This window comes from Octopus bimaculoides, chromosome 7 (genome assembly GCF_046866305.1).
Source record: "Octopus bimaculoides isolate indiv1 chromosome 7, ASM4686630v1, whole genome shotgun sequence".
Taxonomy (NCBI): Eukaryota; Metazoa; Mollusca; class Cephalopoda; order Octopoda; family Octopodidae; genus Octopus; species Octopus bimaculoides.
Window position 1 is genome coordinate 63353014 of NC_142934.1, and position 143750 is coordinate 63496763.

The following is a 143750-nucleotide window of genomic DNA, read 5'->3' on the forward strand; positions in this document are numbered from 1 at the left end:
AAGATAATTATTTTGTTTTGTATTGGTTTGCAAGATTCTTGATGTGAAATTGTGTGTTGAAACTGATTTTGCTGTATCTTGAGAGGGTCATTTCCTTTTATTATTAGTCAATTAGTTAACCATTTAGTCAATTAATTAATTGATTGTTTGATTAGTCAATCAGTCAGCCAGGCTCATCAGAGTCCTTTTGTTACTATCCATGACCACACACATGTTATATATTTCATTTTTCAATGCTGAAGTTTCACTCTGACACTAATCAGTTGCTGCCTTGAGAAATGTGGTAGCAACTGGAAACTAAGAGAAAAAAACAGAATGAGGTCTCCGCTTCAAATAAATGAATTTAACTCTCCGACAGAAATTGAGTACATTATTCCTTTATTTGTGTATTCAATTATATGTGAAAAACTATAACATTGCAAATAGATATGTAGTTTACATAAGTCCTTTAAAATTTTGAAACAATAATTGAATAATTAAAACAATCATTTTGAAAAACAAGTGAAGAAAATCATGCTCTTTGAATTTCTGATAAATTATTTATTCAATAATCCAAGTTGTAGGAAGTTGAAAAATAAATAAATAAATAAATAGATAAAAAACAAACAACAAATAATGAATTAATATTAAAACATATTACATTACAAAATAATAGTATGAATAATTTATTGTTTTTCCTTTAATACAGATTTGGCACTATTATAATTTTAAAAATAATTACAATACACACACACACACACATTCACATGTACGCACTCTCACATGCTGTGGATGTTCAGATAGGCACTGTGCACTTTTATAATCAAAGTTTATTTATATGTCAGATTCTGCGGTGACAAAAGTATGGTTTTTGATAATTAAGGGATGTCTTATCTTACTGAATAAGTTTTGAAAAAGTGTTGCTACACATTTAGTGTTGCAACAATTGTTGATAAATTTCCAGATATACCAGTTCAACATGGCAATACTGTTTGTGAATACTGTTTACTGATAAATTCTGTGAAACAGGTCCATTGAAAGACACAGAATATTGTGGAAGACCATTGAAGTTTACTGAAGACATATGATTGGATATTTCTGCCTGTATGCTGCGTAGTCCATCAAAATTATTAAACAAAGTTAGCGCAGCAGCAAGATATTGGACTTACAACTGCTCATAAGGCCATCAGAACAGAGTAAAACTCTTCCTATATAAGATAATTTCAGTACAAGAACTGAAAGCAACTGATCACAGAGAGCATATGTTTTATTGCAGATGGCTAAAACTGACTTGTTGAAGAGGAAACTGCTCGTGTTATCGATGTCACCTTCTTTAAAGGATGCAGTATGTCACCATTTCTTGGGTTATGGTAATTCACAAAATACAGGGTTGAGGTTGTCCAGTAATCCTTGCAGATTTTATGAAATACTTCCACCTGATCTGAAAGTTGGAGTCTGGGTTGCAATATTCAGGGGTTGCATTAGTGATCCTATTTTCTTTACAGAGGCAATAAACAGTGAGTGCTATTATTTTCAGATTCTTCTCAACTTCACCGTAATACATGACTCGAGAAGAAATCAATTACTCATGGTTTTGATAAGATGGTGCTACCACCCACTCTTTGAATTGAAATCTTTGGGGACTGCATTATTTCAAAAGACTTGCAGCATACTCCACTTTCATTCCCAGGATCTTAATCCACCTATCTTTTATTTATGAGGAGCGGCAAAGTATGCTGTGGACTGCAAGTGTTTATACATGCCTAATGACTTGAAAAGGCAATAACCTCTTATATAGGGTCCATTTCAAATGAAGAACTAATAGTGGTGTTTAGAAATAAAATGAGTCCAGGCCTTAATTGATGCTAAAGGACATCACTTTCAGCACCTTGTTTTGTTCATAATTTCTATCTGTATCCCATATTGTAACATGTTTGCTAAGAAAGAATATGACAACATTGTGACCAACACCTATATATATATATATATATATATACACACATGAAATATATGTAATTAGTGATGCCCAGAGTATACAGCTTACATGTTTAGAGTATAATCACTTATCAACAGAGTTTGGTAAATTAATTGTCAAAACAAGTCAGAAATATCAAGAGAAATAAGAACATGGTGATTTCTAATTAATTTGAAGTAATCTGGAATTATGCTACTGGAAAATGATGGTGACATATGTAATAGAACCCAACACTGTAAGTGAAGGCTTTCTTATCAATTTGATAGTAATTAACTACAGAGATATATTTTGGATCTAGTAGTAAGATTTAGTGTAGCTAGTACTGTAGGATGGCACTTTGTCTTTGGTGAATCAAATCTATCATTTGAAACTACTTCCACTTATATTGTTATTGGCCTTAGAATATTGTGACTTTCAATTATTTTTCTAATGTCTTGCCTATGTAAAAAATTATATTATTACAGTTGTTTTTATTAATGGTTTATTCTTTCAGAAAACTGTATGAGTGTTATTAGTCACAGTCACTACAATTGCAGATGAAACATCTAATGGTTACTAATTCATATCAACAGACTAGCTTGGCAAAAGATATCAGTAAATGTATGGTCTAAACCAAGAATTGTATAACATCATCATCATGCACTGGATATATTAACACAGATCCTTAGAGTGACTTTGCAAGCTGAAGAGACTTTCTTTTATGCAACGTTATGTGTCTTTTTCTGCCACATCAGCAATAGTAGACTGAGGGGTATCTGTACTGCCTTCATTACATTCTTCTAAGCCTGTATTTCCATCAGTTGCTATTGTATTGCCAGCTGTGTCATCCTGCGATCCATCTTGGCATTCCTCTTTGGAAACTGCATAATATGAAGCTAACATTTTAGCATAACCTGTATCATCTTTATTAAGTTCAAAATCTAAGGATAAAGATTTACTATCAAACCAACAATCTTCACTGTCAGAACTGGATTTAGTTGGTGAATAGTAAGATGCTGAACTTATTTCACTATTGTCTGTAAATTCTATATTTCCACCAGTTTCAGCATTGTTAGTGGGTGATGTTTGTTCATCTTGGCATATGCTTGCTGATATTTCAGATTCTACCTGTTCTGGAGTCTCACAAGTCATTGGCTGGTTTTCAGAACAGCTTTCATTTCCTAGAGGCATGTCAACCACTGTATCACTAGATCTATCACTTTGTTGATTGCTGTCATTATCAAAATTTTCTCCCAGAGTAATATGTTGGTCTGTTTGAGACAGATTATCATCGCAACAGTCTTTTCCACTTGAGTTGTGTTCTTCAGAACAATTGCTTTGCTTAGTTAAGTTATCTTCAGTTGCAATCTGGTTTGATTCAGAGATATTATTACTATCTGCACTGAGTGGCTCACAGCTTTCAGTTTCTGTCAGTGGTGACTGATCTGATTCAGTAATATTCTGGACAACTTCATTGGTTACTAAAGGTTGATGCATTTGGATTGTATCCTTCGAAGTTTCACTTTTTGTAATTGATTCATCTTGAATATTTGATGGCAACTCTTGGTTAAGGTCACTTTCAGTAAATGTACTCTCTTCCCTTGCAGAAATATCCTTTCCATCATTTTCATTTGTAGAGATTTCTGACTGTGTATCATGTATGCTTTCCATATCTGTAGTTGTTACATTCTTCTTAGCTGCTTCATTTCTGCAATCTTCATGTGGTGATGAAGGATATTTTGAAGAAACACAACATACATTGTTATCAATCGGCACACCTTTAACAGTTTCAAGATTAGAGTCAATATTGTCAGAAACGCTAACTATTTTAGCTTTAGGATACTTATTCTGTGGAATCAGAAAGAGAAATCCCATGCTGTCAACATCTTCATCAATTCTCTTTACTGGGGAGCTTAATGGAGAAAAGATAACTCGATTTGCTCGTATTTCTTCTTCCTCTTCCTCAAATGAAGATTCTGTCATTGAATTTGATGGAAAAAAATATTGTGGGTGAGGAGAAGAAGCTCGGGATGAAGATTCAGGACTATTTTGAGGACAGAGTGGGGACTGTCGGCCAGATAAATTAATTTTTTCTTCAAATTGTTTGGTAATTTTTCTAACAGGAGATTCTTTTGGTTTGTTCAAGTCCTCCTCGGTTGGTTGATTTAACAAATAGCTGTGATCTGTCAGAAAAGCATCAGCAAAAAGTGCACAATCTTTAATTATATTGGATTCAATCTCTTGGGAATTCCGTCTTGGTTTTCTTGGACAATCTATGTTATGTAGCTCTTCTTGATTTGTTTTAAACATAGAGTTTGTATCTTCAGTGACCACTTCTTCCATAACAGTATCTAGTTGATGGGGAATTGGTGTTATCCTCCCCGTTCGCTTAAGAGAATCGGTAAATGCAGCATATTCTCTGAAGGCATTCATTTCTGCTTCAGTAGCATTATATGGTAATCTGTCCCATCCCTTTTGAGAGAAAGCAGGATTCATTCTACTGTCTCTTTGATTGTCAGGAATATTTTTGGTAGTTTCTGAACCCTTTTCTGCAAGAAACGTTCTGATCTCACTGCTAATTGAGCCTACAAATACATTCTCTCTTTCATTGTCTTCATCTTTGACAGCAGGTGCAATATTGTCATGTTGCATGGTGACACTTTCAAATTCAGACTCAGAGTTATGTGTTAACGTTTCTACCTTAAATACTTTTGTTTCTTCATCAACATCGATAGAACATTCTTGGAGATTTTTAGTTGGTTTTTCTGACACTTCACTATCTATGGAAGACATCTGTTCTGATTCACTAACAATGGTAACGTTATATTCTTTAAAATATTCATTTGAACTGTCAGAAACATCACTTTCTTTCGAAGATGTTTCTGTCGAATCTTTGACATTTGAAGGGCTACATTCTTCTTCAAGGTTTTCAACCAAAGTACTTGGTAGTTCACAGTCTTTAGAAGACATCTGTGTTGATTCAGTAAATATTTTCTCAACATCATGAGGATTCTCTTTTGCAATTCCTTCCAAAATGTTTTGTAACTCACTATCTTCTGCAGATAATTTTATTGATTCAGTGATTATATCATTAACAAATTTTAGAATCTGATCATCTTGATATTTACAGAGGGAATGAGGAGAAAGCTCTGGAGATACACCGCTTTGTTTTTCAGGAAGCTTTATTGTAATATCCTTTAGTGTCACAGAACTTAATGAAATATCTGCATCTACATCATCCAAAACACTTGGAGAAACCTGAGAGCAACGTCTAACCATAGAACGTCCTCTTTCCCTTGGAACAGAAATAAATGTATCATCATCATCACTTATAGAAGGTGACTGATTATACTTACTTCTAGCAGAATATTTTAAAGGAAATTTTATATTTTCAAAGTCTTCAGAGTCTGTAGATTCTTCAGCACTGCTACTTGGATCATACTCATTATCATCATCACTGAGAATTTTTTCTCTCATGTTATTCTTTTCTAACATATTAGGTAAGACACTTGTTTGCAAATGTTCAGACTTGGTATGGTTTTCTCTATCATCCTCCACTTCACTTTCCAGTTCATTTAGTTTGAATGTCTCGTCTTTTGTAAATTGACTGCTTAAATTTGGGGCACTGTTAGCAAAGTCTTTGACAATGGTTTTTGTTTCATTAAGCTCAAAATGTGGGGAGTTTCCAGCACTCTTTGATTTCTTTGTCAGAAAGTTTTGAGCTGTTTCGTCAATGGTGATGAAATCTGAATTTGTATTTAGATATTGCTGACTATCACTATTCTCTAATTCACTTAAACTATCCGATTCATAGTTTAGACTTGCTAACATACTTTCATTTAGAGTAATGTGTGGAATAGAAACACATGAAGAATTTCCAGATACTGAACTTCGTCTATCATTTGAATAATTTGGCATTAATTCCTTTTTATTAGGTCCTTCTACTATTGAAATAAATGAACCACTAGCATTTGATGAAGTTTTGACAAAGGTTGGAGTAGACTGGGAACTGCTCTTTGCTAAACCAGCTTCAACATCTTCTATAGAGTTTGCTACATAAATGATATCATTGCCACACATCACAGCACGTAATTGAGGTGTATGTTCTGAAATGTCATCTTTTGGATCATCTGGAACTGGGCATTGTGGTCCAATAGTAGGTGTACTCATGAAGTTTTTGCAGTCATTCTCATTTTCTTCTTCGGGTATATTTTCAAGATTATTTTTTACATCATAATGTGATACATATATGTCAGGAATTGAATCCTCATTGCTAATTTTGTTAATTGAGTCCATGTCAACCACTTCATCACAAGAAGATGGTAATTTTAGGTCAGGTAAAGCAATATCACTAGCAGACATTGGACCTGTAATAGTGGGTTTTGGTTTTTGCGTTGCTTTTGAAGAAATTTCCATTTGCAGAATTTTGGGATCTTCGGTAATCTGTATTACTGTTTCATTAAGAGTAATTTCAGGTTTTGGTACATGCAATGGAGTTGGGCTACCATCTCGATCAAAATCAACAGCAAAGTGGTCAGGAACTGGATTACTTTTGCTAATCATACCAAAGGTTGTAATAGTGTTTTGGGGCCCAGTGATGCAAGAAATTCCCATTTCATTACTAAGCGAAGGGCTACTATTAAACTGGTATGGACTGTTCATGTAATCATCATGCCAGGAAAATGGCATACCAGCATTGTTACCACTCATATCATGACTTCGGCTTGTTGGAAGATCACTGAAATACATACGTAAAGATGATTTTGTAAAAGTGGCTGGTAGATTGTACCATGTTGTCATAGATATGTGTAAATAAAAAATAGGCAACAATGCATTGTGTACTCTATAAAACACTGTCTTAAAGAGGATAAAGCATTGAGTAGGGAGAATTTCAGAAAGTGCAAACTAAATATGCAGTCTTTAAAAACAAGTGCAGGTTTGTCAAGAGTTAATATCCCGCCAAAAAAGGCGTTATGCAGAAGATGTCCATTACAAGGACATCAAGTTACAATGCGGAGGATGACAGGGAATCCCAATAAGTGACTACTGAAGTGTGACATCTAATTTCAGCTGTACATCATATGGTGAGTAATCACTGTATGCCATGAAATACATTTACAGTCAGTTGTGCTTTAAAAGTATGGACAGATTTGGCAGCCATTTAGGTGTAGAATATGTTTAGACAGTTGTGCATCAAAAGGACAAATAGAGCAGACGACCACTGAAGTGTTACATTAAGTATATCTATTGTCAATCATGCAACATGAGGGCAGGTAGTTCAGGTAGCCAATGATGTGAAACAAACTATATCTGTTGTCAGTTGTAGATGGGAAAAAGTAGATAGCTGATGTGACAAATGAGGTATGATTAAGGCATATTCAGCATCAGTTGTGCATCTATAGGATAAATAACTTGAGCAAGTGTTGAGGTGTGATGTAGAGTGTATTTACTGCTCTGTACATCTCAAGGTCAGGTAGATTAGAAAACATAGCTTATCAGGTGTTTATGAAAATTAAGCTCTGGTTGCAAAAAGAAACATCATGAGGTATATCAAATGCATTGATTGTCTTTGAGGTAGATAAAAAACATGAAAATTTGTTTCTGTGAGATCAGCAAAAAGTATATCAAAACTCCAGCAAGAGTAGGATAATCTTTGGTAACATAATAATGTAGCTCTTACATTCACTTTAATTTAGCTGTGTATATAATTCTGAACCAAGATTTTCATTTCTATAGTAATAGTTCCACAGTACCACTGTTACTTAGGCATTCATGACAAAAAAGAACTGGTGATATAGATGAATGGATAACACAATGATGTACCTGCTCATAAGTTGTGAGTTCAAATCGACTTGAGTCATTTTGTTGTTTCTAGGCATAATTCTTTATACTATACTTCTGCTTACCTACCTATTGGTAATAAGCATGTGAACGTCTGCAAGGGCTACAGTATTCTATCCACTGGTGAGAGTAACCTCTGGTTTGTTTCCTGCTTTGAAACTGGAGCAAAGAACCAATCCTTAAAATTCCTGAAAGGTTTTGGAAACATTTACATGTTTCTTTCATGATTGCAATACTAAGTGTTGAGCTGTATGAATGTAGTTACCAAAAAGTAATGAAATGATGGAAACTAAAAGAAATTTGACTTCCTGTGTTATTTGCTGGTGGTGGTATCTTTTCCTGTTGTCGAAGGTCATTCAGTAAAAGATCTATGTAGCTCTGTCTGCCTGTATGGAAGTTGAAGAATTTGGTTGGATTTTTAAAGGATTAAATCTGAAACACTCATTATGTTATTTTATTTACAAGTATTCTACTTTACAATACATATGCATGCACACATACACACACACACACGTACACATATGCACCTGCATGTACAGGCATTGCTATTGGGTTAAGAAGTCTGCTTTGTAACCATATAGTGTCATGTTTAGTTCCACTATATGGTACCTTAGGCAGGTGTCATCTACTATGGCTTAGGGTTGACCAATGCCTCATGAATAAAAATTAGCTGGATAGAAACTGTGGAAGCATGTTGTCCATATATATATATATATATATATATATTGCGTACGAACAACCATGCTACATGGCAGTGAAACATGGGCTGTAACTGCTGAGGACATACGTAAGCTCGCAAGGAATGAAGCCAGTATGCTCCGTTGGATGTGTAATGTCAATGTGAATACCCGTCAGAGTGTAAGTATCTTGAGAGAAAAGCTGAACATTAGAAGCATCAGTTGTGGCGTGCAAGAGAGACGATTGCGCTGGTATGGACATGTGGTGAGAATGGAGGAGGATAGCTGCGTGAAAAAGTGCCACACCCTAACAGTTGAGGGAACCCGTGGAAGAGGTAGGCCCAGGAAGACCTGGGCTGAGGTGGTGAGGCAAGACCTTCGTACATTGGGCCTCACCGAGGCGATGACTACGGACCGAGACCTTTGGAAATGGGCTGTGCGTGAGAAGACCCGGCAAGCCAAGTAAGATCGTTGCCAGTGCCCCTGGACTGGTTCTTGTGCGGGTGGCACATGAGATGCACCATTTTGAGCGTGGCCGTTGCCAGTACCGCCTGACTGGCTCCTGTAGGATTTTCGAGCGAGATCGTTGCCAGTGCCCCTGGACTGGCTTGTGCGGGTGGCACATAAAAGACACCATTTCGAGCGTGGCCGTTTTCGTGCGGGTGACACGTAAAAGCACCCACTACACTCTCTGAGTGGTTGGCGTTAGGAAGGGCATCCAGCTGTAGAAACTCTGCCAAATCAGACTGGAGCCTGGTGTTGCCATCCGGTTTCACCAGTCCTCAGTCAAATCGTCCAACCCATGCTAGCATGGAAAGCGGACGTTAAACGATGATGATGATGATATATATATAACCTAGAGTTGCCATCAATATGCCCTCTGTCCATATATATATATATATATATATATATATATAGACAGAGGGCTTCCATGCAGTTTCACAGACACACACGTGTGTGTGTCTGTGCGTGTGCTTGTGTAGGTCTTTATAATGCCACCATTCCACTGACAGTGATAATGTTTATGTCCCACACAAGCAAAAATTCTGGCACTTCATGTGAGGTCATGAAATAAAGTACTTTAGTTGAAAACAAGCAAAAGTCAGTGTCTGGAAGAGCATGTAGCTGTACAAATCCACAAGCAACAAATCTTGTCTAACCCATGCCAGCATAGAAAAGCAGTGGATATATAAAGAATATTGATGATGACAATGATATACCACAAATCTGTGCACTCATACATATACATACTCGCAGGTGTACAACTGAAACAAAATATAATATAATAATAATATAACAATAATCCTTTCTACTAAAAGCACAGGACCTGAAATTTGAGGAGAGGACTAGTCAAACCCCAGTGTTTCACTGGTACCTAATTTATCAACCCCAAAAGGATGAAAGGCAAAATCGACCATGGTGGAATTTGAACTCAGAACATAAAGATGGATGAAATGTTGCAAAGCATTTTGCCTGACATGCTAACGATTCTGCCAGCTTGCCACCTTAACAACAACAACCCTTTCTACTATAGGCACAAGGTCTGAAATTTTTTAGGGTATGTAGGGGCTAGTCGATTAAATTGATTCTTGGGCTCAATTGGTACTTATTTTTATCAATCTGAAAGGATGAAAGGCAAAGTCAACTTTAGTGGAATTTGAACTCAGATCATAAATATGGTTAGAATACCACTAAGCATTTTGTCTGGTATACTAACGATTCTACCAGGAAGTTGGTCAATACTGTTGACACCAATAGTGTATTGGTACTTCACTTTACTGAGTCTGGAAAGATGAAAAGCAAAGCTGATCCTGACAGGATTTGAACTCAGAATGTAAAGAGATGGAACATCTTTTAATGCTTTAATACTTCTGCTAATCTAGATACAATTCTGAATTGCAACAATTAATGATAGCAAGGTCTTTGACAAGAATGCCTTGAATAATCACATCTGCTGTCAATATTAGCCAAAAAATATCAAGACGGACAAATTTTTCTATGGATCTAAATTTCTTAAAGCCTGTGTTGTACATTTTTAATATTATGTGATATTGAAAAGATATTAATTGATTGCTGTTTAAGTTACAATAGTAAAGGACTATGCATTGTTAAAAATAGTATAGCTGTGTGGTTTAAGTTAATTCCTCACCATGTGGCTTTCGATTCTGTCCCACTGCATGTCTATATGTCTAAACTCGGCTTGCGAAGACCTGTTGGGGCAAGTGAAATTGAAATCATGATTGAACCAAATTCAATGACTGGCACCGGTGCCAGTGGAGTCCTAAGAGCACCATCCAAGCATAATCATTGCCAGAGTAGCTGTCTGGCTTCCGTGCCAGTGGCACGTAAATAGCACCATTTGAGCGTGATCATTACCAGCGTTGACTTACTGGCACAGGAGCCAGTCCACTCGCCAATTAATACAAGAAATCATCATATAGATATTATCATTGCTACGATTTTTCAAGATTGTTTGCAATCATTTTACTCTAATTTGTTTGTTTAAACATTGCATGACACACAATTGCAAATAATAATCTACGGAAAATTCTTATTTCTTATTAAATAGTGTAGCTCATTAGATCAGCCGAAGGTCTTAAAGCCATTCACCATATTTGAGAGGATTAAGAAAAAAAATGTAAATAAAAGAAGAGAAAAAAGAACAAAGTACTCTAAAGATAATTATGAAATAGATTAGTTCTGAAGTACTTGATATAACGACATTTCTATTTAGAAAGCCTGTGTTGATTAAATCTGGGATAATCTTACCAGAAAAATTATTACTCATTTTGTTTTGATATTATTCACACAACAACATACAACAGTCTAATGCTATTTTATAACATATTCTTATAATCTCTTTACTCTGGATTAGCTACAGTAGTGTTTAGGCATGTGTTAATGTTACACTCCCCTTTTCCCTGCTACCATTCACTTCAAGTATCACCAAAGGATGTTCTGTTATAGTTTCATTCACATCTACAGTGCTTTATTAGAATTGACTCAGATTGCTACTTTATTTTATCAACCCAGGAAGGATAAATGGCAAAGTTTAGCCACTGGCCTCAGCAAGATTTGAATGCTGCCATTTTCTCTCCTCAGCCCTCTTTCACTTTGCTGTCAATCCTCTGTTGATTTTAAACACTCCAATGTTTTACTTATGCAACTCTGCATATTTTGATAACACTGTACTTTCCACTGCTAATGTCAGCATATAAGCCATGTGACCACTTGTTTCATTAAAAAAAGATCTTTCTTTCATATAAAAAAAGATCTTCCTTTGATATCATTTCATTTTGATAGGACTCACACAAACTGACCATAGTTTTCCTCTTTGCAGGATATAATGATAAGAAACAAATCAAGACCCTGTATCAACAGTATGAAGGATATTAACAAGATTATTAACATGTAAAAAAAAAAGTAAATTGTATTTAAAAACCAAATATATTGATACCAAAATACCTTTGATGATAATGATTTCATCAAAAAGAGAAATTTTACAGAAATAAGAGTATATTAAATCATTTGTAGTAAATTGTGTGACAGTGGAGGTATTTATGTTAATAGCTCTAGCTGCAGTGACATATTTTCAATAATACTTAAAATGGATAGTGGTGCAGAGCAGCTAAATAAATACATAAGAGTATTTAGTTTTCTCGCTCTCTGTTTCAAGTTTAAATCTCGACAGAGTCAGCTTTGTCTTTTAACTTACTGGTGTTGAGTATACTTTTCTTCTGTTTGGGTTCAATAAAATAATTCAATTGATTATACAGCTTCCTCAGTAAAATTTACCTCACGCTTACATAAGAAATCAATAATAATAGCAGAAAATAAAAGAGTCAGCAAAAATGGCAGAGTTTCAGATTTGATAGTCTTAATAAATTTAGTTCTCTCTCTCTCTAAACAACCCCAGTTCAAATTTCAAAAGCTTCAACATTGCATTTCATCCTTCTAGAGACTATAAAATAAGTAATATATTAACTGTACCAGCTGTATGAAAATTTCTTTTGTTCTCACATGAGAAAAGGGTATTTGTAACAGGAAATAACTGTTAACAAAACATGTAGAATGTATTCATGTTAACTTCTTATTTCCTTTTAGAAAGTCACATGTAATTATTCCTAAATGAGATACTTAATCTCAGTAAATAAGGCCTATCTTTTTAAATTATTATACTAAAGTGCATTTAGAATGATTTTCATTTTTCTGAAAAGCTAATTCACTACTGCTTCAATATATTTTCCCCATGTTCTTATAAAATTTTAGATTCTGGACTTTATTAATCAACTGGCAGTTTAGAATTTAATATTGTTTTATATGATGGCCATGCAATAGAAAGCAAGGATCAGTGAGATTTTCAATTACTATTATTACTGTTGACATATAGTCAAAGAATGAGTCTTGTAGTTTTGTTAGTAGCTCATGTTTGACTACAATACCTGTTTATTGCCTCTAAGCTACTTCTAACTTCAGTTAGGTATCTTTTTCACCTTGTCAGAATAGGAAGGAAATATTAAAAGCAATGTTTTTTGCTTTGGTCAAACTGCAAGTGTGATGAGAAAATGTTAAATAGCATCTGGCATAGTGCTTTGCATTTACAGACATATTTTGCTTATTTCCTTTCAGAAAGTACCATTCTTGTATCAAAACAAAGATACAATTATTTTACAACCTTTAACATTTAGGCTTCATTTTAATGTAAAATGTTGTTTCTTATTCAAAAATCCTTTTTCCTTCTTGCAAAAGTGGAAAAATAACAGCAGTAACTCACACACACAACTAACATTTAACAAAGTGTTTGTTCAGACTTACTGTGGATCAATACCCAAAACTGAACAGGTAGTGTGCCATATAGCTTGTTGAAGCTGCATGGAATTTGACAGTTTACTGGATGTAGCTTTTTCACAATTTTCATAGTAACCACCACTTTGCTTCTCGAGGTCTGGAGATAAGGCCACATGTAAAACTGTATCTGCACCCTGTTCAGGTGTCTGAAAAATAATAATAGATAGAAAGATCACAGTAAAAAGATCTTATGAGAGAAAGATCTTATTATGTGAGTAAAACATTAACCTAGTTTTGAGTGTTGTTAATATTTAAACTAAAATCAGCTCTAAGTGGCAATCTTGTTTTTTAAGATTATATTATCTAAAGCATCCTTCAAGTATTTAAGGCAGTAAGGAGAAATTTGAAGAAAATTTAGCTGCTACTTTTAGCATGTTGGGGCATCTCATTGGTTCATAGCCATAGGTATTATAGTTGATGTCAAAAGACTGTTCTCACATCAGCTATCATATGTAGCCCCTATTCAGAATCAGAATATAGATCTAATGATAACTGGCCAAAACAAACTAGGCAGTCATACCTCAGTAAGCTAATGAAATACTTTTAAAATGCTTCTGACTCCCAGTGTCATAATATTTATTTATAACTATACATGCCAAGCAAGCTTGAGTTAAATGTTTTGGCCATGGAAACAGAGTAGCACTGACTTTAGTAAATATACTCTCTAAACACTGTTTAATATTCCTCAGACACCCTATTGTCTCAGCTGCAATTCTCATTAAATCTGAGCCATATAAATTAATACTTAAATACATGGACTGAATCACACCCTATAATTAGTTAAACCAATGTGGTTAACTATTAGATGAATTTATGCCATCAGCCTTTTTTTTTGTTATTTACTCATGAATACTTTCAGTTGATCTAGTAGCTTTTTATCTAACCCCTCTTTTGATACCAAACTGCCTAAGGCTGTCTTTGGTTGTATGATACAAACTTCATGTTTTAACCCTTTGAAACAAAGGCAGAGGTTTTTCAACAAAAATATAATAACAAAAAGGTTAATCTCTGTAAAGTTACTATGGTGGTAATTAAAAGAAAATGCAACCAGTTTACTTAGCAGAGTATTATCCAATTACATGAATTTTTGGATACGTGGTCGTATGTCAATGTTGTAGAAACAAAATAACCAGGTGAATAAGATATTAAATGACTAACTGATGAGTCTTGAATCCAAATCAGCTAAATATATATTTTGTTGCATTTCTAATTATTTACTGAACTGTCAGAAATAGTAGATATTCTGGGAAATGGCTTGGAGTATTGGCCATCCATTATTAGAGATAAATCTAAGATGGCGAGCAAGTAGAATTGTTAGCATGCCAGGCAAAATACTTAGCAGCATTTCATCTGTCTTTACGTTCTGAGTTCAAATTCAGCCAAAGGTGATTTGCCTTTCATCATTTTTGGGCTAATAAAATAAGTACCAGTTGAGCACTGGAGTTGATGTAATTGACTTGCCATGTAAGATTAAGCAATTGACTATACTTATTGCACAAGTGCAGAGGTTAAAAGTAAACAAATGTGACTAGTATGAACCTAACATTAAAATAATTAATTTACTTACCAAATAAAAGCGACTAATTAAGTAGCGAATTAATGGCACTGGAAACACAGCATTTGAATGCAAATTAGTATCGACAACTCCTGGATGAAGAGTATTCACAGTAACACGAAAGCATTTGGCTGCTTTTAGCCTGCGAGCCAGCTCGTAGGTAGCCATAATCATTGCCAGCTTTGATTGAGAGTATGAAGCATATGGAGAATAACGTGATGGTTTTGCTCCTCTGAGAAGAAAAAAGAAATTAAAAAGAAAAGTGAAAAACTGGGAGATACATATATTATGAAGAGGTGCTGAAAAGTTCCTAGCTTTGAGAGTATTGTGAAAGCCTAGTTGGAGGCCCAACCTTCCAGGTTCTTTTACAGGGCTTAGAAAAACTGAAGGACCATTGCAGTAAGTGTGTAAACCTGAGAGGGAATATGTTGAATAAACTAATAATTAACTGATCCTTCTGTATTTTCTTTTACACAAAGCCAGCAAATTTTCAGCACCCCACGTATACAGGAATACACAGGTGCACACGTGTGCGTGTGTGTGTGTGTAGTTTGAAGTTCATTTCACAACCATGTGGTTTCAGGTTCAGTCCTACTGCATGACATTTTGGTCAAGTGTCTTTTACTATAGGCATAGGCTGACCAATGCTTTATGAGTGAATTTAGTTGAACAGAAACTGTACAAAAGAGTAAGAATAGTTTAAAATTACTAAATTAAAGAGGAGAATAATACAAAACAAAACAAAACCTGAAGACAGTAATAATATAAAGGTGGTGACTTACTTAGAAGTGAAAGTTGACAAGTCTATATTTCCAACACGGTGTGTTGAAGATGAAACATTTACAATCCTAGCAAATAATTGATTTGTGCCTGACATGTTGAGGACAGGAAGTAGCAAGATACTGAGCAGGAAGTGTCCCATATAGTTTACAGCTATGTGCTTCTCTAAACCATCTTCAGTTTTCTTGTAAGGGACATACATGACACCAGCTGCAAAAGAGGAGTAATAAGATATGACAATGATACAGTAACATAGATTTCTTTATGCAAGGCAAGGGCCCATTTTCTCAGTATTTTTAGAAGTGAGACCTAGTTGATTAAATCAAGCTTAAAGGAAGGAAATACAAAGTTGACTCCAGAGAAAATTGGAACATGAACTGTAAAAGGACGAAATTAAATGTTGTTGCCACTGCTATCATCGTTGTCAGTTTGACATCCATGTTTCCATGCTTGCATGGGTCAAACAGAATTTGTTGAGGAAGATTTTCTACAGTTAGATACTCCACCCTTCTTGCCCACAACCCTCACCTGTTTTTAAGTGAGGTAATATTTCTACAGGGCTGGGTTATGATTTCATGGAAGATTGGAAAAGAACACCACTTGTATAACAGTTATGGTTGTTTACAACCATTTCACAATGTCAAGTCAATGAGACATATCCACCCCCACCCCTACACACACACACACACACACATATATATATATATATATATATATATATATATATATATATATATATAAACACACACACATACATAATGAACTTCTTTCAGTTTCCATCTACCAAATGCACTCATAAGGTTTTGGTTGTCCAGAGCTATAATAAATGACACTCACCCAAGGTGCCATGCCGAAGGCCTGAACCTGAAACCATGTGATTGGGAAGCATAAATACTGTGAGATACATAAACATATATACATAAATAAATAATGATAGGCTTCTTTCAATTACTGGGAACAGCAAGGATTGTAAGAAAGGTTTTTGATATCTAAAGAAACTGGTTGTGGTCTGGTATCAAAGAACATTGATTCCAAATGTAAAACATCAGTGTGCACCATGATTAACAACAACAATAATAATAGTAATGCAAAAAATGGCATTGGAGGGGCAATGCATACCTTGCGCGCAGATAAATTTTTTGGTAAATTATAATGTGGCTTACAATGCGTTACTTATCCATGCTTTTTAATTGACCTGAATTAAACTTTGTAAGTGTTTGACTAAACTTGCTTATCGAGAAATTTGTAAGTTTGATTTTTTTAACAATTTTTTTTTTAAGTATCATCTTTATAAGTGTTTATACTCTGGTGAAATTAAGAAATCAACTTGTAAATAAATGAAACTCTCGAATCCATCACTGTACACACTGACGCACACACACACAGTTGCATATGTATGTATGTATGTATGTATGTACGTACGTACCCACACGTATCTACATGCATAAGTACACTGTGATCTATACACATGAAAAAAAAAGTGAACGAAATGAAATACTTATAGAAAATATTGCAAAGAATTTGAGAAGTGCTTTGAATGTCTTTCAATGATGGCAGGTGAATCAAATGTACTGTAGTTCATTTGAGGATATAAATAATATGATCATTTGCTTATTGGGAAATTTGTAAGCTTGATTTAAAAAAAAAAAAAGAATTTATTTTAAGTATCATCTTTATAAGTGTTTATACTCTGGTGAAATTAAGAAATCAACTCGTAAATAAATGAAACCCTCAAATCCATCGCTGTACACACACACACACACACACAGTCGCATATCTATGCATGAATTCATGTATGCTTAAAGATAATCAAACCAAATTTTCATCATTTCAAGTCGCTCACCCAATGAGTATTTGCCAAATTTGGTGAGAATCTGTTCAGCTGTTTTCAAGAAAGTTTGCAAACACACAGACAGAGAAAGACTAGTAATTACAAAACCCTGCTTTTGCTTATGCACGCAGGGTAATAATAATAATAATAATAATAATAATAATAATAATGGTTTCAAATTTTGGCACAAGGCCAGCAATTTTAGGATGATGGTGTTTGTTAGTTACATTGATCCCAGATCTCAAGGTAAAGTCAGAGTTTACCTTGGTAGAGTTTGAACTTAGAATGTAAAGAGATGGAAGAAATTCTATGCAATAATGATGCTGCCAAAAAAGTGAAAAAGGAAATATCGAAAAAGATCATTGCTTTGAACAAACATACCATTGTTAATCAGCATATGAAGAGGAAGCCTACGAGATTTGAACTCATATGCAAATTTGTGAACAGACTTCATTGAGCCAAGGTCAACTTCAAATCCTTCAACTATAAAAAAAAGAAAAAGAAAAGTATTTGATTTAAGGAAAAAAAATACTAATGTAGACATATAGTAAAGTTGAGAGTTTGTGACCTCTCACTGTTAAAACACACCAGTTTTGTTTCAATTAATTTTGAAAATAATAAAGAACTTATTAAAATAACTTTGTAATTATTAATCTGGTGTTTGGAACATAAATTTGCATGAAATGTTGATGGAAGGCTATAATTAAGATTAATTTAAAACAGGGAATATGTATCATAGATCTAGAGGCAGTTTCAAGTAGGTTGGTGGCCAAAAAGTAAAGGGTAGTTACATAGAGGTCTCATGAAATTTCTTGAAAATATATTTGGATAGGATCGATCTTTCCTCATACATTCTTGTCTATGTTAACTACTTCAGATAGGCATGTTGCATGCTAAATAAGGCAAGCTAGAGGTTATCCTAGCCACCACAATATTACAAGATGTCTGTGTTCACTCATAGGAATGCCAACTGCTATTACGAAATTTGTCCATAACAGAATATGAGCTCAGCATTGTGAACTTACATAACATTTATCAAGTACATTAGTGACAAGCTCACTTTAATTCAAAATTATGTCTATTTACAGGTTGAGAGTTAAATTATATCTGCCAGAAACATAGTTAAGTGTTAGATATCTGGCCGAGGCACATGTGAATTTTTGTCTTGAAATATGAGTGGAAATCTGCAGTGCAAGTGAGTTTTATATAAGGGACCGCTAGTCAGCTCTGAGCTTGCACACACTCTACCAACAAGGGCAGCCTCTGCTTGCTCAGTTCACATGTTTATCTCATTGTGGCAGCATTTCTGTTGTGTTTTTCCCAGTGTTTTCTTTTTAGTTTTGGGTGTTTTTTGCTATTATTTTATAATAATTAATAGTGTTAGCCATGGGTCCTAAAAAGGTTAGTGCAAAAGACTGCTAAGAAGAAAAAGCTGATTATGATAGAATTGAAGAAGGAAACCATTGATTGATGTGAGAGAGGAGTGCATGTAGTGGGCATAGCACGTCGACCATCTGCACCATCCTGAAGAAAAAGGACATGATCAAGGCTGTTACAATGCACATCTGTCCACAAAGAGATGGAATAATTGCTTCTCCTGTGGATCAATGAGAAGCAACTTCCAATGGGGTATGATTACGGAGACCATTTGCGAGAAAGCACAAGAGCTGTATGGGGATCTCCTGAAGCAGAACCCTGGAATATCGACAGAGTAGATATCAGCAAAAGCATTTAAGGCCAGTTGTGGCTGGTTCAATAATTTCAAGAAGTGAACTGGTGTTCATAATGTCAGCAGGTATGGAGAAGCAGCGAGTTCTGACACAAAGGCAGCTGAGAATTTCTTGTGTGAGTTCCATCAGCTCATCGCAGCCAAGGGTTACATGGCATAACAGGTATTTGACAGTGATGAAACTGGCCTTTTTGGAAAAAAATGCCCAGAAGAACCTACATAACTGCAGAGGAGAAGAAAAAGCCAGGTCACAAGCCTATGGAAGTTAGGCTAACTCTCATCCTTTGTACCAAAGTGAACGAAGACTTGAAGATTAAGCTGATCCTTGCTTACCATTCTGAAAACTCATGAGTGTTCAAGTTGTACAAAATCCAGAAGGAGAAGCTGCAGGTCATTACAGCCTGGGTTGCCACGCAATTCTTCTCCAAGTGGGTCAAACTTATCTTTGGACCAGCAGTGAAAAAGTACCTTCTGGATAATGATATTCCTCTCAAGGTCCTCCTCATCCTCGACAATGCTCCTGCTTACCCTCCTAATTACAAAGATGATACCCTGATAGATTTTAAATTTATAAAAGTTCTATACCTTTCACACAACACCATCCCTATCTTGCAGCCCATGGACCAACAGGTGATTTCTAATTTTAAGAAATTGTACACCAAATATCTGTTTCGTCGGTACTGTGAAGTCATCAAAAATACAAATCTAACCATTCGTGAGTTTTGGAAGGAGCATTACAACATTGCTAACTGTCTGAAAATCATTGATGTGGCCTGGCAGGGTGTAATGAGAAGAATGTTGAATTCTGCATGGAGGAAACTGGTCTGATTGCGTATCCAAAAGAGACTTCAAGGTGTTTGAGTCTGAGACACCTGTAGTCAAGGAGATAGTGTCTCTTGGCAAGTCCATGGGCCTCAAGGTTGACAATGGGGACATTAACAATCTCATCGAGGAACACTCAGAAGGGTTTATGACAGATGAACTCCTGCAGCTTCAGGAGCAGCAGCATTCAGGTGCAGTGGACAAGATTAGTTCCCCAGTGGAGGACAGTGTAGAGGAGAAGGCTATCTCTATGAGTGACATAAAGGCAGTATTGACAAAGTGGCAGTATGTTTCTGAATTTGTAGAAAAATATCATTCTGATAAAGTATCTACAGGTCATGCGGCTGCTACATTTAATGACACTGCCCTGGCACATTTTGGTAACATTTTGAAAGGAAGGAAAAAGTAGACCTCTCTTGATGTTTCTAATGAAACAACCTGCAAGTGTGAAAAGTGAAGAAAGTGTGTCCAAAATGCCTAAATTAAGTGAAGTATGAGAGAAAATGCCAGAAATTGTTCTTCCTGAGGTCATAATGGAAGGAGATTCTCCTTCCAAACAATAATCTTCCTCCTCCCTGATCCAGCATCTTCCTTGCACACAAATTGTCACATCTTTAAGGTAATTAAATTAATAAAACCACTTTACATATTTTTTTTGCATTCTCTTTTATTATGATTTTACAATTGTCATTTTCCTAGTAACTGCACCTTTTCTGTTTTAAAACCCATAAAAAATGATTTTTTGGTGGTTTTGTGGGCCTGGAACAGATCAATTATATTTTAATTAATTTCAATGAGGAAAATTGATTTGTAAAATGAGCTTGTTCATGGAACAAATTAAACTCGTACTGCAAGGTATCACTGTACAATATTAGATTGAATAAGGCTGCTGACCTTGCTACAGATAGGGACCAGTGACAAGAATAGACAGGCTGCCACATTTTCTGTTGAAATACATTGCCTTTGTTTCAGTTAATGTTGAAATTAATGAAGAATTTAGTAAAATAGTATCACAATTACTAAGTTGGTATTTAATAATACCAACTTAGTACCAAAATATAAACATGAAATTTTGATGGAAAGATTTAATCTAATTCAGTTTAAAACAGGAAATTTGTATCAAAGAATTAAAGGTAATCTCAGGCAGGTTGGTACCAAAAGGGTTAACATTGTGGTGGACTACTTCTAAGAGAAATGGAAATGGGTTCAAAAGAAAAAGAAGGATTTCATTTAAAATCTTTGATCTTTTAATGTCTCAATTATATTAACAGAAACAAAATAATAGATCTACTTACTAACTGCGTCTGGTTGTTCTTTTTTGATGTCATCAATAGCTTTCTGAATGTGCTTCTTACAACGGGATGCTGAAGAGATAAATGGTACGTTATCCTGAGACCAAGATAATATTTTATTTGATAACCATGCACATATTTATTCAGTTTTTATAGAAAATGCATACATTTTGAATAATTCCTCAAAACTTCTGCTCTGCCTCAATACTTCTAGATGTATGTGTGAACTAATTTTTTATTTATAAATGTTTTTTTTTCATATTTCCTTCCAGTCTCTCTAGACCAGAAGATAAGGGTTATTGGACAAGCTTGGTGCAGTTAATGTTCAGCTAGGAATATTACAGATTGGTGGAAAAATATAGGTAGGAAGACAGTTCTAAAAGGTTCCTATTTCAATGTATGTGTGTGTGATCTGGTTTCAGGAGAATGTCATATGGATGGTCTTCCTGTGGATTTAATTAAGGACATGAGTATGGTTTATTATTTACAATGGCATTAACAATGATAACAATGACAGTGACAATAATAATGATGATGATGAAGGCCACCACTGCCGCCGCCACCACCACCACTACCACCAGATGTGTTTCCTAACATTTTCCTAGGTTCATTTTTTTTCATACCAAAGCACTAGAAAGATAGCCATGCCTATGACAAGACTGAAGGGTCCTTTCAACTTTACATGTCTGTTCACATGCTGACTTCACGACAGAGTATTCTGGATGGATTTATATTGTCAGCAGCAATAGTAGACTTGTCATTTATCCTGAAGATACATGTCTCACTACCGAGTAGCATCATATGTATCATGCAATCTAATCTTCACTTTGATGAAAAAAACCCTTTGTTGCCAGTTCTTATTCTGGCCACTATGCTAATAAGATCTCCTAGGAACCCCCATTGCCAATAAGGTCTCTTAAGTAATAGAAGCTACTGGTTACCATTAGACAGCTGCCTGGTTGTTGGATGGTATCTATTTTGCAAGCACTCTGCAGTACTTATTGCCTCTGTGTACCTGCTGCAAATGAAATCTGCCTTCACTATTATGCCCACTACACCTTTTGTGCATCCATAGTCTGCACTGGCTATATCATATCATACAGAATTCCTACCAATTCCTTTATTACATATCAAGCAAAGTCAATTTCCCTGGTTGTTATCAGGGTCTTGTTGTCTTACTTATTCACCAATACTTCAGTCTTCACTAAATCCACTTTGAGCCTCTTCATTCCAGGTTTTGTCTCCATGTCTAGAATTACAACAAACTTAGCTTTCATGGACAACCAGGCTTAAACTCTTCAGCTATAGTTTATAGGACAGATATAGGTTGAGGAGTGAGCTCTGGTGAACCCTCTGCCTTTACCTTGAATTTGGAACAACTATGTTCTTTAACCTATTCATCCTTAGTTATTTCAAGACATTCCCAGTCTCATCATCAGAATGACATGATAATAATGGTTTAATGTTCATATGCATTGCTATAGGCAACAAAGAACAATGGGAATGTTTAATAATTGGTAAAATCATCAACGCTGAATTTTAAAATTATACAAGGTTTAACCCATTAGTATTTAAACAGGCCATATTCAGCTTCACACTGACCAGATCCAGCTTCTCACACCTACCCTACAATGTCATTCTAAAAATAAACAACCATCACTTCAAAATCTCAAAGCTGTAAGATAATACAGGATTAACTTAAGTAACAGTTTCTATAGTTATTCTCATTTTTTTTTTTTTGTGGAATTCAAACCTGGACGATTGTAGATATTCTCCAAATGTCCAAATCGAGTGTTGGAAACCATTTGCATCAACTTGATTATGTCAGTAGATGAATCATTGCAAGAATGTGAGGGAAACAACCCTTTTTTGAAGAGAAAGGTGACAGGGGATGAAAAATGGATTGCCTGTAACAATGTGAAGTAGAAATAATCATAGGGAAAGTGCAGTGGACCACTACAAGCAACCTCCAAAATAAGACTTCACCCAAAGAAGATTATACTTTCAATTTGGTGGGACTGGAAGGACAGAACCATCTATTTAGATGTGTACTGTGACCAGCTGGACAAATTAAATGCAGCAATCTACCTGAAGCATTCAGTACTTGCTAATTGTAAGGGTTGTCTTTCAATATGGCAATGCCAAACCACACACTACTTTGCAAATACAGTAGCAGTTATCGGGGAAGTTTTGCCAAACCATCCATATTTGTTTTATCTTGTGCCTTCAGATTTCTACCTGCTTCAGTCCCTTCAAAATTCATTGAACAGACAAACCTTCAGCTATGAAAAGGATGTAAAAATTTACCTGGAAGAGTTTTTCACTAATAAAGACAGGAAATTCCTTTAGCAGGGAATAATGGATCTGCTCTAATTTTTTGCACAAGGCCAGCAATTTTGAGGAGAGAAAGCTAATCAAAAGATTATAGATACAAGTCATCAATGGAAGTATCAAAATTTGTAAAACTTTCCAAAAGTTTAGCATTTAAGTACATATGTGTATGTCTAAACATGGAACTATATGCATGAGAATTACATAAAACACAAGTCTGCACATGCACTGACTCCAAATATTGCACACATACACACAAACGTACACAAATGCCTTGTTGGTGTTGTTTAAAATTCCAATGAAGAAGCCTTGAATCTAGGTTAGAAATTGGCTCTTTCTCTATTGGCAAGAAATCTAGAAATAAAACTGAAAAATAACATACATACATCATCATGATGCTGGGATGGGTTGTATGATCTGACAGGAGCATGGCTTCTATGGCTGGATACTCTTCCCTTCCTAAAGCCAACCACTTCACAGAGTGGACTGGTTGCTTTCACACAGCATGCATGTATGCTAGTGTATGTCAGTGTGAATATTTACATTCTGTACTCTCGTGAAAAAGTGCCGAAGAGCTTCAGAATAAAAGAATCATTTAGATACAAAACAATCATAAGTGACAGGAAGTGCATCCAGCTGTAAAACAATGCCTAAACAATGCACATTCATCTAACCCATACTAGCATACACAAAAACTGAACTGAAATGATTAAAGTCTAAGAACACATCCAGCAATTCCTCTCAAAGAACAATATCCTCTGACTAACACCAACTAAAACCCTTAGACATTTTGCATATACAAATAAATAACTATTGCATTATAGTCTCTTAGACAGACATATTTTATAAATAGCTCAACATCCCCCACACTGATGCTGTCTTAATTTCCAGCTCCCACCTGCACTTTCGTTTTTCTTCCTCTACTTAACTGAGTTAATCCTGCCATTCCCTTTTTACTGCCTAAATCCTCATGCACCTACCACACATTTAGTTTTAATTCTAATTCCCAACATACTTATATTTATTATTGTATAATCTTCTCAAGTGATTGTGTATATGTATTCACGTGTCTGTTCATGAAATGTCTGATTGTCTGTCTATCTATCTTTATGTATAAGTGTGCATGTATGCATATGAATTCTTATTTATGCATATGTGTATATACATTTATATATATATATATATATATATATACATATATATATATATATATGTGGTTCAGAGGTTGTCTTCATAACACAGTTTCAGGTTCATACTGTGTGAAACCATCGGCACGTGTCTTCTATTGTAGCCTTGAACTGAACAAAGGTATACCTTTATTCTTTTACTTGTTTCAGTCATTTGACTGTGGCCATGCTGGAGCACTGCCTTTAGTCGACCAAATCGACCCCAGGACTAATTCTTTGTAAGCCTAGTACTTATTCTATCAGTCTCTTTTGCCGAACTGCTAAGTTACGGGGACGTAAACACACCAGCATCGGTTGTCAAGCGATGTTGGGGTGACAAACACAAACACACACATATATATATATGTATACAATGGGCTTTTTCAGTTTCTGTCTACCAAATTCACTTATAAGGCTTTGGCTGGCCTGCGGCTATAGTAGAAGACACTTGCCCCACCAAGGTGCCATACAGTGGGACTGAACCCGGAACCATGTGGTTGGTAAGCAAGCTATTTACCACACAACCACTCCTGCACCTGTGAGTGAATTTGGTAGATGTAAACAGTAAGAAGGCTGATGTGTTTGTTGTGAGTGTATGTGTGTAAACATTCACACACACACACACACACAATTACAGATATGCATGTGTGAGTGTGTTTCCTTGTTTTGCTTTTAACATTTGCATGTTAATGGTAAATAATGCTACTGTTCATACAAAAACTGTCATTTGTTTGCAATATTCTGTGAAAACGTGTTCATTTATTGAACTACTCATGTTTGAAGAACAAAAGGAAATATTCCTTTGCTTGGGAACAGGTGAGAGTTGGTAACAGGAAGAGCATCAGGATGTAGAAAATTTGTATCAACAAGTTTTGTTTGACCCATGCAAACAGAAAAATAGATGTTGTTGTTGCTGTGATGGTGGTAGTGGTGGTGGTGGTGGCGATGATAGTCGTGGTATAAAAGGAACTATATATTTTCAATTTACTTTCATATTTTCTGTCTTATGTAAAAAAATAAATGTGGCATCACATTTCTTTGCATTTAATTCCATTCAGAAGCAAAAAGGTAAAAAAATTATAACTGTATCCATGATGATTGATCAAATGCACAAATATTTACATAGACATGCCTGAAAGAAAGTAGAAACAAAGTCTTTGCAGATATGTTTCATTTTTTAGACAGATCAGCAAGGAAAATGTAATAGCATTTGCCGACCACATCTGATCATTAAGAGAAAAGAGTTCCAATAACAGCATCAAATCGGAGATTACTGAAAGAACAAAGTCTATGACAATTGTAATAAAAGACGTAAAATGCTAAATCCCCATGGATTTTCAGATGTTTGTATTTCCATAGCATTAGAGTCATATACAAGCATATTCTTTTCATGCATCTGTATGTATTTTTCAGGACATAACCTTAAGTGTTCCTCATCTGTACTTAATGTCGTTTTCCGACCATACTTCTTTTCATGTAGTTACTGGTTACCAAAATCAAACATTAGTTAATAATAAGTTCACTAATAGATGAGTAAACATATCTATAGAATAATACAAGTACAAGGAGATATTGGAGCTTGGTGCAGTCTCCTGGCATGTTGGCTTGTGGCAAACCATTCAGCCTATGCCAGCCTGGAAAACAGATATTAAATGAGGATGACAATGACAATGATGATCACACACACACACACACACACATTTATATCTATCTGTCTGTCTGTCTGTCTATCTATCTATTTATTTACACACACACACACATATATATATATATATGTATGTATGTATGTATGTATGTATGTAAATATATATATATATATATATATATATATATATAAATTATATATATATATATATATATATATATATATATATATATGTATATACCCGTCAGAGTGTAAGTATCTTGAGAGAAAAGCTGAACATTAGAAGCATCAGTTGTGGCGTGCAAGAGAGACGATTGCGCTGGTATGGACATGTGGTGAGAATGGAGGAGGATAGCTGCGTGAAAAAGTGCCACACCCTAACAGTTGAGGGAACCCGTGGAAGAGGTAGGCCCAGGAAGACCTGGGCTGAGGTGGTGAGGCAAGACCTTCGTACATTGGGCCTCACCGAGGCGATGACTACGGACCGAGACCTTTGGAAATGGGCTGTGCGTGAGAAGACCCGGCAAGCCAAGTAAGATCGTTGCCAGTGCCCCTGGACTGGTTCTTGTGCGGGTGGCACATGAGATGCACCATTTTGAGCGTGGCCGTTGCCAGTACCGCCTGACTGGCTCCTGTAGGATTTTCGAGCGAGATCGTTGCCAGTGCCCCTGGACTGGCTTGTGCGGGTGGCACATAAAAGACACCATTTCGAGCGTGGCCGTTTTCGTGCGGGTGACACGTAAAAGCACCCACTACACTCTCTGAGTGGTTGGCGTTAGGAAGGGCATCCAGCTGTAGAAACTCTGCCAAATCAGACTGGAGCCTGGTGTTGCCATCCGGTTTCACCAGTCCTCAGTCAAATCGTCCAACCCATGCTAGCATGGAAAGCGGACGTTAAACGATGATGATGATGATGATGATGATGATGATTAATAAAAAAAAATGGAGAAAAAAAAACAAGAAGAAAATAGCAACATGAGGACATAACAAATGTAAAGTATCAAAAGTATTAATAAGACACTTGGAGAAGGAAAAGAGTGTCTGTTTTACGTTTCGAGCACAGCTCTTCTTTGGAAACAGGTAACAGGAAAGTCCAAAGGAAAAGAAAGAAGGAGGAAAAAAAAATCACCAACAGTCCAATGTGTAGTTACTATATATATATATATATATATATATATATATATATATATATATATATATACACACACATAAATTTTATAAATATATACATTCAAGCAAGATCATTGCCAGTACTGCTGGATTGGCTCCTGTGCAAGTGGCACGTAAAATACACCATTTCGAGCATGGCCATTGCCAGTACTGCCTGACTGGCCTTCGTGCCAGTGGCACGTAAAAGCACCCACTACACTCTCAGAGTGGTTGGCGTTAGGAAGGGCATCCAGCTGTAGAAACTCTTCCAAATCAGATTGGAGCCTGGCGTAGCTACCTGGTCCACAAGTCCTCAGTCAAATTCGTCCAACCCATGCTAGCATGGAAAGCGGACGTTAAACGATGATATATATATATATATATATATATGTATTTATGGGTTTCAGCCAAGTGGCTGTGGTCATGCTGGAGCACCACCGTGATTTTCTGTCTTTATGCTTTGCTCTCTTCACGTTCCTTGCATGGCTCTTCTCCTCCACCTGATATAGTCTAATCAAGAGTTTTGATGGCACATCTGGTGTATAAGAGAATTTGACACCGCTGCCCTAAACTGTGTCTCATTCCTCTGGTATTGTGGAGAGGAAAGCGTCGAATTTTGTCTTGAAGACCTCCACATCCGTGTCTTGCAGGTCTCTCAAATGTTTTGGCAGGGCATTGAAGAGCTGAGGTCCTCTGAAACCGAGGCTGCTGCAGTATCTTGTTCTTATGTGAGATGCAGTGGACGGCACCTTTGGCACCATGCAGTGGCGACCCGTGCGGGCATTCCTGTAGTACTTGATGCCAAAGTTCGGCACCAGTCCTTCCAGCATTTTCCATATGTATATTATTACATATCTCTCCTGCCTGCGTTCCAGGGAGTAGAGACCTAGTGCCGGCAGTCGCTCCCTGTAATTCATCTGCTGGACTGTGGCGATCTTTTTTGTATAGTGCCTCTGAATTGCCTCAAGTTCTGCTGTCCGTTTGACACTGTGTGGTGACCACAACTGAGAGCAATAGTCTAGGCGGCTCAGGACAAATGTCTTCCATAGAGTCAACATGACTTTTTGATCCCTTGTACGGAATGTCCTCAGTATCCACCCCGCGAGCTGTCTGCACTTTGCTGTCAACTTGACAATGTGCATGTGAAATGATGCATCACTACACATGTTGATGCCCAGGTCTCTCACGGCTTGTGGTTCTGGGATTGCAGTACCTCCAGGTCCTGTGTATGCCAGTTGGGAGGCAATTGTGGCCTTGTAGCGCAGTACTTGAAATTTTTCCGCATTGAACTGCATATTGTTTTGCTCTGCCCATTCATATATTGCATTTAGGTCATTCTGTAGGCTTACAATATCATCAGGATTCTTTATTGCCTGAGATAGTTTTGTGTCATCAGCGTAGCTAGTGACAGTGGCTCTCCGAGTGACAGTGGGCATGTCCAGAAGGGCCACTATGAACAGTAGTGGCCCCAGGACAGTTCCTTGCGGAACACCGCTCAATATTTGTTTCCCTAGATAGTTCTCCATTGGCTGCAACTGTCTGACTTCTACCATTCAGGAAGTCATGCAGCCATTCTCCTAATTTACCAGTTATGCCAAGGTTTCGCAGCTTGTGACATATCAAGCCATGATCAACTTTGTCAAAGGGTTTTGCAAAGTCAAGATATATCACATCAACATTTGAATGGTCAAGTAGCTGCTTCAGGACCCAGTCATAATGCTGCAGGAGCTGCGTGACGCAGCTTCTACCTGGACGGAAACCATGCTGGGTCTCATTCAGCAAGTCATTTTCTTCTAGGAACGCAATCAATCTCTTTCTGACAATTCGTTCCATGACTTTGCTAATATGTGAAGTCAAAGAGATGGGCCTGTAGTTCCCAGCCTCTGCTCTGCTTCCGCCTTTATGGATAGGACATATGGTGTCTTCCTTCAACTTTTTGGGAAGTTTACCATTTGCAAGGAAACTCTGGAAGAGTATCCGGAGTGGTCCTGCTAATTCTTGTTTACACGACTTTAAGAGGACAGCCGGGAAACCATCGGGGCCAGTTGCCGAATTTAAGCTCATTTCATTTATGGCAGCTATTACATCTTCCTCTTCAATGTCAATGTAGGTAATGGATGCAGTCTTTTTCTGCTGAGTGCTATTGTCAAAGAAATCAGCTGGGTTCTTTATCTGCATGTGACTCAGAGGAGAAGTGAAGATACTCTTGAATTGTGCACTGAGCACTTCACTTATCCATGTGGGATCCGCAGTCAGTGAGCCATTAGGCAGGAATAGGGGTCCTATCTTATACTGTACTGTAGCAGTCTCTTTTCCAAATTATATATATATATATATTATATATATAATTATGTATGTATATATAGATATATATATATATACACACACACACACACACACAATTTATGATGGTTGTCTTTTGTAGTCTGAGAAAGATGATTCAGCAGTTTCTCACTGAATGACCTGCACAAATGATTTGTTTATAGTGACCAAATATATGTGCTGTATATTAGCTCACATCCTCCATCAAATCAACACTTCCTAAACAGGTGAATGGTGTACCCATATGTTAAGTATCAAAGTGACTGCAGAGCAACATGAGATGAAGTGTTTTGCTCAAGAATACAATGCACCACCCAGTCTAGGAAGTGAAACTATGACCTTACAATTGTGAATGCAACATGTTAACCACTAGGTCATGTGGCCTCAACATATATATATATATATATATATATATATATACACACACATAAATATGTATATATGTATGTATGTATGTGAGTGTGTGTGTGGTAGGCATACACACACACACACACACTGATGTACATATGTTTACATGAAAATCACTTAGATAATCTTGACTGGTTTAAGTTTAGCTCACCTTGTGCAGTTTACTGTAAGCTGTCAAATAATCAATACAACACAACTTACAGTTACAGGTAAATGTGTTAATTACAGTTTAAGGTAATATATTTTCACGTGGCCAGTTATTACACTTTAACAGCAACTGTTACCCAGTGTGTTTCAATGGACAAAAGTCTAAGTGTGAAACCATGTACTTACTGATCATTGTTTTTATAAGATTCTACATTCAGTAGGAGGCGCAATGGCCCAGTGGTTAGGGCAGTGGACTCGCGGTCATAGGAGTGCGGTTTCGATTCCCAGACCGGGCGTTGTGAGTGTTTATTGAGCGAAAACACCTAAAGCTCCACGAGGCTCCGGTAGGGGATGGTGGTGAACCCTGCTGTACTCTTTCACCACAACTTTCTCTCACTCTTACTTCCTGTTTCTGTTGTACCTGTAATTCAAAGGGTCAGCCTTGTCACACTCTGTGTCACGCTGAATATCCCAGAGAACTACGTTAAGGGTACACGTGTCTGTGGAGTGCTCAGCCACTTGCACGTTAATTTCACGAGCAGGCTGTTCCGTTGATCGGATCAACTGGAACCCTCGTTGTCGTAAGCGACAGAGTGCCAACAACATTCATTTATGGTTATAAAGTAGAGAACATCTCTATTCCTTCAGACATTTCATGTTTCAAATACAATCTTGAAAATTCTGTAAAATGGTGGTATTATGAGGGTGGATAGAAAGATGACAATTAGAGTTTGTGTCTTAATATTCTGTCCTCAGTTGACACAGATACACTTCTTTAATACCCTCTATATGTCTTTACTTTAACCCTTTTACTGCAGTAATCATGTACATCAGCTCAAAACTTCATAACCCTTAACTATGGAAAGCAGTTTTATATACCAGTCTATCTTCTGTTGAGGAATGACATGTTTGAAACTATTTTTCGTTGAAATATGTCAAGTTTATTGAGGCAATGAGTTTTGCAGAAAATACCAAATTTACTTTTTGGTAGATATGTATTAACATCATTACTGGAATAATCATGGAATTTAATTTTGCAGTGAAAGAGTTAATACTAACACCACATGCTTATGCAACACCTATATTTCTAACTATCAAAAAGTGCTGTAAGATATGGCAAGCTGCTAAGAAACTTACCATACTCTCCTGTATGCTACTCCCTGATGCACCATTTCATTCTACTTACATTGTCAGAATGAAAATCACATAAAACCCCAAGGCTTCTGTTTATCTTAAATAAGTAATTGATTTAAAAATCAGGGGGGAAAGTAGTCCAACAGAGTTTCCTACATGAAAATGGTCTTATTGTCAACTATAACTTACATGATTAGTTGTGAAATAAATTATCTCAGCATGGAATGACTATGAAAGGTTCAAAGCTTCTAGAAACATTCATTTATTCAAATCTTACTACAACCATCTTGTTGTACCTCCAGTCCAGACTCCATTCTTGCCATCACAAAGGAATGTAAGTAAAAACCACTAAAAAGCAATTGGTGTGTTTCATACTGAACTGATTAGCTGTGATAGCACTTACAAAAAGAGGTGCATGCATGGTTGTATGGTTAAAAGGTTTGCTTCCCACAAGTTCAGTCCCACTGCATGGCACTTTGAGCAAGTGTCTTCTACTACAACCCAGAGCCAAACAAAGCCATGTGAAAGGATTTGGTAGATGGAAAATGAAAGAAGCCCATTGTATGTAAATATGTATACATGTATATGTATCAGGTTTTTGTGCTACATATAATATGCAACTCAATACAACCTGTTGCGTGGTTGACCATCGATGACTAAACTGGTAATCCTACCCTCTCTACTTAATAAGAAGGATGGCTTCATTGGACACCCTGCAGAGTGCAAAATAAAACCTGTCAGAAGACAAGTAAGCTCAGTAGAGTCAACAGCCATCCAACAGCTGAGAGTGAAAGACCTCTGGTCTTTGTTCAGACATCTCATAGATCTTGCTCTTGTTTGTTCCTGGACTATTTGGCTTTGTAGGTGAGAATCTAAGTAGTGTTGTGAAAGCTGTTATTGAATTTTCATCACAGGCACTGCTGACAGACATTGTTGTTAACATCAAGGATAAGACAATCTGTCAACAATGGTCATATTTATCTATGAGTTTTCAGTCACCATGTATATATATATTTATAAGCATATGGTATGTACATGGGTTTGTGCTTCCTTGCTTTGATATAATGTAATAGCTGTAAGCAAGTGTCACTGTCATACAAGTGATGTCTTTCATTTCCAATCTTCTGTAGAAAGATGTTTGACCATGGGGAAATATTACTTTACTTGGAAACAGGTGGTGGTTGATGACAGAAATGGCTTACAGCTGTAGGAAATCTGCCTCAACAAATTCCATCTGACCTATGGCCTATGTAAGCATGGAAAAGTGAACATAAAAAAACAATGATGATGTAAACTGGACAATTTCAGAGTAAACTGTCAAGGCTCAGCTATATGTAATTAAGTGGCCATTGTTAATTTGATACAACTCATCAATGTATTCATCATCTACAATAAAATATGCATCATTGACCCTCCAAGGCCCTAATTACTTGACAAACTGATTACTCATCAACATTCACATCATCATCTCTCATTCACCTTCCAAGCTGGAATGGGATTTTGGAAAGTTTGTCATGGTTCGACTCATTTCATATTGAATGTTGTTGCTTTTCATTGAGTAATGATTGCATTAATATCATTTGGCTTAGTTTCTATGACTAGATGCTCTTCCTGTTGCCAACCATGTTACAGAGTATACTGGATGTAGGACCTCAGAATCCTGTGCATTCTAAGCTCATCTGGCCACCATTTATCAGGGTGTATTGGGCACATTTTGTAGCACCAGCACTAGAGATATCGTTTTGCACACCCATCACTCTGAGAGAGTACACATTTTTGGCATTCTGTTGTGACACCAGTACAGGACGGGGTTCTTATGTTCAAAGGACAATGTAGAAAGTACTCAAAGAGCTAAGATATGTAGGCCAGAGATGGGAAATAGTTGGGGAGAATGGAAAATAGTTGTGGCCTGTGAGAGTTTCTAAATGACACAACTAATGAAAAATTACCTTATTTTTTCAGTAGTGTGGCCTGCGTGATGATGAGTTATGTCTCCTGTGACCCACTTCTTGAAAAAGGTTGCCCATGCCTGACCTAGAGCATGTACGTTTGCTCAAGTGATCAAGGAGCTAATTAGAAGAGAGAGCTGATTAATAGCAGTGATGAATACTTGTAGCGAGGTCCAAAAGCACTGGGGCTAATTTAAGCTGTATTTTTCAGATTAATATCTGATACCTTCTTTTTTTAGAAACATTGACAAAAAAAATAAAATAGTCCCTAAAATAGATGATACTACAAGTTGCCACCATAGAAGTTGTTGGGGTTGCTTAATGGAAGATTATGAATGAAAGCATATCAAAGGAGGACTTCATTGCTATTTCTTTGTAATTTCTTGTTTAATTATCTTCTATAGTGACCTTTCCTTGAGGGTAGATATAACATTCAGTGTTACATAACATCTAATGTTATGGACAGGGTGAATATGTGGGTTCATGAACTTTCTAGAATAAGGCTTATCTTCCATTGGAAGGATTATAAACCTTTTAGCACTATCATAAAAACACCAACTTCTGAACACTAAAGTTGAGCAATGTTGAATCTAGTTAGTATGCAGATAGGTTTCCATTCAGGAAACCCAGGTGTTGCAAGGATCTTTTTTGTGTTTTTGCTATATTTACAAACAATAACAATAAATCTCAGTTTAACTGAAAGATCGAACAATAAATATTGGTTTTGTCATAATCATTTCCCATCTTACCAACAATACTCCCAATATCATTGTCATCTGCAGACAGAATTGAAGGAGAACTATCCTTTTTCATTGAACTCTACTCAATGGACAACTATAGGCATTATCAGAAGTCCATTTCAAACCTTTTTCTCAGTATTATAAATGTTTCTATTGCTAACCTTGGAAAGGTTTTGCCAGTCATTGGTTAGATTTAAACTCAGTGTCTCAGTATCACAAAGTGTTGCTGTTGTTAAGTAGTAGCAGATTTAAGACATGCATATAACTAATCAGATACTTAAAAGCTACCTCATAAGGGTTGTAACATATAAACTGGTTTGATGCTTTGTGCAGTGCCACCTTGTTGCACCTTAAAGATGATCCGTTTGTTTTGGTAATTGGGATAATTAAAAGGAACTTACCGATAATAACATGCATTCCCAGACTACAAAGAGTCTTTGTGGTGTAGTAGCCAATGCCTGTGGTTCCCCCAGTGACAATAGCAACTCTTCCATGTTGTGGGGGCAAAGCTGGAAAGTAGATCAAATTCATTTAATTAGTATCTATAAAAATGACTGAAAAAGAAATATCTATAATGTCATTTATAGTTATTATTCTCTTTATTACTTTTATTATCATATTTTCTAATATAGGCACAAGGCCTGAAATTTTTTTAGGAGAGGGAGCTAGTTGATTACATTAACCCAAGTACTCAAGTGGTACTTTTTCACTGTGCCGAAAGGAAGAAAAACAAAGTCAACCTGGTGGAATTTGAACTCAGAACAAAGACAAACAAAATGCCACTAAACGTTAACCAACTCGCCACCTTAAAAAGTGAAAAGTTAGAAGAAATGCTATTTAACATTTTGTATGGAGTGTTATAATTCTGCCTGCTTGCCATTCTTACAATCATTATCATAATAATTATCAATATTATTGTAATTGTGTGTCCATAAAAAGAATTGTTTTGGTAATCATCCTGGATGTAAATTGCTTAAGTGAAGACAGGAAGCTGATAAAATGCCTGTAGTGAGAGACATAGCAAAAGCAATATTAAACATGGGATAAGATAGTAACCATGCCCACACACAAATAAATAACTTAGATATGTTTTGGCCAAAGATTGGCCCAGGCCATGTCTAACTTAATAGCACCACCTGATAGGACCTGTTAAGTCATTTTTAAGTCACGTTTTGTGTTATCATGGCCCATTCAAGTTGTTGTTGACTAAGATGTACCCAGTGATGATGGGAGGACAAGCACAGATACACACACATCTATATATATGACTGGCTTCTTTCAGTTTCCATCAACCATATCTATTCACAAGGCCTTGGTTGGCCTGAGACTATAGTAAAAGACGCTTGCCCAAGGTGCCATGCAGTGGGACTGAACCCAGAACCATGTTGGGAAGCAAGATTCTTGCACCTAATAACAACTTTTTTTCCTAATAATTGTACCCACTTTTATAGATGGTGTGATTGATTAAATCAAGCACGGTATAGTATGAGTTAGTTAGCTCTATCAACACTAGGATTTGGGGAGCTAAATTCATTCCTGGTTACTTTGGACTTTAAATGCAAAGACAAACTAAATGCTACTTTGAGACTAAGTTGGTTCGGCACATCACTGTTTCTTTTAACAAACCACTTTTACCAGAAGTGGGGACTTAATAATTAAGATAGTTTGGCAGAATTCTGGTTTAAGCACCCCATGTAACCTCTCAACTTTTTTATGTTTTGGTATTTTCAAGAAAGTTTTATGACCTTGTGTTCTACACACGGAATTCATACAATTATGTAAAAAAAAAAAAAAAAAAAAAAAAAAAAAAAGTTTAAGGGCAATTTAGCTGTTATTTTTAGCACATCTCACGACCACTTGATGCCTTCCTCGTTTCTTTGTCACTCTCACGTATATTAATGTTCTTCATATTTTCTCCACATAAGCATATCTAAGGGTGGTCCATTACTGGGATTTAAGCAAAATATTCTGACTGTCCATATTTTAAAATCTGATTAAAAAAAAAAAACAAGAAATTGAATAAGAGTGGAACTTTTAGGATTTGTGGGTTGGCGGGGTTTAAAACTTTTTTTAAAATATATTTTCATACTCGTATGAATTCCTGTTTGTAGAACACAAATTAGCAAAAATTTTCAGGGCAATCAATCGTATTTGGTCTCGGAGAATTGAAAGTATTTGTGCAGCAAGTTCTGTATAAAATTTTTATTTCTTTAATGTTTATTTTTCTTTTGTAGCTGAATAATGAAAAACACGGTCGCACACATTCATTGTTTTTCACATGCCAACACACAATCGCACACCAGTAACGTATGGAAGTTGTTGCCATTGAGTGTGCTGTCACACTGACCATATTATGACTAACATTAGTACTACTCAAATTAGACATACATTTAATCTTTGAAGATTAAACACAACGATAATACAGGAAATAGTTTTATCGCAAAAAAATATTTCTTCAAATTTAGGAAAAAACTTCCCTTGGCATTATTACTAGGCTACATAGGCCTCTCGCAGGTTACGAAGCTCTTGAATTTTGTTATTAATCAGTATGTAATCACTGAAAATTAAATTAAAAGCGCGTATTTCTGCAACTGTAAAAGCATTTAAGATTAATACTAATCAAATTTTAAATAAAACGCCAAAGCACATAACTAAGAAAATCACAGGGGTGTATATTCTGGGTGTGCGCTGCACACCCATCGAAAATGGCAAATTTATTATAAATATTAACTTTACTCATTAATTTAATCACAAATCATAATGAAAAACTTTTGTTATACTTCTGCTTGAAATTTGGTGGCAGGTATCCTGAAATACACTGCACATCTCATAGCGCGTTCGAGTATATATGAGAATTTCAATGTCGAAGGGTATGTGATAGCTTTGACAGCACTGTCGCATCTTCGTTTTTGTGGCAAGAAGTTGTACGTTTAAATTAATTTAAAACTAATTGTTTTTACAATATTTTTTTCTAACAATATTATCATATAATTTTGATCTTAATTTGTTTTCAAACTAATAAATCACTTTTAGAAGTCAGAAACAAAACTTAAGTCAGGTCACTATACAGCACAACTTTTCAGAATTCGACCTGACTTAAGTTTTAAAAAAATTAATTAATTAATTGATAAATAAAAAAAAGTTGTGAGGGGTTATATGGGGTGCTTAAACTAGAATTCCGTTAATAGTTTCACATTGAGACCATATAAATTTGTAAAAGAAAACAAAAATTCGATGTCGGCTAATTATATTTGTCCCTGGAAGTGAGAGCTCATCAGAACCTTGCCAAACAGCCCCTGTCTAGATCTGTACATTTAAAAATAAAATGCCCAAATTCTTATATAATCAGAATCAACACAATCTGAAATGTATTTGTAGCAAATTTCATTAAAAAAATGCCCATTTTCTGAAACTTATGAGGAAACATAACTGTAGAAGGAAAGTCAAATGTAGGCACGCTGCTGGTATACCTATCTATACAAACGTGCTCCTCGCCCAAGATTTTGTTTCCTCATAATATTCAGAAATATGGGTACTTTTTCATGAAATTGCCCATAAATACCTTTCAGACGGTGTAGATTACGATTATATCAGAATTTAGAGTGAATATAATTTTTTAAAAAATGGTTGGCGCTCTCACATACATATTGAAACACATCACATGTATACAAAATAAAACTTCAAACTTTGAAACAATTGTGTTATGTGTCAATGTATGTGTGCATCCAGCATTTTTATCCTTTTTTTTCACATTAAATTCCGATATAATAACAATCTACACCACCTGGAAAATATTTGTAAAAAGTTTCGTTTAAACTATATCCATTTTTCTGAAAGTTATGAGAAAACAAATGTTCGGGAGCTGGGGTCCAATTGTGGGCGGAGGTAAATTATACGTACACTACTCGTTTTCGGCCTAACAAAAACGCTAACCCTAAACACCAGGTGTAAATATTCTTTACTTTCGCTCAATTGTGTAGGGTATGTCGCGAAGATTTATGTAGTAACTCAGGCACTATCATGCTATTAGCTGTCAGAAAGTGAGCACTTTCACTTCTGACAGCTAATAGCATGATAGTGCCGTAACTCAATCTTTGGCATAACTATAAAAGTGATCATCCTTACATCGTGCTTTACTACCAGAAGAGAAGAAATTTTTTTTAAATAAGACAGGTTGGACATGACTAAAACGGCTTTGACCATAGATATGCGTTATCAAAAGTTATACAAGTTGTACAATCACCACTAGAATGAACCGAACGTTGGTGAAGTTAAACTCTTCTTGGTTGACTAGAGGTAAATATATTAAAAGAAAGTATGAAAAATAAAAGTAATTTGTTTCTAGCATATTACTAAGCCACAGCCAAAATATTCGGCTACGATAAGTTCGAGAACAAGAGATGCAAACGCACCCGCTAAAATTTTGGTGGGACAATTAAAACGTTTTGAACATCCTCCTGAAAAACTTCATCGCCAAAACGAACGAGCGTAGAAACGTTTTTGGACTGATTTAAGACTTACTGTTGAATTTAACTGATCTGATTGATGTACAATTATAATTAATTATTATTACATCTGTATTTGTTTTGATATTAAGATTGAAAAAAAATCGATCTTGTTTGTAAAAAAGTTTGGAGCTGGGTTTGCACCCATTTAGCAAATTTCGTTCCCGCACTTACAGCTTATTGATATAATTATTACTCATGTTATCGACACTGGAAGGCTAGGTACAGTCAACCACGCTGGGATTTGAATTCACAACGTTAAGAGGCGTGACTAAATACGGTACGACTTTATTCACCCACCGATTATGCCATCCACTGAAAAGAAAAACATAAATGTTTTGCATCAAACCTGATGGTTTCTTGCGTTCATTGGTAACATCCTGGAATAAAGATCGCACTCCGATATAATAAAGTAACATAAAATTCCATACGATCCATAACCAGTCCAATAGCATTTGCCACATGGCTGTTTCGAATTCTCTTTAAAAATGACAACAAAAAATATTTGTTTTTGAGACTGCACCGGTAGCAAGGAGTAAACCGGCGACAAGCCGAATTGATACTGTCTATCTACTCAACGAGTAATTTAATCAATAATTAGTAAGCGAAGTGGTTTCGTTTAGTGTTGTTGCCATAGTTACGTAAATTAAGACGTGACGTTCTATTGCAGATTCAGAATAGATTCTGTTTAATTAATCATTTTACGAATAAACTAAGATTATTCAAAGAACATACTTCTATATTTAGAATAAACACGTGGATACTGGATAAGAAACAGACAAACGCAAAGAAAACAACATATATATACGTTGACTGATTATATACAACCGAATATGTAGTGTAACGAAGTTATTTCCCGTACTCTGAAGAAACAACTACGTATATACATTTTTGATAGCCCCAAAAGGTGCAGTGAGATCTCAAACAAACTGTTTACTTATGTAACAGATGCACAGAAGTAATTTGTAAGAATACCAAATCATTTATCCGACCAGAAGATTCACTAAAAGTAGTTATGGTGTCAAGGGGGTAACTCAATATTACTTGTAATAGGACATTAGCGCAGATAAATATACATAACACATACACGCGCACGCGCGTGTGTGTATGTGTTATGTAAGTCTATATGTGAGCGTTGTGTGTGTGTGTGTGTGTGTGTGCATATGTATGTATGTATTTGTATGTATGTGTGTATTTGTGTATATTTGTGTGTGTGTGTGGTTGTCTGTATTTGTGAGTGTGCTTATTTGTGTGTGTTTTCAACATTTAACGTCGTCCTAGATTATGACATTAAGAGTGACTTCAGGTTGATAACTAGTCCTACGAACATGTACATATGAAGGCTATTGGTAGATCATTTCAGTGACACGCAGCAATCCGATATAAATGCAATAGATCAGATATTATTCTGAGACGAAGCAAAAATCATGTGCTGCAGTCGAGATCAGCTCCTCGCTGGATGCGAATATCTTATCATCAAATTGGGCAAAGGAGAATATCTATAGAGAAATAACAGGAAATTTGCAGCTCTTATCATTGATCTTTTAATTGTTTCAGTCATCGGACTGTAGCCATGCTGGGTTACCGTCTTAACCCATTACCTACCAGTGATCTCATATGAGATCACTTAAAAATTACAAATTTCGTAATTATCTGTCAATATTTACACCTATCTAACCTTTTTGCTATATCTACTAGGTATATTTTTCTGATATTCAAATGAGGTTTGCTAATTTTTCACCCAATATCTCGCTTATTTCTATTTAAAATGTTATTTAGAAATGTTATTTTGATCATTCCAGCGTGTTTCTAAGGCTCTTTTATGCTAGAAATCAAAGTTTCATAAAAACATTCCAGTTAATAGAATTATGGAAAGTAATGGGTTAAAGAGTTTTAGTCGAACAAATTGACATCAGAACTAAGTTTTGTTTTTGAAGTTTGGTACTTGTCCTATCGGTTCTTCTGCTGAACTGCTAATAGCTTAAGTTATGGGGATGTGAACCAACCAACACATATTGTCAAGCGATGGTGGGAGACAAACACAAAAAACACATACATATATAAGCACACACATATTTATGTGCGCGCATAACAAACTTCTTTCAGTTTTCATTCATCAAATCCATTTATAAGGTTTTGGTCGACCCGGGACAGTAGTAGAAGATACTTTACCAAGATGTCACGCAGAGGGACTGAACACGGAACCATGCGGTTGGGAAGCAAATTTCTTACCACACAGTTCCCCCTGCATCTATATATATGTAGTGAATCTTGCAAGCATGAAGTGGATTTGATCCACCATAGCGAAATTTAAATTAACAGCTCAACAGAACTTTTCTCACGGTAAAACAATAGTTTTTCACAATGACAGCACTTTTACATTTTCCAGATTACCTTAGCTAGGCCGAAATAATGTCTTCACCACTTGACCCTTTCTAACGTCTTCTACTTCACCAAAAGCTAGAACAGAGGTATCACAGTACCGCCAACGAAGCCCATTGTTCTCAACGATATGTCTATCCTTCTGGGTAATTATAAAAGCAAGAACTCCAAGCAAAAAGACAAAAAAAAAAAGAAAAAAAAACACGGGCGGGTCGAACACGAACCCGAAAATATGATCACAGAAATTTTTATACGATTCTCGATTTGATTATACCATTTGATTTCATTTTTCCGATATTTCATATTCCGATTTCCATTAAGTCATAACTCCCAAACTGTTGTATTTCCCTCGGAAGACTCGCAGAGATAACACAACGAGTTGTCCAATTTAATTATTACATTTATTATTCAATTACATACAAAGAACGCACTCACCCAATGTTCGTTATGAATAAACAAAAGTCATGTCCGCCATTCTACTACGACAGTCACACAAGACAACAACAATGAAACAATGAACTCAGACGAACCATATGGACACACGAGACGTCAGACGAACAACACATCCAACAGTCCATATAACACCTCCCCACTGAAATTGATGCTACACAAGAAATATCAACAGCAAAGTCTCTCATGGGTTTTACGGGTTCTCTTGGATCGTCTTGGGTTGTCTGGTCCATACTCTGGAACGGGTAACATGATCTTGGGTCTGGTTTGTCGTTGAGTTAGTGGCACAGTTTCCGAGATCTCCATCGGGTGATCTGTTACAAATTGAAATACAGTGTTTTCTGCATCACCAGGTTCATTGTCTTCCTCAGTTGTGTACCGCGGTCTCAGCTGTTCCCAGTGTCGTCTCCACATCGGGCCATGAGGTATGACCTTCACGTTAAAGCAGCGAGTACCCAATGACTTCTTAATGATTGCTGGTACCCACCGGGGATCTTTGTCTCGGCGAGGTCCATAGTATAGTGCATACACAGGATCTCCGGCCTTGTACTGCCTGATAACTTTAGCGACATCAGCCGAGCTTGGAGTCACCTGAGACTTGTATGCTTCCTTAGACTGTTTGCCTTGAGCAATGTGTGCTGGCGATGGCAGCAGAGAATCAGTCCTTGTTCGTATCTGCCGGTGATTCAAAAGTTCACTTGGAGAGAATCCACAGGATGTCGGTGTTCTCCGGTACTGCATCAAAAACTCTTGTCGGCGGAAGAGAAGACTTCCTCAGAGCTTGTTTGAAGGTCTGCACCAAACGTTCCGCTGCTCCGTTGGTAGCTGGGTGGTAAGGTGCCCCTGTCAGGTGTGTGATCCCACGTTCTTTGCACCAGCTCTGGAACTCCTCAGACGTAAAAGTTGGTGCGTTATCGGTGACCAATGTGTGAGGAAATCCGAAGTGCGCAAAGTCTTCCTCAAGCAGATTTAAAGTGGCTTTGGAGGACGTGGAGGAAGTAGGATGAATGCATGGGTACTTGGAATAAGCATCTGTGATCACCAACCAATCTCTACCCATAAAATTTATTGCGTGGTCTAGGTGTAAGCGGCTCCACGGCTTTTCTGGTAACATCCATGGGTGAACTGGAGGCTTAGATGGCTGCCTTTGATGTTCGTTACACGAATCACATCGTCGACTGGCTATCTCTATAACAGCATCGATACCAGGCCAATAAACAGCAGTTCTTGCTAGTTGTTTCATGCGTTCCATGCCAAAGTGTCCAAGATGCAGAAGATTGAGGATCTTTGGCTGCAAGCTATGTGGAATCACAACTCTAGATCCATGTATAAGGCATCCATGGCAGATACTAAGTGAGTTTGATAACTTACGGAACTTGTTGACTTCGTCATTGATCTCCATGTTCTTTGGTGGCCAGCCTTCACGGACGTAGCGCATCACTGTTGATATCACTGGATCTTTCCCTGACTCTTTCCCTGACCTTTCTGTCAAAGTCGTTATCATCACCGAATGGCAAGCGACTGAGGGCATCAGCATTGCCATGATCTGCTGATTTCCGATATTCAATGGTGTAGTCAAACTGGTTCAGCCACAGGGCCCATCGTGCTAGTCTGTTAGCAGTGAGAAGTGGCGTCCCTTTCCTCGGACTGAATAGTGATGTCAGTGGCTTGTGGTCAGTCACGAGTACGAATTTACGACCGTACAAATACTGGTAAAACTTCTGCAAGCCAAATATGATAGCTAGGGCTTCCTTTTGAATTTGACTATAGTTACGCTGTGCAGAAGTGAGAGTCTTGGACATATTGGATATTGGGCGCTCACTTCCATCAGGATAGCGGTGAAACAGGACTGCTCCAATACCAACGTTTGATGCGTCGCAAGCCAGTCCCAAAGTTTTGTTTGGATCGAAGTGTATCAGAACTTGACACGATGAAAGTACATTTTTCAAGTGATCAAAAACTGACTGTTCCTCATCTCCCCACTTCCAAATAGTTGACTTTTTTGTAAGGCAATAGAGTGGCTCTGCTATACTGGCTAGGTTTGGGATAAACTTTCCATAAAACTGAACTGAACCGAGGAAAGATTTCAAGCTTGATTCGTTCGTTGGAGATGGCATCTTTAAGACTGCTTCAACTTTGGATCCCTTCGTGATCCCTTCAGCCGACAAAATGTGTCCAAGGTATTCTACACTGGGTAGTGCAAACTGGCACTTTTCACGGCGACATCTGAGTCCACTGTCGCTTAGACGTGTGAGCAGACACTTTAGGTTGTTTAGGTGACTGTTTGCATCTTTCCCACTGACGAGCATGTCATCCTGGAAGACGGCCACTCCAGGTAGGTCATGGGTCAGGTTTTCCATGATCTCCTGAAAGTAACCAGGTGCTGACTTGATTCCGAAAGGGAGTCGTTGCTGCAGGAGTACTCCACGGTGAGTGCTGAGTGCAAGTCTGCGTTGACTCTCTGGAGCCAGCTTGATCTGATTATAGGCATCAGCAAGGTCTATCTTTGTATATCCGAATCCACCTCCGAGTTTCTGCATCAGTTCAGCAGAGAGTAGCATTGGATGACTATGATCAGCAAGCTGGTCATTGATTCCCACAGAGTAGTCACCACAAATTCGTAGTTTGGGTTTCAGGTTGCTTGAAGCGTGTGCTTTACGAATTGGTACCACTGGCGTTCCGTATTCGTTGAACTGAACTGGCTTCCAGGTTCCCTTGGCGATGCCTTCTTCGTAACCTTTGGCTAGGTCATCACGAAGAGCAAACGGGACCGGACGTGCCTTGTGAAAGACTGGTGTTGCGTCTGATTTGAACTTCACTTCCAGTTCAAAGTTCTTGAGACATCCCAATTCTTGCTTGAAAAGATCTGGAAATTCATCACACATGTTGTGACAATCTTGCTGCAGGGAAACATAGGGCTCATTTGAGGTCTTTGGATACATCACTTCAGCCCCTTCCCTCTTGGCTTGGCTGTCTATGCTTTTCAAACCTAGAGCAGTGTCCACGGAAATTCCCAGAGTCTGGATAGCATTCCGACCCAGCAAATTAAGATCAGAGATCTTGGTGACTATGTAAGGTATAAGATCCTGCATACCAGTTGTTGGATCCTTGGTTTGGCCCATGAAAGTTCCTAGAACAGGCAGGTTGTGCTTGCTGGCAGATTCATAGCGATGCTTGACATCTTGCAGCTTTGGTCTTCCAAGTTGTTTCCAGATTGACAAGGAAACAAAATTGCCTGTAGTAGCAGTGTCCAATTCCATTGTGAGCAGTCTGTTCTGGATTGTTATTGGCACAATTAAACTATGAGCATCCTGGGAAACTTCGCCTAGGATCGCCTTGACCAGCTCAGCTTTTGTGATTCTTTTCACAGGAGTTTGTGAGTAGCCATTGCATTGCTGGTGTTGTTTTATTCTACATACCGCTTGCAAATGTCCTTTTTTGTCACAAAAATGACATTTGGTTTCTCTGTCGCTTTGTGGGCCTTTCCACATCGGTAGCATTTCTCCTGGTTTGTGGAATAAGACTGCTGATGTTTCTTTTGAGGACTCTTATACTTGTTCTTGTTCTGTTGGACCTTGTACACCTGCTTGGTTTTGGAACCGTAGACAGTTTCTTTTGCAACCTTTGCTGCGTCTTCAGTCTCAATGGCAACTTGGACAACACAGGCAAAATCTAGTTCTGTGTCTTTTATCTTAAAAAGTGCCTTCAGAACCGCTTCATTATTGACTGAACATATGAATCTCTGTCTCAGAGCTTCATCCTGTGGGTTGGTGATCGCTGGAAAATCACAGGTAGCTGCATCCTGACGTATACGTGCTGCCAGCTCCTGGAGAGTTTCGCCTGGCTTCCGCTGCATATCACTCCAAAACTTGAAACGCTCTCTCACAATGAAAAGTGTTGGGTCGAACTGTTCTTTCATGAAGTCAACGATTTCGTCCATTGTCAAGTTGTTGATATCTTTAGGCGGATTTTGTTGGGTAGCCAGATTAGCAAGTTGCTTGTAAACAGTAGCGGTCTGATTGGTCAGGAACACATGTGCTATGCGTTGTTCAGGTACAGCATTAGCAGCCACAAGCGTACGGAATCTTGACCAGTAATCAGGCCATAGTTCTGTCGCTGAATCAAATGCAGCAAATGGTGGAATCGACACCATTGTCGAAGCAGCTGAAAAATAGCCACTAAAATCGCCTTCAACTTGTCGAGCACCAAACAGTTTTAACAGAGCATCCATATCTCTCTTATGTTGTTGCATTTGCTTGTCCATTTGTTCCCTAAACAATTTAATAAGTTCTACTGTCTGTTTTTCAGCCATTGTTATTACGATGAATAATTTTACGGTAAAGTAAGCATGTATCCTATCGGCGACGCCAATAAACTCTGTTGTATTTCCCTCGGAAGACTCACACAAGACAACAACAATGAAACAATGAACTCAGACGAACCACAGTGACACACATATCCAACAGTCCATATAACACAAACCTAAATGTTTTGTATTGTCCCCTCTCTGTATGTCATTCATTGACTAATAAAGAATTAGTTAGTCAATCGGCTCGTGACAACTCAATAAGTTAGTTAGCGAATGATAACCGAGTCACAGATAGCTATCATCAGTTAGGGAGCGGAACGCTAAAGACAATGGTCAGCAAGAGAAATGAAATTTACTGTCAGCAACTGTGAGACAACGTACCACAACCCTACAACTTTCACTAGCTCTATATCTGTTCTCTTACAACGTCATTCTATCGCTATTGGTGGCTTACTGCAAAGAGAACGTGTTCACAAAACTATACAAAGAAAAATTCTACAACATCTAACTTTCTTTCGCTTGCTCTCGGATTTTATAACCTGCCCGTCGAGGCAAGGCATTTTCAACGTAACGGTAAATAAATACTTTCTTAAAACTTCATGCATTGTTCATCTTTCACATCCTACAACATGCCGTTATAACAACAAATTTTATCGTTACAACTGCTGACTCTGACATTTCATATCTATCTATCTATCTATCTATCTATCTATCTATCTGTCTGCATGCATGAATGTATGTATGTATGTATGTATGTATGCATGCATGCATAAATGTATGTATGTATGTATGTATGTGTGTTTATGTATGTATGTGTGTGTGTATGTATGTATGTATGTATGTGTGTGTGTATGTATGTATTATGTATGTATGTATGTATGTATGTAAAAAGACATATAAAGAATATAAACCCACCTTACAACTTGAGCTGAGAAGGCTTAAAAATAAGTGGTGGTTGAAGATCTCTGAAGATATTCAAAGGGCTTATGACGCAAAGGATTTAAAACTAACTGTCTTTTGCGTGTCGTATATGGTCCAACAACTTCGTGTATTGTTCCCATTAGATCCAAAGACAATACTGCAGTCATCAAGGAGTCAGAGAAAATCCTTAAACGTTGGCAAGAACATTTCACCGATTTATTTGATAATCCATCATCAGTTGATCATGATGTGCTAGATGGCATCACCTAATGTGTTGTAAATTTCAAAATGGATCGATTACCAAATTATGAGGTTAAAATGGCCATCAACCAGTTAAACGTATGTAAGGCACCTGAATCAGATGGAATTCCTGTGGAACTGTTAAAGGTTGATAATAAGAACATAACACAAACAATATTTAATCTCATCACAGAGTGCTGGGATGGAGCTCCTGTACCACAAGATTGGATAGATAATATCTTAGTGACCTTGTTTAAAGGCAATGGGGATAAAGGAATCTGCGATCATTATCGTAGCATCACTTGTTCGAATCTGCGGACAAAGTACTTGTTAGATAATTGTTGAACAGGTTGATGGAGGACATTTATCCGACAGTAATCCCTGAATCACAAAAAATCTGGCAGAGGGACGATTGATATGATCTCTGCAAGGCAAACTCAGGAGAAATGTATTGAGCAGCGAGTTCCTCTGTATCAGGGTTTTTGTTGATCTGATAAAGGCCTTTGATACGGTGAACTGAAATGCACTGTGGAAAATATTAGGGAAAATAGGGTGCCCACCAAAGTTTATTGATATGTTCGTTCGACTGCACAGAAATATGAAGGCTCGGGTTGTCTTGAATGGAAATTGTCCAATGAAATCCCAGTTGATACACGCTGTTCTCAATATTTTCTGCTGTGATACTGACTCATGCATTCCAGGACTGTACAAAGGGTATTCTATTGGAAATTAGAACTACAGGAAGGATCTTTGACCTATTGATCAATTTCAAATCCAAGGTGTTCCAAATATTAATTAGAGAACTCTTGTATGCAGACGATGTTGACCTTTTGGCTCACTCTCAGGATGACATGCAACACATCATGAATTGTTTTGCAGTATCTTTTAATGCCTTCGGTATGGAAATTAATTTTAAAAAAAACCAAGGTGATGTTCACCCCATCACCAGGGGAAGTATATATCGAGCCAAATGTAATGGTGCATGAAACTAGGTTGAGTGTAGTTGACACTTTTGTTTACCTGGGTAGTACATTATCAAGGGATGATTCACTGGATGCAGAAATACACCTGCGCATTCAGAAGGCCTTTGGAAAATTAGAAAAGTGTGTGGGCAGATCATGGCGTCAATATCAAGACCAAGATTAGTGTGTACAAGGTCTGCGTTCTAAGTGCTCTGCTGTACTCTTAGGAAACGTAGATAATACATCGTATGCGCCTTAATTTTCTTGAACATTTTTACCAGAAGTGTTTAAGAAGAATCCTAAACATCAAATGGCAACCGGAAATACCTGACACACAAATTCTTATAGATGCTGGCTGCACGAGCATTGAATCTACCATCATATCGTCTCAAATACATTGGGTAGACCATGTTCTGCGCATGAATGAGGAAACACTCAAAACAACTATTTTACAGTCAATTTCACACTGGGAAACGCCCTCATCACAAAACAAGAATAAGATATGAAGATTGCATTAAAAACAACCTTAAAGATTTTCAGCTTGAAGATTAAAACTGGGAAGTGCTTGCTTTAAAGATGGGTAATTGGAGAGGATATGTGAAGGAAGGCTGCAGAATGTTTGAAGAGAGACGTCTTGATCATGGAAAACTTAAACATCAGCTTCGAAAAGGCCACAGTATGAACATCAATAAGAACATAATGAGCTGGATTTGTGACTTGTGTGGTCGTCTACTGCTCTCTAAATCTGGGTATGTCACTCATTTAAAATCACATAAAATGCCAACTGTATGCAGCTCTATCCCTCCAATGCTAGGTGAGACAACATGTGTGGTAAAAAGATCTGCAAATCAATATCTGGTCTTAAAACGCATATAAGGGTACATAAGAATGACATCCCACAAATTGACCCAATAAATCTAATAGAGGGCACATCTTTTGTCTGTCACGCTTGCTGCAGACCGTGCGAATCTAATGTTGGACTTAAAAAAACACCTTAAGGGTCATGGACGGACTTTTGGAGCTGATGATGTTTGATGGGGCTACATGGGGACACGGCAATCATCTGCAAAGATGAAGCAATCACCATATGCATGCATGTATGTATGTATGTATGTATGTATGTATGTATACAATCGGTCAGTAAGTAGTTCATAGATTTGCAAAGAGCACACTCGGGGAACCTAGAGAGGCGCAAATTTACGTCCTTGGCCAACTGCATATGGCATTTAAAAGACGAGGAAAGACCATGCACCATTTTTCTGAAACAGCCTCGACCATACTCCAACGGGAGCAGACGATGCAAACTTTGCTTGACCGAGAGGTCAAGGATCTTCAAAAATTTGCTTGACTCGGGGGCCTCCTTAAATTCCAAAAGTGAGATGTTTAACCGGTGCCCACATGAGAGAAACAGTTATATTGAAGACATGGAATTTCTCGCTTGCTGACGAGTGAACGGAAATCGTACATAAACTGACCCTTTTAGGAGACAACTGGAACCGATCAAAGAGAGATAACTCTATTACGCCCCGAAGGGGTTTTGCTTCGAAGAATTTCGTTTTTTTTCCCACAACCTTACCATGAGTGTATTCTTAGCCCCATTAGTAAATTGGTTACGTGCCTCCAAGCAGTAGATCTATGGTGTCTCCTATATTGATAAGAACAATAGTAGATCGATAATGGTAAATTCCTGGCCGGCTATATGTAACGATTACTTTAAATGTATATCCAAGTAACAGATTTTTATTTATTTCTATTATCGTAGGTGCATTGTGTTTTATAAAACAGATTTGCATAAATGCCAATAATCCTGCTGCATAATTTATTTCATTTGTAGATATGTAATGGCACCAGACTAATATTTAAGAAGCTTATACAACATGTATCCGCTTAGCTTTGCCAATTTTGCTAAATATTTAAGTTTGTCCCCACTGTCGAAGCGTTGCTTTTGACTTCTAATAATATGATTATACTGATATTACTTTGCAGAGCTTTTGTAGCCATACTTACTGTTGCAATGAGTGGTTTGAGCGTTTTAGTCTACATCAGTGCTTGCCTCCCTTTCTGTTTCGATTCGTCAACTTGTATTATAGTATTATCAAATCTACCTCCTCAATTAAGGCTGTTACATCTCTGTATGTAACACGCTTGGTGTTTTTGCGAAGCTGAAACATTTCTTACTGTTTCCTCAAAAATACGTAATTGGGTTTTGCAGGTGTTGACAACTGCTTTCATTTAGAATATATATATAATAGCAGAAAGACCGCCCTCCGCGCGGTTTTCTGCTAGACCGTTGATAATATTTTCACATTTGATTCCCAATTCTAATAATTTTTATATTTTACGTCTAATTATTTCATTGTATAAAAGTGCTCACTGGCTTAGTAAATATTACTTTCATTATTTTATCACAGTTATAATCTCTCACTTTTAAGCTAACATCACGGTAGTCCAAGAACAGAGGGAGAACAATTTGTCAAGTTTTACCTTCCCCTAAAAGCAACATAGAGATTACAATTCAGTAGCCCATCTGCAAGCTTTGCAGTGTGTGTGTGTGTGTGTGTGAGAGAGAGAGAGAGAGAGATAGAGGGGGGCTGGGAGAGAACATTGCAAATAATGAATGAAATAAACATGAAATGAAAAAAATCGTATAAATAAAAGGGCATTACTACAGATGTGTACGCCCCCGACTTTGCTGCCTCTTAACATCCAGAAAAATGGATACTTTTTAATAGAATTTTCTATAAATACCGCTTAGATGTTGTAGCTTCAGAGTATATAGGGATTTATGGGATAGAATTTTTCCGAGGGGATGGAGAGAGAAGTTTTGGAAAATTCACACGATCTAACTTTTCCCCTCATAACTTTAAGGAAGTTGGGTATCTTTTAATGAAAATTTATACGAATCCCTTTCAAACGGCATAGATTACGTTTATAAAGAAACTAGCAGTATAGCCCGGCGCTGCTCGGGATTAAGCTAGGATTATTAAGTGATCAAGTGCTTTATTTCAAACCAAAATAAGTAACATGGACATCAGATTTGAGCGAAATCCGTTGAAATTGGTTTGGTTGAAAATGGTTTGCTGGCAATTTGATTGGGAAATCCCATAAGGAATCAGTTTATTGGTTATTTCCACTCATTGACTGTGTTTTTTTTAAAGTTGCATTAGAGATCTGCATAGGAAAGGGTTGATCTGAAGGTTTGCACTGGGGATGTGAATTGGAGTAACTTAATAAAACTTACCAACAGCCTTAACCAAAAAATAAGGGGCCTGTCCCTTCTAGGTTAACTCTAACCCTAAACCCTAACCCTAACCCTGACCCTAAAACCGTAACCCTAACACCAACCCTAATCCTAACCCTAACCCTAACACTAACCTTAACCCTAATCCTAACCCTCACCCTAAAACCCTAACCGTAACACCCTTGTGGAAATCGTGCGGGTGTTAATCTGAAAAATTACCAAACCCTTTTTGTGGTCCGAAAAACGGGTTGGGGGGGATTGACAAATTGTTACATTTTTGTTTCATAGTTGTGAAATATAAACAAAACTCTTTCGCTCCCAAAATAGTATATGTGCGTATGTGTGAGAGTGAGAGGTGGGAGAAAGATGAACGATTTAAAACAAATAAATGATTTAAAATAAATATATTTGAATTGTTGTGTGAGAAAGTATATATAATCTCATTATAGAATATAGTGTCTTTCAAAAACATCGTATATTTTAAACTATATCTCGTGTTTAAGAAAAAAAAAATGCCTTTTACATTTTACACTTACTCTGTCTTAACTATATTTTCATTCCTAATACGCTTTCTGCCTCTCTTTCAACTTCTTTTTTTTTTTTTTTTTTTTTTAGACGCTAGCAAAGTAAACTCTGTCTTGCTTAGAAAAAGTTGCTTTGATTTCTGTCTGCCTTACCCACATTTTTCATTTTTTTGGGGGACGCTAGCAAACACTGTATCTCCCCCCCCACTGTCACAAACACACTATTTCTTTCTTTCTTTCTCTCTCTCTCTGTCTGTCTGTCTCTCCCTCTCTCCTTCACGCGCGTACGCACAGATTTGACTTCGCCATGTCAACAAACTTCAAAATTGGTAAAAGTTTATCGATTTTTACAGCTATACGCGGGTGCCTCTGAGAGAAAAAGTTGACGAAAACGCAGGTAGGGTCATGAACAATGTCCTCTTAAAATTGGAGCGACATGTGTGCTAATTTGTGGACGTGCATAAACTACATTCACGTACACACACACACACATCCTCTCTTTTATAGATATAGATTTGTGGGGAAAATTTTTCGGTGAATTTCCCCACTTTTTTTTAAACCACAGTCTTCGAAATGATGGGGTTGAAGTGGGGGGGGGGGGCATCTGTGTATGAAAAAAAAAAAAGTTTTGAAATGCCGCTTCCCTCACCATCCCACTTCGGACCTACTTTGGCCAATTTTTTTGTACTTCAAAACCATTGGAAGAGCATTTTCGGTAAAAATAATTTTTTAAAAATTCTTAATATTTTCAGAGGGAAAAGAGTGATTTAAGGGCGATTTGGCTGTTGTTTCTAGCACAATCAAAGATAACCCTCCTCGTTTCTTTATCACTCTTGCATGTATTGATGTTTTTCACTATTTTTCACCATAAATACAATTATTCTTATATTCTTTTACTTATTTCAGTCATTTGACTGCGGCCATGCTGGAGCACTGTCTTCAGTCGAGCAAATCGACTTATTCTATCGGCCTCTTTTGCCGAACCGCTAAGTTACGGGGACGTAAACACACCAGCATCGGTTGTCAAACGATGTTGGGAGGGGACACACATACACACACACACACACAAACAACACACACACATACGCACACACACACATATACACGCACGCACACACATACACACACACATATATATATACATACATATGACGAGTGTCTTTCAGTTTCCGTCTACCAAATCCACTCACAAGGCTTTAGTCGGCCCGAAACTATAGTAGAAGACACTTGCCCAAGGTGCCACGTAGAGGGACTGAACCCGGAACTATGTGGTTGGTAAGCAAGCTACTTACCACACAGCCACTGCTGCGACTATATACTATAAAAAAGAAAATTTGAGAAATTGAAAATTTTTTGCAACCCCACTCTCTGCCTCGATTGTGTCTGTTTAAAAATTAAAATATTGAAGAGCCCGAGAAGGTCATTGCTGGCATTTATCCACAGTGATAAAAAAAAAATTACGGAGGTGTACTTGGAAATTCCGCTGAAGTCGACTTTGCCTTTCATCATTTCGGGGTCGATAAATTAAGTACCAGTTGCGTACAGGGTTCGATCTAATCGACTGGCCTCCTACACAAACATTTCGGGCCTTGCGTCAAAATCTGAAATCACTATTATATTTTTCATTGAGGCGACAAGCTCGCATAATCGTTTGCACGCCGGACGAAATGTTTAACGGCATTTCTTCTGTCTTTATGTTCTGAGTTCGAATTTCCGCCGCGGTCGACTTTGCTTTTCGTTCTTTCGGGGTCGATAAAATAAATATCAGTTGAGTACTGGGGTGGATGTAATCGACGTATCCCCTTCTCCACAAAATTTCTGGCCTTGTGCCAAAATTTGAAACCAAAATTATGTCTTTAAGGCAACAATCTGTCAAAATCTTTAGCATGCCGAGCGGAATAATTAACTGCATTTCTTCTGTCTTTACGTGCCGAGTTCAAATTCTGCCACTACGCCTTTCATTCTCAATAAATTTAATTGCCAGTAAAGTACTGGGTTTGAGTAATCGACTTACCCGCTCCCTCGAAATTGCTGGCCTTGTTCTGAAACTTGAAACTAATATTATATTTTTGTCTTTTTTGTTAGAATTGTAGAGCCAGTTACAAACAGAAGTAGCAGAAATTTAACAAAATAACTGATCTGTCAAGCCATGCTCGGCGTATTAAATACGGCAAAGGTCAAATCGAAGCTTATATTAGGGAAAGGGTGATGGTGGTAGTGCTGGTCGGTGTCAATTTACTAATTTGCAGCTGTCAGAGTGAGAAATCATTATCTTTTTTAACAATCTTTTACGTTCTAGACTCCAATATCACTGGGCTCAACTTTGCCTTCTGTAGTTAATAAAATTACTATTCGATTATAACCTGAAAATATACTTTGTATTTGCATTACATATGCGCAGTTATGGCTATGTTGTTCAAATACTCGCTTTGCAACTATGTGGTTTTGCGTAGCCCTAAACAGACCAGTGTCTTGTGAACTTAGCGGTTCGGCAAAGTGATTCGACCGAATAAGCACCTCACTTAAAAATAAGTACTAGGGTCGATTTGTTTGTCTAAAACCTTCTTGCATAACATATGTGCAGCCATGGCTGTGTTGTTCAGATGCTCGCTTTGCAACTATGTGGTTTCGCAGAACCCCGGGATGACCCGTGCCTTGTGAATCTAGCGGTTCGGCCAAAAGTTTCGATAAAATAAGTACCTGACTTTAAAATAAGTACTAATGTCAATTTGTTCGACTAAACCTTTCAAGGCGGTACCCCAGTATGGCCACAGCCCATGCCAGGGGTACTACCTTGAAGATAACGATTAAAGATAACGTTGAGTCAATAAAATCGCTTAAGGATTCTTAAAATATTTTCATAATGTGTTGAGGAATTTTCTTTTACTTCTCTCAGTCATTAGACTACGGCCAAGCTGGGGCACCGCCTTGAAGAATTTGTAGTCGAATGTACCGATCCCAGTACTTATTTTTTAAAGCCTGGTACTTATTCTATCAATCAATTTTGCCGAACCAAGCTTAAAGTTACGGGGACGTAAACACACCAGCTCCGTTTGTCAAGCGGTGGGTGGAGGACACACACACACATACTCTTTTATTTGTTTCAGTCCTTTGACTGCGGCCATGCATTATTATATACGACTGGCTTCTTTCAGTTTCTATCTACCAAATCCATTCACAAGACTTTGGTCAGCCTGGGGCTATAGTAGAAGACACTTGCCCAATGTGTCACGCAAAGGGACTGAACCTTGAACCATGTGGTTGGGAAACAAAAACGAAAAATAACAAGTTTTCATTTACAATAATAAAAAACGTGAATAATATTCACACACGATTCCATAATTATCCACACGTGAGCAATAATGGAATATAGCACTAGCTGTTAGTAAGCTGACAAACTTGAAGATAGCTAATGTGAGGCTGACTACTGACAACTGGGATGTCTGGCTGACTGTTAAGCTTAAAGATTACCTTCATTCATTATTGTTACATTCATTGTGACATTTATCTGAAAGTGTAACCACAACCTTTAAGCACAAAACTAATTAAGAACAAAAATGGTTATGAGGCAAATAGGCTAGTATGCATGGGCGATTGCTGTTCTTCCATAAACAACCTGACCTGGACTTGTGCCTCGGAGGGGAACTTTCTAGATGCAATCCCATGGTTCTTCATGACCGAATGGAGTCCTTTTACTCTCTCTCTCTCTCTCTCTCTCTCTCTCTATATATATATATATATATATATATATATATATATATAGGTAAAGTAAAATTTAGAGGTAATACTTGACAATTGTAAGCACCTGTGTATGCCAGCTCGTGGTTGAGGTGAAAGAATAAATTGTAAATCCAAAAAATAAAAACAAAGATACAAAGGATTCTGAGTCCTTTGTATTTTTGTTGTTATTTTTGGGATTTACAATTTATATATATATATATATATATGTTAGGGACGACCGTGCGAACTCATAAAAGGAGAAATGGTGACGAATGGAAAAACAGGACTCCTTTTATTTAAACGGGTCACACGGTCGAACATACAAATAGATATATCAAATGATGATATAGATGATATGTTATACGTCGATAACATAGATGACCAGTAATGAAAGACCACAACCGTATAAGATGAATAACAGAAATATTTATTGTAGCGTTAAAGATGTATGTCTGTGTGAGAGTGTAAATGCGACATATAAGAACATAATCAAAGACAGGCCGTCGTACAAAGAAAAGTGTGTATGTGAGTGATACATGTGTGTGTATGTTATTACAGCAGAGAGAAAGAGAGTCAATAACACGTGGACAATTATACCAGATCGTTAGTACACTATAGGAAAAGTTCTGTATGTGAAAGTGAGTAGAGGCTGAGTTTGGCAGAGCTGATCACTAGTTGTGATGTCGAGGCATCGATGCCTAGCCGTGATTCTTGTTATACAGATGTTCGTCGCTGGCTGTGGTTCTCTTGTCTGTTTGTTTACTGTGGTGAAGCTAAGTCACCTAACAGAATCGAAGAGAGAGATGGGCCGCGGAGTTTGGTTTGGTGTACATAGTAAATCGTGTTGACGCTGGTAGAGATTGTTGCTGGTTAGTAGTAATCGTAGAATCGTGTTGGTCATGATGATGATACTGGATAGTAGTAGTAGACTCTTGTTGCTGATGTGGCGACGGCGGAGGTCATCGTGGCTGGACGAAGCTGCTGAAGTGGTCGCTGGAACTGCTGCTGCTGTCGTGTGGTACACGGAACAGTTCTCAAAGAGAAACTGGACTGAGACAAATTATTGGGTATGAGTTGATCTATATATAGCGTTAAGAGGGCTCCAAATGCCTTTAGAATTTTACTCCATCACGTGACCTTATTAGGGGCCGTGATTGGTCAGTTTGCGTTCTGGCGGGAACGGTTCGAAGAAGTTGCCGATTCGAATAATGATCAGTCACGTGATGGACAAGGAATGGGTTCTCTACTACGCTCGCATTTATTTATATTTAAATGAGAAGATTGTATGTAATGGCGATAGTAGTTTGTATCTAATGGCGGGAGGTAGTTTCACTACATATATATATATATATATATATGTATAATTAAAATTTAGGGTTCAGCAGGCATTGCTTCACCACACATAAAAAAATAGAAATAGCAGCCAAAACTACTATTTCTCTACCAAAATACGACTCCAAAACGGCAACACACACACACACACCCTCTGAGGCACAAGCCCGGGCAAGATTGCTTATGAAAGAACAGCAACCAGCCATGCATACTAGCCTCCTCTCTCCACGCGACTGATGTCATCGAAAAGAAAGGCAAAGGCCGATATAGCTTAGCACCAGTGACGTCGCAACTTATTTCTACAGTTGAGCGAACTAGAGCAACGTGAAATAAAGTATTGCTCAAGAACACAACACGCAACCCGGTCTGGGAATCGAAATCACTACTTCGTGATTGTGAGGCCAACGCTGAGTCATGCGCCTTCATCACACACACACACACACATACACACACACACACACACACACACTCACACACACACACTCACACGTGTGTGTTTGTATGTGTGTGTGTGTGTGCGTGTGTGTGTTCGCACATGCTCTTAACTATGCACAAAATATTCTCGTCTACTCTAGGCACAAGGCCCGAAGTTGTTGGGGAGGGGGCCAGTCGATTAGACCGATCCAGTACTCAACTGGTACTTAATTTATCGACCCCGATAAAAAAAGAGGAAGAGTCCATAAGGATGAACGGCAAAGTCGACGTCTGCGGAATTTGAACTCAGAACGTAAAGACAGACAAAATACCAATAAGCATTTCGCCTGGCGTGCTAACGCTTCTGCCAGCTCGCTGCCACCATGCGCAAAATACGAGAACAAACTGTTTTTAAATTTCCTAACTTTTGACATTCAGCTTTTTAAATCTTATATGTTGGACATACACATCGAAAGCAGTAATATTTTACAAAAGTTACCCAATGTAGCAAATATAAAACAATTTTCAAACATACTTTCGTGCTGTTTTCACCTTTACCTTTTATATAAGTCTTGATTTGTATGTATTCTTAACTCCTTCTCAACTATAAGGAGACTTACATAAGAATTGTAAAGGTAGGGTAATATTGTAATATGATATGACGAAAATTCCTACCACTATTAAGCTGTTATTGCCAGCACACACACACACACATACACACACATACTCACACACGCACACACATACACAAACACACACACACACCCAAACACACACACACATACAAAAATATCACAAAAAGCACACACACACAACTCTGTACACACACACACACACACTCACAAAAGAAAACATTGCAAAAACACTCACACACACGCACATCCACACATTCACATACACACACACACACACACACACGCATATACAGCTGGTTACTCCATACACATACACACAAATGGTGACACTCAAAAGACTACAACTAATCCAAAGAAAAATCCTAATTCTTTCTTCAGCAAGACAGTCTTCACAACATACACACTTATTAACACACAGCTGATCAGTTTCCAAACATACTGAAAGGACAGTCAACACAACGCACACACGCACACACACACACACACACACACACACACACACAGGTGGACATAAAACCCATTCAATAAATACTTTTTAGCCACTCCCTTGGCAGGAATACATAAAGATTTCTTTTAGACAATAGACACCTCTTCTCTCACTCTTTAACACTTTGAACTCTATACCAAACTATATTTAAAGAAGACTTCAACGAAAACTTCCAGACATGTTTTTTGTCTCCCAGACAGAAGATAAACTGTTTTTACTTCAAAGTTTTATAAATTTTTGGATTCGATGAAATACACTGAAACCGGTTATGTTTTCTTTATATAATTTTTAAAATCATTTTTATTAAATTCCCTCTTAAAGTGAAATGTCTTAAACTTGCTTCTGTGCTATTTTCACCTCTATCTTTTATATATGTGTGTGTGTGCATGTGTGGTATATGTGTGCGTGTGTGTGTTGACTGTAAAAGGAAGTAGTATTCAAAACAACACAATCAAAATTAATTGTATTTTTAGCTAGATACTTTGCATTGAACAAGAAACAATGAAAATTTTGCTATAATTCCTACTAGATTCAAAATACAGTAATCCTTTTTTATTGGTCAAATAATTTGTAATATGTGCTAAGATATATTGTTACTTACATAACAAGTACCCAGTGCATTGGTTATATATATAATTCGCATTTTTCATTCAATTTATATAATTTATTGTTACATTTAATTCGAATTTATTGATATAATTCATATTTCAATCACATATGTTTGAATTATTGAATCGAATGAAAACTTATTGAAATATTAGTTTTACTTCATTCAAACGTTGAAACAACAATAACAGTATTTGGTGATATTTGTTTTCATAATAGTTTGATGTACATTGCTAAATAGTCACCAGTTTCGTATGCTGAAAAATAAGATGAAATAATGTGAAACAAAACAAAATAGTAAATAAAGATAAATAAAAAATGCAAATAAATAAACTAATACTATATGATAAAGTAACCGTTAAGCGTAAATAACAAATGAGTTCTTATCAAAATATTAGTCACAGTTGTTATTTTATACAAATTCTTAGAAATATTTTAATGGTCTTATAGAAAAGATAAAGACCACTTCCACTTGTTTTTTTTTTACTTCGAAATTTAACTGTAATTAAATAAGACAATTTAACACACATTACCAACTAGAGTGAAACAAAACTTATCAAAATATTAGTAATCGACATTGTGACAGAGCGCTAAAATGCATTTCTCACATCACATATGTTTAAGAGTAGGGAGTAGTCTAAAGATTTGATAACTCAGCCTGGTTATCAAAATTGCATATATTTAAGAGTTCTTCATCTCCCGAAGGATTCCAACCAAGTACACAGAGACAAAACAAAATACTATTAGACATTAAGTTCAGCACTGATGACATTTCAAATAAAGATAGAAGAATATCAAAATTTGTTACAGAAGTCTATATGGATTATTTCATAAATAAAAGAAACAAGGTATCAGATTCATAAGATGAGAAATAAGATTACATAATACCATTTGTCTTTCTCGGTCGAAATGGAATCAACCAGATATCAGAACTAGATTATGCATTTAGCTCGCCAGAAGTTTACTTCTATTACGTCTGGGACTCATATCATGTTTATGTCTTTCCCTCTGTAACACTAGATTTGAACACTCCTTTTGCCACATACGAATTTCAAATTACAATTCAATTATAGTTTGGTTATGTGCGTAACCGATATTTTGTCCAAACAACAGCTGTTGTTCACGTGATAGTTCTTTAGTATGTCTGGAACTTCCCGTGAGCAAAGCCTGTAAATACAGTTAATAAAGGTGCCAATGTAGCAGAGTGTCGAGACATGCGAACCGGTATTACGTTCTCCACTCTCGTCGATTTTAGAATGTATTGGGTCAAAGTTCGAGTTACACTCTCTCTATATAGCTGTTCTAACGATGCATATTCAGTCGAGGATATCGAAAAGGAAGACAAGACATGGCACCTGTATATTTGTTTGATATGTCAAAACCAGCTTAAGCGTTAAACTTCAAACAGACATTTTCCTTGCAGGTCATATTATTCTATTTCCATCTTAGTGTTTCCATTAATTGTAAATACAAGAGCATCTTTTCATACTAATGCTTACGCAGCGTTGTGAAATTACTACACGAATTTTTGTGTTAACTTGGTTTTATAGGGAACAATACGCAACTTGTTGTTGGCACTCCGTCGGTTACGACGACGAGGGTTCCAGTTGATCCCATCAACGGAACAGCCTGCTCGTGAAATTAACGTGCAAGTGGCTGAGCACTCCACAGACACGTGTACCCTTAACGTAGTTCTCGGCGATATTCAGCGTGACAGTGTGACAAGGCTGACCCTTTGAATTACAGGCACAACATAAACAGGAAGTAAGAGTGAGAGAAAGTTGTGGTGAGAGAGTACAGCAGGGTTCACCACCATCCCCTGCCGGAGCCTCGTGGTGCTTTAGGTGTTTTCGCTCAATAAACACTCACAACGCCCGGTCTGGGAATCGAAACCGCGATCCTATGACCGCTACAATAAATATGTGAACATGGGAGAGGAATATGCTGAATGAAATCATAATTAACTGATCCTCCTGTATTTTCTTTTGTCCAAAGCCAGGAACTTTTCATCTCCTTTATTGCCTATGCGAACATGGATCGACTTCTCCAACACTTACTGACATATTTTTGACTAAAGCTGCAACATTTTAGGAAGTTTCCTCGCCTAATACATTCAAGAAGCGTAAGGGCCGACAATTTCATAAAAATGAGAAAATTCAACTTAGAGCAGACTTATTCTACGTTTGTTGCTTTTCCCTAGTGTGGATGGTCTCTCGCGTATTCGCCTGACGAATTCAATCAAGTGCAGTGAAAATACCCAAACTCAGCCGTTTAATTCCATTATTTGACATAAGCGCACTGATCCTTTACAGGTGTTAAAACTGAACATGGCCCGTATATATATATATATATATATATATATATATATATATATATATATATTTGTGTGTGTGTGTGTGTGTGTATGTGTGTGTGTGTATATGTGTGTGTGTGTGTGTGTGTGTGTTTCTGTGTGCGTGTCTGTGTGTGTGTAATTCAAAGTTAGCACAAGGCATGAGGATGCGGAAAAAACATCAACCTGTTTAGAAATAGGAGCTAAATTCTTAATTCAACCGCCGAAAGGCACGACATAACAGAAAAACAACAGTAGGCGAAGAAACGGATGATTTGAAAAAAATTGAAAAATAAAAAAAACCCTGTCTCTGATCTGGAAAACTGCTGGCAACTTTCCATATTTCTCCGAAAAATGGTCTTTCCCTTCAACGTAAACAAGTATTAAAACCTTTATCGTAACGAAGTTTTCCGACGCAAAGTATTCGTTTCATTGAAGTTACTATAATCAAATTTGTTCTATGTAAGGTTATTTAGTATAACTGTAAGCTACTTTAATATTGGGACTTACCTGTATTCCAGTTAGTAGCAGAGCTTTTTTTTGAATACAAAATCTTTGGAAAAGCAGACGACGAGTCATAAGAACACAAATTACTTTCTGATATGTATAACCAGCCAGTATCATGAAAGCAAGAATAGTGGATATGCGCAAAATAAAATTTTCTCGGTCTGTTAAAATATAAAGGGGGTTGGAAGAACTTATTACAATAATCAACATGAATTGTGTAATAATATTTTATCTTTTACTTGTTTCAAGCATTTGACTGCAGCCATGTTGGGGCACCGCCTTGAAAGGTTTTAGTTGAACAAATCGACCCCATGACTTTTTTAAAAGCTTGGTACTTATTCTATCGGTCTCCTTTGCCGAACAACTAAGTTACTGGGACGTAAACACACCAACACAAGTTGCCGAGTGGTGGCGAGAAACAAACATTCACACACACACACACACACACACACACACACACACACACACACACACACACACACACACACACACACACACACACACACACACAGATATACGACGAGCTTCTTGTAGTTTCCCTCTATAAAAACTACTCATCAGGCTTTAGTCGGTTCAAGGACTATAGTAGAAAACATCTGCCCAGGGTGCCACGGAGTGGGATTGAACCGGGAGCCATATGGTTGGGAAGTAACTGAAAACTAACTGCAGACCAATAGGAGAATCGTGGAGAAATCTATTCCATATATAAATGGATAAAAAAGATGCATGTTATGCATAGCTGAAAGATAACACATTCATTTTATACCCAACAATTCCACCATACTGCTTAATTCCAGATCCGAAACTTTTGAAAATGCAAGCATGTGGACAAGTTTCTTTTGTCGAACTGGAGGACATCACCCTCTGGATTGAGTAGTTATCTAACAGACTTTCTGTTATATCATTCTGTTATTATACCATTCAACACAAGTTAGATTAAATACGATTTATACAGATGAAGAGGACGAAGGTCTTGGTCTTCTTTTCTTTCTTCTCGTTCTACTTTTTGCATCAACCGTCTTCGCATTTTTCTTCCTGTTCTTTTTTCTCATGCTTTCTCATAGACCAGCGTCTTGGTATTCAAATAGATCTAACAGTATGTACTGGGTCAGAAGGATTGTTTAGAGAGACATGGCATATTATATAAGTCTGCCAAACTTTGGCATTTCTACAGCATGAAATTATTAATATCTCTTTTTTAAACTGTGTATATTAAATGATATTTATCTCTTACCGGATGGAGTACTTTTTTTTGTTGATAACAGTACAATAAACCACACACACACACACACACACACACACACACACACACACACACACACACACACACAAACACACACACACATTTCATGTTTAATACTTACGGCCAAACATTTAAACCAAACATAAGAGTAGAAACTCCTGGAGTTAGATCATTCCAAGGTGACGAAACAACTCTATTGACAGAAAACACGGATCCAAGGGTTGAGTTTTTTCCATTAAATATCATCGTGACTACAGCTATGTTATTTTTATAAATCACCAATTTCACCTGCAAATTAGAGATTAGTATGTCACTTTTCCATATTAAACGTTTGTTTAGCGATATCTAAAATAGTAACAATACACAGCCACAATTTAAAATAGTTTTCATCCTGAAATTACATTTTTGTGGTAAAATAATGATAACACAGAACAAGTACTATATAAACAAAGAATTATTTACGTTTCTTTTACTTATCTTAATATAAAATATATTACAGTCGGTAAATTTAATCAGCAATCTATGATTTATCAATTAACTTGGACATAGGCGCAGGCGTGGCTGTGTGATAAGTAGCTTACTTACCAACCACATGGTTCCGGGTTCAGTCCCACTGCGTGGCACCTTGGGCAAGTGTCTTCTACTATAGCCTCGGGCCGATCAAAGCCTTGTGAGTGGATTTGGTAGACGGAAACTGAAAGAAGCCCGTCGTATATATGTATATATATATGTTTGTGTGTCTTTGTTTGCCCCCCCCCCCCCAACATCGCTTGACAACCGATGGTGGTGTGTTTACGTCCCCATAACTTAGCGGTTCGGCAAAAGAGACTGATAGAATAAGTACTAGGCTTACAATGGCGACTAAAGGCGATGTTCCAGCATGACTACAGTCAAATGACTGAAACAAGTAAAAGAGTAAAGAGTATTGACATATCCATTTACGTACATGCAAGCAGGCACCCGTTTATATATATATATATATATATATATATATACACACACAGAGGTTAGGAGAGGCCCCCGGCGTTGCTCAGGAATGAAATTGTTCTTTATATATTGGAAGAAAAAAGCAAAATATGTTGTATAGAAATTTGTTATTCTAAATTCAATTTATTCTTCAATTGGGAAATTAATTCATGATACAAATAATAATAATAATAATAATAATAATAATAATAATAATAATAATAATAACAATAATAATAATAATAATAATAATAATAACAATAATAGTAATAATAATAATAAACGAAAATACAAAATTTACCACTTTTATGAAGAGAGATAAATTCTATCACATATGTTGAAGGAAATTACGTAAGAGCTTCTGGGTAAACAACCTTCTTTGTTTTCTGGTTTGGAGCATAGACAAATGTCTTTGCAAACTACCAGCCCTGGAGCAATCAACATAAAGTTGACCATGAGAAAAGAAAGGCCCAATTAAGTGCAAGCCAGTAGATTTCAAAGTCTGACCTTGAGCTTTATTAATAGACATTGCGAAGCAAATTCGCACTGGGAATTGTATTCGTTTGGACTCAAATGGCATGTCTGTTGGTTTGACTAGAATACTTAGAATGAAAACCTCTTCTCCAGAGGCACATCCATTGATGATGGTAGCTTCTGTCACATTAGGTGATAATGTCTTCACAACCAGCCTTGTCCTATTGCATAGTTTAGGAGGATCTAAATTTCTTAGAAGCATTATTGGGACTCCTACCTTCAGATAAAGTTTATGTGGAGGAGTTCCAGGTGGCTCAAGAAAATTAAAAAAACTCTGATGGGCAATGGACAGCTTGATTTTCATCAAGGACCAGAATCAACTGGTTTGTACTCCTTAATGACAGTTGGGATCTTATTAATTCATGCTTAATCATTGCTACTGTCTCGTTTTTTGGAGCAAGAATTGCCCTTTCACATAACCATTTATGTGAATTATAGTTATTAGTTAAGACTGGAAATATCCCACAATTCAGCTGGGGAATTCACCATGATAGCAATATGAGACAAATTGATATCATCATTCCCATCAAATGGTACTTTCCTATTTCCTAATTGGGGGAGCCGAGTTGAAAACTGTTCTGCACATTGGTCCTCATGTAATAACGCTCGCACGTTTGTACCGAAGGAGAATTTCTGTACTTTATTCCATAGATGTGAAGACTTAATGCATGCTTTTATTTCATCAGATCTTGTTCGTCTCAGAATGACTGATAATGTCTGTCTGAAGTCTCTTGATAAAACTAATGTAACTCCTCTCATAGATTTATTGTCGCCTCTTATGTCCTGTAAGGTCTTATCAAGAGTTTCTATTGCACCTCTATGTGTCATAGTGTATTCATCCCAAATGATCAGGTGGCATTGGCTCAATACTTCTGCTAAACCTGAACTTTTGCTTATGTTACAAATTGGACTGTAATTTGTGACCAGGTTTAACGGTAATTTAAAAGCAGAAGGAGCTGTTTATCCTCCCGGGAGAAAGATGGCAGCAATGCTCGACGAAGCTACAGCAACTGCAATTCTTTTTGTTGCCTTACCTTGGAGAGAAGTAATGTTGTTAGAAATGTTTTACCTCTGCCATCAGCAGCATCAAGAAAGAAAATCCCTCCGCTTTTTTCTCTGACTGACGAAATAATTTTATCACATGCACCGAGTTGTTCTGGAAGAAATTTAGGTTCATGTTCATTCACAAATGCAATCCAAGTCTGTAATGTCATAATTTGTTTCTCGTGCTATATTTTTTGAAGTTAAACCACTAATTTGATGGTTTGTTTTTGGCAGTCCAGAACCAGACTCTTGCAAATTATTGCTTCCCATGGCCAAAACTTGATACTCACTTTCAATCAGTGCTTGGTTAAAAATTGTTTCAGAGAACTGAATATTGATGTCTGGGTGTGCCTGTTGAACTGCATGCTTTAAGTCCTCAGCCATGTCCTCACGATGTTTCATCCAAAGCTGTAGGAGACTGCCAAGTTGACACATGTTCAGTATAATTGCAAAAAGGTTACGGAGTTTTCTTGGAGAATCTGATACTGGTACTTCAGTCAATGCAAGGTCCCAATGCTCATTATTTTTAAAAAAAACTTGTCGATAGCATGCTTTCCTATAAGTTTCGCACACATGACCATTTATCCTCCTCGAATCTTCGAATGATTTGGGACCACGTACTTCATGCAAAAGGAGCCGTAAGTAATTGCATTCTGCTTGGCTTGGAAGAACACTCTAAACTCTTGCAAGAACGTCAGCCCCACCTTTCTTCTAATGCTAGTTATTGTTTCTCCAGGGGTAATACTTGGGTAATTGTGGGTAAAGGAGTTTTTTTTGCATCTTCATCTACTTGACACAACTTAAAAAAGCAGTAAGGGTAGTTTCTTTTGTAGAAATTACTTGTTGGAAGGCTGTTTGTTTAGTAAAGATAACCGTGTGGCCATTCTCTAGATGGACATTCAGATGAATGATGGCTGGATGCCTCTCATGAATGGGAAAATTGAAGATGCGCCAAAAAGCCTCATTGGTACTGATGTATCTTCTTCTGCCATACTGTGCAACTTCGTCATTTTTATTTATCTGCTGACTTTTATTCTGCATAAGAGTTTATGTTGCAGCATCTAAACCTATCAAGTTATGTAATATGCATTGATGAACGGGCTCTATCCAAATCTATGCATGTGTCAAAATATTCCTACAGTTATATATTTAACTCACACCGGCAGTAGCCTTCCCACCATAGATAGGAATGTACCACTAAGTATTATAACTATTCTAATTCTATTACTAAATTTTTAGTCGGTCGAAAGGCTTCCAGAGGGATAGCATGTAACATCAATTGGTATATCCTTACTTCCCCTTTTTTCTCTTTCGTTTTCTTTTCTTTTTCTTTACTTTCCGCTCTGATGAAATTCCACTATTTAAGTTAGTATAATTAATTATTTACAATGATAATAATTAAGCCTGACAATACCATAAATAGCTGTCAGATGAGATATTGCCTCTTTATAATCAATAAATGATAATTGATGTTTATTAATTATCAATTTTATCTCCATTTTCTTACAAATATACATACGTGTGTATGTGTGGGTGTACGTACTTGTGTACTTAAGTTCTTGTAATTATTGAAATACATACCATCTGAAATGTACTTCATATGTAAGTAGATTATAAATACTATATTTTAAATTATCAGGAGGCAGGTGAGTGGTTTGAAGCAAATTGATGATGGGAAGCGACACAATATATTTTCTTAATTCTTGCATTCATGTGCTCGGACAGGGTGTTGGCAGGCTGCCATTTCCACTTTGACAGTAGGCTGCTGTATTGTGTAACCAACGACATCAATGTCTTGTACTGAATGCCATACGTGGACGGGTGGAATGTTGGCGCTTGTCAGAAACTCACTCATCGTTCAGTGGAGTATTAATCAGCATAGTGACAACAGTCTAACGTGGGAGTAACTGAATTTGGTGTTCGGTTGCAATCGAGACTGGATAATCAACGTGATGTAATTTATACGAGTGGAACCCTGCCCTTGTGTGGGACAGGCAGGCTTAGGGCTGTATATTTGGAATGTCAGCTGCCAGTGGTTTGAAGTTCATTAATTGAGCGTACCTCCGGTGAAAACGATAAGCTAGTTCATTTTTCTTGTTGTTGGCAAATGCGAGTTCCAGGTGAATGAAGGGGAGCTCTATATGCAGATAAATCGGGAAGGGGAGATAGAATTACTTAACAAAATCCCACTCCTTTGAAAACTATCCAATCTACCTGAATAACTTTCCTACCTACACTTCTCTATTCAATTTCATACTCCTTCCCTTACCCTGACACCCACCTCCAATACCAACCCAACTTCTTTGTCCCACTAACAACTACTTTTGACCACTTCCTCACCCTTTAGCTACCGAACCAGTCAACTCATCCCCCCAATTAATAACAAGCCCTTTTCGCTATCTCAACCTTTAACTCTATAGCCTTCATGCAAACTATCACAAAGGTCATCATTCACATACCACCAAAACCACCCTTCCCGCTTCCTCCCAGCTTCCACCTCTACTACTATCACTAGCTTCATTGTAAACCCTAATCCTGAAATCTATTTTCTCCTCCTACTACTCTCTGTCTAAACACCCCAACTCCCTTTCTTAACACACTTAGTTCTTCACAAAATTATTCCATCCTTAAACTCCATCCAGTCAACACCGCAAATTTAAAAATCTCCAATACAAAATTCTCCCCTGAAGACTGAGGCGGTGTTATCCGATAATGGATACAAGTAACTATCCTTATTACGGACCACCAAACCCCCAGAAACAGCTGTTTGACTCGGAAAACTCTAGCCATATTAACTATTGATATCATTTATATTCTGTAAGTCAGACTATTTTATATCCATATTATTATCTATTGTTATTATTACTAAGGCTGTTAGCTGGCAGAAGCATTAGCACGCCAGGTGAACTGCTTAGCGGTATTTCGTCTGTTTTACGTTCTGAGTTCAATTCCGCCGAGTTCGGTTTTGCCTTTCATCCTTTCGGGGTCGATAAATTAAGAACCAGTTGCGTACTGGGGTCGATATAATCGACCGGCTCCCTCCCCCAATATTTCGGGCCTTGTTCCCAGTATAGAAAAGAATATTCCGTGTAAATCGACCAGCCTAACTTGCTTGTCATTACATTTAATCATCTACCGGCTCAAGTTCAAATCTCTTGAGCACATCGAAGTGTATTCTATATAGAGAACACCTGTCTCTAACAAATAAACTATATATATGTGAGTGTGTGTGTATTAATCAAAATGTACAGTATCATATACCCATTACAGCCGATCTTACCAATCGCTTTCGCTCTAGGATTCAACGGAGTTTTAGGTAACAGTCCGATTATGTAACCTTGCGCTCATCAGAGGCAGCCGGTATTGAAAGAAATATGCTGACTGCTCTCTGTTGTTGAAGGTGAATAGACACATCGGGTTTGTGGTTGCTGTGCAAAAGGTGATGAAAAGAATCGAGCAGGGGATTGAGTTAAGAGTTATGTTTCTTAGTACCAAAAACATCGTCGTAGGGGATGATTTATTGCAAAGTTGGCAAGAGTTTTCCGGAAAATTTGTGTAAAATTATATATATGGGCAAATCAAAAAATAGAAACAGAGATAAAAGCAAAAACAACAAACGGACGTTCAAAGTGAATGCATTGGGTTGAGGCTCAGTTTAGATGGAAAAAAGAGGGAGTGTGACGTTTCGAGAATGACGCTTCATCAGAAAGAGGAAAGATCTGGAGTACGGGAAGAAAAATATATATATGTGTGTATGTATGTATGTATGTATGTATGTATGTATATTACAGCAGTATCAGTGCCATTCATTGTTTAGGTGCTACTCAGTCAACAACACCGACTGAATTGCACCGTTAGATCACTAAGTCGGAAAAGTTACCGCTTTAATTAAGTGTAATCAGAGTTGCCTCTCTTCGGTATTTCCCATTGATATCAGCTAAAGAGCTAGAAACGCTTTTGCAAATGCTACAGGCGGCAGCACTGGACTGATATGGTGTTTTTACACCTTTTTTACCATAAGAGAGAACTTTTTCTCCACGGTGATTGCAGTGAATTTACCTTTAGAAGTTGAAATTTGTCAAACATATTTTAACGAAGTTCGCTTATACCTAAACACTGTTTGACGCTGATACTGATCTAACTTTTACAAATCTGGCGGTCTAATGGCGCATCTCAGTCAATGTCGTTGTCTGAGTTTTAGTTAAAGCTATCACTTTAATTAAGTCTGTCCACAGTTGCCTCGCTTTGGTATTTCCCATTAATAAGAGCTAAAGAGCGAGAAATGCTTCTGGAAATCCGACAATGAGCAGCACTGGACAGATACGGTATTTTTTACACCTTTTTCTCCACGGTAATTGCAGTGAATTTATTTTAAGAAGTTGAAATATGTCACAAATATAATTTAACTAAGTTCACTTATACATATATATATCTTAAAGTATTTTCAGATGATGGTTGGATTAAAGTATATCTCATAAAAGCTCATATTCTATAATACAACCGAAAAGATTTGGATCGGATTATTTCAGAAGTCCTTTATTGGATAGTTGGGATAAATTACCCCTCAATCAGGTAAAGTATATATATATATATATATTTACTGAAAATTCCGATGTGACCCAGATGTCAACACTTACAGATTATCCTATTATCCGTAAGCTAAAGGGATTAGATTGTTTCTTGAACTTTTGAAACCATCCACGAGCTACGAACTTTTAAACCATCTACGAGCTACAATCGTGATACGATAAAGTAGTTGTAAGGACACAGGAAATGTGTCAAGGCTGACAGGAAGCGGTGATGCTTCCTAGGGCTAAATAGCAGTAGTACTATTCCCTTCATGGGACTGTCACATTAAGTTGACAGCATACAACTACTTTATATATATAAAATTATATGTAAAATTATATATGTGGGCAAATCGAAAAATAGAAACAGAGATAAAAACAAAAACAACGAAAGGACGTACAAAGTGAATGCATTGGGTTGACACTCAGTTTAGATGGAAAAAAGAGGGAGTGTGACGTTTCGAGCATGACGCTTCATCAGAAAGAGGAAAGATCTGGAGTGTGGGAAAAAAGAATCGTCCGAGAAAAACATGTTTGTGATTACATGACTGAAATGACCGGAAGTGGAGAGAGATAGAGAAAGTGGTTTTTGAAGGTAGGAGAGTGGGAAAATGGCCAGTGTGTATGTGTATGTGTGTGCATGTGTGTGTGTGTGTGTGTGTATGTGTCTGTGTGTGTGTGTGTGTGTGTGTGTGTGTGTGCGTGTGTTGTTTATATGCTTTTGACAGGTCTGTATACACTATCACCACCGAGTTCCATGCTCCCCACTACCTACCATAACTGGTTCTTTTTTGCCAATGTTCATTCCTATCTGCGCTCTAGAGGTGCGGACTTACAAATGTCCGAGATTAACATTAAAACACCAGTCTCACCATTCTCAAGAAGTTTCTTAAGATTACAAGCTCTGACACTTTCATCCGAGTAAAGAATAAAAAAAAAAAATATATATATATACTTTACCTGATTGAGGGGTAATTGATTCCAACTATCCAATAAAGGACTTCTGAAAAAATCTGATCCAAGTGTTTTGTAACAATTACGTATATATGCCGCGTTCGGTAGTATTATAGAATAAGTGGGCCAACAATTGCCTCCAGCTTTTATGAGATATACTTTAATCCAACCATCATCTGAAAATACTTTAATATAGGAGAGTATTGTAGTTCGCTTGAAGCATTGTGTATTGTTTGTAAAGAATAAAAAGTTTAAAATGGTACAACAATGCACTAGAAAACAATAAATGGATTATATACCTGTTGTAATTTGGTTATCTATAGTCCGAACAGGTATATAGTCCATTCTAAACTTTTTATTCTTTACATACTTTAATATATATATATATATATATATATATATATATATATATATATATATATATGTATGTATGTATAAGCGAACTTAATTAAAATACATTTGTGACATATTTCAACTTCTAAAAGCAAATTCACTGCAATTACCGTGGAGAAAAAAAAGTGTAAAAATACCGTATCTGTCCAGTGTTGCTCATTGTCGGATTTCCAGAAGCATTTCTCGCTCTTTAGCTCTCATTAATGAGAAATACCAAAGAGAGGTAACTGTGGACAGACTTAATTAAAGTGGTAGCCTTAACTAAAACTCAGACAACGACATTGACTGAAATGAGCCATTAGACCTCCAGGTTTGTAAAAGTTAGATCAGTATCAGCGCCAAACAGTGTTTAGGTATAAGCGAACTTCGTTAAAATATGTTTGTGACATATTTCAACTTCTAAAGGTAAATTCACTGCAGTCACCGTGGAGAAAAATTCTCTCTTATGGTAAAAAGGTGTAAAAACGCCATGTCAGTCCAGTGCTGCCATCTGTAGGATTTGTAAACGCGTTTCTAGCTCTTTAGCCGATATCAATGGGAAATACCGAAGAGAGGCAACTCTGGTCACACTTAATTAAAGCAGTAACTTTTTTGACTCAGTGATCTAATGGTGCAATTCAGTCGGTGTTGTTGACTGAGTAGGACCTAAACAATGCATGGCACTGATACTGCTGTAATATATATATAAGAGGGATGACCACTAAGTGGACATCTATTATGCTAGAAGAAGACCACCTATGATCTGACCACTAAGAAAAGTTTGTTCTCAAGTACATTCAGCAAACGCCAGAATGTAAGCGAGCAAGACAAATGTAAAGATACAAAATATAAAAATTAATCACAAACCCGATTTCATTGTTACCACTTACGTAATTGCTAACGTGAATGTTCGCAATTCATCAGTGAGATCGTCATAACGAAGACTTTTGAAATATAACCCCAAATGTAATTGGTAGAACTATATACATGTTCAATCTCATGCGGACGTTTCGTGTATAGTTCTGCAAATCATATTGCTATGATGATCACACTGATGAATGGCGGACATTCACGTAATTACGTTAGTGGTAACAATGAAACCGGGTTTGTGATCAATCTTTATATTTTGTATCTTTTCATTTGTCTTGCTTGCTTACGTTCTGGCGTTTGCTGAATTTTCTTGAGAACAATCTTTTCTTAGTGGTCAGACCATAGGTGGTCTTATGCAAGCATAATGGATGTCCACTTAGTGGTCACCCCTCTTATATGTATGTAATATAATTTTTCTGAATCTTCAGATTTTTCAATATGCTAGGCCACTGGTTTTAAATTGATATTAATCAAATTAATATTCAATTTTTCACCCTTATTATCTAAATTTAAACACACACACACACACACACACACACACACACACACACACACACACACACACACACACACACACACACACACATATATATATATACATACATACATACATACATACACACACACACACACACACACACATATAGGAGAGTATTGTAGTTCGCTTGAAGCATTGTGTATTGTTTGTGAAATATAACGTGTCTTGAATGGCACAACAATGCAGAGTGGAATATAATAACTGTTATAATTTAATTACACATAGTCTGATATAATAATATTCCGGAATATAAAAATTCCTTCTTCAGATATCGCTAGGAATTGATCGAGTCATTGCTATAATCGGTTTTCCAACAGGTACTGAATTTTTTTTCGGAAGCATCTCTGCATTGGTCTCACGAAGCTCCTTCCAGAATTCCTCACGAGAAGTGCGTGAGGGCGGCCATGTCTCAAGCTCGCGTGTGTTGGCACATCTGCAGCGCTGCTTATAAGTTATGTATTATACATGCAGTTTCATTTTTCCCTTTTTTAAAATTATATATGAGCATTTTATCAGAAATTAACATACACGCATCCAAATGTAGCTATATAATATATTTGTAGTGAATCTTGCAAGCATGAAGTGGATTCGATCCACCATAGCCAAATTTAAAATAGCAGTTCAATAGAACTCTTCTCACGGTGGAACAATTGTTTTCCAGTGACAGCAGTTTTACATTTGCCAGATTACCTTAGCTAGGCCGAAATAACGTCTTCATCACTTGACCCTTATAACCTCTTCAACTTCACCAAAAGCTAGAATAGAGATATCACAGTACCACCAACGAAGCCCATTATTCTCAACGATATGTCTATCCTTCTGGATAGTTATAAAAGCATAAACCCCAAGCAAAAAGATAGTTAGTCACTTCGGTGACAACTCAGTGAGAACGAAGTCTGGCTGACTAGCTAGAACCTTGGTCAGAAGGAGAAATAAAGTTTACTGTCAGCAACAGTGAGACAACGTCCCACAACCCTACAACTCTCACTAGCTCTAATTCTGTTCTCTTACAATATCATTATATCTCTCTCTGTAATTACTACTAAACGATGACGAGAACACAAGCACAAACTATGCAAGGAAAATCTACGTCTATCTTTACTTCGTATGCTTTAAGATTTTTATCATCTGCCCATCGAAGCAATGTAATATATTCAATGTAACTGTTAAATAAATATTTACTTAAAACTTCAAGCATTGTCCATCTTTCACATCTTACAACTTGCCGTTATAACAACAAATTTCTATCGTTACAACTGCTGACTCCGACATTTCATATTGTGTACCTAATCAATCTTACCCGTTACAATTGGTAACTATACTAATCAACACCTAACTGCAACAACTGGTGACCCTCGACTTCAATTAATCCCAACCGTTACATATTGATTGCCAACCTCCAGCCTGTTGTTAATTTGGGGCCCTAGTCTGTCTATGAGGATAGCTTCCCTAATTCTTCGATTACTCAAATTTCTGTCATTGGCCTCAATTGTGACTGTTATGATTTTGTCGGTGTTTCGGCATCTGTCTAGATGTTTTCTGAAGGAGGCTCTCGTATTCAGATGTTTTTTGATGCAAATGTGTAACGGTCTTGTTGTGCTAACCACATAGAACTTGTTGCATTTGTTACATTGTATTTTATACACAACATTTACCCGTTGGCATAAATCTGTTTCATAGATGGGGCAGTTAGCTAGTGTGCATTGATTGCTGTCCCTTGCTCGTTTCTTTGCTAGATGTCTTTTCAGAGAGGGGAAGGAGTAGGCTAGTTGTTTGTCTAGTCCTTCTCTTCTTATGTCTCTTCTGATGGCTGTAGTTATCCTCTTGCTAAAATGGGGTATTTTAAGGAAGCATGTGTTGCTGAGTTTTCTGTGTGTTCGGCGTGTTGGTCGTCTTGGATACTTAGGCCGATTTACAATGGATATAGGGTAGCCGTTGGTTTTCAATGCCCCTAGGAAGCGTGTGGTGTGGGTCACCTTGTCCTCTATCCTGCTACACTTGCTCTGGATGCGTGTAAGTTCGTTTCTGGCGTGTCCTATTTTGGCACCGAGTGGAAGGGCTGAATTGTTGTGAACAAGCATATCTCTACTGGCTGCTTTCCTGTAAAACTCGGTGTGGATCTCTCCTTCTTCCGTTATTTTCAGTTGAAAGTCTCGACGTTCCACATGGTTCATATAGGTGATGGCTAGTAGGCCCGAGAGAATAGATCCCATGGGGAGACCTGTTGTCTGTTTGTATATGTGATCATAGAAAGAAAAGTAGGTGTTGTCCACGATAATGGATAATTATTGATGTATATCAGCTGCGGCGAGTCCGAAGCAGTGGATGTCGGACTCTACTATGTAGTCAGTCAATAGGCTGACCGCTGAGTGTGCTGGTACCGTTGTGTACAGTTGGTCTGGGGGCAGTTGGCGCACTCTTTTGATGACTTCATAGGAGTTCTTGACGTGTCCAGGAAAGGTGGAGAGTATGGGTTTCAGGATGTGGAACAGGAGCCAGGATATTTTATATAGAGGTCCACTCACTCTATCCTCGTGTATTCTAATGACGTGATACAATCTGGGTAATCTACTGTTCTTTGTGATGAAGTTGTTCGTGTACTTGCTATGTATTTGTCTCCGTCTACAAATGTCAGTTCATGCAGTGTTAATTCGATCCTCAGGGGAACAAGAACACATAGCCATACACACATCCATACACACACACCAGCCATACGTACAGACTCACAAACATACGTAACCACACACACATGCACAGGCACACATACCGCATACACACGCACACATACACACACACAGTTTTGCATAGGCACATGCACACACACACACACACAAACATACATACACACATTCATATTCTTTATTGCCCACAAGGGGCTAAACATAGAGGGGACAAACAAGAACAGACAAACGGATTAAGTCGATTACATCGACCCCAGTGCGTAACTGGTGCTTTATTTATCGACCCCGAAAGGATAAAAGACAAAGTCGACCTCGGCGGAAATTGAACTCAGAACGTAAAGACAGACGAAATACCACTAAGCATTTTGCCCGGCGTGCTAACGTTTCTTATTTCTTTATTGCTCACAAGGGACTAAACATAGAGGGGACAAACAAGGACAGACAAAGGGATTAAGTTAATTTATCGACCCCGAAAGGATAAAAGACAAAGTCGACCTCGGCGAAATTTGAACTCAGAACGTAACGGCAGACGAAATACGCTAAACATTTCGCCCGGCGTGCTAACGTTTCTGCCAGCTCGCCGCCTTTAGATACAAAAATACTACGAGAATGCATAAAATGAAGTATGAACAGAATGATAAAGCTAAAAAAAAAAAAAAAGTCCTGACTCATGGTAAGACTGAAAGTTATTTGGAAAAAAATGTGCTTTGTCACTTGTGACAAGCGGTTGAGAAGGAACAAGGAGTGATATAAAAAAACGCAATAAGCAAACACAATGCAACTGAATGCACCAAACAATGGCAAGTATAATCATGGGCTGCCAGCTGTACAAGCGTACAACCTCGTACATTATTTCCAGGTACACACACCCAAAGCAAAACAATCAGGCACTCCAATCCAAACAATAAAATCCAGTTTTTAAGGTTGAAGATAATACAATATAGAAATCAAAAGAAATTGAAACAGAAATGAATGTTAGCCGCTTTCTCCGGTGTTTGCAGGTTTTATTTGATACAAAATAGTGGAAAATATTACAGACTGAAAAGTAGGTTAAAATATAATTTGCAAATTTGGGGACTCATGCTACTTTTTTCTCTCCATCTACAATTCACTGGCATAGTCACGGTACATATTAAGAAAATATTATTGCATCGTTTCTTTGTGAAGAGTACGCAACTACATACGTCGAGGTTGCTATAAATACTAGGCGATCAGCCTTATCGAAGATCTCTCCTATCGAATGTATGTACACAACATAAGAAAAACTGTACCATAAAGACTGGCCTTCTGCTTCAAGGCCGTAAAATACTTTATTACCTATCAACTATTGATACTCTACAACCCTCTGCCGAGACGCACAATGGAACGTTGTACCTATATCTGGAAAGGTGTTGTCGCTACACACGATAGACAACCTAAAAAAGTCACTTAGTCAGAAGCTTCTAGTCATTATATCTTCTTTCCTACGGTTACTGCAGTGACTTTTCCACGAAGCTGGTTTATATTGTATCACATCGCGTCTCCATCTCTTGTCGTCTGTATTGTACCTTCACCCAGGCACCGCACTAACCACTCAACCAGGTTTTACTCCCCAGAACCTTAGACCCCTTGAGTTTTTTTCCTACTCACGATTTCCATACAACCGTTGACTTGAAGCTATTCAACAGTTAAGTTTACTGCGAAGCGAAAGGCATATCTCTAAGGTCAACTTACAATGACATTATTTACTATGTAGCCTGTTGAGATTAAGCCAATGAAATATAGACTTCTGCGGGGCAAAGTAAATGTGATAAATGAAGTGAAAAGTTTCAATCAAGAATCAAATATGTTAGGCAAATATGGTTCACTAGAAGTTTACATGCACAGGCATTTATCAAATTTACCTAATAGATTATCTTATGAAACCTAGCAACTGAGATAATTATATAGTTAAGAAGAACAATTAAATATTAAAAAAAAAAAAAAAAAAACAGATGCGAGTATATTTTATATTCAAAAGTATTACTTACAGCTTGTATCCATATAAGATGGTGTAGGTGTGTTGACGACTGAACTTCGAATAGTGAACGTAGCATCCCACAAACCATAACGGTGGCAAGTTTTATTACTGGCAACATAAACAAAATTACCGCATTCTGGTAATCTACATTTTCCTGCACAATCCAAAGAACTTCTGGCAGGTTTAGGAGACAAATTCAAACCGGCGAGCGACTGAAATCTATAACCTTTAAACCGTCGAAATTGAAGACTTTTAAAAGCTTGATCATTCTTGATACTTGAAAACAATAAAACAAAAATTCCAACCACAGCTCCTCTACTCATTATGCAAGTCGTGTTTGCTTCTAAATTCCTTCGAGAAAAAGAAAAGAAAAATTGGATTGTTAAAGATTTTGAATCAACAAAATAGATAAATAACAAAGGTTATAAATCATCAGACTGGAACTAAGTACTGGATTTGTTAGTGTTATCGGTTATATTTATAAATATGGGCAGATGTCAGGAGCTATACTGTAGTGGAAGAAATTTCGAAGGTTAACAGTTATAGGAGTCGATGCTTAAACAAAGAGTCTAGTACGAGATTTGGTGATGAGACAAAGGTAGAAAAATAGCTACTTTGCAGGCTCTTTGGTATAAAGCCATCTTGTTCGAACGAACAGGGGCAATTGCAGAGGCAGTGAAAATGTAGGAAGAAGAAACTGCAGATCTATGAGCTACTATTTGAAGCGTATTTGTGAACGAACTATTTCTACAAAGCAAGTGACATGGTTTAGGATTGGTTCAGATATATTAGATGTACACAAGTGTTTTATTAGAACCAGCATCTGATTAGGCATTATGTATTTTATGGAACTGAATAAAAAATCTTTATCTTTGAGATGCTGTTTTAGCAATGTTGTACATGTAAGGTGATCTTGAGCAATCATCAGAGATTGCAAAGTGTAGCATTTGTAGTAACTCTAACTTTCATAATTTTAAATTTATGCTGGGTGTAGAGCACTCCAGCTACTTTGATAAATGTAGTGGTTGTTTAATTATACTGTTGAAGAAAACGTATTTGTTACTGAAGTATGTTTTCGTGATTTATTAGTATGGAAAAGGAACAGGTCTTGTGAGAGACGATTTGGTCTTGGATGCGTGTGGATGTCGTCTGTATGCAAAAGATTACGGATGAGCAGAGATTTACAGCATCTGGATAAGATGTATGCAACTAAATATAATAATCAGTAGAAAGTATGTGAGAGAGATAAGAGATAAATTTATGCTACCTGAAAATTTCACAGAATATGAGTGGGACAGAAACACAGCGCATTCTGCGATGGAAAGGTATGACTGAAAATGTCCAATTTGAGATGTGAGAGACAGGCAGAGACAATAGGCAGACAACCCGGGTGGGTATTCATATATCAGATGCTTACGAAGGTTTTCTAAATTTCGAAGTCTTTTGGCCATATGTATGTGCGTGTGCATGTGAATATATGTATATGCATAATACGCATGCGTGTGTGTGTGTGTGTGTGTATGTGTGTGTGTGTGTGTGTGTGTGTGTGTGTGTTCACACATATGTATATCAAATAAATCTTATATGTATGTAAATATGTGTATGTGCGAGCGTACAAATGTATGTGAATGAGTGCATGTATGCATGCGTTTATGTGTATGGAAAAGAAAATTATTTTGTTACAGTATTCCACAATTATTAGCGTTTATGTTTTGCGATATGCAAGAACAATAACGAATTTTTTTTTCAGTTTCAAAAGAGGAATCTTACTGTCGGCGGGGAGAAGAACATAAAAAAAACCCTCAACGTACCTGAAATTGAAAGCTATAACAAATATAACAAATATTTCAAACAGTATCGCTTAAGAATTTGAACAAGTTGATCCTCTAGCACAGAATTCACTGGTGAAATGCGCATTGATATATAGATATTTGTATAGACACATCTCTCTGATGTCGTAATGTATGACATATGTTATCGATGATATAGGAAGATGCAGATGCACAGAGAAACGAAATCAATATCTATGATTCACTTGATTAATTGGTGCGCCTCTCTTCATATATATATATGCATATAATGGTGCTTTCATACCGATGGGCTTGGTAAAAATTGTTAATTGTTAATTGATTTATTAATTAATAAATTGATAATCCTTTACCCTTTTAATTTGTAATAATTATATATATATATATATATATATATATATATATATATATATATATATAATCTTATTTATGTAATAAGATGTTCGGGCTGCCACGAGAACTACATAGGGTCTACAGGGTTATCGCTCAGATGTAGATGCACTCTGCACCGCCAGCAGATTGCACACCCAGAATACCGAATGATACCTTTTAGTGATCATATTGAAAAATGCGCAAAACAAATGCTACCACAATTTATAATCTTTCCTTTTTATCAATGTGCCATTAAAACACCAACACAGATTAGATTAAATAAGGAAACCTTTTTCATTCAAAAATACAAACCCAAACTTAACCATTGCTAACACATTTAAATAAGGAAATTCATCACCCCACTGGAAAAAAAAGGGGGAAAAAATATAGAACAAAACCATGGTAAATTAATCAAATTCTACCACCTCCTAGATTTCGATTATCTCCCCTATACCGGAAGAAATCCCTTATTACCTCCCCCTATCTAGAACTCTTATTTCTCAGACTGGAACGAACACGACACAATGAAGTAGAGAAATTTGAAAAGACAACACGAAACCGGTTATTTCTCAAAATACAATGTTTATATACCAAAAAGATTTTATAACATTTTTCTAACATTTTTCTTACATAATTTAAATATATACTTTAACCATGTAACACAAGCCTTCTGTAGTTTTTTCACTCTTATTATCTTTTATATATATATATATATATACTACGTGCGTGTATATGTGCGTGTGTCTGTCTACGTGCTTATGTATGTACATAGATATAGATATGCATAGATGCATGAGTATTTGAGGCGGTGCTGAAAAGTTCTTGGCTTTAAGGGTATCGTGAAAGGTCTTCTTGGAGGCCCAAGCTTCTGAGTTCTTTCACGGGGCTTAGAAAAACTGAAGGACCGCTGCAATAAACCAAAACCCACGAACTTTTCAGCAACCCCGCATATATGTATATATATATATATTCGTGTGTGTGTGTGTGTGTGTGTGTGGTGTATTTGTGTTTGTGGTGTATTTGTGTTTGTGTATGTGTGTGTGTGTGTGTGTGTGTGTGTGTACGTGCGTGTGCGCGTGTGTGAATGTATATAAATAATGAAACGTAAATAAAGCTTTTAATTCGTGAGAACATAAAAACGAATAATTGAATTACGGAATTAAAAAAAAAATCACTAATGAATATGAAAAGCATCTGTTCGTGTGTTAAGTAGCATCAAGTACTGACTTAATTTGCCATTCAAACATATTACTCAAGCATGCTGAACATGTACTGTCATGTAAGTGTCTATTGTAAGAAACATGTTAATTGATCTAAATACAATAAACATTCTTCTGTTAAATTAATATTGGTTTCAATTTCTGGCATAATGTCAGTAACTTCAGGGTGGTGGTAAGTCGATTACGTAGACCCCCATGGCTTAACTGGTAATTATTTTACCGATTTCGAAAGGGTGAAAGGCAAAGTAAACCTCAGGCAGAATTTGAACTCAGAACCTATTCGTAAAGACGGACGAAATGCCGCTAAGCATTTTACCTGGCATGCCAACGATTCTGCTTGTCCGCCGCCTTCTTCTGTTAATTAATATTGCAACTAATCCCTTATGGAAACTTGAATAAATTTTAGTAACTTTATACGTTAAAATTACAATGAGTATTATTTTTTTTCAAATCAACCCAGCGTTCCCTCTTCCATCCCAGTTTAAGTATAGTATTTTTCACAACTTAATGCCCAAATTTAACTGGTGCTAATCTTACCACGAACTTATTCAAAAAGTTCCCACTTCAGTCTTCCATACCTTTTATTCTCTTATTTCAAGTAAGAAGATATTTTTTGCCGTCGTCAAACATCACTACTGTTTCTATTGTTTTACCGCAGGAAACCATCAAGGTACTTGAAAAAGAGGTAGTCGGTAGGAGAAAGGTCTGGGGAATAAGTTGGGTGGGGAAGAACTTCGTAGTCAAGTTCCCTCAACTTCTGGAGCGTCATTAGTGAAACGTGTGGTCGATCGTTGTTATGAAGAATGATTGGCTCTCTTCTATTGACCAGTGTGGGACGGAAGAGTAGCAGTTCTTTGTTCATTTTGGCAATTCCATGGCAATATATTTCTGCAGTAATGGTTTTTCCGGGTTTTAAGAAGTTATAGTAGATGAGTCCAGCAGTACACCACCAAACAGTCACCATAACCTTCTTTTGGAAGGGCCCAGGTTTAAGGAAAGTTTTCGGTGCTTCATTTTGGTCCAACCACTGCAAAGAACGTTTTTATATTATTGTACAGAATCCACTTTTCATCGCAAGTTACAATACGGTCGAAATATTGATCGGTCTGGTTACAGAGAAGAAGCGACGAGCAAATTCCACATCTGCGCATTTTCTGATTTTCATTTAAATCGTGTGGTGCCCATTTGTCGAGCTTTTTTGATTTTCCGATCGCATGCAAATGGTTTCAGGCAGTTTTACCATTTCTCGAGTGATTTTACACGAATCTTTCTCAATGACGGTCTTTAATTGACCGTCATCGATGACAGATGGGCGTCCACTACGCTCACAATTTTCAAGGCTCGGGTCTCCACCGCGAAATCGTTTAAACCATTTTCGAGCCGACCATTCACATTTCCTCACCAAACGTTTCGTTGATATCGCAAGCAGTTTCAGCTGCTTTACGTTCTTTTTTTGAAGTTGACTAGCAAAATTACTCGAATATTGCGCTTTGACTGTTGCATTTCAGATGATTGTAACAGCGGTGCATTTGGGCAAGTCTATATCTGTGTTATCAGACAATTGCAAAAAAATGTTTAAAAAATTCTAAATTCTGCAAAAATCCGGTACAAATTCTTCATGGTACAAAACGTTGCTTACTTTTTACTCAACCTGATATAATATTTTTGAATTTTAAATAAGTGATATATCTAATAAAAGATAGAAAATTTGATAAAGAAATATTTCAAAATTCAAAATAGAAGGAAGCATTTTTTATTCGAATTAAGTACAATTAATTTTTAGTCCAAGGGAAACAAAATATAATACTTTAAAGAAAAGAAAAGAAAAGAATTAGGAATGATTATTCATTTGAAAAATAGACTGAAGAAAACAGAATATTTAGAGAATTTTCTCATAGACTCAATCTTATCTGAAAAACGATATTCGGCACTTCTGTAAAATATGAAGAATTTCTTACTTTTCACCAAAAAAAAAAACCAGCGGGAAGAAATAAAATATTTTGATGTAAAATTGAATAGTGAATTCAGGCATAGAGTATGGCAGTATATGTCTGTCTGTCTGTCTGTATGTGAGCGGAGGTGCAATGGCCCAGTGATTAGGGCAGCGGACTCGCAGTCATAGGATCGCGGTTTCGATTCCCAGACCGGGCGTTGTGAGTGTTTATTGAGCGTAAACACCTAAGGCTCCACGAGGCTCCGGTAGGGGATGGTGGCGAACCCTGTTGTACTCTTTCACCACAACTCTGTCACTCTTTCTTCCTGTTTCTGTTGTTCCTGTAATTCAAAGGGTCAGCCTTGTCACACTGTGTCACGCTGAATATCCCCGAGAACTACGTTAAGGGTACACGTGTCTGTGGAGTGCTGAGCCACTTGCACGTTAATTTCACGAGCAGGCTGTTCCGTTGATCGGATCAACTGGAACCCTCGACGTCGTAAGCGACGGAGTGCCAACAATGTCTGTCTGTATGTATGTATGTATGTATGTATGTATGCAACAATGTATGGATGGATGTATCCATGCAGGTTTTCTGTTGTCCTTCTAATTTAGAATCAATTTTGACCGGACATCTGTTTTGCAGCAAGGTTGAGAAGGAAAGCATCTTGTTTTGTTCATCATCTTTTAAATCATAAAGAAGGTCTTGCAAATTTTTATCGTCCTAGATATCGTGGTTATATATAACGTGTGAATTAAGGAATTGCAGTTCCTCCTCCAAGAACCGAAGTTCAGTCCTTATCAATGCTCCATATTAGTTCACTTTGTCTTGAATTTTTCTGATTGGAAGGCAACTGATTTCCACAACAGAGCATATCTTTTCTTGTGCACCCCGACTCACGCAACAATATCTGACCAGTTATGTTTTAACTTGGTGTCTGTTTTAATTTTTAATTTCTTTCAATATTTTTTTGACTCTCCCAGTCCAAGTATAGTCAACATTATCTGCTGGTACTTTCATTTTTCTTATTCTACTGCAGACTGTTCTGACCACAGCATCAGGCCTCATGTGAGGATAATATGAAAAAACTCTCTCGTGTTCAGTTTTACTTTTGCACAACTTACATTTGTCTTCTTTGCTGTAGATGCATTGTGGGAAGATCTTACTCCTGTATTTCATAGAAGTAGCCTTCAAAGTAGATCATAAACTTGTCAGAACTCAAGCTTTTGATACAATTTTTTCCTCTATAGCTTGATTTCTTTGTGCTAAGTACCCATGCACTATCTTCTCAGTCAACTGGTTCAATTTTTCATTTTGTTGTTGTAAGAAGTAGAATTTATTATTATGTCAATTCTTTTAACGTGCCTCTCCCCAAGTTCATTAGCTACCCTCAAGGGCCCGGGAACAGGGGGTGCAGCGGGTGCACTTGCACCCCCTAGAATTTTCAGGGGGTGCAAGATCAAAATTTGCACCCCCTACATAATCTTACCAGTTTCAGAAAAAAAGTGTCTAAAATCTATCGGTATAAAATGTTTATTTCGATCTCGTTTCAAAACAAAGAAAAAATAAATAAATAAATAAAAGTGATGAAGCTGGCATACAATTCCCTAGGGAGTTTAGGACCACTAGTTTCTGAAGGAAAGTAGCGTCAAAATACAAAAAAAATAAGTGACAATAACAACAGTAGCAGCAACAATAACAACAACAAAACCAGCATGTATAGTTAATTTTGAATATATAGCATTACTTGAATTATTGAAGACAACTCCCACCCAGTTTCTGTCTGTCAATACTTCTCTCCATCTTTCAGAACCACTCCCAAATTCTTTGTAATTGGTGTTGCTAAAGACTTAAAACATGGTTGAATGGATTCGACCGTTTGACCCCAGTCTAAAAATAAAACCCCTTCAAAATTCTTTCAGTACAAAACGACCATTCAATACCATTTGCTGCTTGACTATTGCCTGGGTAAGTGCTTTGTTTTTCTTGAATCTTGATTCACCTTTTCATTAAATCTTTACTTTCCTTAGGAAATAGTTTCCTTTTAGCGTTACTACTAACAAATCGTATCTTAAAGACGTAGTTTAGGCAGAATGCCTTATATATTGACGACTTTCATTTTTTATCTTGCCTTAATTCTGTCATATTATTAATCAAAAGTCTTCCTGCGTATATATAAAATAGTATCTGCGTTATATGTGTTTCCGATACTGTCCTGCTTTTTCGTTTTATAGAGAAAACGTTGATTTAATTAGTTTGATAAGTGCCTCTGCACGAAACTCTCGAACCTTCAGTCACTATGTAACTTTCTCCGATCAATAAATCTATACTTATTGAGACTGACTCAACATAAGTTCTATTTTTCATGTTTGAACCACTACGCCCCTGATTAGAACCCAATAATGTTTGAAAATCGATTAAGGTTGTTCATCTTTTTTTCAATCTACGGAGAAATGGCTAAATTGCCCTCTTTATAAATACACGTTATATATATATATATATATATATATATATATATATATATATATATATATATATATATATATATATATATATATATATATATAGACCACGATAATCGGCTCGAGATTCTCCCCAATGACTTTACTAAGGTCACTCGGGGCCCCAATTCGCCGTGAAACCATTTGGTAGCTGGTATCGTTACGAGGTCTATTTATATTTACCCACTTTTCTACTTGTAAAGTAAGCTCTCCTCCAGTTATATGGTTTTACCGTATATTATCATATATATATATATATGTGTGTGTGTATGTGTGTGTGTGTGCGTATGTGTGTGTGTGTGTGTGTGTGTGTGTGTGTGTGTGTGTGTGTGTGTGTGTGTGTGTGTATATTGTGAGAGAGAGAGAGAGAGGTAGGTAGGTACATATGCAAGCACACATACACGCACGCATATATATACGAATGTATGTATTTGTGTGTCTGAATGTCACCCCACCATCGCCTGATAACTAATGTTGATGCGATTATGCCCCTGTAACTTGGCGGTTCGAAAAAAGAGGTGATAGAATTAATACGAGGCTTCCAAAGAATAATTCCTGGCGTTGATTTGTTCAAATAAAAGACGGTGCTCTAGTATAGCATATCGTTTTTTGAAGCATATTGGATGGAACGTCATGTTGCTGGTTTTGCCAATAAAAACACAAGCACTATTTATTTGATGTTCACTATTTGTTTTTCAGGTTTTTGTTCGACCAGAGTTCTTTTGTTACAATTCAGTGGCCTTATACGTGGTTCTATACTTATTTTTTTCTTTCTTGTGTCTGCCCTTTTTAATCATCTGCCATGTTGTATTCAAAATCTTATGGGAAACTTCGTAAATCTTGTAAGGGAACTTGCTGAAGAATGCAGTGCAGAAGTAAGTCAGTGGTTTAAGCGTCGGGACAATTTCCTCTCTGGTACAACTCAAAATGAAATTTTAGAGGCATATGCTCATAACATTTTACACGAGATCAAAATAAAAGTAGAAAATTCCAGATTTATTGGCATTATATGTGATGGTACCACTAATTGCTTTGGCATGGAACAAGTACCAATCACTGTCCGGTACGTTTCTGAAGACCTGAATGTCAATGAGGATTTTCTAGGTTTTTATAATCCCCCTGACTGCTCTTCGAAGACACTGACTAAGATTTTTCTAGATATTTTTTGTCGCCTAAACATTTCACTTGACTCAAAGCTATGCTGTTTTTCATTTGATGGTGCAAGTACCATGAGTGGAAACATTTTAGGTGTACAAATGTGATTGAAAAATTTGTTCCCAGGTACATATTTTGTACACTGTGGAAACCACTCTCTAGACCTTGTCCTCCAAGAAGTTAGTTCTAAGTTTACCTTTGTAGCTGATGCACTGAACTTTGTTCATCAACACGCCATTTTTGTAAAAGTCACCAAAAAGAAAAGCACAATGGACAAATCTTTGTGGTGAGAATGTCATCATGTTGCAAGCAGTGTGTCCAACTCGGTGGTGCATTAGAGCAACAGCACTGAAATGAGCAGAAAACAATTATAAGAATATTCAAAATTTTTTGCTTGACCTTCTTAATGACTCATCGTTAAGAGCAACAACAAAGGCTACTGTTAAAGGGCTGCTAAAACAATCTGGCAAAGCTTCCACTTTGTTCGGCATTAAAATCGCTGGGGATATATTTGGGGTATGTGAGCCAGTGGCACGTAGCTTACAGCGTCCAGGCACGACAGCCAGTGATTGCTTGAAATTGATTGAAAAGTTGAAAACCTCCCTTTCAAAAATGAGAAGTGAGAAGGTTTTTGAAAAATATTTTGATGAAGTATCCTCTTCTGACTTGGTGAAAATACCCAACATTTCGCAATCTAAAAATACACCACTGCGCTTTAGGTACACAACAACTACTGAAGAAGTTGCTCTTTCTGTCACCGATGACTGGCGTCGGCAATTTTTCTCTATAGTGGCTGTCATCGAAAATGAATTGACTCGCCGGTTTCAGCAACAGGGAATACGTGTATGCTCTGAGCGAGTGGAGTTGCTGTTGTCAGCAGTCAATTGTGGAATATTTAACTTTGAAAATGCACATCTACCTGCTTCTTTTGATTTGCTCTTACTGTCATCTCAAATCAAACTTCTTGCTAGCCTATGGACGGAAAGGGAAAATTTGCCTAAATTATTTAATGACATAGTTGATAAATGGAGAGTGTCTGATGTTATTTTTCGTTCTAGTATGCCACAAGTGTTGGCGTTAATGCAGCTTGTCTTGTCTTCACCTGTATCTGTTGCAGCAAGCAAAAGAACATTCACTGCACTTCGCCATTTGAAGACCTGGCTCCGTACCACAATGACACAACACCGTCTTACACATACAATGAAAACACTTTGCACATCCTCATGAAACAAAACGTTTCATTAACAAAACGTGTGAGCGTAGGAAAACTTTTTCAATATGTTGATACAGTTTTTTTCATATACGTGTGTATTATGGAGTGATGCAAAAACTCGGCTTACTTCCATTTTAACACTTCTTATAGCTTCATTATTTCTTGGTAAACTGACATTTGAATGTTCAGAGAAAACTTCAAAAGTAACTATTAGTGGCTTCTCTTCAAGATGAACAAAATTTGGCATCATGCTGTTATCAAGTACCTGTAGAAAAATGATTTAGTCCCCAAGGACATGTTGATATATTGGATGATGATGCTCCAGTTTTATCAACAGTGCAAAGCTGATTAACTGATTTGAGCAGAGATAATTTTGAGAAGACTAATGATCTGACCAGTCTGCAACTGCTTCCACTGGAGAAAAAATATAAATTGCTAATGTTATTAGCATATCACGTGTGAGGGCTGAGAATATTCTACACAATAAATTTGGCATGATGAAAGTTTCTGCTTGGTGGGTGTTGCTTCTTCTGACACCTGATTAAAAGGGCACCAGGCTGATCACATTTCGATAATATCTGACATTGCTTGAGGCAAATCCAGTTTCCTTAAATGTGTTGGGTTTATCATTTTGAGTTAGAGAACAAGAGATAATCTAACAGTGGAGACACTCTTCAACACTTACTCTAAAGAAGGTCATCAAGATCGTTTAATCTGCAGGGAAGGTGATGGCCTCAGTATTTTGGATTGCAAAAAGCATCGTGTTTATTGCCTACTTTCAAAGGCTCTCACCATCAATGGAGAGTGCTGTACTGTGCCACCTTTCTAAGGCAGTTGCGAAAGGCTATCAAGGCCAAACGCAAGGAAAACTGTCGAGTATGTTTTTCTTTCATCGAAACAAATACTCTAGTGCACAAGTAATTGGTTTCGATGGCTGCTGTGTGTGATTGGCTTTGAACTGCTAAGCCACCCTCCCTACTTTAGTGATTTGACCTCATCTTATTATCTATATCCCCTACATATATAAAAAAAAAATACTCGGCTTGGAACCAATATCATAGTGATGATGTCTTATCAGCTGTTGAAAACTTGTTTAACTAACAGGATAGCTTCTTTTCCAAGGCAATCGAAGCAATGAATCGCTGAAAGAAGTATGTAGATATCTTTTCTGTTCGATTTTCACTTTTCAATTGCCTCAATTTTATTCCAATTTCAAAATTGTGTATTGTTCACATGAACTAAACCAACAGTATGTTTATCCAACATTTCACAAAACTTTATTAAAACTTCCATCGTTGAATGTTTTAACATTGTAATGTTGTCACCTTGTACAAAATGCCAGCTTCCACATCCTGTTCTCTGATGGAGGGGAAAATGATCAAACTTTAAACCTCTGTTACAGTTTTCTAAAGTTTTTCTGGAATAAGTGAATAGCATCAGATTCAACGGGAAAAATTACACCAATATATCAAATTTGAAAATTTTCGCTTAATTTTAAAATTTCAGAAGGTGAAATCAAGCAGAAAAGATCCTAATATTTAAAAATGAACTTCATTTGGTCACATTCTCTGAGAATATATTGGTCAGCCTGTTAACTTTCCAGTTGATCCTCATAATAATAAAAGTTATTATTATTGAACATTTGTTTGTTTTGATACCCAAATTAGTAAACTTCACCTTGTTTGTAAAACTTTTGGGTACTACAGAAGTGTGAACCCGAGTTCTGAGAGTGCGCATGTCACAAATTTGTGCGTGCACGCGCTTTAGTTGTAAGTAGTCGATTTTAGCTCACAAGGCAAATGACGAGATGCGCAGATTCGCGCTACTTGCTGTAAAAGGAGCGGGGTTATCCATGTAATACAAAAAGAAAATTGCAGATAAGTTGAATATAAAAGTGAAAAATAATCATTGAATACTGAAAAAACATTCATCTCCCCTAACTTTAAACCCTAACTCTAAACCTAACCCCTAATCCTAAACCCTAATCATAATCCCTAACCCTTAATAAAATATGGGAAAAGCTGGAGATAAATGTTTTGAAAACATTCTGAACTATCTTTCAGAATGGTTTACTTTTCAATGAAATATCATTTTGTTATTTTTCATGTTTTTATTCAATTTATCTGCAATTTTCTTCTTGTATTAGATGGATAACCCACCCTCCATTTACAGCAAGTAGCGTGCGTCTCATTTTTTACCTGTGTGCTAAATTCGACTACTTACGACTAACGCAGGCGCAGGCGCAAATTTGTGACATGCACACTCCCAGAACTCGGATCCACACTTCTCCAGTAATGCCAAATTTTGAAACTGAGTTTGCACCCCCTAAGCAAATTTTGTTCCCGGGCCACTGGCTACCCTAATGATTCTGTTGTTTTCGTGCTGGAAAACTTGGGCAAAATAGTAACTCGCCTTTATTCTCTGCTGCAGATATAGCTTCAATATCACCATGCTTACTGTTTAGCTGAGAGTTCAGAAGACTATAGTTTTTACAACTGAGATATTCATTCATTGTTCTCTCATTGATAAGTTCATCATGACCGACATTCTCATCCTGCCCAAGATACTTTTAGGGTTTAGCAGAGAGTAAGGCTGTAGATAATGAAATTGTTAATGAAATGCTGCAAAAGGAGAATGTGACAGAAATGAAGGATGATCCAACCATTGATGAGATAAGGTCAACTATCAAAGAGATAAAAATAAGAATAGCTCCAGGTTTGGATGGAATACCTGTAGAGCTGATTCGTTTTTGTGGAATGAATTCTACTATGGCCATTCATGGGCTACTATTATCTGTATGGCATGGCAAGTCTGTCCGGCAAGATTGGGTAAATGCAATTATGTTTTATCATTTACAACCGCAAGCGCATCAAGTGTGAGCACGCTGATTGTTGTGGTATAAGTCTACTCAAATCGATTTTTCTGAAACGTCTAACAAAATGGATTTGCCCAGGTGCCATACTTGAGATCCAGCGAAGATTTAGAATTTGGCGGGGTAGTATGGATGTAATTTTCTCATTCTGCCAACTAATGGAGAAGTTTGTTGAGTAACGAATGCTGCGGTATAAAGTATTTGTGGAACTTACTAAGACCTTCGATACCGTTAATCGTAGTGCATTGTAGGTCGTGTTGGGGAAGTTTGAATGCTTTCCTGAATTTGTTGGAATATTCAAAAAGCTTCATCAAAACATGAAGGCAAAAGTGTACTTCAATGGGACACTTTCAGTACCAATTCCAATGAAAAATGTTTCCCATATACTTTGCGAGATTCTTATGTATACCTTCCAAGACTTTGAATTCGGTGTGAATATATGACTTTGAACCTTGGGCAAAGATTTTAATCTAAGATATTTCACCAAAAAACATTTGGCACTCTTGTAAGTGAGTTTCTTTATGCTGATGATATAGATTTTATGGCTCATCCAGTGAAATATTGATAATATTAGACATCTTCTCCAATGCATACACTGCATTTGGTCTAAATATTAGCATAAAAAAGAGAAAGGTCATGCACACTCCATCACACGGGGAAGTCTATGTGGAGCCTGACATTTTCGTGGGAGGTAAAAGACATTTCTGTGTATCTTAGAAGAACGCTTAGAGATGTTACCCTTGACACTGAAAGAAATCCTAATAATGCAGAAGCTAGTACTGCTTTCGGAAAACTCGAGAATCGAGGCAGATATCACGAGAGACACAAAGTTGGCCGTGTATGAAGCCTGTGTTCTTACAACCCTGCTATACAGATAAGAAACGTGAACAACATACGAGCATAAGATCAAGTGATTGGAAAGGTTTCATCAGCATTATATCCGGCACATACTGATTTTCTTGTACTTGAGAAAGCCGGCAGCACCAGTTCCGAAGAAAGGATAATTTGAACGAGATATGTTGGGCTGGTCATGCTTTCAGGATGGAAGAGGGAAGACTGCTCAAACAGACATTTTATGGGAAGCTGACCAGACGGAAAAAACCTCAGCACAAACCTAGAAAGCGGTTTAAAGATGTCATAAAAGGCAATTTAAAAATTCTGGAGATAAACCTGGACATCTGGGAGACACTGGCTGAAAGCTGTACACTGTGGAGAGAGACTATCAAGTATAGATGTAACGTCTTTGAGCAAAAGCGAATGGAACATGCTGCTTTGAAGCGTTCGCTCGTAATCGGGACCAAAGTGCGGTAATTGCAGAAACCCAACAGAAAACGAGGTTCAATGTGTGTGGCAAAATTCTTCTCTCAAGAGCTGGGTTTGTCAGCTATCTAAAGTTACATGAGCCAGGGAGAAATTGAGGTACTTGTGAGATGGTTCTACGGCTACGCACACCCTGCTACTCCTATATTTGTACTAGAAAGAGAAATAAATGTCAAATCTGCGAACGTTTCTACAAAATGAAAGTAGGGCTGAAAAGCCACCTGCGTGCATATGACCGTACATTGTCCAATCAGGGATCACTCTTCTGACAAAAAGTAGCAACCAGCATGTATGTATGTATGCATGTATGTACGTATGTATGTATGTTTATAAGAGTGCATGTATTTGTGTATGTATTCATGTATGTATACATTTATAATGTTTGGAATCATTTCTTTGCCCAGTTCTAGCAACAAGTTTCCAAAGTGGTTTAGCCATTGAAATGCAGTAAAATCATTGTTGTTCAAACAGTCGAGCTTTCTCATATTTATCTGGATATGAAAAATTAGCATTGACTCTAAATGGACGACATTTTAGTGCATGCATCAATTACTGAAAATCGTTGAGAGCTACAAACTACTGGGAAAATTTGCCGAAAAATCTTCGCTAAGGTCTTATAATTTCTCTTCACGGAGTTGCTCGTTGTTAATTACATCTTAAAACGTGGATTCAAAGCTTCGAGATGTCGATGACACCCAGGAGATTTGTCCTGCATCTGAACATCACGTAGAAGGTGACTGGTTACATCATGAGGAATTATATGATATTATATAGAATTAACCATAATGACAAACTGGAAATCAGAATAGACAGTCCTGAGCTTCAGTAGATATTCCACAATACTTGATAAAGCTGTAGCAATTGCAATTTAACCATTTTTGTGAACAGCAGAAAAGTTTTGCCTATTCCTCCTGAAGCACCAACAAATATTAATATCCGTATTTGTGAATATACTTGCTTTAAAAGAAACGTATAAATAAGTATAGACATGGCGTAGGAGTGGCTGTGTGGTAAGTAGCCTGCTTACCAACCACATGGTTCCGGGTTCAGTCCCACTGCGTGGCACCTTGGGCAAGTGTCTTCTACTATAGCCTCGGGCCGACCAAAGCCTTGTGAGTGGATTTGGTAGATGGAAACTGAAAGAAGCTCGTCGTATATATATATATATATATATATATATATATATATATATGTATGGATGTATGTATGTGTGTGTATATGTTTGTGTGTCTGTGTTTGTCCCCCCAACATCGCTTGACAACCGATGCTAGTGTGTTTACGTCCCAGTAACTTAGCGGTTCGGCTAAAGAGCCCGATAAAATAAGTACTAGGCTTACAAAGAATAAGTCCTGGGGTCGATTAGTTCGACTAAAAGGCGGTGCTCCAGCATGGCCACAGTCAAATGACTGAAACAAGTAAAAGAGTAAAAAGAGAGTATGGGAAATTAAATACGTACTGAGTACAAAATACAACACACCTGTGAAAATGTTTTCTTTCAAACATGGGTGATGAATATTTTCATGAGAAAATATATAGTTGACGTAGAAAGTAACATTCATAAATTTGAAATTTAGTAAATTTAAAATTCTTCACGATATAAGGGAGTTTTCATTAAATATTTTACAGTAGTATGTATGTTTCAATATATCTAAATTTTTAGTTTGGTCCGAAAAGAGTTAAGTCCCATTTGAATTTTCAAGGTTGCGTGGAATTATGGAATCTCTGCCTTGGTATGATTTCCTAGATCAGTGGTTCTTAACCTTTTTACTATCAGGCCTCCCCTAGGAATTTGTCCTTCTCTCCACGCCCCCTGCATCTATGAATAAAATTCTCTCCCAGATTTTAAGTAAAATGTAAAATATTCTTTTATTCTTTTATATGTTTCAGTCCAATGACTGTGGCCATGCTGGAGCACCGTCAATATGTTTTTATTATTTTTTTTCTATTGAATATGAATTAGGTCACATTATATAAAATATGCATAATTTTATATATAATCAGGTTATATAAAAAGTGAGATACTGCCTCTGAGAAATTTTTTTTTTTTATTGAATATGAATTAGTCATAGCAACAAGATCTTGAATGCATGGTTGAATGTCAGAGCGTGCACAACGTAAGTCTCTTTCAACATTCAGCCTGTTTATGTACTTGGTCTTGACAGCAACGTGCGTGGTAAAATATAGCTTCACAAAAAAAAACCCCAAAAAAACCTGGATCTAAAAATAACTAAAATCCAAAGAGCCTGATGTAAGATTAGAGGACAAACAGGAAGGTACTTGATCCAGAACGTCTCAAGATCCAGTTATTTGAAATCTTCCTTAGCTGGGGAGTTGAACTTGAGCTCAAGAAACTCATGTTGCGCTTCACCCAAAACATCAGTCACTTTGCACTGAAATGGGTTCCTGATGAATTTCCAAGCTTCACGCTTTTCATCTATATCTGGGAATTATCTGATGAATTCTGTTTTCATGTCAGTTAGATGAGTGATTATTTGTTTAACTTAGAATCAAGGTTAAGGTGAATGAGAGCAGGATCTTAGTAACTAAAATTGACTGTATTTCTCTGTATTTCTCTGTATTTCTCTGTATTTCTCTGTATTTCTCTGTATTTCTCTGCTGAATTTGACTTTTCCAGAGGTCGAGTTTATCCACGAAGGTCCGAATGGTGTCGTGGTGCGTGAGAATATTGATGTTTTTCCCTTGTAATTAAGGTCAGAGCATTCAGCACTTCAAAGAAGTCCACCAGGTAAGCTAGAGATAGCTGAAAGCCTTCAGACTGGAGTTTGTCATGCAGATCTGCCTTCTATTGCAAATATAGAAATATTGCTACTTCTTCTCGTAGTTCATAAAGCCGTCCAAGCATGTTCCCTTTTGATAGCCATCATGCATTCGTGTGAAAAAGCAATGCTTCATGTTCAGATTCCATATCTTTACACAACAGTTTGAAAAACGTCTGTTTAAGGCTCCACCTTTAACAAAGTTGACAACCTTGTAGCTACTTTCAGGACAGTTCTCATTTCAGTAAGGTTCTAGACGTTAAGGCTTCACAATGAAGTATGTAGTGTGTACCTACAACAGATAGATTTTTTCTTTCACCCTAATAATGGATATAGACTGCAGACCAAGCATGGCTGGAGCTCCAACAGTGCACACCCCTACCAGCAAATCCCAAGAAAGTTGGTTTTCCTGAAAGAAGTTTGATACATCACGAAAAATAGCTGCTGCTGTTGTACAACTATCCATAGGATGACAAAACTACATTTCCTCTTTTACACAGTTTCCTGACACAAAAAGAATATATAGTAGTCGCTGAGAACACTGAGCGATGCCAGTCGTTTCGTCACATTGGATGGTAAAAACAAGAGAATCTCTTACTTGGTCAAGAATTTGACATTTGGTGTCTTGAGACAAGTCGTCGATCCTTCCTTTGACTGTATCGTTTAACAATGAAATCTGGGGAACCTTGTTTGCACTATATTTCCCCAAAACGAGTTCTGCTGCATGGAGTAGACTTGGTTTTATGAGAGACTCTCCGATGTTATGGTTTTTCTTGCTCTTAGCAATCATCATGACGATCTCATAGGAAGCCTCAGCAATCATTGAAATTTGTTGCCGAAATGCCCCACTACCGTCCAACTTAGCTTGCTTCAAGGAATGTCATTTTGCTTCAAAGAACGCCTTGGACTTGTCTGCAAGAGCAGGATGTGTTGTATTCAAGTGGCGTTCCAAGCGTGAGGGTCGCATTCCATCATTGCTCAAAGTTTTGTAACATATCACACACTGGTGGACTTTTGTGCCATCCTTTTGGAGGGACCAGAATTTAAATCGAGTATATTCGTCAAGATACTTCCGTTTCTTTGCACTCCATTCGAATTATTTGATGTGCAGTGTGCAACACAAATATGTGAACAAAAGATAAGGCACCTGTAAGGTAATGTCAAGGCCTAAGTCAGAACGTGTGGAGGAAAAAGTTCTGAAGAAAAATTAAAACAAAATATTTAGAATTAAAGTTAAATTAAAAGAAAAGTTATACGAAAAATTTGTACAATAAAATATTGTATTTATTTGTACGAAAATATAGAAAAAAGGTTTCTTTAAAAAAAGAAAAGATTTTGCATAACTTTTACTTTTACCGAGTATTTTCTGTAATATTTAGATCTGAGTTTTAGTTTAACATTTGGTATTATATTTAATATTTTTCGAGTGGCTGTGTGATAAGTAGCTTGCTTACCAGCCACATGGTTCCAGGTTCAGTCCCACTGCGTGGCGCTTTCGGCAAGTGTCATCTACTATAGTCTCGGGCCGACCAAAGCCTTATGAGCGGATTTGGTAGAAACTGAAAGAAGCACGTCGTATATATGTATATATATTTGTGTGTGTGTGTGTGTGTGTGTGTCCCCACCAACATCGCTTGACAACCGATGCTGGTGCGTTTACATCCCCGTAACTTAGCGGTTCGGCAAAAGTGACCGATAGAATAAGTATTAGGCTTACAAAGAATAAGTCCTGGGGTCGATTTGCTCTCGACTAAAGGTGGTGCTCCAGCATGGCCACAGTCAAATGACTGAAGCAAGTAAAAGAAAAAAGAGAATTTATTTTAAACATAAACATTTAATATTTTATTAAAATCTTTTATTTTTCCAGTTTGTGCTTTAAGTTTTTTGAGACTTTATTAAACTGAGCAATAGTCGAACCTATTACATACATTTTGCTTTATTTCCTATTTTTAAATATATCATACTTTTCATCTTGCTAAAATTTTAAAATAGTTTTCAATTCTTAAAATTAAGTTAATATTTCTTAGTATATTACTATAATGATTTGATAATGTTTCAGCATGTCTCTTGATTTTTAAGAATCACATTATTTCTTATATATGAAAACTGAGGATCAAAATTGGTTATAATCTATTAACTGAAAAAGATGTTTGTATTTACACGATAATAATATCTAAGCTTTATACCAGTGGTTCTTAACCCGAGTCTTCTAAAAAAAAAAAAAAAAAAAAATTACAAAATAAAGGTAAATGCTAAAACTACAATTCAGAATTAGTGAGGGTTTTGAGCGATATGAAGTGGGATCGATAAGTACAGAAAATGGTAAGCGGCGCTAAAATAGTAGAATAGAAAACTAAAGATATAACGTAAAACTTTTGCATTTTTTCATAAACTTCTCATTATTTGACCATGCTCTCGTTAAGAGAATAATAAATATAATTAGAGAAATTCCTGCTTTTTCTCAAGGGCCCGCTCCCCGCCCACTTGCAGATTACTGATGCCACCCTAGGGAGCGCGCCACTGTCCTAGAGGAAAGCTTCCTTCTTTCATTCAAGGTGGAAATCTGAATGTAACTCGGAACTGTTTAAAATCTGGGTGGGGCTGTACACGGTCGTAGAGCAACAGCTAGCATATAGTATTACACAAACTTACAGGAATGCTATCTTTCAGACCTATAATAATATTAACAACGAGACCTAGGTGATTTCTTTTAAGGTTAGATATTGATGATGGTGTAGAAGCTTGAGAAAAGAAGCATGCCATTATAACAATTAACAACCATAAACCAAATTTGCCTCCTACTCTAAATGTCAGTTGATTAACCGAACAAAGTCGGAGATTAGCTTGGTAAGCAAACACATGACAGAATGACATGTGTCAACTACGTATGAGAGCGTCTAGTTCTCCCCTAAGGCGTAACACTATTCCTTGGTTGAGCAAGACTCACCCAATTCGATATTGTGGATTTTTATCCATCTGTATTGGGACGTTGTTATAGAGGATACTTATTGTAGCTAAGGGCTACGCTGAAACTAGCAATGGGGACAGACACCCTCATATCCACCAGGGAAACCTGACTATTTGACAAGGATTCGATCTGGGTTAGGTAGACTGGCCCAGAAGACTCCTTCGATGTGGCGAGGGGAGCATTTGAGAGTGCTGATTTATGCAATTATCTATGTCTTTTTATTCTAGATATGTTTTGTGAGAAATTTCACTCAAGTCTACTTAACTATATAGTTAAGTCCATTTAGCCTATATAGGGGCGATGCTTTGCCATTACCGAGAGGGCTGAACGGCCACACACTCGATTGGCTCAGGAATGACTTAACACATGCTTGTAATTTTCTTTGATTCAAAGTCACAATAGAGACCAACTTGAAAGTAATTGATTACTTGGAAGTTACATTTAATCTAGATCATTCCGGAACATAAACCATTCCAAAACCTAAATGTAAAGCTGATGCATATTAACACAGTTTCCTGTCATCCATCCATAGTTTCCTAAAACCTGTTGAAGGGGGTCAACAGAAAAATCTCTTACCTACTTTCAAAGGTCTTCGACATGGTGCCGCCGTACTCAAGCTAGGCCATGGCTACTAATAGTTTAAAAAATACGATTAGTTATATACCCGGCCCTAAACCTACCATGGGAAAAACGCTATTGTAAGGCATTTAGTTCACGTTCCCATTTTATCTTAATTTAAAATCTTGTGTAGTTAGGCTCTTACATAGATAAACATTTTTCGAGCTCACATACTCGATGATACAGGAAAAACTTTTTATAGGCATGTTAGTAAATAAGCCCAAATCTAGCACAGAAGCAGTTACTCATACCGTGGTAATGCTATATGCCCACTAAATGGTCCAATGTAATACAAAAACTGTTGTATGAAACAGAAGTAGGCTCGAAAGATCTCAATGGTCGGGTACATTCTAAGTTTATTGGCTGGCTTCATTATTTTACTTAGCAATCTTAAAGAGCTTTACTCTTAGACCTAACCTGCTATATTGCCTTCAAAAATTTGACATATTGTTTTCTTCTACTGAGGTAAAATATGCACACACGCACACACACACACACACACACGCTGTCACACACACACACACACAAACACACACGCAATCCTCTCCAATAATTATGCTCATAAAAGTAAACGATTTTAAAAATACCTGTAAATACATATATGTTCATAAAAAGGACTTTTAAATATATTTATGAAGACTGATAAGTATGCTCTTACACCGATATAATGATGCCTGTCTCTATTTTCGAATAGCTATCGAGTATTTCGGAAGTAATGTTTAAAACCTATTATCCTACTGTCCTATAAAAATGACAATAAATGAAAGCATTGAATAAGCTATACGCTCGTATTTTTAATATTCTTTATGTGATATTTAGATATATTAAAAAATTCCTTTCATAGTTTTATGAGCTAAAATTTATGAAAGTTGTCCTCAATCACTATTGTATTTTATTTATTTCATAGTTTTAATTTCGAACATTATATGAAACGTTATACAAACAAGAACCAGTGAAAGACGTTACAAGCTTCACATATCTAGGAAGCACAGTGACAAGCAATGGTGATGCAGAGACATATGTAATCTGCAGAATTGGCAAGGCAGCGGCAGTATTTAGAAGATTGACAACACTTTAGTATAGCAATAATATAAGTATAGAGCTGAAGATTCATCTGTACAAAACTGCAATACTGCCAATAGCGATCTATGCAACTGAGACCTAGAAGTTGACAACAAAAATCGCCCAATAACTCGACGTATTTTATCAGCGGTGCCTCATAAATATCCTAAGAATTACTTATCGAGACAGAGTGACAAATGAAGCCATTCTCCAAGCAATGGGAGTAATGCCCCTGCATGCCATTGTAACCGAACGACGAATGAGAATGGCTGGAGACATACTAGTCTTTTTTTAGTGGCACTCCGTCGCTTACGACGTCGAGGGTTCCAGTTGATCCCATCAACGGAACAGCCTGCTCGTGAAATGAACGTGCAAGTGGCTGAGCATTCCGCAGACACGTGTACCCTTAACGTAGTTCTCGGGGACACTCAGCGTGACACAGTGTGACAAGGTTGACCCTTTGAATTACAGGCACAACAGAAACAGGAAGTAAGAGTGAGAGAAAGTTGTGGTGAAAGAGTACAGCAGGGTTCGCCACCATCCCCTGCCGGAGCCTCGTGGAGCTTTAGGTGTTTTCGCTCAATAAACACTCACAACGCCCAGTCTGGGAATCGAAACCGCGATCCTATGACCGCGAGTCCTCTGCCCTAAACCACTGGGCCATTGCGCCTCCACTGGAGACATACTAAGACTGCCAGAAAAGAGGCTTGCCAAAACAGCCATAGGTTGGACGCCGCTGGAAGATAAGAGAAAAAGAGACTGGCCAAAGAAGACATGGCGTAGTACCTTCAAAGAAGACCTGCGTAGACTGATCATAACTTGTGGTGAAGCACACCTGTTGGCCTATATTGAACAAAACAACAATAGCATCATTATTTTTTTTTTACTTGTTTTGCAAGATTTTACAAACGAGTAAATTTGTGTACTGAAACTGAAATTGTTGCATTTTAGGAGGGTCAAACTAACAATGAAAATAGACAGACCAGAACCGTCTGAGTAGCATTATAAGCTCCGAGGCAAATTGATGCATTAGGCCCTATAGTATGTGTTGGCAACAAGGCACAACATGACATAGGTCTGAATTGGGCTTCTAAGCCAGTGAGGTCGCTGGGCAACTTCTCTCTCTCTCTCTCTCTCTCTCTCTCTCTCTCTCTCTCTCTCTCTCTTTCTCTCTCTCTTTCTCTTTCTCTCTTTCTCTTTCTCTCTTTCTCTTTCTCTCTCTATCCCTTCCCCCTCTCTCTCTCTCTTTCTCTTTTTCTCTGTCTCTCTCTATCCCTTCCTCTCTCTCTCTATCTCCTCTCTCTCTCTCCCCCCTCTCTCTCTCCTCTCTCTTTATCGCTCGCTTGCTCCCTTCCTCCCTCCCCCTCTCTATCTCCTCTCTCTTTATCGCTCGCTCCCTTCTTCGCTCCTCTCTCTCCTTTTTCTTTCTTTCTTTCTTTCTTTCTTTCTTTCTTTCTTTCTTTCTTTCTTTCTTAGTAACTCTCTCTCTTTTTCTCTGTTACTCAATCTCTCCCTCTCAACCACCCTCTCACCCTCTCTCTTTCCTTCTAGCTCGCTTTCTTTCTTTCTTTCTCTGTCGCTCATTCCCTCTCCCCTCCCTCTTCTCTCTCTTTCACTCTTTCTCTGCTGCTCTCTCCCCCCCTCCCCCTCTCTCTCCCTCCCTATTTTTCTTTTCTCTCCCTCTCCGTCTCTCTTCATACTCTAACCAACTAGCTATATCAGCCCACGGCACATTAAACACTCACTCTTTGTATCTCTGTGCTAACATACTCGAGTACACACGCACACTTATTTGCTATCTCTTACATACACGCATGTTATTTCATACCTTGCCATGTCACATCTTGTTTACTACTTTTATTTCTTTCTAAATTATGCTGCAAATATTTTACAATGAAGCGGCCAATATCAACTCTACTTAGATCATTCTAACAACATTATCGATATCGATCAACTGTGGTCGATTTAGTCAACTGAACAGAATTTGTTAAATTAAACACACAGTGTCTGTTTATTATCTTATTCGTTTAAAGTATACAATTAACTGACTTTGTAATATTCCTATTAAATACACTTTAATGATCTGAATAATAGTTTTCTCGCTTCGCATATTTATGTCCTGTTTGTCATTTAATATTACTTTCATAAGTACTGTGATGAGAAGTGGGTGGGAGATCTATGTTTCACAGATGAGTTCAGAATAAAAGAGAAATATCTCCGAGATCGTCTGCAATACCTATCAGAATGTTAACAAACAATAGACTAAGAAAACTTGTTCTATAAATTTTTTGTCATAGCAAATATATTTCTTGCATACATCTTTTGATATGCAGTAGTGCTCACTGCTCTCTATCAGACGATGCAGTTAATAGAAGTTCCACTTCAGCAATATTTAGATGACTTGTGAATGAGAGGGATAACATCTACGAGGAAACTCAAGGCGTCGACGAAGATAAACTGGATGGTCTGTTCGAGTAGACTTTCGGACTGGAGCGACAGAACCGAAATTGATGCACACAAGCACTAGCATAGCTAGGAGAGGGGCGGTAGGGGTAGTCCACCCCGGGCGGCACTTTTAAAGGTGTACCACTTTTGGGTCTGTAGGAAATATGTGTCTTTTGTGGCTTCTGGGGACGGCAAACGGAAGAGCCGCCCCGGGCGGCACACACTCTGGTTATGCCAGTGCACACAAGCAGTGTCCAAGCTCGGCTAACTTGTGGAGTTATGTCAAACTGGTTGTTGTCACCTGTAGGGTGGACCCGGCTATCGATCGGGTAATTTGTGAAGATCGATCCTCCAACCTGATTCGATAGGGTTGAGCTTGCAGTTTTCCACTGTGTGGTGGCCAAGGCGAAAGAGACTGTGTACTGGCTGAGGTTGAAAGGATTAAAGACAAACAGTCTCTCTCAATAGCCTTTTTCAAGTTCTATTTGAAAAGCAAAGTGAGGGTGGAGAGGGAAGTACTCTTCTACAATGAATTTGTCAAAAGCTGGATTACTGTGGAGAAAATGGTCTAAAGTAGATAGGAGAACCTAGGGCGGGAGAGGACTCGTGTCCTTGATGATTACATGGAGGCACGTGGCTTAGTGGTTTGGGTGTTGGACTCATAATTGTAAGATTGTAGTTTCGGTTCCTAGAACAGGCGACACGTTTGTTCTTGAACAAAACACTCCATTTCACGTTGCTCCAGTCCACTCAACTAGTAAAAATGAGTAATTCTGTGACGGACCGGCATCCCGTCCAGGTGGGGAATGTATATGCCATGGAGACTTGGAAACTGGCCCTTATGAGTCAGTATGACTCCAGAACGTAACTTTATTTTATGGTAATTTGATGGTTACGGTGATCTTGGATCTGTGGGTTTACTTGATTGATCCAAATCAATTTAAATAACTGACCAAGAGCAAATAATTCGGTAGAAGGGTTCCACAATGCTTTGCAGTCATCGATAACATCCACACATCCAAATTTGTGGAAAATTGCGCACATTCGACAAAAAAAAAAAATGTCCTATCAAATGATTGATGCACGACTAAAGAAGCTAGTTGAGAATGATCAATCTGAAAACGCTCTACAATTTTAAAGAAATATTGTACGCATGGTCATAAAAGAATTTTCTTCAAATATATTCAACTTTTCTTCATAGCTCTATTTTTATGTACTCACCATCATTTTTATGTAAATATGTGAATAAAATGTGAGCTAAAATGTATTCATATTCTTTATCTATTTTTATGTACTCGCTATCATTTTCATCTTAATGTGTGAATAAAATGTGATCTAAAATGTATTCATATTACCTATAGTGAATTTTACCTATAGTGAATTTTACCTATAGTGAAATTTACCGTAGTCGAATTTATTGTAGTGGAATTTACAGCAGAGGAATTTACTGTAGTAGAATTTACCTAGAACCATTTGACGACTTTCTTCTTGACTATTCGTAGGTCAAAGGAGCACGCTACATCAACTATATAGCACATTTGGTGCACCTTGTCGACCACCACTAGGTCCGGTTTGTTATGCTCTAGCATCTTATCTGTTTGGATTGGGAAATCCCAGAGGATTTTGCAAATCTCCAACTCTGTCACTTACTGCGGTTTGTGCTCATACCACATCTTGCCTCTCTCTAGCCCCCACTTTTTGGAGTTTCCAATGTAACACTTTCGCTACCTTATCGTGTCGCCTCAGCTTGAAGTGGTTTTGAGCAAGTCTAGGGTGTTCGTTCGTGATATGGGCACTGGTTTCATCCATTCTGTTGCAGATGCAGCACAGCGGAGACACTTGCTCATTCCTAAGGTTGACCCTTCAATTTGTGGTCAAAGCTTGGTCTTGCGCTGCCAGCGTAGTGCTCTCAGTCTCTTTTTTCAGTGTTTCTTCCTTCAGCCAATCCCACCTGCGTTTTCCAGCAACTTCTGTTGTCGCTACATGGAACTGACTGTGTAGTCCGTTGTTGGGTAATGCTTCTTCATGCCCTTTTTGTATTTCCTTTGTTTTTCCTTTTTTCTCTGCTTTCAGTATCTCCCTCATTCCTATTATTATTATTATTATTACTAGCAGAGGCACCCGGCGTTGCTCGGGAATGAAATTGTTGCTTATATACTTGAAGAAAAAAAGGCAAAATATGCTGTATAGAAATTTGAGAGGACATTCTGTAGATGGACTCTCAGATGAATGATGGCTGGGCGCCTCTCATGAATGGGGAAAATTGAAGATGTGCCAAAAAGCCTCATTGGTACTTGGAAACTTTTACGAAAATTAAAATGGGGATTAAATGAAAAAAATGATTTACGTGAATATCCTCACAAGAGTAATTGAAATAAATGGCGATTGTGGAATCCGCGCGCGCGCGCATGCACACGTGTATCTTTGTAAATATGTTTGTATACATTTATGTATGTGTGTGTTTGTAAGAGACAGAGTGTGAGTGAGAGAGAGAGGTTTGTTGTCATGTATACGTACATGCATAAATATACATACATCTTTGGATGTATGCATATGACAACACAGCCCTTGACTCACTCACACTCTGTGTCTTACAAACACGCACGCGCGCGCATGCACACGTGTGTCTTTGTAAATATGTTTGTATACATTTATGTATGTGTTTGTTTGTAAGAGACAGAGTGTAAGTGAGTCAAGGGGTGTGTGTGTGCGTGTGTATGTGTGTGAGACAGAGTGAGAGAGCGGTGTGTATGTAGTATTTACTCTCTCTCTCTTTCTCTCTCTCATACACACTCACACACACACTCACACACAAAATAGAAAGTGAAGCTTTTTGCCGTTGTTACGTCAATACCGGAAGTTGACATTGAGAAACCTTTTTAAAGAAGTGAATCTTAAATATAAAGCAATATTATTTATTTTTAATTAAAAAAATCAAATGAAGAGCCTAAGATTTATCCGAGGTCAAATTATTCACGCATCACAAGTATGGAAGCATTTGGTGAAGTCGATTTCACGTGAAAAGCGATTACATACACATCTCTGTTTTATATATAGTATAGATTATTATTATTATTATTATTATTATTTTATGTTTGACTTTTGTTTTGCATTTGTACAAGTTGGATCCAAGTCTCACCCAGAGACCTCAAGAGACAACAAGTTAGAAGTTCATGTAGGTGTTATGCCTAGGGTACCATATATTTGGATTTGTACAGTTTTGTTCTAGTGAATGTTTAAGAAACCATAAGAAAATTATGTGTTTGCTTTAAAATTTGAGATCACATAGACAGTATTTTACGTAGGATATGGGCAGTTCCCATGAGCACTATCTTTTGAACTTCAGCCATTTTGGGGTTTCCTGGTATCTGAGCTAGGTAGTAATCAGCCCGTTTCGCTGTCATTCCCAGGGCACCTATGACAATAGGTATTGTTTTCGTCTTCAGATTCCACATTTTGCTAATTTCTATTTCAAGATCTTTATATTTGCTTAGTTTTTGGTAGGTCTTGACAGATACGTTTATATCGATTGGGACAGTCATATCAATGAGGAGGCATGATTTTTGTCTGAAGTCTTTCAGTATGATGTCTGGCCTATTTGCGTCTATCTTTCTGTCAGTTTGAATGGTGAAGTTCCAGAGGAGTGCAATGTGATCATTTTCAAGTACTGGGGGTGGTTTGTGTTCCCACCAGATTTTATCATGGGGCAAGTCCAGGTTTTTGCATATTACTCAGTGAATATATTGTGCAGCTCTATCATGCCTGTTGAGATACTCTGTAGGCGCAAGCAGACTGCACATGGAGACAACATGATCGATGGTCTCATTTTGTTGTTGGCATATACGACATAATGGGGAGCTGCCGTTCTTTAATATGGTGGCCTGGTAGTTCTTTGTAGGTAGGCATTGATCTTGGGCAGCTATGATAAACCCCTCTGTTTCTGATTTCAAGCCAGAGGCCATTAGCCATTGATGGGTGAGGGCTTTGTCAATATCTGCATTATTCGCTCTCTTTGGGTATTTGCCATTGAGTGGTTTTCCATGCCATTTTTCAGTCATAATATCTAAGGCAGCAATTTTAGCACGGGTTTTCAAGCGCTTAGCTTTTTCTGCAGGTGTTTCTAGTTCGTCTAATTCTTGAATTTGTTGCAATTGGAATTCACTTAGATATTCCTTTGCCTGTTTTGTTACTGTGTAAGATGCTTTCTTGCTTTCATGTTTTGAGACATGTTTTAGCATCCAGTCCTCAGAGTTTTTCAGATAGGTGTCTAGGCCAATTGTGGCTACCTTCATTGTTAATGCCAGCTGTAGAAGTCCTCGGCCTCCCTCTTTTCTTGGCAGATAAAGACGTTCTATATCTGCCTTAGAGTGGTGCATTATATGCATTGTCAACAGTTTTCGTATTTTTCTGTCAACATTACATATTTCAGTAATTGACCAGTTAACGATATTGAAACTGTAAGTCACGACTGGTATGGCTAGAGCATTGATCGCTTCGATCCTGTTTCTCGCGTTCAGCGCTGTCTTCAGTATTGCTCTCACCCTGCGATAACATTCTCTTCTGATCCTTTCCCTCATCACTGAATGCTTTATATTGTCCCCTTCAATTACCCCTAGGTATTTGTAGCTCTCCGCTGGTTCTAACTCTTTTATGACATTTTGCTGGTCAAGGTTCACATTAGATGTTTTTGTCATTTTTCCTTTGATAAAGGTAGCTTTTGCACATTTATCAAGGCCAAATTGCATCCTAATGTCATCACTGAATTGTTTAACAATCGCTAGTAGGCCTTTGAGTTGTTGGTCATTTTTTGCAAAGAGCTTTAAATCATCCATGTAATGAGATGATTTATATTTTTATCAAATATTTTATAACCATACTGTGCATCATTGAGCAATTTTGAGAGCGGTATTAAGGCTAAACAGAAGAGGAGTGGTGATAGTGAGTCACCCTGGAAAATGCCACATGAAATTCTTACATCTCCAGCATTTAGAGATTCATTGTCATTGTTCAACGTCAGTGTGATTCTCCATGATCTCATACTTACAGATAAAAAGTTTCGCAGAGTAGGAGCTATTTTATACATTTCCAGACATTTCCTAATCCAGCTATGTGGTAGGCTATCAAAGGCCTTTTTATAGTCTATCCAGGCTATTGACAAGTTTTTGTGTCGCTTGTGACAATCTTCTCTAAGATCATCTTATTGATGAGTAGCTGATCTTTACAACCATAAGATTCACGTTTACATCCCTTTTGCTCATTAGGGAATATGCTACTTTCTATTAAAAACTATAGGTATACTCAGTTAGGACAGATGTTAGCATCTTATACATTGTTTTTGGTTCGTTTGTTTCCTCATTTTTTGAAAGCAGGAACGTTAAACCATTAACTAGCCAAGAGGGCATCAAAGTAGGATTTTGCAAAACATCGTTGTAAAGTTTTGTTAGCAGTTCATGGCTCTCTGGGAAGGCATTCAGCCAGAAGTTAGGAATTTTATCCTTTCCTGGAGACTTCCATTTGCTTGACCTCCTGAGAGCAGATCTTATATCTTCTACCTTGACCCCCTCCCACTTTTGCTCCTCTAAGGAGTCTAGGTCTGTAGATATTCTATCAATCCAAGGGGCCTTTTCATTGTGTGTTTTATCTTCTGCCCAGATTTGATTCCAAAATTCTTGCACTTCTTCTTTTGATGGGACAGACTTTATTGTTACTGGTGTTTTCCCTATCTTCCTGTAGAAATTTTTGGGGTTATTTTTGAACATGTTATTATCTCGGAAGAGATAATATTATTATTATTATTATTATTATTATTATTATTATTATTATTATTATTATTATTATTATTATTATTATTATTATTATTATTATTATTATTCAGTAGCCTTATTTTTATCACGTGCTTTCATTGCACTACTCTGTGTTCCTTTATTTCTGTATTTTTGATTTTGTTACTTTCCAGTATTTCCAAATATTTATGTTTCTTTTATGTTTTATGATTCAATATTCTCATCATTAAGTAGATCTATTCCAGTGCCTTTTATAAGTTTTCTCTGCTTCATCTTTATCACTTCACAGTTTTTGATTCCCAGAGTTACCCCAATAACGTTTTCTTACAATTTGACAAAGGAGTTCAGTTGATTCTTGTCTTTGTTAAATTATTCATTAAATTATTCCCTGCTATTTTGTTGATTTCTTTTTTCAACACAAGCAGTAAATGATGGCCTTGTCTACGCTGTTGGATAAGTCTCCTGCTCTGCAAGTGGTACAAAGCATATACTAGGCGAGAGACTTGTTTTAAGGGTTCCGGTTTAATTTATGCCATTTTTTGTGCGTGTGTTTTTATTGGGTAAACTTGCAAGATGACCATCCCCAAGTACAACAATATATATATATATATATATATATATATATATATATATATATATATATATATCTTCTCCCTCCCCTTCGATTAACTCCTGCCCAGCGCCTGTTTGGTGCCTGTTTGGGGCTATATAACTAACACGCGCGACCGACTCCTTCACTTGCTCCTAAAATCTTTGCCGAATTAATACGACCATAACAGAATGACCAAATAAGTCTGTCTCTGTCTTCAGCCAGGCTTCCACTAACTACTTATTTTTGCCTCTGATCTACTTATTTCCATTTTTCAGTTGTATTTCCTCGCACAGACACTTAAAGCTAAAACTTGTCTTAGAAGTAGCTGGCCACCATCCTGTATTTACTGTGTACAAACGATAGAAATCCCTAAAATCCTCGTGCTATGAATAACCCTCTCTCTCTCTTTTAATCTTTCTCATTCATTTTCACTCCCTCTCTGTTATATGGACTGTTAGATATGTAATTCGTCTGACGTTCCGTGTGTCATGTGGTTCGTCTGAGTTCATTGTTTCATTGTTGTTGTCTTGTGGGACTGTCGTAGTAAAATGTCATTGATATATATATGGCGGACATGACTTTTGTTTATTCATAACGAACATTGGGTGAGTGCGTTCTTTGTATGTAATTGAACAATAAATGTAATAATTAAATTGTATAACTCGTTGTGTTATCTCTATGAGTCACCCGAGGGAAACATAACAGAGTTTATTGGCGTCGCCGATAGGGCCGATAGGATACATGCTTACTTTACCGTAAGATTATTCATCGTAATAACAATGGCTGAAAAACAGACAGTAGAACTTATTAAATTGTTTAGGGAACAAATGGACAAGCAAATGCAACAACATCAGAGAGATATGGACGCTCTGTTAAAACTGTTTGGTGCTCGACAAGTTGAAGACGATTCTAGTGGCTATTTTTCAGCTGCTTCAACAACAGTGTCGATTCCACCATTTACTGCATTTGATTCAGCGACAGAACTATGGCCTGATTACTGGTCAAGATTCCGTACGTTTGTGGCTGCTAATGCTGTACCTGAAAAACGCATGGCACAAGTGTTCCTGACCAATCAGACTGCTACTGTTTACAAACAACTTGCTAATCTGGCTACCCAACAAAATCCGCCTAAAGATATCAACAACTTGATAATGGACGAAATCGTTGACTTCATGAAGGAACAGTTCGACCCTAAACTTTTCATTGTGAGAGAGCGTTTCAAGTTTTGGAGTGATATGCAGCGGAAGCCAGGCGAAACTCTCCAGGAGCTGGCAGCACGTATACGCCAGGATGCAGCTACCTGTGATTTTCCAGCGATCACCAACCCACAGGATGAAGCTCTGAGACAGAGATTCATATGTTCGGTTAACAATGAAACGGTTCTGAAGGCGCTTTTTAAGATAAAAGACTCAGAACTAGATTTTGCCCGTGCTGTCCAGGTTGCCATTGAGACTGAAGACGCAGCAAAGGTTGCAAAAGAAACTGTATACGGTTCCAAAACCAAGCAGGTGTACAAGGTCCAGCAGAACAGGAATAAGAGTCCTCAAAAGAAACATCAGCAGTCTTATTCCACAAACCAGGAGAAATGCTACCGATGTGGAAAGGCCCACAAAGCAACAGACTGTCCTTTCAGGGAAACCAAATGTCATTTTTGTGACAAAAAGGGTCATTTGCAAGCGGTGTGTAGGAAAAAACAACATCAGCAACGCAATGGCCATTCACAAACTCCCGTGAAAAGAATCACAAAAGCTGAGCTAGTCAAGGCGATCCTAGGTGAAGTTTCCCGAGACACTCACAGTTTAATTGTGCCAGTAACAATCCAGAACAGACTGTTCACAATGGAATTGGACACTGCTACTACAGGCAATTTTGTTTCCTTGTCAGTCTGGAAACAACTTGGAAGACCAAAGCTGCAAGATGTCAAGCATCGCTATGAATCTGCCAGCAAGCACAACCTGCCTGTTCTAGGAACTTTCATGGGCCAAACCAAGGATCCAACAACTGGTAAGCAGGATCTTATACCTTACATAGTCACCAAGATCTCTGATCTTAATTTGCTGGGTCGGAATGCTATCCAGACTCTGGGAATTTCCGTAGACACTGCTCTAGGTTTGAAAAGCATAGACAGCCAAGCTAAGAGGGAAGGTGCAGAAGGGATGTATCCAAAGACCTCAAGCGAGCCCTATGTTTCCCTGCAGCAAGATTGTCACAACATGTGTGATGAATTTCCAGATCTTTTCAAGCAAGAATTGGGATGTCTCAAGAACTTTGAACTGGAAGTGAAGTTCAAATCGGATGCAACACCAGTCTTTCACAAGGCACGTCCGGTCCCATTTGCTCTTCGTGATGACCTGACCAAAGGTTACGAAGAAGGCATCGCCAAGGGAATCTGGAAGCCTGTTCAATTCAATGAATACGGAACGCCAGTGGTACCGATTCGTAAAGCACACGCTTCAAGCAACCTGAAGCCCAAACTACGGATTTGTGGTGACTACTCTGTGGGAATTTATGACCAACTTGCTGATCACCGTCATCCAATGCCACTCCCTGCTGAACTGATGCAGAAACTCGGAGGTGGATTCGGATATACAAAGATAGACCTTGCTGATGCCTATAATCAGATCAAGCTGGCTCCAGAAAGTCAACGCAGACTCGCACTCAGCACTCACCGTGGAGTACTCCTGCAACAACGACTCCCTTTCGGAATCAAGTCAGCACCTGGTTACTTTCAGGAGATCATGGAAAACTTGAACCATGATCTACCTGGAGTGGCCGTCTTCCAGGATGACATGCTCGTCAGTGGGAAAGATGCAAACAGTCACTTAAACAACCTAAAGTGTCTGCTCACACGTCTAAGCGACAATGGACTCGGATGTCGTCGTGAAAAGTGCCAGTTTGCACTACCCAGTGTAGAATACCTTGGACACATTTTGTCGGCGAAGGGATCACTAAGGGATCCAAAGTCGAAGCAGTCTTAAAGATGCCATCTCCAACGAACGAATCAAGCTTGAAATCTTTCCTAGGTTCAGTTCAGTTTTATGGAAAGTTTATCCCAAACCTAGCCAGTATAGCAGAGCCACTCTATTGCCTTACAAAAAAGTCAACTATTTGGAAGTGGGGAGATGAGGAACAGTCAGTTTTTGATCACTTGAAAAATGTACTTTCATCAAGTCAAGTTCTGATACACTTCGATCCAAACAAAACTTTGGGACTGGCTTGCGACGCATCAAACGTTGGTATTGGAGCAGTCCTGTTTCACCGCTATCCTGATGGAAGCGAGCGCCCAATATCCAATATGTCCAAGACTCTCACTTCTGCACAGCGTAACTACAGTCAAATTCAAAAGGAAGCCCTAGCTATCATATTTGGCTTGCAGAAGTTTTACCAGTATTTGTACGGTCGTAAATTCGTACTCGTGACTGACCACAAGCCACTGACATCACTATTCAGTCCGAGGAAAGGGACGCCACTTCTCGCTGCTAACAGACTAGCACGATGGGCCCTGTGGCTGAACCAGTTTGACTACACCATTGAATATCGGAAATCAGCAGATCATGGCAATGCTGATGCCCTCAGTCGCTTGCCATTCGGTGATGACAACGACTTTGACAGAAAGGAAAATGGGGAAGACATAGACATGGTGTGTGCCATCAAAGCTCTTAGTATTCAAGTCCAACCTGTGGATGCTAACGTCCTCCGTCAAGAGTCAGGGAAAGATCCAGTGATATCTACAGTGATGCGCTACGTCCGTGAAGGCTGGCCACCAAAGAACATGGAGATCAATGACGAAGTCAACAAGTTCCGTAAGTTATCAAACTCACTTAGTATCTGTCATGGATGCCTTATACATGGATCTAGAGTTGTGATTCCACATAGCTTGCAGCCAAAGATCCTCAATCTTCTGCATCTTGGACATTTTGGCATGGAACGCATGAAACAACTAGCAAGAACTGCTGTTTATTGGCCTGGTATCGATGCTGCTATAGAGATAGCCAGTCGACGATGTGATTCATGTAACGAACATCAAAGGCAGCCATCTAAGCCTCCAGTTCACCCATGGATGTTACCAGAAAAGCCGTGGAGCCGCTTACATCTGGACCATGCAATAAATTTTATGGGTAGAGATTGGCTGGTGATCACAGATGCTTATTCCAAGTACCCATGCATTCATCCTACTTCCTCTACGTCCTCCAAAGCCACTTTAAATCTGCTTGAGGAAGACTTTGCGCACTTCGGATTTCCTCACACACTGGTCACCGATAACGCACCAACTTTTACGTCTGAGGAGTTCCAGAGCTGGTGCAAAGAACGCGGGATCACACACCTGACAGGTGCACCTTACCACCCAGCTATCAACGGAGCAGCGGAACGTTTGGTGCAGACCTTCAAACAAGCTCTGAGGAAGTCTTCTCTTCCGCCGACACGAGCACTTCAAGAATTCTTGATGCAGTACCGGAGAACACCGACATCCTGTGGATTCTCTCCAAGTGAACTTTTGAATCACCGGCAGATACGAACAAGGATTGATTCTCTGCTGCCATCGCCAGTACACATTGCTCAAGGCAAACAGTCTAAGGAAGCACATAAGTCTCAGGTGACTCCAAGCTCGGCTGATGTCGCTAAAGTTACCAGGCAGTACAAGGCCGGAGATCCTGTGTATGCACTTTACTATGGACCTCGCCGAGACAAAGATCCCCGATGGGTACCAGCAATCATTAAGAAGTCATTGGGTACTCGCTGCTTTAACGTGAAGGTCATACCTCATGGCCCGATGTGGAGACGACACTGGGAACAGCTGCGACCGCGGTACACAACTGAGGAAGACAATGAACCTGGTGATGCAGAAAACACTGCATTTGAATTTGCAACAGATCACCCGATGGAGATCTCGGAAACTGTGCCACTAACACAAAGACAAACCAGACCCAAGACCATGTTACCCGTTCCAGAGTATGGACCAGACAACCGAAGACGGTCCAAGAGAACCCGTAAAACCCAATAGAGACTTTGCTGTTTATACTTCTTGTGTAGCATCAATTTCAGTGGGGAGGTGTTATATGGACTGTTAGATATGTAATTCGTCTGACGTTCCGTGTGTCCATATGGTTCGTCTGAGTTCATTGTTTCATTGTTGTTGTCTTGTGGGACTGTCGTAGTAAAATGTCATTGATATATATATGGCAGACATGACTTTTGTTTATTCATAACGAACATTGGGTGAGTGCGTTCTTTGTATGTAATTGAACAATAAATGTAATAATTAAATTGTATAACTCGTTGTGTTATCTCTATGAGTCACCCGAGGGAAACATAACACTCTCTGTTTAACCTGTCTGTGTCTCTCCCGATATTTATTTCACTATGTATTTCTCTCTCTCTCTCTCTCTCTCTCTCTCTCTCTCTCTCTATATATATATATATATATATATATATATATATATATATATATATATATATATATATATATATATATATATCTTCTCCCTCCCCTTCGATTAACTCCTGCCCAGCGCCTGTTTGGTGCCTGTTTGGGGCTATATAACTAACACACGCGACCGACTCCTTCACTTGCTCCTAAAATCTTTGCCGAATTAATACGACCATAACAGAATGGACAGATAAGTCTATCTCTGTCTTCAGCTAGGCTTCCACTAACTACTTATTTTTGCCTCTGATCTACTTATTTCCATGTTTTCAGTTGTATTTCCTCGCACAGACACTTAGAGCTAAAACTTGTCTTAGAAGTAGCTGGCCACCATCCTGTATTTACTGTGTACAAACGATAGAAATCCCTAAAATCCTCGTGCTATGAATAACCCCCTCTCTCTCTTTTAATCTTTCACATTCATTTTCACTTCCTCTCTGTTTAACCTGTCTGTGTCTCTCCCGATATTTATTTCACTATGTATATCTCTCTCTATATAAATATACTAGCAGAAATACCCGGCGTTGCCCGGGTTAAAGAGAATAATGAAATCTAAAAACGCCGTCTAGACTACGCATCATCTTTATATATAGAGATGTATATACACACACGCACCCAAACACACGTATATATATGTATATCAATATAAATATATGAAAGTCAATGAAGTTTCGTAAAAGAAGGTGATCATGTACATACTTTCTTGCTGTTGTGATTATAACACCTCATTGTAAACTATGTTCCTTGTTTTCCCTTGTGGAGCATATACAAATAGGTTTTTTGTTGCTGCCCACTCTTGAGCAGCCAACATACAGTTGTCCATGTGAGAAGCAGGGCTCTTCCAAGAGAAGACCAGCTACAGACAGTGTTTGACCCTGATATTTGTTTATGGACATGGCAAAAGTCACACGAAGGGGGAATTGTAGTCTTCTGAATGTAAAAGGAATGTCTGCTCCTGATGGAGTAAGAGGAATTCTTGGAATAAAGACGTCATCCCCTTTTGCACATCCAGAAAGAATGGTAGCCTCGATAACGTGTGACATCATTTTCTAAATAATGCTCATCTGTTATGTTCGGGTTAAAATTTCATCAACATCAAAAATATATGAATTTTCATGGGAGTTATGGCCGTTATGCAAAGAATATAATTTCCAAATTTCATAAAGATCCATTCAGTACTTTTGACGTAGTTTTGGATAAGAAAACAAATGACTAATGTGTGTGTTTGTGTGCATGTGTATGTGTGTGTTATGGGTGTATATATGCATAGATATCTGTATGCATGTATATATGTATATATGTGTACATATTACATGTACATCTCTCTATATATATATACATCTACACATATGTATACATATACATGTATGTATAGATCTATATATATATACATATACGTGTACATCTATATGTATACATATACATCTCTCTCTCTCTCTCTTTCTCTCTCTCACTTTCTCTCTCTCTCTTTCTCTCTCTCTTTCTCTCTTTCTCTCTCTCTCTCTCTGAAAGTATCTGTCATTACAGTATCGAAATGGTGTACATATACATGTATATGTATACATATACATCTCTCTCTCTCTCTCTTTCTGTCTCTCTCTTTCTCTCTTTCTCTCTCTGTGAAAGTATCTGTCACTACAGTATCGAAATGTGATTGTTTCAGTTAGTGGAATAGTTTCATTTTTAAAGTGAAAGTATTTGACATGAGTGTTTTTGTTTCACTTTTGACACGTAATACTTAAATAGTGGAGGAGATATTATGTTGCCGTGTGCTCGAACTCTGCAAGAAGTTAATAATTTTTGTTGACTAAAACACAACTGGAACCCTAAGTAAGGCATGTGTAAAATTTGAATGAAATTGGTTGCGTAGTTCTCGAGTTTTAGGGATTCACACAGACAGACAGACAGACAGACAGACAGAGAGACACACATTCTCATTTTTATATATATAGATAGATATATATATTTGTTTTGCAAGATTTTTGATGTGAAATCGTGTGTTGAAACAGATGTTGTTGTACTTGGAGATGGTCATATTGCCAGTTTAGCCAATAAAAACACACGCACTGTATATTTGGTGTTAATTTGCTTCAGATTTATATTACATTAATCTTAATCTTATTTCGGCCAGAGTTCTTTCGTCACACTTCTGTGACCTCATCAGTGGTCCTTTGTTTCCTTCTTTCTTATGTGTGTCTCACCTTGCTAACTATCAGCCATTTTGTATTTTGTATTCCTATTGTATGTGTCTACGCATTTTGTATTTTGTATTCCTATTGTATGTGTCTATGTCTTTTGTAAGTGCATGTGTGTATGGGGAGTGTCCGTATCACCTATATTCTCTGTTCATACGTGTTCGTTTGTATTTGTTCTTATTTATTTATTTGTTCATGTGTGTGTGTGTTTTTTTTTGTGGTTTTTTTATCTACTTAGGTTTGTCTAGGGCCCTTCTAAAGCGGTATGCCAGTTCGCCTCTAGGGGTGGTGTCGACGAACATGACGCTCTGGTACTTGTGGCTATCGTACCATGAGCTTGCCTTCCCTATTTTCTTCTTAGTCCTTTCTATAGTGTTCCATGATTTGTTCCTATAGAGTGGGCAAATCCCATTCCTATCGTTGCGTTTGATTGTTTCAAACTTCTTCATAGCTCCTTTGTATACCCTGTTCCTTTCTTTATGGCTGTAACCGGAACTTGGATATTGCGGACAATGCCAAATTCAACATAATGATGGCAGACCTCGTCAGAGTAATGCGAAATGTCTCCTGCATGTGCGACCCTACAAAATTAAAGAGACATATACAACATTTCGTCCACCGCATGCAGTTCTCAGGTTACAGCCATAAAGAAAGGATCAGGGTATACAAAGGAGCTATGAAGAAGTTTGAAACAATCAAACGCAACGATAGGAATGGGATTTGCCCACTCTATAGGAGCAAATCATGGAACACCATAGAAAGGACTAAGAAGAAAATAGGGAAGGCAAGCTCATGGTACGATAGCCACAAGTACCAGAGCGTCATGTTCGTCGACACCACCCCTAGAGGCGAACTGGCGTACCGCTTTAGAAGGGCCCTAGACAAACTAAAGCTAAGAATTAAGGTTGTTGAAAGGCCAGGCAACCCTATTAAATCCCTTATCAGTAGAACATACCCTTTCAGTAGAACCCCCTGCACTGATAGGAACTGTATCGTATGTAGATTTAGCCCACAAACGAACTGCAAAACCAGAAATGTGGTCTATAGTATAAGATGTACAGAGGGACGATGCAGAAATAAGGCAATGACAAATGTAGGCGAAACAGCAAGGAGCATAGGGGAGAGGGCAAACGTACATTGGAGGGAACTTAGGGAAGGGAAGAACTCATCAGTTCTGTACCAGCACGCTGAGCAAGAACATAGAGGCTCAATCAACAACATAGAAATTAAAATCTTATCCACACATAGCTACACACATAATAGAAGAGAAACCTAGCCTGAATAGGAAACTAGAATGGAACACTAACACACACCACTAACAAACCACAATCCACAACATGTGACATGTTACCCATAAACCAATAATAATATGAACAAAATATAATACAATACATAGATAAACAAACGGAATTAAATACTACATACGTTAACAAAATTTTATTAAACACACAAAAAAAAACAGTAGATAAAAAAACACACACACACACACACACACACATGAACAAATAAATAAATAAGAACAAATACAAACGAACACGTATGAACAGAGAATATAGGTGATACAGACACTCCCCATACACACATGGACTTACAAAAGACATAGACACATTGAAGGACACGCATGCGTAGACACATACAATAGGAATACAAAATACAAAATGGCTGATAGTTAGCAAGGTGAGACACACATAAGAAAGAAGGAAACAAAGGACCACTGATGAGGTCACAGAAGTGTGACGAAAGAACTCTGGCCGAAATAAGATTAAGATTAATGTAATATAAAGCTGAAGCAAATTAAAACCAAATATACAGTGCGTGTGTTTTTATTGGCTAAACTGGCAATATGACCATCCTCAAGTACAACAATATATATATATATATATATATATATATATATATATATATATATATATATATCTTCTCCCTCCCTTTCGATTAACTCCTGCCCAGCGCCAGTTTGGGGCTATATAACTAACACACGCGACCGGCTCCTTCACTTGGAGCCGGTCGCGTGTGTTAGTTATATAAGTCTTTCTCTGTCTTCAGCCAGGCTTCCACTAACTACTTATTTTTGCCTCTGATCTACTTATTTCCATGTTTTCAGTTGTATTTCCTCGCACAGACACTTAAAGCTAAAACTTGTCTTAGAAGTAGCTGGCCACCATCCTGTATTTACTGTGTACAAACGATAGAAATCCCTAAAATCCTCGTGCTATGAATAACCCTCTCTCTCTCTTTTTATCTTTCTCATTCATTTTCACTCCCTCTCTGTTTAACCTGTCTGTGTCTCTCCCGATATTTATTTCACTATGTATCTCTCTCTCTCTCTCTCTCTCTCTCTCTCTCTCTCTCTCTCTATATATATATATATATATATATATATATATATATATATATATATCTTCTCCCTCCCCTTCGATTAACTCCTGCCCAGCGCCTGTTTGGTGCACCCGCCCTCCCACCCCCTCCACCAGTACCGGAAGTTCCTATCTTGTACTGCAGTACCGGAAAGTTCCTATCTTCTACACCAGTATCGGAGGTTCTTATCTTCCTTACCAGTACCATGACTGTCCCCCATGAACACTTCTAAAGATTTCCCACCCCCACTTGGTTTTATCCCCCTATGTAAGGTAGAGATCATATGGTGCATAATACGATAGTATAGTGGATGCTGGCTGAGGGGAATGCTACTGATTGTTATGTTCTCTGCAAAATGCGAGCTTTCTTTACAGGTACATGACGCCGTTCCCCGCCCCAAGGTTTTACGAGTCCTTACCCCCAACACCCTCAGGGTTGGCACTCTTAACGTCGGCACACTGAAAGGTAGATCTGATGAGATTGTTGAGATGCTTGAACGGAGACGTGTCGATATCTGCTGCCTCCAAGAAGTAAGGTGGAGAGGTTGTTCAGCTAAGCTCCTCACAGGCAAAGAACACAGGTACAAGATTTTCTGGGCAGGAAACACAGACTGGGTCGGGGGCGTGGGTATACTTCTTGCAGAGAAATGGGTGGATAAGGTAATCTAAGTGGTTAGAGTATGCGATAGAATACTTAAGATTAGATTAGTCCTACACCATGGCTAAGCAACCATTATCTCGGCCTATGCCCCTCAGCCCGGGCTACCCGACGGACAGAAAGACCAATTCTATGACACCCTTCTGCAGATTACCTCATCGACGAATGACAGGGACCTTCTCTTTGTGACTGGTGACTTCAATGGACATGTTGGACAACATTCAGGGGGGTTCTATGGCGTACATGGAGGCTATGGTTTTGGTTCCCGCAATGAGGAGGGAACCAGGCTGCTGGAGTTCTGTGATGCAAATGACCTTATGATCTGCAATACTAACTTCAGGAAACCTGCCAGTCACCTAGTCACCTACCGTTCTGGCAGGCACACAAGCCAAATTGACTACATCCTCGCCAGGAAAAGGGAAAGACGGCTGCTCAGAAATGCCAAAACATTCCCAGGCGAAGAATGTACCCCACAACATAGACTAGTAGTTAGTGACTTTAGGATCAGAGCTAAGTGGCTGCCCAGAAGACGACCAGCTTGGAGGAGAAGGGTATGGAAGCTCAAAGATCCTGCAAATGGACAGAGATTTAGAGACCTATTAATCGAAGCTTTTGACGAAATAGAGTGGGGTGTAGCTTCACACAATGTAGAGGACAACTGGACTTTTCTACGGGACAACCTGCTGAGGGCCACCGACGAGATCTGTGGCTGGTGCAAGGTCCCGTCTCGACCCAAAATAACGTGGTGGTGGAACAAGGAGGTAGACAGGGCTATTAGACAAAAGAAACAGGCTTGGAAGGACTGGAAGAACGGTGGTAGCAGGGAATTGTACCAATCTGCCAGAAGGGAAGCTAGGCGACAGGTTTATTTAGCCAGAGGGGAGGCAGATAAGAAAAGATTTGCCAATGTTCTGCGCCGTGAGGACCAAAGACTTGAGGTATTTCGTGTCGCAAGACAGTGTAGGAGAGAGAATAGTGATGTAGTAGGAGAGAAATGTGTTCGCATGGATGATGGTACGCTTGCTCTCAATGAGGCTGCAAAGAAAGAGGTCTGGAGAAGCCACTACGATAGATTGCTTAATAAAGAGAATGAATGGGAGAAAGAGAGTCTGCCGTATGTTGACCCAACAGAGGGACCAGCTATCCGAGTTGACAGTACCATGGTAAATAAAGCAATTAAGAGTATGAAGACAGAGAAAGCCCCAGGCCCATCAGGAATCACTGCAGAGATGCTCAAAATATCTGGCAGTGTCGGCTATAGCCTAGTCACCCGTATTACGAACCAGGTGATACACGAAGGAGTCATACCCAATGACTGGTGTAGCAGCACCATAATCAACTGCTACAAAGGTAAAGGTGACGCTTTAGATACAAATAATTACAGAGGTGTCAAGCTTTTAGATCATGTAATGAAAGTCACGGAGAGGGTCATAGCTCAATTGCTTAGGGAGCGAGTCAGCTTAGATGAGATGCAGTTTGGTTTTGTGCCTGGGAAAAGCACCACTGATGCTATATTTCTGGTAAGACAGCTTCAGGAGAAATACCTAGCTAAGGATAAACCTCTGTTCCTGGCTTTCGTTGATATGGAGAAAGCCTTTGACAGGGTCCCCCGATCTCTCATCTGGTGGTCAATGAGGAAACTAGGGATAGAAGAATGGTTAGTGAGAGCTGTGCGAGCCATGTACAGAAACTGTCAGTAAGGTGAGGATTGGCAGAGAGTACAGTGAAGAATTCCGGGTGGAGGTAGGGGTCCACCAAGGTTCTGTCCTCAGCCCCCTCCTATTTATCATAGTTCTCCAGGCTATAACAGAGGAATTCAAGACAGGATGCCCCTGGGAGCTCCTCTATGCTGATGACCTTGCACTAATTGCTGAGTCACTATCACAATTAGAGGAGAAGTTTCAGGTATGGAAGCAAGGACTAGAATCAAAGGGCCTTAGAGTCAACCTAGCTAAAACCAAAGTCCTCATAAGTAGGAAGGCAGACAAAACACAAACCTCTTCAGATAGATGGCCCTGCTCGATCTGTAGAAAAGGAGTGGGAAGTAACTCTATAAGATGCACCCAGTGCAAGCTATCGACACATAAGAGGTGCAGCAATATCAAAGGAAGGTTAACTAGGAAGTTAGTTTTTGTTTGCAGCAGATGTTCTGGAGCTATAAATACAGGAAATGTGCAGAAAACAACTTCTGACACATTCCAGGGAGAAAAACTAGAAGTGGTCGATTGCTTCCGCTATCTTGGTGACCAAATTAACAGTGGAGGTGGGTGCGCTGAAAGGGTAGCTGCTAGAATTAGAATAGCCTGGGCAAAGTTCAGAGAGCTCTTACTTCAGCTGGCGACAAAGGGTCTCTCTCTCAGAGTAAAAGGCAGATTGTATGACGCATGTGTACGAACAGCCATGCTTCATGGCAGTGAAACATGGGCCGTGACTGCTGAGGACATGCGTAGGCTCGCAAGGAATGAAGCCAGTATGCTCCGATGGATGTGTAACGTCAGTGTGCATACTAGACAGAGTATCAGTACCTTGAGAGAAAAGTTGAACTTACGAAGCATCAGTTGTAGTGTGCAAGAGAGACGACTGCGCTGGTATGGTCATGTAGGGAAAATGGATGAGGATAGTTGTGTGAAAAAGTGCCACACCTTAACAGTTGAGGGAACCTGTGGAAGAGGTAGGCCCAGGAAGACCTGGGATGAGGTGGTAAGGCACGACCTTCGAACATTGGACCTCACCAAGGCGATGACTTCTGACCGAGACCTTTGGAAATATACTGTGCGCGAGAAGACCCGGCAAGCCAAGTGAGACCTAAATCTAAGGCCCAGCCACCCCACTTATGCGTACCTTCCTTCCTTCATTGGACACTAAATACCACTTGTGAAGACCTGTTGAGGCAAGTGAAATCGAAATCGAGTTAAATTAAAATTGGACACTAAACCCCACTGGGAAGACCTATTGAGGCAAGTGAAATAGAAATAGATTGTTGTCGTGCCCCTGAACTGGCTTTGGGCGGGGCCGTCATGGGATTTTCGAGCGAGATCGTTGCCAGTGCCCCTGGACTGGCCCATGTGCAAGCAACACATGAAATCTTTCGAGCGGGATCGTTTGCCAGTGCCCCCGGACTGGCTCATGTGCGGGCGACACATGATATCTTTCGTGCGAGGTCGTTGCCGGTGCCCCCGGGCTGGCTTGTGTGCGGGCGACACATGAAATCTTTCGAGCGGGATCGCTGCCAGTGCCAATGGTCTGGCTCATGTGCGGGCGACATATGATATCTTTCGAGCGAGATCGTTACCAGTGCCCCTGGATTGGCTCTTGTGCCGGTGACACATGAAATGTTTCGAGCGGGATCGTTGCCAGTGCCCCTGGACTGGCACATGTGCGGGAGACACATGAAATCTTTCGAGCGGGATCGATGCCAGTGCCCCTGGACTGGCTCATATACGGGCAACACATGAAATCCTTCGAGCGAAATCGTTGCCGGTGCCCCTGGGCCGGATCTTGTGCGGGTGACACATGAGGTTTTTCGAGCGAGATCGTTTCCGGTGCTCCTGGACTGGCTCTTGTGCGGGTGACACATGAGGTTTTTTCGAGCGAGTTCGCTGCCGGTGCCCCTGGACTGGCTCATGTGCGGGTGACACATGAAATGTTTCGAGCGGGATCGTTGCCAGTGCCCCTGGACTGGCTCATGTGCGGGCGACACATGATATCTTTCGAGCGAGTTCGTTGCTAGTGCCCCTGGACTGGCTCATGTGCGGGTGACACATGAAATGTTTCGAGAGGGATCGTTTGCCAGTGCCCCCGGACTGGCACATGTGCGGGCGACACATGATATCTTTCGAGCGAGACTGTTGCCGGTGCCCCTGGACTGACACTTGTGCGGGTGACACATGAAATGTTTGAGCTGGTTCGTTGCCAGTGCCCCTGGATAGGCTCATGTGCGGGCGACGCCCCTGGGCCGGCTCTTGTGCGGGTGACACATGAGGTTTTTCGAGCAGGATCGTTGCCGGTGCCCCTGGACTGGCTCATGTGAGTGCGACACATGAAGTCTTTCGAGCGAGATCGTTGCCAGTGCCCCTGGACTGGCTCTTATGCTGGTGACACATGAGGTTTTTTTGAGCGAGATCGCTGCCGGTGCTCCTGGACTGGCTCTTGTGCGGGTGACACATGAGGTTTTTTCGAGCGAGTTCGCTGCCGGTGCCCCTGGACTGGCTCTTGTGCGGGCGACACATGATATCTTTCGAGCGAGTTCGTTGCCAGTGCCCCTGGACTGGCTCATGTGCGGGTGACACATGAAATGTTTCGAACGGGATCGTTTGCCAGTGCCCCCGGACTGGCTCATGTGCGGGCGACACATGAAATCTTTCGAGCGAGATCGTTGCCAGTGCCCATGGACTGGCTCATGTGCTGGCGACACATGATATCTTTCGTGCGAGATCGTTGCCGGTGCCCCTGGACTGACTTTTGTGCGGGTGACACATGAAATGTTTGAGCTGGTTCGTTGCCAGTGCCCCTGGACTTGCTCATGTGCGGGCGACACATGAAATCTTTCGAGCGAGATCGTTGCCGGTGCCCCTGGGCCAGCTCTTGTGAGGGTGACACATCAGGTTTTTCGAGCGAGATCGTTGCCGGTGCCTCTGGGCTGGCTCGTGTGAGGGCGACACATGGAATATTTCGGGCGGGATCGTTGCCGGTGCCCCTGGGCTGGCTCTTGTGCGGGTGACACATGAAATGCCTTGAGCGAGACGGGATCGTTGGCAGTGCCCCTGGACTGGCTCATGTGCGGGCGACGCCCCTGGGCCGGCTCTTGTTCGGGTGACACATGAGGTTTTTCGAGCATGATCGTCGCCGGTGCCCCTGGACTGGCTCATGTGCGGGCAACACATGAAATCCTTCGAGCGAGATCGTTGCCAGTGACCCTGGACTGGCTCTTGTGCGGTTGACACATGAAATGTTTTGAGCGGGATCGATGCCAGTGCCCCTGGACTTGCTCGTGTGCGGGCGACACATGAAATCTTTCGAGCGAGATCGTTGCCGGTGCCCCTGGGCCAGCTCTTGTGAGGGTAACACATCAGGTTTTTCGAGCGAGATCGTTGCCGGTGCCCCTGGGCTGGCTCGTGTGAGGGCGACACATGGAATCTTTCGGGCTGGATCGTTGCCGGTGCCTTTGGGCTGGCTCTTGTGCGGGTGACACATGAAATGCCTTGAGCGAGACGGGATCGTTGGCAGTGCCCCTGGACTGGCTCATGTGCGGGCGACACATGAAATCTTCCGAGCGGGATCGTTGCCAGTGCCCCTGGACTGGCTCTTGTGCGGGTGACACATGAGGCTTTTTTGAGCGAGATCGTTGCCGGTGCCCCTGGACTGGTTCATGTGCGGGTGACACATGAAATTTTTTCGAGCAGGGTCGTTGCCAGTGCCCCCCCCCCCCTTGGACTGGCTCATGTGCGGCCGACACATGAAATCTGTCGAGCGGGATCGTTGCCAGTGCCCCCGGACTGGCTCATGTCCGGGCGACACGTGAATCTTTCGAGCGAGATCGTTGCCGGTGCCCCTGGGCTGACTCTTGTGCGGGTGACACATGAGGCTTTTTCGAGCAGGGTCGTTGCCAGTGCCCGCCCCCCTTGGACTGGCTCATGTGCGGGCGACACATGAAATCTTTCGAGCGGGATCGTTGCCAGTGCCCCTGGACTGGCTCATGTGCGGGCGACACATGAATCTTTCGAGCGGGATCGTTGCCAGTGCCCCTGGACTGGCTCATGTGCAGGCGACACATGAATTCTTTCGAGCGGGATCTTGCCAGAGCCCCTGGACTGGCTCATGTGCGGGCGACACATGAAATCTTTCGAGCTAGATCGTTTCCGGTGCCCCTGGACTGACTCTTGTGCGGGTGACACATGAGGCTTTTTCGAGCGAGATCGTTGCCGGTGCCCCTGGACTGGCTCATGTGCGGGCGACGCCCCTGGTCCGGCTCTTGTGCGGGTGACACATGTGGTTTTTCGAGCAGGATCGTTGCCGGTGCCCCTGGACTGGCTCATGTGCGGACAACACATGAAATCCTTCGAGCGAGATCGTTGACGGTGCCCCTGGGCAAGCTCTTGTGAGAGTGACACATGAGGTTTTTCGAGCGAGATCGTTGCCGGTGCCCCTGGACTGGCTCATGTGCGGGCGACGCATAATCTGTTGCTCACTAATAAATGCACGTTGTTCAAGGCCAGCTATTAGCTGATCACAAATTTTTACCCTATCATCATCATCATCATCATCATCATCATCATCATCATCATCATCATCGTTTAATGTCCGCTTTCCATGCTAGCATGGGTTGGATGATTTGATTGAGGACTGGTGAAACCGGATGGCAACACCAGGCTCCAATCTAAATTCGGCAGAGTTTCTACAGCTGGATGCCCTTCCTAACACCAACCACTCAGAGAGTGTAGTAGGTGCTTTTACGTGTCACCTGCACGAAGGCCAGTCAGGCGATACTGGCAAAGGCCACGCTCGAAATGGTGTCTTTTATGTGCCACCCACACAAGCCAGTCCAGGGGCACTGGCAACGATCTCGCTTGAAAATCTTACAAAGGCCAGTCAGGCGGTACTGGCAACGGCCACGCTCAAAATGGTGCATCTTATGTGCCATCCGCACAAGAGCCAGTCCAGGGGCACTGGCAATGATCTTACTTGGCTTGCCGGGTCTTCTCACGCACAGCACATTTCCAAAGGTCTCGGTCAGTAGTCATCGCCTCGGTGAGGCCCAATGTACGAAGGTCTTGCCTCACCACCTCAGCCCAGGTCTTCCTGGGCCTACCTCTTCCACGGGTTCCCTCAACTGTTAGGGTGTGGCACTTTTTCAGGCAGCTATCCTCATCCATATATATATATATATATATACATATATATGTATACATATATATATATATATATGGCAAATAAGAAAATGGGGAGGATATAAAATCGACAGACATCAGCCAATAAGCATTCAAGTATGTCTATTTACTCAATTGTTTCAGTATACATATATACACACACCCATGCAATACTGAAACATTCTTTTCAAACTTCCATATGCATTTCAAACCTACAATTTATATATGTTTTAATGCTCTATACTGAAGTTATTCAAAAACTACTGCCCTTTTATTCATGTCACTATTTATACACACACACACACCACACACACACACACACACATAAAGTTCATATACATGAATGCATGCATGCACACACACATTCATCACTGTTGCTCAGACAATTTACAATTTTATATCAACACCAATAGTTGACACACACACACACACACATGCCAGCATGGACAACAGACATTAAATGATGATGACTGATTGATTGATTGACTGACTGACATAAATAATATTTGATATTTTAAGAAAATATTTCCTCTGTATCCATTATTCACAACACTTCACTGAGTGATTCTGAATTGGTGCAAATACTTCAATATTTGTTTGTCTTGTTTTGTTTTTTTTTATTTTATTTTTTTTTTCACCTTTTATATTTATATTCTTTTATATTTGGGATATCTCAAGTTAGTTCAACTAACTTCTGAAACATTACATTTTTTAAGTTTGTCATGAATATTGTAATGGTGTCACATAACAGTTGTGTCTTTTGTTGTAGATAACAGTTTTGATTGGTTACCTAGATAACACAATTTATATAATAGCAACGGCTTTGCTTTGTGTCAGTGTACTTGCAGGTGTGAAAATATGAGTGTGTGTGCATGTGAATATGGGAAATATGTGTGGGTATAACATTGGGATGAAATAGGTATCTGTGTGTGTGTGAGAGAGACAGAAAGAGACACAAAGAGAGCAAACATTTGTATATGTGTGTATGAGTTGATGGGAAGTATATGTGCCACAACTATGTCTATATGAAGTGAATATGTAGATATGTCGAGGTAGAGGTATAACTATGCATGTGTGTGTGTGTGTCTGTGTAAGTGTCTGTGGGATATGAGCTAGCGTGTATAGTGGAGTGTCGACAAATGTGTAGGTGGGCAAGAAAATATATAAAATGCCAGGTCATAATGTCAGTAATGAAACAGGGTGTGCTGTGCATCGTAATAATTTAAACATTAAACTATAATTAAATATATAGCATAAACATTATAAAATATTTCAATACTGTAGAAATACAAAGGAAACCCACTTTAACAATAATAAAGGCTCTGTAACTCCTTCAAGAGTTACTATATCATCAATAAAATTTTCAACTTTATGAAGATGAGCCAACAAAGGAACCTCTATATGGTTGCTCACCCTGCTAGAAACAGTAGCCAAATCTACCTAAAATCACACTCTAACATTTTAAAAAGAGGCACATTGAATAATATAGGATAATGATGAACACAATGTCTGAGAAAAAAATGGGATGGTCACAGTTGGAATGTTTTGGTTATGGATTCACAATAATACCAGGGACTACACAACCATTTAATGAAAAGCACTGTGGTCAAGTCTCCCTGTTGGAGCTAATCCCTTTCCTAAGGCTTAAAATCAAGCTTAAGCTATTAGTTGTAAAGGAAGTGAAAGAGATCAACATAAGGCTGAATCTTCAAAAGTTTGAACCATCAGAAGCTTAGATCAATCTACAGGGATTGGTAAATAACATTGCAATATACAAAAAAAAGGGGGTTAAAATTAAGACTCATTTAGCTTTTGTCTATCTTACGTCTGTCTGTTTCTTGTATTCAATACAACACCACTTGAGGAGACATAACTAGTGTTATATCAAAATGGCAACTACTTAACCACAGAAAACACATGTACAATGCAATGATTAGGACCAGTAAAATAATTGTTTCTAATATGGACACAAGGCTAACAATTTTGGAGGAAGGGGCTTAGACAGTTACGTTACACCCCCAACCCACCTGTACATGACTGGTATTTTATTTTATTAGACCCAGAAGGATGAAAGGCAAACTTGAGCTTAGCAATATTTGAACCCAAAACGTAAAAAGCCAGAAGACTACCACTCTAACAATTCTGCCAGCTAACCCCACTTGAAACTTATAAAATAATAAAACTATGCATATTTCCTTTATATCATGGATCAGAAGTTGATTCTTTCTATTTATCTTCTTCAATGCATAGACTTAAAATCATAGCTTTGAATAATTCATAGTTTACACAAACATTTGCTGAGTACTCTTGAAGAAAAATACATCACTAAATCTAATTATGAAGTACCCCATAAAGTACATATTTGATACTGAATGTGTGTGTGTGTGTGTGTTGCACACACATATATGTCTGTGTGGGTGATAAGTGAACTTGTAAACTACATGGTTCCTGGTTCAGTCCAACTGCATGGCAACTCAAGCAAGTATTTTCTACTATAGTCAACTGAAAGCCTTGTGAGAGGATATGATAGATTGAAACTTAAAGAAGCCCATTGTATACATGCATCATCATCATCATCATCATTTAACGTCCGCTTTCCATGCTAGCATGGGTTGGACAATTTGACTGAGGACTGGTGAAACCAGATGGCTACACCAGGCTCCAATCTGATTTCGTCTATAGAATTTTTTCATCTGTGTTCTCTGTGTCATAATCACTACTGTCTTCATTCTTATCCGTATTTAACACCATTTCAGCAATTTCCCAAACAACAGGTGCATCATTATTAATGTTTAGCATTTCTTCAATATCCGTTTCTTCTACATCACACTTCCGCACGATAAACTTTCAGCGTGTTACGAGTTTTGATATCATCTTCTTCTCATTAGTGACACGAAATCCTCTGAATTCGTTACCTATAGTGTCGTTTTCGTCAAACATTGTTATTGGCCAAATCTGTGCCAGCCATCTGTTACTGTTGATTTATCAACTTCATTCCAAGCATTCACAACTTAGTAAATGGTATCCTTAACAGTGAACTTTTTCAGGTAGTTCTTATTCCTTTGTTGGCTGCACCAAGCACACAGTTCATAAAATCATTTTTATAGTTGCTCTTCATGGAGCGTAACTCTTCATTCCTTGGTCACAAGACTGTAAAATAGATGTCACATTGGGAGGCAAGTAAATACTGTAAAATAGAAAACTGTAAAATAGAATTTTACAGTTTTCTTCCAGTCTAGCTTGCCTGCAGTGAGCTCGTACCGCTGGTACAAAGTGATTATTGAACCAGTCAGAAAATATTTCTCGGGTTAATCATGCTTTCTTGTTTGCGTAATAATGCACAAGTAAATTAACTACGCCTTTCAGACATATCGGACGTCGATTTTTTCCAGTGACTTCCAACTTCACCCATTACAATTCGTCTTGGCCTAATGGTCCTTAATGTTTGTCTTCGTCGGTTGTTTACTCTGTACATTCACTCTGTTGTTATTTGTTTTTACAGCCAGCCACTTTACAGTGTGAACTGGATGTTTTCAACGTGGAACCAGCTCTGGTAGGGTCAACAAGTAGCTTGCTAGACAAAAGTCCTTTGAGACGGGGTGGGCATTAGAAGAGGTGTTCTTGTGTCAGATAATGAAAAGTTATAGTGAGACAGAGAGACGAAACAGATGTCTTGCTGTACAAGAGGTACATGGTTACACGGCCAGAGAGAGTGGAGAGAGAGTTATCAGGAATGAGGACAAGAACATGTAACAAGAAAACTTTCCACATCCTACCCCAACAAATCATGACAATATCAGTACATCTCAAAGTTGTAAAATAAGGTATTTTGAAATTACATATACGTCAACAACAAAAGAGTTAGCTGCGGACTTGTTGCTCTGTAGGTCTTTTAAACACCGGCGCGCTTTATGTGTGGATAAAACACCGATGTTGGGCAAACGAATAAATATATATAAATAATATTTCTTCCTTCTTGGTGTTGATTCTTCGAATAGAGTAGTGACATTTAGTAGAGATGACCTGGAAGTTGTTCCTCTTCGATTACTATCGTAAATACCAATAGCTTCCTTCAATCGAATACACATCATTGATTGACTGAAATTACCCAAATACGACACCGTGTTCTACGTGAGAAATTCTACTAATATTCGAAGTTTCAAACTGTTTAGTTAAAAAATTTTTTTAAAAATCTGTGATTTAATTTATCGACCTTGAAAGGATGAAAGTCAAAGTCGACCGCGGCGCAGTTTGAACTCAGAACATAAACAATAATGATAACAGCAACAACAACAACAACAACAACAATAACAACAATAATAATAACAACAACAATAATAATGATAGCCTGGCTATGGAAAATGAAGAAGGTGAAGATAGTGCCAATTATTGTTGGGTCCTTGGGAACAGTATCAAAAGGCATCAAGGGGAATATAAAGGAAATTGGAATAGAGTGCCCGGTAGATCTGTTACAAGTTTGCTTCCTTGGCATGGCCAGAATAATCAGGAAAGTATTAGATAGCTGAAAAGAATGAATAGCATGGTACTGTAGGCTGCACGTAGCAAGCTACCTACGCATGTAAGACTCCAGGAGCTCCAACAAAACCAATGATAAAGAGAAATAATAATAATAATAATAATAATAATAATAATAATAATAATATTATTATTATTATTATTATTATTATTATTATTATTATTATTATTTTATGTTTGACTTTTGTTTTGCATTTGTACAAGTTAGATCCAAGTCTCACCCATAGACCTCAAGAGACAACAAGTTAGAAGTTCATGTAGGTGTTATGCCTAGGGTACCATATATTTGGATTTGTACAGTTTTGTTCTAGTGAATGTTTAAGAAACCATAAGAAAATTATGTGTTTGCTTTAAAATTTGAGATCACATCGACAGTATTTTACGTAGGATATGGGCAGTTCCCATGAGCACTATCTTTTGAACTTCAGCCATTTTGGGGTTTCCTGGTATCTGAGCTAGGTAGTAATCAGCCCGTTTCGCTGTCATTCCCAGGGCACCTATGACAATAAGTATTGTTTTCGTCTTCAGGTTCCACATTTTGCTAATTTCTATTTCAAGATCTTTATATTTGCTCAGTTTTTGGTAGGTCTTGACAGATACGTTTATATCGATTGGGACAGTCATATCAATGAGGAGGCATGATTTTTGTCTGAAGTCTTTCAGTATGATGTCTGGCCTATTTGCGTTTATCTTTCTGTCAGTTTGAATGGTGAAGTTCCAGAGGAGTGCAATGTGATCATTTTCAAGTACTGGGGGTGGTTTGTGTTCCCACCAGTTTTTATCATGGGGCAAGTCCAGGTTTTTGCATATTACCCAGTGAATATATTGTGCAGCTCTATCATGCCTGTTGACATACTCTGTAGGCGCAAGCAGACTGCACATGGAGACAACATGATCGATGGTCTCATTTTGTTGTTGGCATATACGACATAATGGGGAGCTGCCGTTCTTTAATATGTTGGCCTGGTAGTTCTTTGTAGGTAGGCATTGATCTTGGGCTGCTATGATAAACCCCTCCGTTTCTGATTTCAAGCCAGAGGCCATTAACTGTTGGTGGGTAAGGGCTTTGTCAATATCTGCATTATTCGCTCTCTTTGGGTATTTGCCATTGAGAGGTTTTCCATGCTATTTTTCAGTCATAATATCTAAGGCAGCAATTTTTGCACGGGTTTTCAAGCGCTTAGCTTTTTCTGCACGTGTTTCTAGTTCGTCTAATTCTTGAGTTTGTTGCAATTGGAATTCACTTAGATAGTCCTTTGCCTGTTTTGTTACTGAGTAAGATGCTTTCTTGCTTTCATGTTTTAAGACAAGTTTTAGCATCCAGTCCTCAGAGTTTTTCAGATAGGTGTCTAGGCCAATTGTGGCTACCTTCATTGATAATGCCAGCTGTAGAAGTCCTCGGCCTCCCTCTTTTCTTGGTAGATAAAGACGTTCTATATCTGCCTTAGGGTGGTGCATTCTATGCATTGTCAACAGTTTTCGTATTTTTCTGTCAACATTACATATTTCAGTAAATGACCAGTTAACGATATTGAAACTGTAAGTCACGACTGGTATGGCTAGAGCATTGATCGCTTCGATCTTGTTTCTCGCGTTCAGCTCTGTCTTCAGTATTGCTCTCACCCTGCGATACCATTCTCTTCTGATCCTTTCTCTCATCACTGAGTGCTTGATATTGTCCCCTTCAATTACCCCTAGGTATTTGTAGCTCTCCGCTGGTTCTAACTCTTTTATGACATTTTGCTGGTCAAGGTTCACATTAGATGTATTTGTCATTTTTCCTTTGATAAAGGTAGCTTTTGCACATTTATCAAGGCCAAATTGCATCCTGATGTCATCACTGAATTGTTTAACAATCGCTAGTAGGCCTTTGAGCTGTTGGTCATTTGAGCTTTAAATCATCCATGTAAATGAGATGATTTATATTTTTATCAAATATTTTATAACCATACTGTGCATCATTGAGCAATTTTGAGAGCGGTATTAGGGCTAGACAGAAGAGGAGTGGTGATAGTGAGTCACCCTGGAAAATGCCACATGAAATTCTTACATCTCCAGCATTTAGAGATTCATTGTCATTGTTCAACATCAGTGTGGTTCTCCATGATCTCATACTTACAGATAAAAAGTTTCGCAGAGTAGGAGCTATTTTATACATTTCCAGACATTTCCTAATCCAGCTATGTGGTAGGCTATCAAAGGCCTTTTTATAGTCTATCCAGGCTATTGACAAGTTTTTGTGTCGCTTGTGACAGTCTTCTAAGATCATCTTATTGATGAGTAGCTGATCTTTACAACCATAAGATCCACGTTTACATCCCTTTTGCTCATTAGGGAATATGCTACTTTCTATTAAAAAACTATAGGCGTACTCGGTTAGGACAGATGTTAGCGTCTTATACATTGTTGTTAAGCAGGTTATGGGGCGATAATTTTTTGGTTTGTTTGTTTCCTCATTTTTTGGAAGCAGGAATGTTAAACCATTAACTAGCCAAGAAGGCATCAAACTAGGATTTTGCAAAACATTGTTGTAAAGTTTTGTTAGCAGTTCATGGCTTTCTGGGAAGGCATTCAACCAGAAGTTAGGAATTTTATCCTTTCCTGGAGACTTCCATTTGCTTGACCTCCTGAGAGCAGATCTTATATCTTCTACCTTGACCCCCTCCCACTTTTGCTCCTCTAAGGAGTCTAGGTCTGTAGATATTCTATCAATCCAAGGGGCCTTTTCATTGTGTGTTTTATCTTCTGCCCAGATTTGATTCCAAAATTCTTGCACTTCTTCTTTTGATGGGACAGACTTTATTGTTACTGGTGTTTTTCCTATCTTCCTGTAGAAATTTTTGGGGTTATTTTTGAACATGTTATTATCTCGGAAGAATCTAAAATACTTTTCATACCTTGCTATGCGGGCAGCTTTAGCACATACCTTTTGCTTGATGGTTTCTATGGTGGCATCAATGTCAACTATGGTTTTCATATTATATTTTTTCTTTAGTTTTTGGGTCTTTGTAGGTTTGATACTCTTGTCAAATTTAATGTTTTTCAAACATTCTATGTCAGATCTAAGCAGCTTAATTTGGTGTTGAATGCGTTCTTGCCAAGAAGGCTTTTTGTGGGAGTGTTGTCTTTTTCTAATCTTTTCACCACATAGAATCGTTGAGATTCTTGCGGATGCATAGTACAGGTGGTTGAGATCTGTAATATCAACATCATTAGCTGAAATTATATCCTTAAGTGCAAGGCGGATTTTACCAATTATTTTCAGGTTTTGGTTAGAATTGCGAATTTTGGGGAGAGTGTTGCGTTCATTCATACTAGTTTCTTTAATTTTCAGCCATTCAATCATGATTTGATTTTTTAGATCATGTAGTTCTGTTGCATCGATTTCTGTATGACTTTCTTCATCTATTTGATTTTCACCTGCCTTAGTGTTTATGGTTGGTTCAGAGAGTATTTCACTTTGCCTATCAGTTACCTTAACTCTTTCAATCATTACTGTATTTTCATCAGCCTTGGGCTGGTTTATAATTATTTCCTCTGTAGTATCTTCTTTAGCTGCAGTTTCATTCTTTTTATCCCTTACTGCTTGTTTAATTTGGTCAATCTCTACTTCAGTTAGCAGTTTTTTTTTCATAATGTTTCTTCTGACGTTTGCAAGTTTGTTACTGTCTATGTAGGGTCTTACTTCAAGGTGTTTCTGTCTCCAGTTTAAGTAGGTTTGTACAGTATTAGATTTATCTGTAGGGAAATATATGGCATGGTAGAAGGCTGTAAGAACTTCTTTATTATCTTCCCTAGACCATTTTTCATTCTTTTTCTTTTGGTTATTTGATGACGAGCATGGATGGCCATCTGTTGGAATATTTCTGTTGTGGGGTACTTCCAGCTCCTGTGCGTCGGGAAGATTTGAACCAGTAGCAGATTTCTCGACTTGAATCTGGTTCATTATCCGAGTAAGTGGTCCTTTATAATCCGGTCTATGACCATTCCAGTTTGTATTTTGTTTTATTAACAGTGAGGCATAACAAGCTTCGACGTTGACGCTAGGGGACGGATCTGTCTGTTTGGGGTAAATTTTTTGAGACAACACCGTCTCCGAGCTCTCGTGACGTAGCTTCTTAAGGCTAGCAGATCTATTTCGAGTAAGTGGCCCTTATTATTATTATTATTATTATTATTATTATTATTATTATTATTATTATTATTATTATTATTATTATTATTATTATTATTGTGCGGGCGACACATGGGGTCTTTCGAGCGGGATCGTTGCCAGTGCTCCTGGACTGGCTCATGTGCGGGCGACACATGATATCTTTCGTGCGAGATCGTTGCCAGTGCCCATGGACTGGCTCTTGTGCGAGTGACACATGAGGTTTTTCGAGTGAGATCGTTGCCGGTGCCCCTGGACTGGCTCTTTTGCGGGTGGCACATAAAAGACACCATTTCGAGCGTGGCCGTTTTCGTGCGGGTGACACGTAAAAGCACCCACTACACTCTCTGAGTGGTTGGCGTTAGGAAGGGCATCCAGCTGTAGAAACTCTGCCAAATTAGATTGGAGCCTGGTGTTGCCATCCGGTTTCACCAGTCCTCAGTCAAATCGTCCAACCCATGCTAGCATGGAAGGCGGACGTTAAACGATGATGATGATGATGATGGAGCAAGCAAACTAATACTGTGGTCATGGAATGTTACTACCTGAGCAGCCCGGTAGATGAAAATGGTGCTCAAATTAGGGGTTACCGACAACGTATGTATGATCATTGGGGAGAAAAGGGATTGTTTCAACTTACGGAACAGAGACTATGTGATCAAGCCAGAGCAATAAGAAAAATTGTTGTTTCACAGAAGTAGAGCTCGAAGCTATCAAAAGACGGATCATGGAAAATAGCATCAGAGCAAACAATGAAAATACAGTTCTTACTAATAAGAGTAATCTCATAGCACAGGAAAGGAGTAGTGGTAGTTTACTTGATGAGAGACATATAGATGATCTAAAAGAAAACAATAAAACTAATAGCACCTTCGCATTCCTTCCCATCCCACTCCATCCCTCACACTCCATCCCCCCTATCCCTCACACTCCATCCCACCCCATCACATCCCTTACACCCTCTCCTACATACTCCACCTCTACTCCCACACTCTACCTACCCACCTACCCCCATCTATCTCAACCTCTGCCTACCCACATACCCCTACCTCTACCCCCACCCTCAGCCTAACCCACACCCCACCCTATGCTTTCCCCACTCTCGCCTTCCCCACCTCCCAACACCTTCACATCACACTACGCTACACCACATCACACAACACATCACATCATAACACACCACCACGCACACACCAGCATTGACCAATTCCCATCTCCACATTTTCACACCCTCACACCTACATACACACATGCATACGTTAAGATCACCAGCATTCTCTCACACACACGCACCTTCGTTTTGGGATCACTAAATCTTTGTTATTTTCCCTTCTTCTTAACTCTCCTGTGTGATCCTTCTGTCCGGCATCCGCCATGATAGATCGCTGACCACTACACATATTTTTTTCTCTCCTTATTCCTTTCTGTATTCCTTTCTGTTGAAGAGCGTAGGCTCGAAACGTTAAAGACTTTCTCTATTCCCGAGCGTTATACTAATACATCTATTTCTTGTTTACACCACCTGTCTTCGTCTGTTGTTTTTTCGTGAATTCTCCTATATATATATATATATATATTAAGGAATACAAAAAATGGGACAAAAATGCAAACCAGACAGCCAGTTAGATGATACAAAAGAGGGACAAGAAAAAACAAGGACGGATCATTCGGAGTTTTCTTTCCTCAGTCGAGTTCCAGATTATCTTTGCAATTTCGGCTAGTTATACTCGAGATTGCTCCAATCCGGCTACCCCCAAGGAAAGACTAAGCTAAGGCCACTAGATTCTTCTGAAGAAAGCAGCGAATGTACAGGAAAACAAGGACGAAAATAAACGGAGAAATGCTACACAAATACAAATACAATATATATATATATATATATATATATATATATATACGTATGTCGTAACTTCTCTTAATCTTGCCAATATATCACTTCATGGATGGTCAGGTAGCATAAATTACACAAACATTTTGAATTGTGTTTTTCATTATTGGAGAGATATGCCCAAATTAATAAAAGTTTACCACAGAAAAATATTCAAACGCATAACGAGAATCAAATCCCCTCCGTTTCATTACCCAACGAATCTGTGACATTAGAATCGAATGCAGTGGTTCTCAACCGGGATCCATATGACCGCTGAGGGGTGCACGCAAACAAAATAGTAAATTAGGAATCCCCAGCAGTATTTTAAAGTTCCATGAAAATCTTTTATTCAAATGCATTTATTGCAATAGACAGCTTTTCATTCTCTAACGTTTTACATAGGTCAGCTTACAAAAATTATTGTGTATAAAACAAAATAGGAATCTTGAAAGAAGCCTCTATAAAACTAATTTTTTACGCATCGAATGGCTTTAGGCGTCCACCAGAATGGAATGGTTATCAAAGGCTGTCCATAGTTTTAAAAATTGGTTGGGAACCAGTTATCTAATGTATCTAATGATTATTTTTATTAAATACATCAAAGGTTGGTTGACAAGCCTTTTCTGCACGACGACAATAGACTGTGGGATGGAGAACTAGATATTAGCATAACTCCGAATCGTAAGGTTTTAAAGATACAGTAACTATCGAAGTAGTAAAACAAAAGGCGTCTCTCTTGCATAAACGCATTACATCTATATTGAAAAACGTACATCTGTATTACATAAACGAGTTCGTATATAATATACTGTCAGTCAATAAAAAGCAATTTCCACATTGAAGAAATGCTTTGATGCTACTGCTCAGCATGCCCAAACTTGTCGGAGCTAGCAAACTATAGATTAGCACCGTATTGAATTTCAGTTGCACGTATCACATCGAAATTAAGGATACATACATACATACATACATACATACATACGTACGTACATACATACATACATACATACATGAATGCATACATACATGAATGCATGCATGCATGCATGCATACATACATACATACATACATACATACAAATATACATACGTACATAAATTGTGCCACCAACAACATTACAATACCTGAGTTAGCTGTAGGTAAAAAGGAGGTGTGAGGTTGTATACAGAAGCTACTTATTAACAAAATGATCATGGAAGAAACAGTAAAAACAAAATTGGGAATTTCACCGTAGTGTGGTTGAACTATCAGACGGCTTTTGATAGTATACCACATGGGTGGATTATTAAGGCTTTACAGTCGCCCAAAGTTCCACAACCACTAATAAGTGCAATTGAACACCTGACCAAGACTTTGCACACCACTTTCCTCATTATGAGTGATGAGGAGCAAACGGAGTCCGATAGCATTCGCTACCAAAGAAAGAAAGGCAACTTTCAGGGTGATAGACTGTTGGTGTTGCTCTTTGTCCTCTCATTAAACCCACTAAAATATCTGTTTACTGTTTAACTGTCTAACTGTTTAACTTGTTTCAGTCATTTGACTGTGGCCATGCTGGAGCACAGCCTTTAGTCGAGCAAATCGACCCCAGGACTTATTCTTTGTGAGCCTAATACTTATTCTATCGGTCTCTGTTGCCGAACCGCTAGGTTACGGGGGTGTAAACACACCAGCATCGGTTGTCAAGCGATGTTAGGGGGACAAATACAGGCACACAAACACACACATATATACATATACATATATACGACAGGCTTCTTTCAGTTTCCGTCTATCCAAATCCACTCACAAGGCTTTGGTCGGCCAGAGGCTACAGTAGAAGACACTTGCCCAAAGTTCCACGCAGTGGGACTGAACCCGGAATCATGTGGTTGGTAAGCAAGCTACTTACCACACAGCCACTCCTGCTCACAAAATTTACTGACCAGAGAAATAGATCCAGAAATATCTTCCATCTTTTCTTTGTCAGTTACCCGAGACTGTATGGGCCAAATATCAACCATATAAAAAACAACTGGACCTCATAGCCCAATTTTCTACAGACAATGGGATTAAATTCAGTGACTCCAAATGTGTATATTTAATTGCAAAACATAGAAAAGTTATGAATGAACGGCTTGACAATACAACTTCTACAATCAAATGACAATTATAGGTATCTCGGACAAGATGGGAATGTCAGATATGAAGGACTCATAAATAAGGAGCGGACCAGAAATGAATACCTCAGGAGAGTAAAGAGAGTATGATCATCAGAACTCTCAGATTACAATGAGCATATTGCCCACAATAGTTTTGCAGTGCCTGTTCTCACACCTACATTTGGCCTTCTGAACTGGTCACTACAAGAACTCAATGAGACAGATGTCCAAACTTGCAAACTGCTCAGTGTTACAGGAAAATTCAACATCAATGGAGATGTAGACAGGTTATACTTCCCACGCAAGGATGGTATCCATGGTCTCAAATCTGTATTGATGTCATATGAAACACGCATTGTGATACTGAAACAATATCTACAGCCGAGGAGAGAGAGCAGTAACTACCTTACCCAAATTTGTGACCATGAAACCAACAACATAACTAGAATAGTTAATGGACTTGAGAGGAGGTATGATATAAAAGCTGATATAGATCTCTCCCCAAGGAACTTTGTTAAAATCAATTTATCTGAACAATAGAATTAAAAAATTAACCAGTTCACTGAGAAGATTATACATGGGTACTTGGTACGTTAAACACAAACCATAGAAGAGATTGATTGATTATATCAAAAGCTTAGCATAAAGTATTGACAAGTTTATGACACTTTGAAGGCTACATCCATCGAATCCAAGAACAAGAGATTCCCGCCGAGTACCTGCAGTATAAAAAGCAGAAAGATTTGACAACCAACAAATGTAGACTGTGCAAGACCACGATTGAGGACATCAATCACATTATTGTCAACTGTAAGAGAATGTCTTCTAGTTATTATCTTCCCATTAGGCATGATGTGGTGGACAGAATGATCTGGAACAGGATAACAAGAAAAGAAAACATCATCAAACGAAGTTGACAATTTTGAGACTGATAGACCAAAAGAATACTGGTCTAACTTAAAAATTAAAACAGCTACCAAGTTAAAACACAGCCGGACAGATCTTACCCTGTGCGACCACAAAAAATAAGATATGCTCTGTAGTAGAAACCATCTGCCCTCTGGACACAAATGAGGTTAGAAAAATACAAGGAAAAGGGGACATCTATGGACCATTGATAATGTGTTTTCAAATCCAGTACCCAAGATACACTTTCAGCTTCATACTTATTGGATCAAGAGGATACATACTATCCTTTCTGAAACAAAGTATGGGTGAACTTGGGATCTTGGGGAGAGAAGGTAAATCCTTAATTCATATGCTTAATGATCACGATATCTGGGGCTATTAAAGTCTGCAAGACCTACTTATGATTTAAAGGATGACGGTTAAAACAAGATACTTTCCTTCACAACCGTCCTCCAAAGTAGGTGGCCGGTTTAGATTTTCTCTGAATTAAGAAGAGAAAGAGAAGAACGAACATACATACATTACACACACACACACACACACACACACACACACACACACACACACACACACACACACACACACTCTTATACACGCATAATTATATATATATATATATATATATATATATATATATATACGTGTGTGTTCGTGTGCATGCATGTGTTCGTGTGTGTGTATGTCTGTCTGTCACCAATGAATTTGTAGGTATGACTGCGTGTAAATGATGTGACACACCTTGCGAATATTTAATAGCAAGTTTAATTTTACTGCACAAATAACATTTTCGGGTTGCTCATTAATAAAAAAGAACTACCACTCTGTCGATTACTCCAGTCTGTTTCAGCGGAACAACCTGCTTATGAAATTAGTGTATATATCGATCAAATACACCGCCAGTTCCTAAATACGCCAAACAGCAAGTCGCGAAAAAGTAACTCTTCATCCATGAAATTCAATGAAAGAAATATATCGATGAATTAGTTGAATGAATAAAAGTAAAAGGAACTCAACTAGCATATGTGATTCAATATACAAAACAAATATATGCTGTTCCGTTGATCGAATCAACTGGAACCCTCGTCGTCATAAACGACAGAATGCTAGTTATTTTTAATTAATGAGTAGAAGAAGATAATTACAATTGTAAAGAAATAAAATAATCTTAATGTCTTTAATTTTCAATACACACTGTATGCAAACCATTTAACCTCACTGGCCAAAAACCACAAAATTTCAAGCGCTAAACCAAATGAAATTGTACAGTTGACATAAGTAATCGTGCAATGTCTGGATGAAAACAACTTACAACCCGTGAGCATCTTCGATTTTGACGTAAACGAGAATACGTTCTTGCTCTCTTTTGAATGAATTCTTCAAGGAATGGTGATACTCTATATTTGACACGCATTTTCGTTTACCTAGAGTTGATTCACATCTTCTACGAGTAAACACAACGCAAATGCGCTTCACAATGCTGTATCAAGAATCTTCGCTCCCTCTTCCCACCTAGTTTTGATAGACTCATATTGATCATTCCCTTTTAACACACAACGCTAGCAAAAACAAAAAAATGAATAACTGCATTCTTAAGGATTTCGATGTAGTTTAGAATTTTATTTACATTTAAACTGCGAATAAAACAAACAGATCAGATCGAACGCAAATAACCATCCAGATTAAACCTACACTGGCTTATTCATAGTCATTTATATGTATATATATATATATATATATATATATATATATATATATATCATCATCATCATCGTTTAACGTCCGCCTTCCATGCTAGCACGGGTTGGACGATTTGACTGGGGACTGGTGAAACCGGATGGCAACACCAGGCTCCAATCTAATTTGGCAGAGTTTCTACAGCTAGATGCCCTTCCTAACGCCAACCACTCAGAGTGTAGTGGGTGCTTTTACGTGTCACCCGCACGAAAACGGCCACGCTCGAAATGGTGTCTTTTATGTGCCACCCGCACAAGAGCCAGTCCAGGGGCACTGGCAACGATCTCGCTCGAAAACCCTACAAAGGCCAGTCAGGCGGTATATATATATATATATATATATATATATATATATATATATATATATATATATATATATATATATATATATATATATATATATATATATATATATATATATATATATATATATATATATATATATATATATATGTATATATATGTCTGTACGTATTGTCGTCGTCGTTTAACGTCCGCTTTCCATGCTAGCATGGGTTGGACGATTTGACTGAGGACTGGTGAAACCAGATGGCTACACCAGGCTCCAATCTGATTTGGCAGTGTTTCTACAGCTGGATGCCCTTCCTAAAGCCAACCACTCAGAGAGTGTAGTGGGTGATTTTACGTGTCACCCGCACGAAGGCGAGTCAGGCGGTACTGGCAAAGGCCACGCTCATCTTGCTCGAGAAACCTCATGTGTCACCCGCACAAGAGCCAGCCCAGGGGCACAAGCAACGTTCCCGCTCGAAAAATCCCAGAACCCCACACAAGAGCCAGTTCAGGGGCACCGGCAACGATCTCGCTCGAAGAAATTTCATGTGTCACCAGCACAAGAGCCAGTCCAGGGTCACTGGCAACGATCTCGCTCGAAAAACCTCATGTGTCACCCGCACAAGAGCCAGCCCAGGGGCACCGGCAACGATCCCGCTCGGAAGATATCACGTGTCGCCCGCACAAGAGCCAGTCCAGGGGCACCGGCAGCGATCTCGCTCAAAAAAACCTCATATGTCACCAGCACAAGAGCCAGTCCAGGGGCACTGGCAACGATCTCGCTCGAAGGATTTCATGTGTTGCCCGCACATGAGCCAGTCCAGGGGCACCGGCAACGATCCTGCTCGAAAAACCTCATGTGTCACCCGCACAAGAGCCGGTCCAGGGTCGTCGCCCTCACATGAGCCTATCCAGGGGCACTGGCAACGAACCAGCTCAAACATTTCATGTGTCACCCGCACAAGTGTCAGTCCAGGGGCACCGGCAACGATCTCGCTCGAAAGATATCATGTGTCGCCCGCACATGAGCCAGTCCGGGGGCACTGGCAAACGATCCCTCTCGAAACATTTCATGTGTCACCCGCACATGAGCCAGTCCAGGGGCACCGGCAGCGATCTCGCTCGAAAAAACCTTATGCGTCACCCGCACAAGAGCCAGTCCAGGAGCACTGGCAACGATCTCGCACGGAAGATATCATGCGTCGCCCGCACATGAGCCAGTCCAGGGGCACTGGCAACGATCCCGCTCAAAACATTTCATGTGTCAACCGCACAAGAGCCAGTCCAGGGTCACTGGCAACGATCTCGCTCGAAGGATTTCATGTGTTGCCCGCACATGAGCCGGCCCAGGGGCGTCGCCCGCACATGAGCCAGTCCAGGGGCACTGGCAACGAACCAGCTCAAACATTTCATGTGTCACCCGCACAAGAGTCAGTCCAGGGGCACCGGCAACGATCTCGCTCGAAAAAGCCTCATGTGTCACCCGCACAAGAGCCGGCCCAGGGGCGTCGCCCGCACAAGAGTCAGTCCAGGGGCTCCGGCAACGATGTCGCTCGAAAGATATCATGTGTCGCCCGCACATGAGCCAGTCCAGGGGCTCTGGCACGATCCCGCTCGAAAGATATCATGTGTCGCCCGCACATGAGCCAGTCCAGGAGCACTGGCAACGATCCCGCTCGAAAGAATTCATGTGTCGCCCGCACATGAGCCAGTCCAGGGGCACTGGCAACGATCCCGCTCGAAAGATTCATGTGTCGCCCGCACATGAGCCAGTCCAGGGGCACCGCCAACGATCTCGCTCGAAAAAGCCTCATATGTCACCCGCACAAGAGTCAGTCCAGGGGCACGGGCAACGATCTCGCTCGAAAGATATCATGTGTCGCCCGCACATGAGCCAGTCCAGGGGCACTGGCAACGATCCCGTCTCGCTCAAGTCATTTCATGTGTCACCCGCACAAGAGCCAACCCAGGGGCACCGGCAACGACCCCGCCCGAAAGATTCCATGTGTCGCCCTCACACGAGCCAGCCCAGGGGCACCGGCAACGATCTCGCTCGAAAGATTTCATGTGTCGCTCGCACATGAACCAGTCCAGGAGCACTGGCAACGATCCCGCTCGAAAGATTCATGCGTCGCCCGCACATGAGCCAGTCCAGGGGCATCGCCAACGATCTCGCTCGAAAAAGCCTCATGTGTCACCCGCACAAGAGCCATCCCAGGGGCGTCGCCCGCACATGAACCAGTCCAGGGGCACTGGCAACGAACCAGCTCAAATATTTCATGTGTCACCCGCACAAGAGTCAGTCCAGGGGCACTGGCAACGATCCTGCTCTAAAAACCT

At 38.6% G+C, this 143750-nt stretch overlaps 2 protein-coding genes across 4 annotated transcripts; both read right to left on the reverse strand.

The window, feature by feature from the left end:
• Window positions 1-516: 516 nt before the first annotated feature.
• LOC106884525 (uncharacterized) lies at window positions 517-39418 on the reverse strand. 3 transcript variants are annotated; one of them, XM_014911957.3, is made up of 8 exons: window positions 39154-39418; window positions 34701-34808; window positions 21312-21380; window positions 17847-17948; window positions 15637-15844; window positions 14867-15086; window positions 13267-13445; window positions 517-6671 (listed from the first exon to the last, which is right to left on the reverse strand). In XM_014911957.3, the coding sequence occupies exons 1-8, from the start codon at window positions 39266-39268 to the stop codon at window positions 2663-2665; spliced, it is 5010 nt and encodes a 1669-aa protein (XP_014767443.2). In that variant the 5' UTR covers window positions 39269-39418; the 3' UTR covers window positions 517-2662. The 3 variants fall into 3 exon arrangements, with proteins under 3 accessions (XP_014767443.2, XP_089211574.1, XP_089211573.1); XM_089355448.1 differs by lacking the exon at window positions 39154-39418 and adding an exon at window positions 38200-38219; XM_089355447.1 differs by lacking the exon at window positions 39154-39418 and adding an exon at window positions 37080-37215.
• Window positions 39419-58929: 19511 nt separating this feature from the next.
• On the reverse strand, window positions 58930-79583 carry LOC106884519 (uncharacterized). The gene is made up of 6 exons (XM_014935942.3): window positions 79447-79583; window positions 77646-77986; window positions 71182-71360; window positions 63231-63397; window positions 61870-62027; window positions 58930-59284 (listed from the first exon to the last, which is right to left on the reverse strand). The coding sequence occupies exons 2-6, from the start codon at window positions 77956-77958 to the stop codon at window positions 59238-59240; spliced, it is 864 nt and encodes a 287-aa protein (XP_014791428.1). The 5' UTR covers window positions 77959-77986; window positions 79447-79583; the 3' UTR covers window positions 58930-59237.
• Between the last annotated feature and the right edge of the window lie 64167 nt (window positions 79584-143750).

What these genes read in the sequence shown, in the direction of transcription:
- LOC106884525 (XM_089355447.1), bottom strand. Translation starts at nt 37,200, where the DNA reads ATGCGACAGTGCTGTCAAAGCTATCACATACCCTTCGACATTGAAATT. An exon ending in CCACCAAATTTCAAGCAGAA is followed by an intron (nt 34,809 to 37,079) that starts GTATAACAAAAG and finishes TCTACTTTCCAG; the next exon opens with CTTTGCCCCCACAACATGGA. An exon ending in TAATTAGTCGCTTTTATTTG is followed by an intron (nt 13,446 to 14,866) that starts GTAAGTAAATTA and finishes ATTATTTTTCAG; the next exon opens with ACACCTGAACAGGGTGCAGA.
- LOC106884519 (XM_014935942.3), bottom strand. Translation starts at nt 77,958, where the DNA reads ATGAGTAGAGGAGCTGTGGTTGGAATTTTTGTTTTATTGTTTTCAAGT. An exon ending in ATCAATTACCCCTCAATCAG is followed by an intron (nt 63,398 to 71,181) that starts GTAAAGTATATA and finishes TCTAATTTGCAG; the next exon opens with GTGAAATTGGTGATTTATAA. An exon ending in TGCTACTAACTGGAATACAG is followed by an intron (nt 59,285 to 61,869) that starts GTAAGTCCCAAT and finishes CTTATTTTTCAG; the next exon opens with CATACGAAACTGGTGACTAT.